We start from the raw sequence: 144,179 nt of genomic DNA, 5'->3' as shown, positions 1-144,179 counted from the left end.
AAAGGATATTGTTTTATATAGCTATATTTTAAATTTCAAAATTTATTTTTTAACTTCTTATATAAAAAGATTCAAAAATTTAAATTACATATGATTTTTTTTTTCTAAAAGCATAAGAGAGAAGCTACACATATTAAAGATAAATAATTAAATAATTGACTAACACCTTTAATCGTTTTGAAAAATTGATTAAAATTAATATTTTTTTTTATAGTTTTGAAAAACTATTATATGCCTTTGAAGTAATGATTTGCATCAACTGTCAATTAACACATCATGATATCAAAAAAATATTAAAAGTAATTTTTTTAAAAAAAAAAAACTAATGATATACAAACATAAAATCAATACAAAAAACTTATTAATAATAATTTTGTTTAAATTTTGATCTATCACTTTATAATGAGTAACATGTTTTTTTTTATATAAATGACCCTATGACGTCATTTTAGTATGAAAATTCTTGTAAAACAATATTAACCAACAAAAAATAGTTATAAACAAAAAACAGATAATAGTTGGTAGAGAGAAGGGAGAAATGACACACAAAATATGAAATACAAAAAAAAATGATCATAGATAAAAAAGAAGAAAAAATAATGTACATAAAGGATAAAAGAGTCTGTTTAAAGAATATAATAGATTAAACATAAACTATCCTCCAAATTGTTTCATAATTTTTTTTTAAAAAATAATGAGTTTCATTGTTCTATGAATGTAATATTTATAGGGCGAGGAAGACAAGAATGGTTTGGAAAAAATATAATGTATGATGGATTGGATTTTTGGATAGATTAAAGAATTGGTTAGAGAAAGAATGCACAAGAATAATTTTTTTCATCTTTCCTTGTCTAAATTATAAATCATGGAATCATTATAAAAAATTAATAAATTATGAGATTTTTTAAAAAAAATTATATATAGTATAGATATGCTTAAATTTATTTGGGAATAAAATTGTGTTTAATTATGGAATAGAGAGAATCTAGATATAAGGTTTAATTTTTATTTTATGTTAGGCTTAATTTTACGTTTATATAGATCAGACCAGTCGTAAAAGATATTAATAGTATACATTTTATAGGAAGTGAAAGAGTTTTATTTTCATTAGATTTATTTTAGGAGAGAGAAGATTGTATGAGATTTATATTCTTTTTAAATAAAGACTTAATTTATTTTGAGAGTGAGAGAGAGGTTGAGAATTGTGTGCTTTTTTCTTTCCTTCTTTCTTTTTACCGGCAATATATTTGTATTAAATAATTCTAAAGGTTAATATTTATGTTCTTGGAATAGTCAATAGACGTTTTATTTTGTTTTATTTTTTTATAAAAATAAAAATTCAAAAAATTAGATATAAGGTTTTGTAACTCTTAGGGCCTCTAAAATGAAAAGTCACTTTGATATAATATATAGCATAGATAAATAGATTATGAGATTTGGGAAATAGATAAATATTAGAAGAGAGATTTTAAGAACTTGTAATTCAATTATTTTTTTAAAAAAAAATCTATAGTTACTTTGTTACCCAATAGTATTATTTTTAAATATTTTTAAAATTACAAAAATTAGCAATTTTAGTTTTTTTTTTTTTTTAAATCTATAGTTACTTTGTTAGCCAATATTACTATTTTTAAATATTTTTAAAATTACAAAAATTAGCAATTCTGGTTTTATATTCTTTTTAATCTATAATTTTTTTAAAATATATAATTATTTTGTTATGAGATGAGATTTGTGTTTTTTTTTTTTTTAATGTATAATGTTTTTTTAATGTATAGTTACTTTGTTATGAGATAAGATTTAGGAAGGAGAGAAATATTGAGGAAGAGATTTTAGGAACTTGTAATTCAAAATTTTGGGTGATTTTTTGTTTTTATTTTTTTTTTTAAATCTATAATTACTTTGCTAGCCAATTGAATTATTTTTAAATATTTTTAAAATCACAAAAGTTAGCAATTGTGGAATGATACTTTATAACTCTCACAAACCTTCTCACTAGAAACTCCATTTTCCTTATATAATATATAGATAGATACACTAGCATATCACCCATGCTATGTACAGGATAAAATAATATATTATTTAATAAAAATATGATAATTATATTTAATTTTTTTATATTTTGTAAAATAAAAGTTAAATGGAAATTAGCTAATCTGGATTTTCTTAATTGTTTAAAATTAAGAAAATCAAAAAAAATTAGTATGAGATATTAATCATAAGGCTTCTCACTAAAAATCACATTTTGCTTATATAAATGGGCGTATAAGATTTACTTTACGTAAGTGAAACAATTAATTTTTTCCTTCTTTTCTCGATGTAGGATTATAAAATAAAAATTAAATGAAAGCTAGCCAATGCAGATTTTCTTAATTGTTTAAAAGTTAACAATTGTTTGGGTAAGAAGTTTATTTCGAATCACGCAAACTTAGCCGTTTAATCTTTAATTAGGTCAATCTTTAATCAATTTCGAATCAAACAAATTTAACCAATATATTTTGATAATACCACTAAAATTGCAATTAAACCAGGGAATCAGTCAAATTAAAAACGGTTCACCCTATTGGTTAGGTCAAAGGACTAACCAAGTTAGACAAAAATTTATTAATTAAAACTTTTAAATTTTATTTTAATTTTTAAATTTAAACTATCTTGAACTGAAACATATACAAAACTACAATATTAAATGAAAATATAAGGTTTATATAGTTAAACAACTCATTTTTTCCTCCTTTTCCTAATGTGCAATTGTAAAATAAAAGTTAATAGTTGTTTGGACGGAAAGTTTATTTCTAATCAAGCAATCTCAGCCGTTCAATTTTTAATAAAATCAATCTTAATTTATTTCAAATCAAACAAATCTAAATAATATATTTTGATAAAACAAGTAAAACTGTGGTTAAACCAGTTAATCAGTCAAACCGAAAACGATTCAGCCTAATCGGCTAAGTCAAAAGACCAACCATTTTATGTCAAAATTAATTAATTAAAACTTTTAAATTTTATTTTAAAATTTAAACCATCTTGAATTGAAACATGCATAATACTATACTATTAAATGAGAGATAAGATTCATTTTATATAAGTCAAACAACTCACTTTTTATTTCTTTTCTCAATGTGAGATTGTAATTATTTTAAAACTAAATATTATGAGAGTTTCAAAATCCCACACAAAATTATTTTTAAAATCAAAACGTCTATGTGAGATTGTAAAATAAAAGTTAAATGAAAGCTAACAAATGGAGATTTTCTTAATTGTTTAGAACTAAGGGGAAAAAAAAAATTAGTATTGATTATAAAGCTTCTCACTAAAAATCTTCTTTTGCTTATATAAAAGGAAGCATAAGATTCACTTTATATAAGTGAAACAATTCACTTTTTCCTTCTTTTCTCGATGTGGGATTGTAAAATAAAAGTTAAATAGAAGCTAACCAATGAAGATTTTCTTAATTGTTTAAAATTAAGAAATTTCAATAATTTGTATAAATTGGAGCATAAGTGGTAGGTCGTTTCACACACCAAATATAAACATTAAACTATACCAAATTCTTTTAGAATAATAACACGTCTAGTTATCAATCCATAGGCACAATTGTGAAATTAAACTAATTTAGTTGCTAAATTCCTAAATTAATTTTGATCAAGAGTTGATTGATTCATAAACTAATAATAATTAAAATACTAACAAATTAAACTAGTGATTAAAAATGAAATTGAGATTACTGATTGTTGGAAAATCCTAGAGCAAAGAATTCACTACTTACCACATAAATAAGATTTAACATCGGGCATCAATTGTAATCCGGTATGAACTACCTAATATTTCACAACTACAAATTTGAAATATTGATCAAGATGGTTGTTGAATTTAATGTACAGGCACAAATCATTCCGAGTAACATGAGTCGTTTACTCTAAACTATAGTAGCAACACGACCTGTCTCTCGTAGCATGACTCGTCTTATACTATGAATACAAACACAAAGAAAACTAATGTATGAAAAGCATTAAACAATCGCAGAGAATAAAATACTTGAAGAGATGAAAAACAAAATCATTATAAACTTTCAAAACATCCATACATTTGTTCAAACCGTTTCACAATCAAAGCCTAAGAAAAATCCTTTTACATGGCTAGGGTTTCATCAAAACCCTAGATAAGAAGTATCTAGCCACTCATGGCAGAGTGGGAAGAGATGGAGGAAGAGGAAGAAGCCTCCATGAAAGTTTCCCTTGAAGCTTGAGAAAAATCGCTTTCTTCAAACCCTAACCTCCATTTTCTTTCGAATATTTGCAAACCTTTTGAGCAGCTTATTTTCTTCCTTTTTATTCCCAGCAAAATAGATTGAATTTTTCACGCACGCAATTCTAGGTAGGCCACTTGAGCGCCCATGTGGGCCGCTCGAGCAATAGTGGGCCGCACGTGTGGTGAGGTGGCAGGCTGGGATTTTTCGCTCATCGCACGGAGAATCTATTTTCACTCCTTTTTTGCTTGAATTTACATATTGCTTGCCAAATCTGCCAAGTGCACAAAACACATCATCTTCACCAAATAGCCAACATTGAAAGACTAAAAATGTAACTTAAGTGGCCTCAATGTGGTGCCTTTCAACCTACATCAATAAGATTCACTTTATGTAAATGAAACAATTCACTTTTTCCTTTGTTTTTCCCTATTTGGGATTGTAAAATAAAAGGTAAATGGAAGCTAACTAATGGAAATTTTCTTAATTGTTTAAAATTAAAAAAAATTCAATAATTTTAGAATGAGGGTTTGGAGTTTCTAGAAGGCTTCTCTCTTAAAACTCCCTTTATAAGATTCATTTTGTATAAGTGAAACAACTCACTTTTTCTTTTTTTTCTCAGTGCGAGACTGTAACAATTTATATAAGTGAAACAACTCACTTTTTCTTTCTTTTCTTGATATAAGAATGTAGTTATTTTTAAGTTAAAGATTATGAGAGTTTCAAAATTTCATATAAAATAATTATTAAAATCAAAACTATGTGGCATTGTAAAATAAAAGTTCAATGGAAGCTAGTCAATGAGGATTTTCTTAATTGTTTAAAATTAAGAAAATCAAAAAATGAGTATGAGATATTGATCATTGGGCTTCTCATTAAAAATCTCATTTTGCTTATATAAATGGGAGTATAAGATTCACTTTATATAAGTGAAACAATTCATTTTTTCTTTCTTTTTTCGATGTGGGATTGTAAAATAGAAGGTAAACGGAAGCTAGCTAATGTGAATTTTCTTAATTGCTTAAAATTAAGAAAATTTAATAATTTTAGAATGTGGGTTTAGAGCTCCTAGAATACTTCTCTCTAAAATTCTCATTTTCCTTATATAATTTATAAGTAGATAGTGAAACAAACTTTGTTTTTTCTTCTTCTCCCGATGTGGGATTATAAAATAAATCATACACTAATTAGAGTTTTATTTTTATATGGTTAAATGGAAGTTAGCCAATGGAAATATTTTTAATTGTTTAAAATTAATAAAATCAATATGAGAAATCACGATTAAATTGGTGAATCGGTCAAACCCAAAATGGTTCAGCCTAATCGATTAGGTCAAATGACCAACCAACTTATATAAAAATTAATTAATTAAAACTTTTAAATGTTAAATGTTATTTTAATTTTAAAATTTAAGCTGTCTTGAATTGACGTATATACAATACTACACTATTAAGATTCACTTTATATAAGTGAAATAACTCACTTTTTTTGCTTTTTTCGATATGGATGGAAAGTTTATTTCTAATCAGGCAATCTCAGTCTTTCAATCTTTAATCAAATCAATCTTTAGTTTATTTCGAATCAAACAAATCTAATCAATACATTTTGATAAAACCAATTAAATTGCGATTAAACCAACAAATCAATCAAATAAAAAATGATTTAGCCTAATCGGTCAGGTCATAATTAATTAATTAAAATTTGTAAAATTTAAATTATATTGAATTGAAACATACACAACACTACAATATTAAATGGGATGGGAGTATAAGATTCACTTTATATGAGTAAAATAACTCATTTTTTCTCTTCTTTTTTTGATATGGGATTATTAAATAAAAGCTAGTCAATCGAGATTTTCTTAATTGTTTAAAATTAAGAAAATCAAGAAAATTAGTATGAGATATTGAAACTCTCACAAGGCTCCTCACTAAATAGGATGAGAGTATAAGATTCCCTTTAAATGAGTAAAATAACTCTTTCTTTTTTTTCTTTTTTTTCCAATGTGGGATTATCAAATTTAAGCTAGCCAATGAAGATTTTCTTAATTATTTAAAATTAAGAAAATCAAAAAAATTAGTATGAGATATTGAAACTCTCACAAGGCTCTTCACTAAAAACACCATTTTCCTTATATAATATATTTCTCCTACTAATGGAGATTTTCTTAATTATTTAAAATTAAGAAAATTAGTATGAGATATTGAAACTCTCACAGGGCTCTTCACTAAAAGCACAATTTTCCTTAAATAATATATTTCTCCTATTTTTAGCATTTGTGTCTTTTAATCAGATTAATAAAACCATTTCCATCGTATCACTTATTATTTTATCAAATTTAAATTTGATGAAAAAATATTATTTTTGTTACTCTAATCGTTTTATTAGATGAGTATTAAATTGAGGATATGATAAATCTTTTACTAAATTGAGGATAGCTGAGACTTTTCATCATTTTACTGTTCATAGCCCTAGGAGCTGCAGGTCATGTTCACCACGGATGTCCAATCAATTGTTCCTCGGATGACCACCTCCTTGCAAAAATTTGTGACAAAATTACACTGGCCGGCTGATTAGCCAGACATCTGTCCGGTTGTCCACCCGGTCGACCGGTATTTTGATAAAAGTTTAAAATCTTCCGTTGGATCGCGTGATATCTGATGGAGTTTTTAATCAAATTTTTACTCAAATTTAGTGGAAAATAAAAAGTTAGAACGTTGGAGATACTCTAAATAATGTATTTTTGTACTTCTTCCGTCTCATAATATTAATTTTTTTTGGAAATCTAAATTTTTTTTATAGTGCAATTATTACACTTCAAAAATATTAACTTTTCAAAACTATTCTCTGATAGTACAATTATTACACTTCAAAACTATTACTAATGAATTTAAAAAATGACAAAATAGGAAATTTCTGTTCTTTTAGTCCGTGATTTTTGAAAATGAACAAATATTTTGAAACAATGAAAAATGAAATAAGGGACTAATATTTGGACACAGATACATAAAAATTAAAAATTCAATTAATACTTGTAGATAAAATTTTTAAAATTATTCAAAATAGAATAAAGTAGAAAATATAAATATTTTTTTTGAATATTTAAAATAGTGAAAATTGACAAAAAAATTTGAAACCGAAAGAATAACAAATACTGAGTTTTTTTTTTTTTTTTTTTTTAATGAATGGCAAATGATACAAGTCTCTTTACTTTTCCACTGTTCATAAAGTAGATTGGTATAACCCTCTAAACATAACTTCAGATGAAGTAGGTCGCCAAACTTTCAAATTAAAGAGTCTTGCATGATTTCTAAAGTAAGACTATGTAACAAATACTATAGTGATTAAATTTGAATATAAGAAGTTAATACTATGGTGACATGTCAACTACTACACAAAAATTTGATAGTATTATTAGAATCTGGACTGAAAGTGATATTCCTGACTTTTGTATCTAATATGGTCTAGTTGACAGAGTAAGCACTGAATTAGTACAAATTTAATTTGGTAGGTTTCAGTTACTGGGTCTTGCCAACAATTTTGTTTAGCAAGTTTTTTATTTTCAAAGGAATAACAGACAAACATAACCAGAGTTCAAACACAAACACAAACAAAGAGGATTAGTTCCAGTATTGGCCATGGCACTACATACTGATTTTCTTCTTTGTGAGTATGAGATATGGAGCTATTGCACCTTTGTAGAAGGAAATCTCGAGTCTTCAACCAAAGTAACAAGGAGAGTTCACATTTAGCCCCCTCTTGGATCAACTTGACTGCTATTTCAAATAAAGATTATATCTCACAGACTATTTCCTATTTCCATTTCAATTTTATGAAGAGTGAGTTAAAGAAAATACAATCAAACTAATCAAAAGAAAGAGAGGGAAGGAAAAAAAAATACCTTCTTATACGATTTCAGGAATTGTTTTGAAGATCTTGGTTAGACTTTTGTATCAGCTACACAGGTTTTGATCTAATAGTCAGAGATAACAAGAAAGAGAATTTCCATTACAGATAGCAAAGATACAAATTTATGTAATTTTACGGAAGATGTCTAGTAGTACAAACTTACAATGAGTAACATTGACTTTGACAGCAAACAGGTCAATCAAAATTCAAAGCAAGCCTTCCAAACATTAACAACCTTTTATTTCAATTGATTCACACAAGCAAAGATGGGGTAATTCCTAGTTAAACCAAAAGAGAACCTTCCATTACAGTGATGGCTTTCCCGCGAAGTAGTACTCTCTGAGTCTTTTCATCTAAATGGAGGTTCAGTATGCCGCCTCGAGCTGATGCCTATGCCAAGTAAACAATACAATACAATACAATACAATTAATGAATAAGAAAGAACACAACTGGCACAACTGAATGAGCGCGCAAGAGACAGAGAGAGAGAGAGAGAGAGAGAGTACCTGATATGCAGCAAAATCACATTTCCCCAGCTTTTTTGACCAATAACCTGCTAGGGCACAATGTGCAGTACCAGTAACAATATCCTGAAAATAGCAGCAACATATGAGGGAGCATCTCTATTACGGTTAGAAAACTGTTGAATGAGAGTTCTGTATAAACCGAGTATCACCATTAGTCATCCAGCAATGGAGGATTATGTCTGATCTGTTCTTTTAAATTGCATTTTTTTTTTCTTTTTTCTCATCAGCTTTCATTTACTTATTGTAAATGAAATTTTCCCACTTAATCAAGAGACACCTAGAAAGATGAAATGAACTAATTTAAATCATAAGGTAGTTTTGGACCAAATGCAAATTTATTATCTCATTGATTCCCATTGTAGGACCAAAGACGTGACTAAAAAAGTCAAACCCGGATCCAAGGGGAGCAGGCCCTGAAATAATGACTGCCCTTCCAGGGCGTCATTGTATTTCATCAAATTGGGGCAGTAGATCTGTAACAGCCTTTCCCGACAGCAGCACAACCTGCCAAAATGCATTTACATTCACTTTCTTTCAAGTACAAAGTGAATACCCATGTATCAGTTCAAGTTGACATCCCTCTTTGAGAGACATCCATGAACCAACTAAAGTTAGAAGAGAATTAATCAGAATATCTTAGAAATCACATCACTCCCACCATTTAATTCTAAAATTGAACGAAAACTCCCATTTGATGGGGGTCTGGGAGGGGATAAATTGGATATAGGCCTCACCTTTGTCATAATTTGCACACCCTTTTAATCATTTACTTCAAATTGAAAGTTGCATAATTATGAATAATTAAGAAAAGAGTGCAAAAAGAATGCATACAATGAGGTCTTCTTCAGTAGTAGTAATCTTTAAGTCAATCACAGAAGCACCACTCAAGGCTTTAAAAATTGATGGAACCTCAGCAGAGTCAAAATCAGCACGTGGAACTATTAGAAAATCCAACTCAATTAAATAGCAATCTTGTGATTCTAGAACTCTTTTAGCAATCGAAACTCCAGACTATGTCAGAAACTCTATTCTGTTGGCATTTACCAAACCAGAAGTGAATAGAAAGTGGGAAGCTGTCAAGGTTCCATGACCACAAAGTTTAACGTGCAACATGAAAATTTTCGTGTCCAGATTAAATTACTCACTGCTGTGGACTTAAAAGTGGAAACACAATCCTCAATTATCACACCTTGTGATGTATAAGAGCATCTCCAATCCTCACTATCTTGTTTTCAGAGTACAAATTTGGTTAAAAGCCTGATCTGGTATGATCATTTTGTCATCAAATCTTCCTGAAAAATTCCAGACTTAGCTTAAAATTCTGTTTTAACCATTTTTGATGAAAGAAAACTTCTCCAATCTTTACTCTTTTTTAAAATTTCATCAAATTTGAGTAAAAATATAACTATTGGAAATTTGATGAAAGATTTGGTTCATCTTTGACTTGGTTAAAAAATTGAGTCTCCCTTGATTTCATACAGATTTGATGAAATGGTTGGAACACACCTTTAGCCATTTTTTCATCAAATATGAATTTGATGAAGAATTGTATAAATACTTTCAGATTAAGTTGAAAAGAAAGCAAGTAATAATCTAAAATCAATCAATCAAAATTTAAAGAAATCTAACACCAAAAAAAAAACAAGTCCACAATTATAAGTAATTTGAGTAGCCAAATTAGAGATTGCACAAGGGGAATTCCACGTTATATTTCATTTTTCTTTTTCTTTTTCCTACGATTTCTCAGCAACCATACGGATCATTTAGAAGGGGGAAAAAAAAAAAAAAAAAAAAACAGTTCTACATTTTGGAAAGGAAAAGAAAAAAGTTGAAATGTAACTTTTCTCTTTAGCCTTCTAAATTTCTGCTCAAATCTTCCAACCAAACATAAAGTAATTGAATTGTTTTTTATTTCTTTTGTTGGAAAAATTATTAATTCATGAAAAAATTTATCACTAATTTAAAAATATTTTTCTAAACATACACTAAAATAAAATTATCTTCTTTTTTTTTTCACGAAAATCACTTGCTCTCGGTGTATATATATTTGAAAAATGTACACAGTACTTAACAGGCTTGTTTCCCATCTTCAGTGAGAGCGAGAGAGAGAGAGAGAGAGAGAGAGAGAGAACTAAAACGTAGAGAGCTTTTGGAAGATGAAGTCATGGCTTTGGGTCTATTAGATCATATTCAGTTTCTCGACGGCTTCCTTCGCCTGGCCTACTTGGGGTATGTTTGGTTGCTAGGCGTCAGACGCCCATTCTTCGGTTATCTGTTTTTAGCATTTTGTGTATTTTAATGAAATCTATAAATAATGTATTTTTGTAATACAACATGGGGACATTTATCCACTAGTCCTAATTTATCAACTTATACTTCATTAAGAGGCGTTTTTGACAACATAGTAAAAAGCCAATTTTTTGGGTTTTTTTGACTTTTTTAGGTCGTATCACCTCTTTACTTTTTTAACACAAAAAAGCCAAAAAAATCACAAAAAACCACAAAAATAAATAAATCAAAAAGTTAATTTTTTACTAACTTTCTAAAACACCACTAAGTCCTAACTAAGATTTTTTGGACGTTCAAGTCCCATTAAACCTTCAAACAATAATTATTCATCATGATTATTTATAAAAGAACAAATGATTTGACATTTATTTTGATTTTTAAAATTTTAAAGCATCAACTGTCAAATTGAAAAAACTAGAAAAAAAAAATTTATGTGAAAAAAAAAAACAAACGAACTTTTTTTTGAAAAAATTGAATTATTTTTGTTTTTGGTGCAAAGCTGAAAATTTTGTGTCTATAAAGGAGTATGATGACGAAACATTGATGTGCAAAACTTAAAAAAAATTAAAAATTAAAAATTAAAAAATTGATAATGTTCTCAGTTCTAAAACTGGAAAAAACTGTTAATGTTTTCATTTTTATTGGATAGTTGAATCAAATTAATAAGTGGGAGGGCAAAAACGTTTATTCTCATGTTCTGTTTTTTTTTTTCTTCATACAGTTATTTGAAACATTTGTAAAATTGATAATATTCTTAATTTTAAAAATTAAGAAAAACTGATAATATTCTTAGTTTTACTAAATAGAACTTATTAGTTTAAAAAACCTTAAATACGATCTCAGCTCCCATAATATTTGTAAATATTACTTTTAGGTAATTAACTCTAAAATATATATATATATATATATATTAAAAAATCAATTCAGTATGTTTGGTTTCAATTTTCTGAAAATTCAGTTTTTTATTTTTCGTTTTTTATTTTTTGTTTTTAATGAATATATTTAAAATTTTAAACAATTTTTTTACTTTTTTAATGCAACTTACTTAGATGTATCTAAATAGTAAAATATTTGTGAAAAATATTTTTAAAAATTAATAAATACACAAAAATACAAAAAAATGTATTGATTTTTTTTTTTTTATATTTAGTGAATTTTTTAAAGATTTTTTTCACAAATATTATACTCATTAAGTGTATTTATGTTAGGTGTGTCTAAAAAAAATTTTAAAAAAAATTTGCTTAAAATATTAAAAAATTCATTGAAAACAATAAAATACGGAAAATAAAAAAGTAAAATTTTTAAAAACTGTTTTCTGAAAATCAAAACTAAACAAGCTGATTAATTCTTGTAGATGAAGTTTTTAAAATTGTTGAAAATAGAATAATTATAAAATATAAATGACTTTTTTGCATGTATTAAATAGTGAAAATTGACAAATAATTTGAAACGGAGAGTAAATTATTTTTTATGAAGGGCAAATGATAGAAGCCTCTTTACTTTTCCACTGTTCATAGAGTGGATTAGTATTAGGGATTAGCATCGGATATATTGATCTGTCCAATTCGACCGAATCAAATTGATCCGCGCATTTTGGACGGATGCATAATGACGAGCGAACGGTTACAGTTTATTTTTTTTCAATCTGTCTAATTTTGGATGGTGAGCGGATTTGTGGTTCCTTTGGCCGCAACCAAACCACCAAACCGCAAACACCCCTAGTAATTTCTAAGGCTTCGTGTTTTCAATTTGTTTAGATATTCTATTTGTATTTTTAATTGAAAAAAAGTTTAAATATTCTGTTGAAAAAAGAGTTTTCAACTTGAATTTATTTTTTGAATTGAAAAAAATAAATGTATTATTTATTTATATTTTTTGATTTTTAAATCTAATTTTAAAAATAATAAATAAAAATGATGATATATGCTGGTCGATTTTTGCTTTCAAAAACAGATATAGATGTAACAATTCAGAGGCATACAATCTCTACTACTGCTCTGTTCATGGTTTTGGTGGTTTGAATTATTTTTATATTTTAAGAACTATAGATTGTAATACTTTATGTGGATGAGGTATGTTGTGATTGTAATTTGTAGATGAGACATGCAGTGATTGTAATATTCTAAAGTTTCAAACTTGTTTTTTTTTTTGGTTGAAGCATGCAATGATTATAATATTTTTTTAAATCATTGACTATAATATATATATATATATATATTTTTTTTTTTTTGAGAAAGTGCACAACTTAAATTATGTTGAAAATTTATAAATTTTAAACTGCCAAACTGATTCGTATTAATCCGCCAATCTGCTTAATCTACATCCGCCAGATTGACGAACGGATACGGATTGATTTTTTTCAATCCGCCAATCTGACAAATAGATGGCGAATTAAAAATTTTGTGACCGCAGCCGATCGCGTCCACCCCTAATTAGTATAACCCACTAAACATACTTCAGATGAAGTAGGTCACCAACCATTCAAATTAAAGAGTCTTGATGATTTTTAAAGTGACACTAAGTAATAAATACAATAATGATTAAATATCAATATAAAATGTCAGGTATTATTACGTGATATCTTATCATTGACCATAGTGACACATCAAATACTATGTTGATTTGATAGTATTATTAGAATCTGAGCTGAAAGTGATATTGCTGACTTTCGTGTTTAGTTGTCAACATGAGAGTAAGCACTGAATTAGTACAAATTTGATTTGGTCGTTTCAATTATTAGGTCTCTTGCCAACAATTTTGTTTAGCAATGCTTTTTTTTTTTTTCTTTTTTTTGGAATAACAAACATAACAAGAGTTTCGAACACACACAAACAGAGAGGGTTAGTTCCAGTATCGGTAATGACATCTACATCCTGATTTTCTTCTTTGTGAATATGAGATATGGAGCTATTGCATCTTTGTAAAGGAAATCTCGAGTCTTCAACCAAAGTTGCAATTTTACAAGGAAAGTTCACGTTAGCCCCTTTCTTGGATCAACTTGACGGCTATTTCAAATGAAGATCATATCTCATTGAATATTTCCTATTTCCATGTCAATTATGAAGAGTGAGTTGAAGAAAATACAATCAAACTAATTAAAAGAAAGAGAAAATATATATATATATATATCCCTTCTTTTGCGATTTCAAGATTTGTTTTGAAGATCTTAAGTTAAATTTTGCATCAGCTACACAGGTTTTGTTCTAGTAGTCAAAGGTACCAAGAAAGAGAATTTCCATTGCAGATAACAAAGATGTAAATTTATGTCGAATAACAGTGCCAAATGTAATTTTACAAAAGATGTCTGGTACAAAACTTACAAGGACTAAAATTAAGTCTGATGGCAAAAGCGTCAATCAAAATTCCAAGCGAGCCATCCAAACATTAACAGCCTTTTATTTCAATTGATTCATACAAGCCAAGATTGGGTGCAATTACTAGTTAAGCCAAGAGAGAACCTTCCATTACAGTGATGCCTTTCCCCCGAAGTAGTACTCTCTCTTTTCATCTAAATGGAGGTTCAGTATGCCACCTCGAGCTGATGCCTATGCCAAGTAAACAATACAATACAATACAATTAATGAATGAAGAAAGAACACAAATGGCACAACTGCAAGAGAGAGAGAGAGAGTACCTGATATGCAACAAAATCACATTTCCCCAGCTTTTTTGACCAATAACCTGCTATGGCACAATGTGCACTACCAGTAACAAGATCCTGAAGAATAGCAGCAACATATGAAGGAGCAGCCATCTACTCTAATGAGAGTTCTTTGTAATCTGAGTATCACCATTAGCCATCCAGCAATGGATTGGAGGATTATGTTTGATATGTTATTTTAAATTTTTTTTTTTTTTTTTTTTCTGATCAGCTTTCCTTCACTAATTATGAACATATTTTCCCACTTAATCAAGAGACACCTAGAAATACGAAAGCAGTAAATTTAAGTCGTGATGTAGTTTGGGACAAAATGCCAATAATATATTACCTCATTGATCCCCATTTTAGGATCGAAGACGCGACTAAAAAAGTCAAACCTGGATTCAGGGGGAGCCGACCCTGTAATAATGACTGCCTTACCAGGGCATCCTCGTATTTCATCAAATTGGGGCTGTAGATCTGCAACAGCCTTTCCCGATGGCAGCACAACCTGCCAAAATGCATTTACATTCACTCTCGTTTAAGTACAAAATGAATATCCGTATATCAGTTGAAGTTGACTTCCCTCTCTGACAGACATCCATCCATGAACACACTAAAGTTTGAAGAGAATTACTCAGAATATCTTAGAAATCACATCACTCCCACCATTTATTTCTAAAATTGAACAATCACTCGACCTCACCTTTGGCATGATTTGCACACCCTTTTAATCATTTACTTCAAATACAAAGTTGCATAATTATGAATAATTAAGAAAAGAGTGTAAAAGAAATGCATACAATGAGGTCTTCTTCAGTAGTTGTAATCTTTAAGCCAATCACAGAAGCACCACTCAAGGCTTTAGAAATAGATGGAACCTCAGCAGAGTCAAAATCAGAAAGTGGAACTATTGGCAAATCCAACTCAATTAAGACGCATTCTTGTGATTCTGAAACTCTTTTACCAATCAAAACTCCAAACAGTGTGAGAAACTCAATTTTATCGGCATTTACCAAACCATAAGTGAATAGAAAGTGTGAAGCTGCCAATGTTCCATGACCACAAAATTTAACCTGCAAGCAGACATGGAAAATTGTGTCCAGATTATATTACTCACTACCATGGACTTAGTTATTGAAACACAATTCTCAATTATCATACTTTGTGATGTATGAGAGCATTTTCTATCCTTGCACTTTTTTGTTTCATCAATTTTTTTTTATTAAATTTGGGTAAAAATTTGGTTAAAAGCCTGATCTGATGTGATATAATACTTCAATCTTTATTATCTCTTTTTTGAAAAATTCCAAACTTATCTAAAAAATCTGTTTCAACCATTTTTTATTATATATATATATATATAAATAAATAAAAAAAAATCTCCAATCTTTTAAAATTTCGTCAAATTGGAGTAAAAATATGACTCTGAACTTTGACGAAGGATTTGGTTCATCTTTGACTTGGTAAAAAAAATTGAATCTCCCTTGATTTCATACAAATTTGATGAAATGGTTCAAGCACAGTTTTAGCCAATTTTTTCTTCAAATATGAATTTGATAAAAAAAAAAAATAAAAAATAAAAAAAGAAGAAGTTGATGAAGAATTGTATAAATATTTTCAGATTAAGTTGTAAAGAAAGCAAGTAATAATCTGAAATCAATCAAATCAAAATTTAAAGAAATCTAACGACAAAAAAAAAAAAAAAAATCGACAATTGTAAGTAATTTGAGTAGCCAAATTAGAAGATTGCACAATTCGGTAGGGGAATTGGAGGTTATTTTTCATTTTTTGTTTCTTCTTTTTCCTGCGATTTCTTAGCTACCAAACGGATCATTCAGAAAACAAACAGTTCGATATTTTTTTCGAACTTTCAATGATGGTGAAGTGACCTGGGCAACTGGATTGAACCATCGGAGGCGAAACCGAGGGTTTGTGGATGAGTGGGACGAGTCATGAGTCTCCGACTCAGAGTCAGCAATCGAATTCAAGAAACAGGTCACGGGGAGGTTGAACTAACTAGCAACTGTTTGAAACCACTCATCATCTTCTCTCTCTTCATCCAACAAACATACAGCAGCCGGGTTTCCTTTGAACGGCGAGTCAGTGAACGTGTCCACCTAGTTCCACAACTCAAATCAGTGAGTCACACACAACAACAAAACAAAAAGCACAAAACCAAGATATGAGAGAGAGAGAGAGAGCATTACCACACAGTATTTAACAGGCTTCTTTTCCATCTTCAGAGTGAGAGAGAGAGAGAGTCTGAGGAGGCAGGCGAACACAAAACAAAGAGAGCTGTTAGAAGTTGAATTTGGAGTGCTGGGTCTATTTATACTGGTTCCTCGTTGGCTTTACCTGGCCTACTTGGGGTATGGTTACTGCTGGGTGTCAAATGGTCCATTCATTTGCTAGGGTTTTCTTATACGGGTTAAGGTATTTAGACTTAGCAAATTTTCATTCAAATTATAGCTAAAAAATTAATTTTATATTTTAGCTAACAATTTTTTTTGTCTGTACACACTCTATGAGTCTCACTATTCTAAAATTTAATTTTGTAAAATATTTATTTTTATTTTTTTATTTATTTATTTTCTAAGGTAAATTGTCACGCTCCGGATTTACGAGGTTTGGCCCATGTGAGTAAACCACCCAACGATAGACAATCACAAACAACACTCATGCAGATGTATATGATATAAGCACGCAATACATGTGTTATTCCAATTTTTATATATTCTTAGATACAACATCTAAGTCAAATGGATGCTATATAACAAAACATACAAAGGTGTTACGAATCGAATTAAGGGTTGGTTTGGGGTGTCCTAAAAAAGTGTACTTTTTGTCTTTTTACGAAAAGATGTGCAGAAAAGTAGAGAGGTGATGTGATGTGATGGAAAAAAGATAAAAAGATGGATTATATAGTAGATGCCAAACCAATCCTAAGATGCCCAAAGGCTTACATCATATACAAATGGTGTAACCCTTGCATGAATGGCACACGGCCAACAAATACATAAATGGCCCTTCGCCGACAAATAAAGGAACTACCCTACACGGTTCCAAACACAACTTCAACGTCTCAGTCCACGTCCGTATAAGCATACCTGAAAAATATTTTTAGCCATGTAAGTTGAGCATAAAACCCAGTAAGAAAACATTTCAAAAACTAAATATTCTTTGCCAGTGTAAATGATCATGAATGCAATACATACATATATAGTATGCTTAATGCATTCTCAAATCCACTTGCTTTCTCAATCAAAACCCATTTCTTTCCAGTCTTAAAAACCTCTCATTTATTCAAAACGTTTTCCGAATTCAATATATTAGTTTGATATAAAAATTCATTTCTACAAGTCAATCCAAGTATCTCAATACTAACTAGCAATTTCATTGCCAATTCCAATACGAATATATCGTTAACCAATAGCAAATACATTGCTAAAATCGTTTAAAATCATTTCTTTTCAAACCCAAAATGATAATAAATAAAATGGGTAAATCTCCAAAACCAATACAACCTTTCACAAAAATTTCGTCTGCGAAAAAGCATCAAATGGGACCCTTGTAAACGTCGGTTATACAAGCACTACAATTGCCATTTTACGAAAATTTCGTCCGCGGGATTGGCACCCATGTATACGCGCAGTTTTCGGGACTTTCAACCTGAACATACAGGCCAACTTAATTCAATGGAATCTATCCCCTTTCTCCTCTCAAACATCATACATATACAATGTATTAAAACACACAGTCATGTTTAATGACAACCATTTATCAGATTTACCATTTTATTTACTCTTTCCAAATAGTACAATACATGTGACCCAAAATATGATTTTCAAAATGAAACAAATGCTTTTAAACATAACACAAGAATTTCCAAAATCTCTTTCCAAAACATACAGTTTAAATCCTCAAAATCCATTGGATGTTTCAAGATATGTATGATTTACAAACAATCTAGTTTGCCCAGTCAATATGCAATTTCTACAACAATCATAACTATCATCCACCGATAGCCCAAAACAAATATATCTAAATAGATAAATAAATTCCATTAAAGATACACTTTTCCAAAATCTCAAATGTGAGTGATAATAAATATCAAACTCCACCATTATCATTAATCATTATATCAATTTCACATTTCTCAACATTTAATCCATTTCCTCTTTACAATCTCAACATTTAAATTTTTAGGGCATAACTCTCTTCCTCTTTGAAAATTCATTTCAATGCAAGAAATAGCTCATTTCAACATATATTGACTCCAATTTCATAATCACAACCTTTTTCACGAAAACATTTAGAAACCCCCTCTTTTATATTTTGATTTGACAATCCCATAATTTCCCAACAAGATCAACATTTTAGGGTTTCTTCAAATTAGGGCTTTTCACTTTTAAAAACTCATATACATTCTTTATAAGTGGGAAATAAACTTTTGTAGCTAAATCATAGCTCAACAATCCCATTTGGAACAAACCCTAACTTACAAACAAATCATCAAAAATCAATCCAAGAACAATGGGGTCTATATATTTAAAATACACCACAAATACACTACCGAACTCATGTTGAGTTTAAGAAATAGACCATACCCCTTGAAGTAAGAAGGAAATAAATCGAAAAAATCACCAGCGATGAAACAACGATCTGTTGAGATTAAATGGAAGCCCTCATCGTGCTCAATGTTTTGGCATATGGAATTAGAGGTCAAAGATGTATAAAAATAGATGAAATCAAGCCTACAAAGCTTAAGAAACCAAAAATGGCAGAAGAAGAGAGAAAGGGAAGTGAGAAATGAAAAGATCTAATTCAAAAACTAGTTTTTAAAGATCTGATTCTGCGTTGTACGCTCGAACGTCAAAAGTTGCGTTCGAGTGCACTATGCTGACAGTACAAATTCGCAAATTTCAAACAGGTATATCTCTCGTCCGGACTCTGTTTAGGGTCATTCTTGTGTCCAAATTAAAGCTCGAAATTAAGCTTTTCAATGGTTTTAGCCTCACATCAAGATTCAAAGTGTGGAAAAAGAAAATGATAAAAGAGTGAAGACTACTCAATAACAACTATTCAAATTTTACTTTTTGATTCAATCGCACCCACCCACTATGATAACACCTCAACCAAGGCTTAAATATCGACTAAAAAGGTCCAAAATAAGATAATCAAAGAGTCAAATATTATTCCATTATAACAGGAAGTACAGAGTGCTACATAAATGATCTACTAGATCATTTTGCACATGATCTACTGGACCCTCGGAAAACAAAGCAAGATTTGGTGGTATATGAAAATTTGGTGCAACAGCTGGTTGTTCGGTAGGATGTCTAATCAATTGTCATTCATTCTCTTGCCATTCTCTAGAATAAATAATAAAATGTTGTATAACATGTGAACAGTGTATCGCTACATCAAGCGATATGCTATAATAATATCAAATTTAATTTTAATGTAGCTAGGCTGATACAAGAGTGATTTTAAACCTTGCCTTCCTAATATAACTCTAAAACTATTATAACCAGACTTAGGGGTGAGCAACCGATATATCGATCCATTCAAACCGACCAAACTGAACTGATCCACCGCATTTTGGACGGATGTGTGATGACGAGCAGACGGTTGCAGATTGATTTTTTTCAATCCGTCTAACTTTGGACGGATAGCAGATTTGAGGTTCCTTTGGCCGCAACCGAACTGTCGAGCCGCGAGCACCCCTAATAATTTGTAAGACTTTGTGTTTTTAATTTGTTTAAATATTCTGTTTGTATTTTCAATTGAAAAAAAATTTAAATATTATGTTGAATATGTTCTACTGAAAAAGAGTTTTCAACTTGAATATATTTTTTGAATTAAAAAAAAAATAAATATGTTATTTACCTATATTTTTTGATTTTTAAGTTTAACTCTAAAAATAATAAATAAAAAAGATGATCTATGTTGGTTAGTTTTTGTTTTCAAAAATAGATATAGATGTAACAATACAAAGGCATGTAATCTCTACCACTGCTCTGTTCATGGTTTTGGTGATTTGAATTGTTTTTATATTTTAAGAACCACAGATTGTACTACTTTATGTGGATGAGGCATGCTGTGATTGTAATATGTGGATGCGGCATGCAGTGATTGTAATATTCTAAAGTTTCAAACTTTCTTTCTTTGATGAGGTATGCAGTAATTATAATACTTTTTTAAGTCATTAACTGCAATTTTTTTTTTTTTTTTTTTTGAGGAAGTGAACATCTTGAATTATGTTGAAAATTTATAAAATTTTAAACCGCCAAACCGATTTGCATCCATCCACCAATCTGCTCAATCCACATCCACCGGATTGGCGAACGGATATGGATTGATTTTCTCCAATTCGCCAATTTGGCAGACAAATGGCAGATTGGAGGTTCCATGACCGCAACCTACCCGCGCCCACCCCTAATGTTGATGAGAGGATCATTCTTCTTTATGCAAATTTTAGCGCACTTTTTCTTTTTCTTTTTCTTTTTCTTTTTCTTTTTCAATTTCAATTGGACTGTTTTCGTGATTTTTTATTTTTGAAAAAAATATGTCAGTGGAGTTTTCAAAAATTAATTATATATTCATAAAAAAATTATGGATTTTTTGTGCTGTGTTACATGAACTCAGCACTTTGGGGTGAAGTACCTGTGTCGGCACGACACGACACGGGTGCGGGTGTAGGATCTATGTCGGATTTACTACTTTGGGGCAAAGTACCCGTGAACTTGGCACTTTGGGGTTCAGAAACCAATTATTTATTTTATATTTTTCTTTTTAAATTTTACATTTCCAACTCTTCAATTTCTATACCACACTAAAATTTATCACTAATTTAAAAGTATGTTTCTAAACATACACTAAAATAAAATTACTTTATTTTATCGGTGTATATATATGTTTAATTTTTTGTTTTTAATTTTTAAAATGACATCTCTGTCAACCCTTCTATTAAAAGAGCCTCACATGATTTTTGAAGTGATATACAGTAATGCTATAGTGATTGAATTTGAATATCAAAAGTTAGATAGATATATATATATATATAGGAAAATGAGTATGTGGCAGTAGGTCTCACCATGAATGATTTGATATTTTGATTTTGGTGTTGTATTTTTTTTCTTTTTTTATTGAGTGCCATGCCATTAATGGTCTTTTTAGAGTTCTAAAATTAGTGATCTCTATCATTGTTGATATATATATATGTGTGTGTTTGTGTGTGTATGTCATTGACTATAGTGTCCCCTCAAATGGCATCGAGCGTTTGGGGATGCAAATCAATTTGTGACCTATCAAATGGAATACTAAACCAATTTGGTGAGTATAACATGATGGAGCTGGCTTCTCAGCCTGTAATTGGATTGGAGAGGATTGTTAAATTTATGGAGATTTATCACCGATCCCGTTATAATAATTTGAATTATTTAATGTGTAGAATTCGTTGAATACTATATGTTTGTAAAAAATCACGTTAATGAGATATCGATAGCTACGTGATCAATCAGTTTTGTATAAAAAGATAGACAGTGAAAAATAAACGGTTGACAGAAATTTAATCTGATGAGATAGCTATCGATATCTGATTAATTTGATTTTTTTACAAGCTTATAATACTCAACGAGTTTTAGATATTGAACGGTTCGAATTATTAAAACGGGATCCGTAAATGGCATCCACAAACCTATCAGTACTCTCCAATCCGAACATGGACCGGAGGAAACCCAGCCCGATCTGAAAGTGATATTGCTCACTTTTGTCTAGGTGCTAGTGTCAGCACTGAGTTTGTCCAACTTTGTGTTTGTATTTGTTAATTATTGCAAGTTGATTGAGATGATGAGCATGAGGAAATTAAATGACAGGATTTTCAATATGATAGTGTTAAATTAGAATATAAAAGAAATTGTGTTTGTTTGTGTATAAATATCATCGTATTAGTTTAATTAAGATTAAATTTGTAGAATTACTTAAAAGCTCTGCAATTTGGAAAGATTGACTTTTTAGTATTTTTTTAGTTTTTTGATTTTTTTAGGTCACATAACTTCTCTATTTGTTTACATAAAAAAAAGTCAAAAAAAAACTTAAAAAATCAAAAAGTCAACTTTTCTCCATCTTCTCAAAACAAAATTGACTAAGTAAAAAATATAAATGATTTTTTTGAATATCTAAAATAGTGAAAATTGACACACAAAAAAATTGAAACCGAATGATTAACAAAGATATTTTTTTTTTACTTTCTAATTTTTAAAAATGGCAAATGATGCAAGTCTCTTTACGTCTCCACTGTTCATAAAGTAGATTAGCATAACCCTCTAAACAAACTTCAGATGAAGTAGGTCTCCACTGTTCATAAAGTAGATTAGCGTAACCCTCTAAACAAACTTCAGATGAAGTAGGTCGACAACCCTTCAAATTAAAGAGTCTTGCATGATTTTTAAAGTAAGACTACGTAATAAATACTAGTGATTAAATTTGAACATAAAAATACTATGGTGACTGACATATCAACTACTACACAAAATTATCTGGACTGAAAGTGATATTCCTGACTTTTGTATCTAATGGTCTAGTTGACAGAGTAAGCACTGAATTAGTACAAATTTGATTTGGTAGGTTTCAGTTACTGGGTCTTGCCAACAATTTTGTTTAGCAGTTTTTTTATTTTCAAAGGAATAACAGACAAACATAACCAAAGTTCAAACACAAACACAAACACAAAGAAAGAGGATTAGTTCCAGTATTGGCCATGGCACTACATACTGATTTTCTTCTTTGTGAGTATGCGATATGGAGCTATTGCACCTTTGCAGAAGGAAATCTCGAGTCTTCAACAAAAGTTAGAAGGAGAGTTCACATTTAACCCCCTCTTGGATCAACTTGACTGCTATTTCAAATGAAGATTATATCTCACAGATTATTTCCTATTTCCATGTCGATTTTATGAAGAGTGAGTTAAAGAAAATACAATCAAACTAATCAAAAGAAAGAGAGGGAAGGGAAAAAAAAACCCCTTATGCGATTTCAGGAATTGTTTTGAAGATCTTTAACTAGAATTTTGTATCAGCTACACAGGTTTTGATCTAGTAATCAGAGATAACAAGAAACAAAATTTCTATTACAAATAGCAAAGATACAAATTTATGTAATTTTACAGAAGATATCTACTACAAAACTTGCAAGGAGTAACATTAACTTTGACAGCAAACGCGCCAATCAAAATTCAAAGCAAGCCTTCCAAACATTAACAGCCTTTTATTTCAATTGATTCATACAAGCAAAGACGGGACAATTCCTAGTTAAACCAAAAGCGAACCTTCCATTACAGTGATGGCTTTCCCCCGAAGTAGTACTCTCTGAGTCTTTTCATCTAAATGGAGGTTCAGTATGCCACCTCGAGCTGATGCCTATGCCAAGTAAACAAATATAATACAATACAATTAATGAATGAAGAAAGAAAACAAATGGCACAACTGCACGAGCGCGCACGAGAGAGAGAGAGAGAGAGAGAGTACCTGATATGCAACAAAATCACATTTCCCCAGCTTTTTTGACCAATAACCTGCTAGGGCACAATGTGCACTACCAGTAACAAGATCCTGAAAAATAGCAGCAACATACGAAGGAGCAACCATCAACTCTAATGAGAGTTTTTTATAATCTGAGTATCACAATTAGTTATCCTGCAATGGTGGATTATGTTTGATATGTTATTTTAAATTGGTTTTTTTTTTTTTTTTTGATCAGCTTTCCTTTACTTATTATGAACATATTTTCCCACTTCATCAAGAGACACCTCTAGAAAGATGAAAGGAACTGATTTAAATCGTGAGGTAGCTTGGGACAAAATGCCAATAATATATTACCTCATTGATCCCCATTTTAGGACCGAAGACGCGACTAAAAAAGTCAAACCCGGATCCAGGGGGAGCCGGCCCTGTAATAATGACTCCCCTTCCAGGGCATCGTTGTATTTCATCAAATTGGGGCTGTAGATCTGTAACAGCCTTTCCTGATGGGAGCACAACCTGCCAAAATGCATTTGCATTCACTCTCTTTTAAGTACAAAATGAATATCCGTATATCACTTGAAGTTGACTTCCCTTTCTGAGAGACATCCATCCATGAACACACTAAAGTTTACTCAGAATATCTTAGAAATCACATCACACCCACCATTTAATTCTAAAATTGAACGATCACTCAACCTCACCTTTGGCATGATTTGCACACCCTTTTTTAATCATTTACTTCAAATACAAAGTTGCATAATTATGAATAATTAAGAAAAGAGAGCAAAAGAAATGCATACAATGAGGTCTTCTTCAGTAGTTGTAATCTTTAACTCAATCACAGAAGCACCACTCAAGGCTTTAGAAATAGATGGAACCTCAGCAGAGTCAAAATCAGAAAGTGGAACTATTGGCAAATCCAACTCAATTAAGATGCAATCTTGTGATTCTGGAACTCTTTTGGCAATCAAAACTCCAAACAGTGTCAGAAACTCAATTTTATCGGCATTTACCAAACCAGAAGTGAATAGAAAGTGTGAAGCTGCCAATGTTCCATGACCACAAAGTTTAACCTGCAAGCAGACATCGAAAATTTTGTCCAGATTAAATTACTCACTACCATGGACTTAGCTATTGAAACACAATCCTCAATTATCACACTTCATATATGAGAGCATTTCCAATCCTTGCACTTGTTTTTTCATCAATTTTTTTTAATCAAATTTGAGTAAAAATTTGGTTAAAAGCCTGATCTGATATGATATACTTCAATCCTTATTATCTCTTTTTTGAAAAATTCCAAACTTATCTCAAAAATCTGTTTTAGCCATTTTTTATTTAAAAAAAAAAAAAAAAAAAAAAAACAAACTCCAAGCTTTTAAAATTTCGTCAAATTGGAGTAAAATTTTAACTGCGAACTTTGACGAAGGATTTGGTTCATCTTTGACTTGGTAAAAAAATTGAATCTCCCTTGATTTCATACAAATTTGATGAAATGGTTCAAGCACAGTTTTAGCCAATTTTTATGAATTTGATAAAAAAAAAAAAGAGTTGATGAAGGATTGTATAAATATTTTCAGATTAAGTTGGAAAGAAAGCAAGTAATAATCTGAAATCAATCAATCAAAATTTAAAGAAATCTAATGACAAAAAAACTAAGTCGACAATTATAAGTAATTGGAGTAGTCAAATTAGAAGATCGCGCAATTCGGAAGGGGAATTGGATGTTACATTTCATTTTTTTTTTCCTTCTTGTTTTTCCTGCGATTTCTTAGCAACCAAACAGATCATTAAGAAAACAAACAGTTCTATATTTTTTTCAAACTTTCAACGATGGTAAAGTGACCTGGGTAGCTGGAGTGAACCATCGGAGGCGAAACCGAGGGTTTGTGGATGAGTGGGACGAGTCATGAGTCTCGGACTCGGAGTCAGTAATCCAAGTCAAGAAACAGGTCATGGGGAGGTTGAACTCACTAGCAACAGTTTGAAACCACTCATCATCGTCTCTCTCTTCATCCAACAAACATACAGCCGCCGGGTTTCCTTTGAACGGCGAGTCAGTGAACGTGTCCACCTAATTCCACAACTCAAATCAGTGAGTCACACACAACAACAAAAACAACAACAACAACAACAACAAAAAGCACAAAATCAAGATGTGAGAGAGAGAGAAGATTACCACACAGTATTTAACAGGGTTCTTTCCCATCTTCAGAGAGAGAGAGAGAGAGAGAGAGAGAGTTTGAGGAGGCAGGTGAACACAAAACGAGGAGAGCTGTTGGAAGTAGAATTTTGTGCGCTGGGTCTATTTATTTTCAACAACAATGGCTGGAAGCTGAATTTTTATAATTCGAATAGTTTGTTCATTTTAATATATTTAAGTTATTTAAATTATATAAATTTAAATTAGTAGGGTGTGGTTTGATAACACTTACGTTCTCAATTTTCTATTTATATTTATAAAAATTTTATAAATTCAAATAAAAATTTATTTGGTAAAATTTTTTATTTATAAATCAGTGGTCTCAGTTTATAAATTTGGCCAAAAAATAAAAACACAAAAAATGTATTCCCATTTTGAGTTTTCAATTTTTTTTTTTTTTACCACCCAACAGTAGCCACCACCCGCCACTATTTTCCATCACCGTCTTCAGCCACCACCACCTACCCCCCACCCCCCACCACCACCTGCCACCACCACTCACCAGCCACCACCCACCTGCCACCCACTCGCCACCACCACTACCACCACCCACCACCCACCTGCCATCCACCCGCCACCACCACTCGCCACTTACTTGCCACCACCACTCGCCACCCAGCTACCACCACAATCCACCACCTGCCACCCACCCGCCACCACCACCACCTACCACCACCACCACCACCACCACCCCCCACATGCCACCACCATCCACCACCATCACCACCCACTTGCTACCACCCGCCACCATCACCCATCCACCTACCACCACCCGCCACCTACCCACCACCACTCGCCACCTACCCACCACCACTCGTCATTCGCCACCCACCTGCACCACCACCTACCACCCGCCACCACCACCACCACCACCACCACTCACCACTCACTCGCTACCACCCACCACCGTCACTCACCCACCCACCATCAACACCCACCCACCACCCACCACCCGCCATCTGCCACTCACCTACCACTACCACCCACAACCCGCTACCACCACCCACTCGCTACCACCCACCACCCGCCACCGTCACCCACCCACCCACCCACCACCACCACCACCTGCCATCTACCCGCCACCACCACCCGCCATCCGCCACCCACCCGCCGCCACCACCCGCCACCGCCACCGCCACCGCCACCACCCACTACCCGCCACTGTCACGCACGCACCCACCACCACCACCACCACCCACCCGCCACTACCTACCACCACCAGCTACCCACCACCCACCGTTACCACTTTCCACCACCGTCTTCCGCCGCCACTTGCCACCACTTTCCACTTCTCACTCTTTTTTATATTTTTAAAATTTTTTAACATTTTGTCAAATACCAAACGCGTTTATAGTTTATGTTTTTCTAAAAATAAACAAAAATCAATTTATAAAATTTTTTATAAATATAAACTGAAAACGTAAATGTTACCAAACAAACATTTTTTATTTATTTTATATTAGTTTCTCGTTGGCTTTACCTAGCCTATTGGGGTATGTTTGGTTGCTGGACGTCAAATGGTACATTTATTTGCTAGGGTTTTCTTATACGGATTAAGGGCATTCGAGTTCTAAAGTAGCAACATCTGTATCAGACTTAACAAATTTTAATTAAAATTGTAATTAAAAAATTATATTTATATTTTAGCTAACATTTTTCTGTATCTCTATTATAAAATTTAATTTATTTATATTTTCTAAGGTAAATGATCTACTGGATCATTTTGCACATGAGCTACTGGACGCTAGGAAAACAAAGCAAGATTTGGTGGTATATATTTTGTGTAGCAGCTAGTTGTTCGATAGGATGTATGATCAGTTGTCATCTTTTCTTTTGTCATTCTCTAAAATAAATAATAAAATGTTGTATAATATGTGAACAGTGTATCGTTACACTAAGCAATATATTGTAATAATATCAAATTTAATTTTTGATGTAGCCAGACTAATACAAGGGTGATTTTGAACCTTATCTTGCTAATATAACTCTAAAACTATTATAGCGCTGATATTGATGAGAAGATTTGTTATGATTTAGAGAGAAAGAAATTTTGAATTCAACTTTTGAATTCAGCTTCGACTTAGTTAGAAGTTTGTTAGTTAGTTGGGTTAGTTAGTTAGTTGGGTTAGTTAGTGGTTAGGAGAAGTTTGTTTGTTAGTTAGTATTGGATGTATATAGCTAGGATGGAGAGGGGAAACATGGGGAGTTTTTTTGTGGACTGTAATCAGGTTGTATGTGAAGAGAGTGAATAAACTGCAGATTCAGTTTTCTATTTCTCTCTTCTTCTTTTTCAATTACTGCTTTCTTCTTTCATAGCCATATCAATTGGTATTAGAGCCGGCTATTCTTGGCCTGCGAGAGGAATTCCACAGAAATGGCAGATGGAACTAGGGCACAAGAATCAAAAAAAATGGATGAAGCAATACAAACGCTTAAAGACAGCAGCGATAGGCAAGCACAGGATATCAGAGAGATCAAAAATTCATTGAAAGATGTGAACGAAATCAAGGAATTAATTTTTGCCATGAATGTCAAGTATGATCAAATGGCAAATGGAGTCTTTGGAAATCATCCAGAAACTATGGAAGCCCAGGTTCGTTCGGATTCACCTCAATCATCTTCTTTTTTCAATACCAGATATGCAAGAATTGATTTTCCAAGATTTTTTAGGGAAGATGCCACTGGTTGGTTGTATAAATGTGAGAGATTCTTCGATTATAACTCAGTTGAAAGTGCAAACAAGGTGAAATTAGCTACTCTGCATTTAGAGGATAAGGCCCTACAATGGTATCAATGGTTTGAGAAATGCCATCGCCAGATTAATTGGGATCTGTTCAAACAAGGAATTATTTCCAGATTTGGGCCCAATTCTTATGAAGATGCAATGGGTGATCTGACCAAATTAAAGCAAACAACCACTGTGAAGGAATATCAGGAACAATTTGAAATTCTGGCAAATAAAACCTGCGAGTTACCAGAAGTTTTTTTCATTAGTTGTTTCATCAGTGGGTTAAGAGAAGACATTAAGGCAGGGGTGTTAATGTTCAGGCCTACTACGATAGTTCAGGCCATTGGATTGGCTAAAATGCAGGAGAATAGCATTGAAGCCATAACAAGAAGAGCAAGACAAGGGAATAGAGCAGGAGAATCCTTTTTTTCCCATCAAGCCAAACAAAATCCAGTTATGAATCCTATAAGAAAAGAACTACCAAAGGACTGGGAAGAAAAAAAGGTCAAGGGATTATGTTTCAAATGCAATGAGAAGTATACAAGAGGCCATATCTGTAAAAAGAAGCAGTTATATGCTCTGGAGGTTGAACAAGAAGATCAAGAACAGGTGGAAGACGAAGGTGCAGATGTGGAGGAAGACCAGGTTCCAGAAGAGGAATTACAAATTTCTATTAATGCCCTGTCTGGCTCTGTTTCCTACAGAACTATGAGGGTAAAAAGAAATGTCAAGAAAAAGCTAGTTATGATTCTAATAGACTCGGGAAGTACTCATAACTTCCTAAGTCCAGAAGTAATCAAGAGAGTTGGGATAATGGCCTCAGAGACAGACCTATTACCAGTTTTAGTAGCTGATGGCACCAAACTAATGAGCACATCAATATGTAAAGGATTTCGGTGGGAAATGCAAGGCACTGAATTTCAAGCTGACATGAGGATTTTGCAACTCAAGGGCTGTGACATGGTTTTGGGAATTCAGTGGTTAGCAACATTGGGTCCAGTGAAGTGGGATTTCAAGAATCTGAGCATGGAGTTTCAGTTGAATGACAGGAGGCATGTGCTAAGAGGAGGAAAGAAAGAAGAATTGACAGTCATTGGGGCTAATAAGATGAAAAAGATAGTTCAGAAACAAGCACAGGGAGTTGTAGCTCAGGTGTACTCTTTTCAGGCTGAATGTGATGAAATAGAGGATACATTACAACCAGACTTGGAAGCATTACTGGTTGATTATGGAGATATTTTTCAAGAACCTAAGACCCTTTCTCCAACCAGATCTCATGACCATTGCATACCATTGAAAACAGGGGCAGAACCTACCAATATCAGGCCTTACAGGTATCCCTATTTTCAAAAAACTGAGATTGAAAAACAGGTCAGCGAGATGTTAAATTCAAGAATTATTAGAACTAGTGTTAGTCCCTATTCTTCACCTGTGCTGTTAGTTAAGAAGAAGGATGGGAGTTGGAGAATGTGCATTGATTATCGAGCCTTAAATAAAGCTACTGTGAAGGATAAATTTCCTATTCCTGCTATAGATGAACTCCTTGATGAATTGTGTGGTGCTAAGTACTTCTCTAAGCTGGATTTGAGATCTGGTTATCACCAGATAAGGGTAACTCCTACAGACATTTACAAAACTGCATTTAGAACCCATGATGGACATTATGAGTTCATGGTAATGCCATTTGGGTTAACAAATGCCCCATCTACTTTTCAAAGCTTGATGAATGAAGTTTTTAGGCCTCACTTAAGGAAATTCATCTTAGTATTTTTTGATGACATTTTAGTATATAGTAGTACATGGACCAATCATCTGCATCATTTGCAAACTACTTTGCAGTTGCTGCGAGTTCACCAACTATTTGCCAAAAGGTCCAAGTGTGTGTTTGGTAAAGAGGAGGTAGAATACTTGGGGCATTTGGTTTCAGGAAAAGGGGTCTCTGCTGAACCAACCAAGATTACAGCTATGACTAGTTGGCCAGCACCTGCTACCTTAAAGGAACTAAGAGGATTTCTTGGCCTCACAGGATACTATAGACGGTTTGTTCAGGGCTATGGAAAAACTTGTTCTCCACTAAATCAATTACTCAAAAAAGATTCCTTCCAATGGAACTTAGAAGCGGCAGTGGCATTTGAACAACTTAAGGCAGTAATGACCATAATACCAGTTCTAGCTTTGCCTAATTATACTAAAGAATTTGTGGTGGAATCAGATGCATCGGGAAAAGGCTTGGGGGCGGTGCTAATGCAAGAGGGGCATCCGATAGCTTTTTGGAGTAAAGGCTTATCTGCACGAGATCAACTTTTATCTACCTATGAAAAGGAGCTAATGGCAGTGGTCTTGGCTGTACTCAAATGGAGGCATTACCTTTTGGGTAGGAAATTCCTTATCAGAACAGATCATCAAAGCTTAAAGTACCTATTAGAGCAAAGGGTGGGCACCCCTTTTCAATAGAAGTGGATTACTAAATTGTTGGGTTATGATTTTGAGATCATTTACAGATGTGGAAAGGAGAATATGGCAGCGGATGCTTTGTCTAGGAGGGAGGTTACTACAAATAACCCTGCTACTTTGCATGCTATTACTTTTGTGTCTACTAGTTAGTTAGCTGAAATCAAGCAAAGCTGGATATCTGATCCAGTGGTACAACAAGTCATTGCTGATTTGATTCTTGATCATTCCTCCCATAGGGGTTATCGTTGGGAGCAAGGGATTCTGACCTATAAAGTCAAATTAGTGGTAGGGAACACGCCTCAGCTCAAGATCCAGATTATGGAGGAATTTCATTGCTCTGCAATAGGTGGGCATTCAGGGATTGATAAAACTACTAAGAGAATTCAGAGAATTTTGTATTGGAAAGGGTTAAAGAATGATGTTTCGAAGTTGGTTTCCGAATGTGACATTTGTCAAAGGTTTAAGAGTGAAAATGTGAAATCCCCTGGATTGTTACAGCCTCTAGCTATTCCCAATCGAGTTTGGTCTGATATTTCTATGGATTTTATTGAGGGCCTTCCCAAATCCCACGGCAGATCTGTTATATTTGTGGTTGTCGACAGGTTAACTAAGTATGGCCATTTCATGGCACTTTCACATCCATACACAGCCAAAGATGTTGCTCAAGTATTCCTGGATCAAGTATACAAACTACATGGACTGCCCTCATCTATTGTATCCGATCGAGATGCAGTTTTCACTAGCAATTTCTGGCATGAGCTTTTCACTTTGCAAGGTTGCAAATTGTGTTTAAGTTCAGCCTATCACCCACAAACTGATGGTCAGACAGAGATCTTAAACAAGTGCTTGGAGAATTATTTACGATGCATGTCAGGTGATTGTCCTAGGAACTGGGTTAAGTGGCTTTCTTTAGCTGAATGGTGGTACAACACTTCTTACCATTCAGCCATCAAAACCACTCCATATTACGCTGTTTATGGTCAAGATCCTCCAGACCACACTTTCATTGCTTCCAACCCTTCTGCTGTGGCTGAGGTGGATAATTGGATACGAGAAAGAGCTTCAATTCTCAGAATGTTAAAAGACAATTTGCATCAAGCTCAACACAGGATGAAGCATTATGTTGATATGCATAGATCTGACTGTGAATTTGAACCACATGACTGGGTTTATTTGCGGCTGCAACCTTATAGGCAGATTACCCTGGCTTTACACCGGAATATGAAGCTTGCTCCTAGATTTTATGGTCCATTTCAGGTTGTGGCAAGAATTGGAAAGGTTGCTTATCAGCTCCAGCTACCTGCGTCTGCTCATATCCATCCCGTGTTTCATGTTTCTTTGTTAAAGAAAAAGTTGGGTCAGCACATCGTCGCACAGCCTACATTGCCACCAGTCGCACCTGATGGTACTTTTCAAATGGAACCTGTGGCAGTGCTGGACAGACGTATGGTTAAGAGGAACAACAGGGCGGTGATTCAACTCCTCATTCAGTGGTCTCACTCATTTCCAGAGGATGCTACTTGGGTGGACTACCAGGACATCATCACCAAATATCCCCATTTCCAGCCTTGAGGTCAAGGCTGTTTTTAAGGGGTGGGAAATGTTATGATTTAGAGAGAAAGAAATTTTGAATTCAGCTTTTGAATTCAGTTTCGACTTAGTTAGAAGTTTGATAGTTAGTTGGGTTAGTTAGTGGTTAGGAGAAGTTTGTTTGTTAGTTAGTATTGGATGTATATAGCTAGGATGGAGAGGGGAAACAAGGGGGAGTTTTTTTGTGGACTGTAATCAGGTTATATATGAAGAGAGTGAATAAACTGCAGATTCAGTTTTCTATTTCTCTCTTCTTCTTTTTCAATTACTGCTTTCTTCTTTCATAGCCATATCAAGATTATTCATTTTTAGGTAAATTTTAGCTCATTTTTTTTTCTTTTTCTTTTTCTTTTTCAATTGAATTGTTTAAGTGATTTTTTTTTTTTTGAAAAATTATATGTCAGTGGAGTTTTTCAAAATTAATTATATATTCATAAAAAAGATTTATGATTTTATTTTTTAATATTCATAAAATTTATCACTAATTTAAAATTACATTTTTAAACATACACTAAAATAAAATTGCTTTATTTCTTATCACTTACTCTAAGTAGATATACGTTTAATTTTTTTTTTTTTTAAATGACATCTTTGTCAACCCTTCAATTAAAAGAGACTCACATGATTTTTGAAGTGATATACAGTGGCGATGAACCGTGCTTTAGCAAGCGCCTCACGAGGTGAGTGGCGATGAACCGCTCTACTCTGACGGAGATCTCCCCTTGTGTATTTCAAACACTTACCTTTAACTTGCAGTACAAAGGTCCTGAAATACTGACAAGGAGTAACCTCTGCATGTAAAAGTCACGGATGCCGCTTTTCTTCCCGATCATATTCACAACTTTCCCTATTCTCCAATAGGGTGACAGACTAGGTTGGTTCTGTTGGAACAATCTTTTGTGTAAATAAAAAAAACTTGAAATAATTCAAACAAAATAAATAAATAACATACCGAATTTATGTCGTTGAACCGAATAAATAACTTAAGACCAAGTCGAGTGTGTGACACTCTGTCCTTAGGACAGATTCGCCCCGCTAAGGTGCTTACGGTTGAGTGGCGTCTATCTCCCTGGATACAATGATCTTCACAAATTGTAGTAGCACTCCAAACAATTTGTTCGTCGAACCAAACCTTGTGTTCTAATACTCTCTTTAATTTATCCTAAATCTAATATGAAGAATAAATAATGCGAAGAAGAAAATTGGACAGAAAAAGGACTTTTGCAGACTCACTTTATCAGATCGATTTCTTCACTCCTTAAGACTGTTGGAATAAGGCTCTATTTATAGGCCAACCCTGTGGTCCGAACAGGCATGAAAATGGTCAAGAGGTACTACAGCAATCCGAACAGGTGCACTTGTTTAAATCAAACAAATTTTGACCGTTGAGACCAACTTTTCAAACAATTGAAAATTGTTCCGTTAGTGGAACTGTTTGGAACTTTTATTTATTAATTAAACTATTTAAAATATATATATATATATATATTAAACTATTGAAATAGTTTAATAAATAAAGGAAGAGATACAAACTTTAGGAAATTACTTAGGAACCCAAAATTTGAATTTAGAATTAAATTCCCACAATTACAAATTTTAGGAAACCACTTAGGAACCCAAAATTTGAATTTTAGAATTAAATTAAATTCCCACAATAATTTTTTATTGAAAAAATTCAAATGAATTTTATCTTAATAAAAATTAATGTTAGACCCAAAAACGACGTCAACTTCCCATTCACTCATAAATGGTTTTTGACATTCCGTCTTCACCTCTTCGGACCCACCCCAAACAATGTTTGGGGCCCACTCAATTTTGGGCTCAAAAGTCGACCCAAAATATGCCTTATAAAACACCATTTTTCCAACAATCCCCCACATGAATGGAATTTGACGGAGAGAAAATGCAACAACATGATCTAATTACAGAGAGTACAGAAATTGACAATATTCTGCAAATGATAGGTAGCTTTTGGTTTTGAACCTTCTCTTGTGAGACACTATCGGATTTACTAGCTAACCAGTGAACATGATGTCTTGAACTGTTCAGCCGTTTGTGTAAACCAAGACAATAGAACTCACACAGTATATTCCCAGACACAGTTTAGTTCTCACTATTGTGTTCATTTTGGCCTTGAACAACCTGGTCTTTCATGAGTGCTCTAAAGACTTGTAGCCCTTCACAAATCTTATAGAACCGGCCCAGTTCACACTCACATAAGTGATTCTTATGAAGAGTATCCTGCCATACTCCACTAGGTATACCTAGATATAAGAATCATTAAAATTTTACTTAACCTCAACTGCTACAGACATCACTATATCATCAAAAAAATGGGTAGGAATTAGACTCCCCAGTGATCCTTCTGAGTCATTCACAACTCGGTTGTCCCTTTGAACCTAGATCTTGGGATCTCCAGTTAACTAGGTTGGGTTGCCGTTGTGGTAACTCTTATTTAATAGGCTTAAGTCCCATTCCCCTCGATAAAATCTCAACTAACTCTCTTGCTAACCTTTTGGTTAGTGGATCCGCTATGTTGTCTTTAGACTTAACATATTCTATGGAAATAATTCCATTAGAGAGTAGTTGTCTCACGGTGTTATGTCGACGACGAATGTGTCGTGACTTACCGTTATACATATGACTCTGTGCTCTACCTATAGTTGATTGACTATCGCAATGTATGCATATAGCAGGCACAGGTTTTGGCCAAATTGAAATATCTTCAAGAAAGTGGCGAAGCCATTCTGCCTCTTCCCCTGCTTTGTCTAAGGCTATGAATTCTGATTTCATAGTAGACCTAGCAATGCAAGTCTGTTTGGAAGATTTCCAAGATACAGCCGCCCTACCAAGAGTAAAGACATACCCACTAGTGGACTTTGAGTCTTTAGTATCCGATATCCAATTTGCATCACAATATCCTTCAAGTACTGCTGGATATCTAGTATAATTAAGCCCAATGTTACGAGTAAATCGGAGATATTTTAGAACCCTTATCATTGCTTTCCAGTGTTCTACTCCCGGATTACTCGTATATCTACTTAATTTACTTACTGCATAAGCTATATCTGGGTGGGTGCAGTTCATCAAGTACATTAAGCTTCCAATAATTTGGGCATACTCTAATTGAGAAATACTTTCCTGTACATTTTTAGAAAGATACAAATTAACATCTACAGGAGTTCTAGCAAGATGATCATCATCTTTGTTGAATTTGGCAAGTATTTTCTCAATGTAATGAGATTGTGACAAAGCATATCCTTCTGATGTTTTGATAATTTTCATACGAAGTATTACATCAGCAATGCCCATGTCTTTCATGTCAAAATGTTTATTCAACATTTTCTTGGTAGTTTTAATCATGTCAGTATTACTACCAATGGTGAGCATATCATCTACATAAAGACATACAATGACATAACATTTGTCTATGTTTTTAATATAAACACATTTGTCACACTCATTAATTTTAAATCCATTTGACATCATTGCATTGTCAAATTTCTCATGCCATTGCTTTGGCGCTTGTTTTAAACCATATAATGATTTAACTAATTTACACACTTTCTTTTCTTTCCCTGGAACAGAAAACCCTTCTGGTTGTTCCATGTAAATTTCTTCATTTAACTCATCATTTAATAAAGCGGTTTTAACATCCATTTGATGAATTTCTAGATTGTATAGAGATGCAATGGCAATTAGCATTCTAATGGATGTTATTCTAGTAACCGGTGAGTACGTGTCAAAGTAATCAAGACCTTCTTTTTGTCTAAATCCTTTGACTACAAGTCTTGCCTTGTATTTGTCAATTGATCCATCCGCTTTCATTTTCCTTTTGAAAATCCACTTATATCCAAGAGGTTTACAACCTGGTGGTAAGTCCACTAATTGTCAAGTGTGATTTGCAAGATGGATTCAACTTCACTGTTAACAACTTCTTTCCATAAAGGAGCTTCAGGACTAGACATAGCCTCTTTAAAAGTTAAAGGCTCATTTTCTACCATATATGTTAGAAAATCTGGACCAAAAGATTTTGAAGTTCTAGCACGTTTACTACGCCTAGGTTCCTTTTCTTCATTTTGATCTAACTCTTGTTCTTGATCATGTTCTTGATCATTACTAGTAATAGCATCAAAAGATCTTTTCTTATTACCAGTCTCTTGTCCAATCTTATTCGGAAATATATGTTCAAAGAAAGATGCATTCCGAGATTCAATAATAGTATTTACATGCATTTCGGAATGTTCTGATTTATGAATCAAAAACCGATATGCACTACTATTCTTGGCATAACCAATGAAAATGCAATCAATGGTCTTAGGACCTACCTTAGTCTTTTTAGGACTAGGAATAGCCACTTTAGCCAAACACCCCCACACTTTTAAGTATTTGTAATATGGTACTCTTCCATGCCACAATTCATAAGGTGTTTGATTCACTTTCTTTCGGCGTATTTTATTTAAAATATAATTAGCAGAAAGTATTGCTTTCCCCCACAAGTTCTGAGGTAATCCAGAACTGATTAACATGGCATTCATCATTTCTTTTAAAGTCCTATTTTTTCTTTCAGCAATTCCATTTTGCTGAGGTGAGTAAGGAGCGGTGGTTTGATGAATTATTTCATGTTCTTTACAAAATTCACCAAAAGGTGATTCATATTCACCACCTCTATAACTTCTAAATTTCTTGATTTTCTTACCAAGTTGATTTTCAACTTCATTCTTATATTGAATGAAAGTTTCCAAAGCTTCATCCTTGGTTCGAATTAAATAAATATAACTATATCTAGTATAGTCATCTATAAAAGTGATTACATACTTTTTCCCACCTCTAGTTTGAATAGATTTAAAATCACAAATGTCACTATGAATTAATTCAAGTGGTTCCGTACTTCTTTCAATTGAATGAAAAGGTGTTTTAGATAATTTTGCCTCAACACAAATTTCACATTTATGATTTGAATCAATAACAAATTTAGGTAAACATTCCATATTAATTAATCTACGCAAAGATCCATAATTAACATGTCCTAGTCTACCATGCCATAAATTTGAAAACTCAAGCAAATAAGAAGAAGATGTATTATTATTAACAACTGAGGGTACAATGGTCATTACATTCATCTTAAAAAGGCCATCAGACATGTAACATTTTCCTACATACATCCCGTTTTTGGTAAGTACAAACTTGTCACTTTCAAAAATTAGCCTAAACCCATTCTTACTCAACAAAGATCCGGAAACTAAATTCTTGCGAATATCCGGTACATGCAGCACATTGTTGAGAGTGAGTTCCTTTCCTGATATCATTTTCAGAACAATCTTTTATTGTCCTTCAACTTTGGAAGTTGAGGAGTTGCCCATAAAAAATTGTTCACCATTGTCCACTGTAGAATAAGATGTGAACATCTTTTTGTCAGCACAAATATGGCGAGTAGCACCAGTGTCCACCCACCAATCTTTAGGATTTCCGACAAGATTTTCCTCGGAAACAATTGCAGAAAGATTGATGACATCTACACCATTGGAAATTTTATCCAATTCGGTCATTTTGGCTTCAGCAACCCTCTTACTTGATCTTCCTTTGCCTTTACGTTTGTAACGACAATCTTTGGTCTGATGTCCCTCTTTGTTACAAATGTAACACATGCCATTAAACTTGTACTTCTTAGTTTCCCCTCCTTTAGATAGCATTTTCTTCTGCCATCTTTTAAAACCAGTTTCTAAGAACTTTCCCAATTTTTCACCATGATTCGCTAGCATAGTTCCAACATAAGGAGAGGTTGGCGTAATGGCAATCACCATACCAGTACTGGTTTGAACATTAGTTTGACCAGTTTTAGTAGCCATAAATTCTAAATTATAAACCACAATTATAATTATAATTTAATACTACACAAAAAAATTAAAACCAAAAAATACAGAATTTTAAATTCTGTAAAAAAATAAAAGAAACAAAAATTATAACTTTTATTTCCAATTAATTTGAAAATAAAATAAAATTTTATTTAAACAAATTAATTCCACACAGAAAATTAAATTCTGTAAAATAAAAGAAATAAAAACTATAACTTTTATTTTTCAATTAAGTTGGAAATAAAACAAAATTTTATTTAACCAAATTAATTCCACACAAGAAATTAAATTCTGTAAAATAAAATAAATAGGAAAATAACTTTTATTTTTCAATTAATTTGGAAATAAAATAAAATTTTATTTAACCAAATTAATTCCACACAAGAAATTAAATTCTGTAAAATAAAATAAATAAGAAAATAACTTTTATTTTTCAATTAATTTGGAAATAAAATAAAATTTTATTTAACCAAATTAATTCCACACAGAAAATTAATTTCAGTAACACTTCAATAATTAAAATACTGAAAACAGAATTTTAATTAATGAAAACTTAGAAAATAATTTCTAAAAAACCAATATTAATTTTCTGACAAAATTCCACAAAAATATATTCTGAATTGTTAATGACACCAATATCGTACTACTAGTTGTCAAAAAAAAGAGACAGTATATTACTACTATCTGTCAAATAGCATATAATCACTATTTGTTTTTCCAGCCAGAATATTATTTTGTAAATTTACAGAAAATAATTTTCTTCCGAAATTATTTACGAAGAATGGAAAAAGGAAACAAACGAAAAATTCTGTAAACAGAATAATTCGAATCTGTCTTAAGATTGTTGGAACAATCTTCTGTGTAAATAAAAAAAAAAACTTGAAATAATTCAAACAAAATAAATAAATAACATACCGAATTTATTTCATTGAACCGAATAAATAACTTAAGACTAAGTCGAGTGTGTGACACTCTGTCCTTAAGACAGATTCGCCCCGCTAAGGTGCTTACGGTTGAGTAGCGTCTATCTCCCAGGATACAATGATCTTCACAAATTGTAGTAGCACTCCATACAATATGTTCGTCGAACCAAACCTTGTGTTCTAATACTCTCTTTAATTTATCCTAAATCTAATATGAAGAATAAATAATGCGAAGAAGAAAATTGAACAGAAAAAGGACTTTTGCAGACTCACTTTATCAGATCGATTTCTTTAGTCCTTAAGACTGTTAGAATAAGGCTCTATTTATAGGCCAACCCTGTGGTCCGAACAGGTATGAAAATGGTCAAGAGGTACTATAGCAATCCGAACAGGTGCACTTGTTTAAATCAAACAAATTTTGACCGTTGAGACCAACTTTTCAAACAATTGAAAATTGTTCCGTTAGTGGAACTGTTTGGAACTTTTATTTATTAATTAAACTGTTTAAAATATATATATATATATATTAAACGATTTGAATATATATATATTAAACTATTGAAATAGTTTAATAAATAAAGGAAGAGATACAAACTTTAGAAAATTACTTAGGAACCCAAAATTTGAATTTAAAATTAAATTCCCACAATTACAAATTTTAGGAAATCACTTAGGAACCCAAAATTTGAATTTTAGAATTAAATTAAATTCCCACAATAATTTTTTATTGAAAAAATTCAAATGAATTTTATCTTAATAAAAATTAATGTTAGACCCGAAAACGACGTCAACTTCCCATTCACTCATAAATGGTTTTTGACGTTCCGTCTTCACCTCTTCGGACCCACCCCAAACAATGTTTGGGGCCCACTCAATTTTGGGCTCAAAAATCGACCCAAAATATGCCTTATAAAACACCATTTTTCCAACAGGTTTAGTATCCAGAATTGAGGCGCATACACATGCTATCTCAATCTATGGGGCTGCCATACAGATTTCAAGCCGGGGACACACCCCTGGGTATGTAAACCAGACTTTAGTCTCGGAAATCTCGAACCTTTGCGTTCTAGGCATCAGCCAATCGAACTCTAGTTTCCACCGTCGTAATTGATCTCCTAGGAACTCATTGCAAACACAGCCAAGATGCCCCTGTCATGGAATGGTACTCAGGGAGAGCACTTCTGATCGCCATTCTGGCTTTGAAGCAAGCTTGATCTTAGGCTTGAGGTAGAGGCACACTCATACTTCGGAGCATTGACAAGGCCTGAGAAGGTGCATATGGAATGCAATCTCGAAACTTTCTAAAGTTGAAACACACTCAGATGTTTCGATTTTCGCTCTTTTATTTTTCTTTGCAGTCCGGAACCTATATAACTTCAGATAGGTCCTGGTTTTACTGTTCTGTTGATCTCACATCACCTGGGTTGAACTCTGCTGTTTTATGAAAGAACAAATCCAGTTTTGCACAAATGTGGAGAATGACACAGCACTCTGAGCACAAAACAAATCATTTTGAAATTGAGAAATGAATTCTTAACTGGGTATTGAGCCTATGACTGACCACCGTCAAAATGACTTAACAAAGGATAACAAAGGTAAAACAACCTAAACATATATATTGACGCACGAAATGACTCAAAACAAGAATCGAGACAAACAAAACAACACACACGACACTCAGACGTATTCCAATGGCAAGAGACCTCTCGGTTCGCGAGGAGCCAGTTTCTACGGGTATTGTTTCCCGCCCTTTTCTCATTTGTGATTCTCATATCACTTTGACACTCAATCTCTTTTTCTCTGAAAAGCCCTTTCCTCACTTTTCTCTCAGCGCATATCTCTTTATTCTTCGATCTCTCATTTTTTATCCCTCCCCTGGGTGGTTGATGGATAAACAAGAAGTTGCGGGCTCTTGCCCCTAGCATTCTGCTAGATTCTCTTTCTTCTACTCACAACGGTGAGCTTTCCTATAGAGGGGTTGCGACAGGATGTGCAGTAGATCCGCAGCTGACATTGTTTGACGATGCCCTTAGCCAGTTTGGATGTGATCAAACCTGTCCAGATGAGAGCGTAGAATATCTTGATCCATTCCAGTTTGTGCTTCGCAGTTGGCTTGCTACCTCGCTGCTTGGAGGATGAGAGAGCTTTCGGCCTTTTGCTATTAACTTCAGCTGTGCCTTTCTTGGTGAATATGGTGCCCTTTCTGGCAAGTATGGTGCCCTTTCTGGCAAGTAGAGTGCCCTTTTTGGCAAGTGCATTGATAAAGGGGAAAAGACAGAAAACCTGACTCAACTGTGCCCCTAGTTCATCATTTTGACCATTTTTTGTTTTGACTTTCTACTAAAACAATTTTGACCAGCATGAGAGTTAGATTAACATGCTTGTTCGATTTTCTGATTTGAAATCATCCAAATCAAGTTATGAGCACTGAAAAATTTCCCTTTTTTGGGTCCAAGAAATGGTCTAGTTTTGGAAAAAATGAAATAATTTTCGAGAGATTTAGTCAACCTCAGTAAAAATCCTCAAAAATTGTTTTTGCAAATGGCCACTACTGGACCAACACGGAATTTACTCTTGAGATGCACAACCTCAGATCCAAAACAATGGAAAATTGCACCTTGTCTAAATGGCACTGCACGGCAACGGAAAGTTGTCCCTTGTCTGAATGGCACAACATACTGTAATCAGTCCTCGAAGTGACGATCACAACCAAACCCTTGGATACAAAAACAACAAAGATGACCCGTTCAATCTCAGAGACAGGATAGTTGAATTTGAAGTGTTTACGGCTAGACTTCAGAATGAAGTTGCCTACGTATCCCACAGATGGGAATCAAGCCTTACGTAGTTCGGGGTTAAGGTACACTGGGGTATTAACCTCTTCTTTTGGGCTCTAACTTTTGCCAAGGCCGCCCTTCCGGGTTTTCAATCTTGCAAGCTTTGTTTTTCTTTTCTTTCCATTTCTTTTCTTCTTTTCTTTTCTTTTTACTTGTTCATTTTCTTCATTTTCCAACCTTTTCTTTTCTTTTTCTTGCTTTAACTTTTGCCTGGGTCGCTCTTCTGGGTTTTTGGCCCAGTGAGCCTCTCAAGGGTAAAAGTGTAGCTTTGTCCATGTTGACTAGTCGTAGGATCTCGAAGTCATCTGAATCTACGAGAATGGCTTTTGTTTGTTGATGATGTAGAAGTCCATCTAATGGGGGGCTGAATTTGCCCCTAATGTTGCGGATAGGAACTCGATTGTCCTTCAACAAAAACTTTCTTCTTTCCTCCCTTCTGGGATTTGGCTTTTTTGCCAATCTTCATTAGCTTAAGCAATGTCCCAATTTTTGACTCTTCGAGCACATCTGACATTTTTGCCCCTAGTTCAAGGGCTGCTTCAAATCTGGCCTAGCGGGCCTCCTTTGATGTCAAACGACCTTATTGCCCCTAGTTCATGGGCTGTTTCAAATCTGGTCATACAAGCCTCACATTGTGGTTGACTGTTGAACATTCTGAATCCAAGTTCAAGGTTTGAAAGCAAAAAGGGTTGAGTCTCGAGGCTGAGAGCGATCCTATGCTGCACAATCTCAAGAGCGATTCTACACAGGTCTTCGCAGGACTATGCAAAATATTTTTTGAAATCTTTTAAGAAAGTGACTAATCGCACGTGCGGAAGACAATGTAGAACCAATCTAGATCAAGCCAGGATCTTTCTCAGTACTTACATTAACAAGCATGATTTCATTCATTAAGGACTTAGCACGCCTCTCTTTTTCTCAATTGATCAAATTTTTACAAATCCCGAGGAATTCTTTCCTCTTTGTTTTCACCACAGTGTTCAAAAAGTTTTGAAAAACTTAGGTCAATGCAATGATTTCAAGGCACAGAAAAGTAGGTGAAAAGCACTGTCGTTTCATCCAAAACTTCTGGCACAACTGTCTTAAAGGCAGAAGAGAAGTGGGTAAAAAGCACTATCATTCAATTCAAATCTTCTGGCACAACTAGCGCAATGGTAGAAGTAGACGCAAAAGGGTGAAAATCACTACTGTTTCATTCAAATCGTCTGGCATAACTGGCTTCATGACAGAAATAAACTCAAAAGAGTGTAAAAGACAAACACAAAACAAGATAGTGATGTCCGAGGTAACACCCCCGAAATCACCCAACTCCGACACAACAAGACAGACTCGATTGACTTAGTACAAAAAGACTGACTCAGTACAACACAACAAGACTGACTCAATATCCAAGTCAGAAAGTACAAAAACTAGCATTCGCAAATTGCTCAAAATAGTGCGTGCCATCCCCAAATCTGGAGTAAACTGAGCGCCATTCGCAGGTGGTTCACTCCCCGATCTCATAGTCACATTATCCCCCATATTCATCGATCCAGTGCCGATAGACTTTGCAGGACTTGGTGCGGCGATGACCTTGTTATCAATCAAATCTTGTATTTCGTAGTGAAGACGAAAACACATGTCAGTGTCATGACCGGTTTGTTTATGGAAGGCACAGTACTTGGCAGCATCATATGAGAGAGGGAGGTTATTTGGTAATGGACGCTGCTCCAGGGGCTTGAGATGGCCTTGTCCTATAAGGATTTGGAAAGCTTTGGACAAAGTCATGTAGAGGGGATTAAAGACCCTCTGGCCTCGGGGTGCGTACTTTGAGGTTTGTGGAGTTTTGCTGGATGCACCAGCAAAGGGATTGGTAGGCACTAGCTAGGTTTGCTGATCTCTTCCGAGTACAGGATTAGAGCTGAAAGGAATGTTTTTGGTACGGCGGCCCTTCTCTTGGCTCGCCCTTGATTCAAACTGCTCTCATTTTGAGTGGCAAAAGTGCCATCCACAATCTTTGCAACAACTACAATCACTTGCTGTTTGTTCATCCCTTCGGCTTTCAAAGCCTCAACAGCCCACTGAAGGTGTTCATGGGGACCAAAGCCTGCCCCTACCTTGTTCTTACCACTCGCCTCCACTTTGCCAAGGGATAAGTCTTCTTCCAACACAACCTCTCCCAAGATTAGGGAGCCTTTTGGCGTGAAATTTCTGGCATGTGATGTGGTTGATGATGAAGCCAATATCCCAAAGGCCAGATCTGCCACAGTTCTCTAAAGATCTTTAATCATTCGCATTAGCTCAGAACTAGTGGGTTCATGGGTTTAAGATGATTGGGGTTCAGGTGCATTCATCATGCATAAGTCCATGCTGTTTGGAATGAACACTTCAGGCTTAGGTAAATAGGCTGGGGTGATGTATATACTGGGGTCATAGGTGGATGGCAGTATATGGATTAGATTGAGATGGAAAGATGACGGGTCAGTACTAGCCCGAGGTCCTTTTGGTGGAGTTATGGTCTCTTCGTCAATAAGATCCTGAATCTTATGACGGAGACGGATGCAACGGTTTGTATCATGATCGTGTTGTTGATGATAGGCACAGTATTTAGCTATGTCATATCTTGGTGGAAGAGGATTTGAAAGGGGTTGAGGTTCTAGGAGCTCTAGGTGCCCTTCCACTCGCAGCATTTTCAAAGCTTGAGAGAGACTCATGTAAAGAGAATGAAAATTTCAGGCTTGGGGCCGATTTGAAGTGGTTGGTTTTTGGCCATTGAGGGAAGTGGTGATAGTGTCTACTTCTGAGCATTTCACAGCTGTGCTACCTTTAGTAGTAGCATTGGAACTGTGAGCAACATTCCTCTTCAAAGGCTCATTATCTTCTGCAAAGATCCCTTGTCAGATGGCATCCTTGATTTGAACCCCCATTCCATGAAGGTCTGGAAAGGTATACAGTGGTAGAACGATCATCTTCTGCAGCAACTTGTCACACAGATTCTGAGCAATCATCATGATCTGATCTTTGTCGGAAGGCCTTGTAGTCACCATTGAGGCCTTTTCTCTCTATCTCGTCACGAACTCTGAGAAACCCTCCTTCGGTTCTTGGTGGTTGATTTCGAGATCACGAGTTGTGACCTCGATCTGTGTGTTGTAGGAGTATTGAGCAATGAAGGCCTCAGCCAGCTCTTCCCAGTTCTGTTTCACAGAGTCCTCCAATTTCGCATACCAGATTACGGCTATCCCAGACATGGTTCGGCTGAAGAGTGACAACTTCTGGGCTGGGGTCAAACCCATTGGCCTCAAGATATTAGAAAACAGGCGGAGATATACCATTGGGTCTCCAGAGCCGTCGAAGCGGTCGATATATGGCATTTTAAACCGCTCTGGTGAGGTAACTGTAGATTCAGTATACCCGTCTTCTAAATCCAGGATAGAGTTCACTCTTTGTGCTCGTCTGAACAACTTCTCTAGTTTATTGACCTTAAGTGCAGTTTGGTCATCCTCAAATCCAAACGGAGCTTTGACTTGATAGACAGGAGCTTTAGAGACTTGCTCTGGGATTGGCTCCGCCGGATTACCCTGAGTCTGTTGGAAATTAGCAGTATAGGCAGTGGCTCCGAGTGTCGGGTTACCCGTGGGAGGTGCATGAGATGCAGAAGCCACAGCCTGTTGTGGTTGTTATTGTTGTAGCTAGGTTATCACTTCGACCTGACGAGCCGTGACTTCAGCCTGACAAACTGCGTCCTGCTGCAGTGCCTCGATTGTTTGTTGCAGGTACCATATCTGTTCTTCCATACTGGCTGGGGGATACTGAGCCATAGGAATGGGTGATTGATCTCGTGCTGAGCTAAATGCAGACAATTGTTCCTAGACCAGACTAGACCCGGGTGAACTGAGGTGTGATTGCTTGTAGAAATTGTATTGGTGAATTCTGCCTAAACCTCCTTCGTCTTGTAACCGGTGGGGGTGAGGCAAACATAGGTTGCTTCTGAACCAATTGTAACCTGACAAAGTCTATCAATACAAGTCCAGTGTACTCGGGGGATATTGGAGCCTTCTGAAGCTATGGTTCCAAGACTACCTTGCATAAGAAAAAACAAACAGCATCTCAGCTTGATTTCACTAGAACGGATATGAGCATAGCTGAATGACTGCACTCTCTACTGAATTCTGCCCAAAATCAGAACCAAACTGATACCCTCAGGCCGATACTCAAACTTGCAACTGATACATACAACCTGTAGAGACACACTCTGACAGCACATATCAAGCAAGTAAGAGCCAAAACACCCCTATGGTGGGGTAGGGTTTCCCTATCCTATTTTGGTCAGGAACTAGGGTTTCACTATGCACGCAGCGATTTCAAACAACCTACATTCAGGTAAGTAACCTGTCCTAGTTTGGAACGGTCTCTAAAGCTTCCGATATACACTAGGTCGAATGGTTGAAAAGGGTGCCTCGGTGAAAACTGAGGTTGTGTTCCCATCATGGCAAAGCCCGTAACCGATCAGCCTTATGGCACGCTTTTCCAAGCAATCCTCTGGCAAACCGTTCAGGAATAGCAGATGGCAAACACGGTGTCCTAGGTGCACCAATGCAAATGCAATGCAAAGAAACACATAAGTGTAAACAAAACAACATATCATGATGTTCGAGTCAAATTCTCTAAATCCCCAGCAGAGTCGCCAGAAACTATAGACCGCCTGAACTCCGTTCCGTGCGTGAGGGCGCGAATTGTGGTTCTTAGCTACTACAGTTCAGACTCCTGTCATGGTTCTATATCTAATCTCACAGAGTGCAATGTAAGACTGATAAATCACCAATGAGTCCAAATCTGGTAAATCGTTTTGAAAAATCGATTTTAATCAAGAAGTGCCAAACATGGACTGCTTTGCCAGATTTCAAAGTCGCCACCTAAATATTTTGTTTTGGGAAATTTAAGAAATCCTGACTCGTGCCTAAGGCCACGTGTCCGTCATCACCAAAGTTGCCTCAGCTTGGGAACTTGGGTACGAGAGGGGAAGGTCCTGAAATGAGCACTCTCGCTCGCCCGATCAAAGATCGACCTCTACTAAACATGATATGTTGTTTTAGAAAACACATGTGTTCTTATTCTAATTTATTGACTGACCTTACTATGTGATGCGCACATCATACAAGTAGAGACTAAATCGCTCAATTTGGAACAAAACATCTCATGTTTATTTTGAAAATGATTTGGAATTGCTACCCTCAAGTAGGCTAAAGCGCGGATTTGCCACCCTCAAGTGGGCTTAAAACATGAGGATTTGCCACTTCGCAAAGTGGGCTTAAAACATACATTTTGATGAATTGTTCTAATTCAAACAATGAAACCTTCATCCACAGGCATTCATACATTTATAGTAGTTAAGCACATAGCCTCATGGCAAGCATGCTAAACATGGCAACACTTACATGCATGCAAGGATGCTAAAGCATAAACACTCACAGTGTACTCCGAGCCAAAACAGAAGCTAGTTAGAAATCATGCATGATCCTAGCTATGTTAAGATGCCTAACGCAACACATGCAAAAATGCAGCTAAAATAGGTTCGGCTATCTAGAATGGCATATGAATGCAACACTTGATAACATGCTCTGAAACACGTATTCAAGAAAGTGTATTGAAGTACAATGCAGTTTGAATGATGCGCCGAGCCCGGTGCATGCAAGACAGATGAATGATGCACGCATGCAAAGCATAAGTATGCTAATTGAGATATGCCCTAAACTAACCATCGAAAGCTAATAAGTAAAAGAGAGAAAGAAATGGGGTTGGAAGACATGCATCACACACACGCACACTTATTACAACATTTGCCCTCTCGACGGAGGGTCCGAATAATAAGCTAACTAGCTACGCTAATTAAACTAATTATTACAAACAAAAACTAATTAACTATTCCTAGTTAACTAATTATTACAAAACGAAATGATTAATTAAGCACGTTAACTAATAAAGTACAAAACCGATGAACTAGCTAACTAAGTAAAACAACTAAGTAAAGCAGTTAAAAGAGGTCCTCGGGGCGAGGGGTGCATGCATGTTTGATCGCCTCGCTCGGAAATCCATTACTATGCCCCGAATTGCCTCTGTTTGCATTTGATCTCTGAAAAGTGCACTGACTTCCAAAATGCTTCTGCTCCAACACAGGAACCCTCTGGTGCACTGCCGACCAGAAAAGGGGGCTGTAGACCACTTGTAGACCAGAAAAACTTGTTGTAGACCAGAAAAAGTGATCGGTCGACCACTTTTACTGGTCAGCCGATCAGAAATTTTGCCAAACTCTAGTTTTGCCGCAACAGAGAACAACAAAGGGCATAGCAGTGTATTTGCAAGATATGTGTGCACAACCACCCTCCCTATCATTTCTCAAGCTCAAGGGAGTGCGGTACTCGACTCTCGGGCGACCAACCATGCATCGCAATGCACGATGGCCGAGAAGCCAAGTTTGCACAATTCAATGTCAATGAATGCACAAATAACACATAAGGGCCTTCACCTCTGTCATGGTTGATCAAGAGGGTCGGCGACCAAGAAATGAGGCGCGTTTCATCACTTCAAGTATGAAACACCCCTCGTTTCTCGTGTTTGGATTAACATCCGATCCAAACACAATGCAATGCAACACACATGCAAACAACATGCTCTTCTAAGAATGCTAGAATGGCATGCACAAGATTCTGTCATGCAAGCAATGCATGCATGGCATGTTTAGAAGCTAAGGCATCAAAGCTAATGAAGTACATTACACATGAGGCATGCACTACAATGCTCAAATGATCAAACCACATACGGAAAGACCTAAGATGCTCCAAAACAGTGGCCAGCACATTAAGACTCAGGCACAAAAAGGCAAGATGTGCATGCTTATTCAATGGCTCATCAACTAGGCATAAGGGTCAACTCTCAAACACAATTAAAGAGGTGACAAATGTGAGAGTGTAACTACACTATATGCACTGAAATCATGTGTGAAATTATGCCAAATCATCCAAACAACACAAGCATAGCATTCTAAGGACCTTAAATCATTAGGCTAGTCAAAGCTATTGCACTACAACCATGCATAACAAATCCCATATGACCCAAAGTACTCAAAATAGAGTTGAGGCATGCTAAATCAAGGCCAAAGGCATGCTAAATACATAGGCTCAAAAGGGAAGGAAAGCATGCTCATTCATTGGCTCACAAACAAGGCATAATGCATAACCCTCAAGAGCAATGAAAGAGTGGTAAACATGGGAGTATAGCAAAGACAAAAGCTCTGAAATTACATTCCAAATGATGCCATATCATGCACATATCACAAATTAAGCATGTAAGAGGCTCAAAGCTTAAGGCTAGCAAAGGCACTTGCCCCATAGCCATGCCAAGCAAGCCCCAAAGGGCCAAGATGACTCAAAATAGTCCCAAGGCAGGTCAACACAAGGCCAAAAACATGCTTGAACATAGTCAACACATGCTAGAATTAGAGGCATGAAGCATGGAGCATGCAAGGCCAATGAGGAGGATTACACTACACATACCAAAACCAAGCATGAGATGACTTCACAAACAAAAATAAGAGTTGTAACATGGTAAAATAACACCAAAAACATGCTGAGATGGCGGCCCAAAAGCCTAGGCAAACATGCATACGTATTGGCTCATAAACGAGGCATGAGGCTCAACTTCTCAAAAGTGATAAAAGAGTGATACATATGAGAGTATGACAGTGAAACATGCTATGAAATCACATACAAAATGATGCCAAGGCATGCAAACAACTCGAGCAAAGCATGCTAGAAGCCTTAGACAATAAGCTAGTGAAGGCATTTACACTATAGCTATACAAAACATGAGCCATATGACCAAGACAGCCCAAAAAAGTCCTAAAACATCCTAAATAAAGTTCTAAAACATGCTTGAAATAAGCTAAGAATGGCTAGACTTAGAGGCCAAAACAATAGCACATGTTAGGCAATTTAGCACAATTGCACTACAAGCATACAAAGCAAAGCTCGAATGATCAAACCGACTCAAAACAGAGTTCAAGCATGCTAAAATATGAGCAAAAAATGCTGGAGTGGAGCATACATATGCTAGATTAATAGGCTAAACCATCAAGTATGCTAGGCTAGCATGTAAGTTTACACTACAAGTGCAAGATGCATGTAAGAGGTGACCAAACCAGCCCAAAACAGAGTTATGGAAGGTCCTAAAAGTCACAAAAGTGTGCTTGAACTAAGCTTAAAAGAATGAGAAATACATGCTCATTTGGTAGGCCATCAATGCATGCAAACAAGACAAGAGGAGAGGGGACCACCCCCTCCTATTTGGGACCTCAAAATATGGTTTTTGTCACTGAAAAACCTCTGATTTTTAGTGATAAAAAGGCCCAAAAAATTGGATTTGAAGGTGGTGAGAAGTTGCACAAAAGGCCTCACAAGCTAAGGAACAAAAAGGGAGAACAACCCCCTAGCCAAACAAGGCACAAACCAACACTTTTAGGACTGAAAAACAGAGGAAAAACAGAGGTTTTTGTAGTTCAACACCATCCCAAAAACAGCCCCAAAGTAGTTGAAAAAGATGGCAAAACCATAGTGCACAAAGAGCTTGAAAAGTTAGACTTTTACCTCTTGAAGCATAGCAGTAAGAACAACCCCAATTCTGAGCTAAAATCACCTTTTGGAGCTCAAACAAGGCTCCAAAGAATCTCAGCCCAATGGTGATCAAGTTCGGTTAAGGTTCACTTTGCAAAAGTGTAGAGAATTCTAAGCTTAAGGCTCAAAAACAAGAGGAGAATGAGGCTTCTAGAGGGAGGGGTTGGAATTTTGCTCACAAAATTATAGAGAGAGAGAGACTTTAGAGAGAGAGACTCCCCAAAACTTGCTAACCCTTCAATCTATGAGATATGGCTCAATATATAGCAATATATGAGCATTTTGTCGAAATATCTAATTTGGAAATATCTGATGCAGTGCACAACAGCTAGAGAGGAAATATCTGCAGATTCTGGGCTTCTTGGAAATTTCTGGCTGACCGACCACCCCAACTGGTTGACCATCCACTTTTTCTGGTCGGCCAACCACTTTTTCTAGTTGGCATATGGTTGGCATGCTCCATTTGTGGTCGGCACACTCCCTTAGTGGTCTGCAGCCAAAATCAGTCCTGGTCCCCGACTTGAAGCAAGCATAACTCCTTCATCTGGATGCCTTTTCAGGTCATTCTTGTGTGAAAATTGAAGCCCTAGAAGTAAGCTTTCCAATGGTGGAATCCTTGCATCAAAATTCAAAGTTTGCTAAGAGATATCCCTCTTTTAGTGAAGACTGCTCAGTTTCGGTCCAACTGGATTGATGCCTAATTTCAACCAGCTATATTTCCCTCATCCGGACACGGCTTTAGGAGATTCTTAAGTGACAAATGAAGCCCTGGAAGTAAGCTTTCCAACGGTGGTGGCCTCATAGCTAAAATCCAAGTATTCAAAAGGATAGGCCTGATTTAGCGAGGGATGCTCGACTCTCTCTTAGCGATTCATGCCCATCTTCTTCTCCAACTTGGTTTCTTCCCTCTTCTCCTCTTTTCTTCAACTCCAAACCTCTAAAAAAGGTGTTTTGAAAGATTTTTCAAAGATTTCATCTCTCTTTCATTCATTTTCACTTTGTCCTTACTCGGTTTACCGAAAAGCGCAACATTTAACGAAATGCGAACATCGGAACATCCTAGGAACATTTTTGAAAAACTATTTTGAAAGAAAGGGTTTCAAGGTCTAAAATCTATTCAAAATAGTTTTGGTCCAAAAAGAGGTGTAAGGTTGGGATTTGACTCTCTTTTTGCCGAAGGAATCGAACCTTTGCACTACACAACTTTCACCACCAAGTAAGCAATTAGCGACGCCCAAGTCTTAAGGGCGGTCAAAAATGAGATGTCTACACCACCACTGATGGCCGACAGGCACAAGTAATGGCTGATAGGCTGTGGGGTTGGCCAACAGGCCACCCTCTCCTCCAGACTTGAAACAACAAGCTCTTGGTTCACAACCAAGCACAAAGTAGATAAGGATCAAAGGCTTCAAAGACAAGGCACTCGACCAAGAACTTCTCGCACTCAAGACAAACACGAGCATACAAAATCATCGAGTGTTCAAATGATGACGTCTAAGTCTTGAGGATGATAAAAAATGAGGTGTCTACAGTTGCCCCTCTTTGACAGAACTCGGAAGTCATGAAATGACGAGAGTGAATGTCAAAGCCCAGAGACGACCCATTTTTGACAAGGCCGAAGACTTGGACAAACAAACAAGCAAAACAAAGAAAGGTTGCGCCCGCAAGCTGCCTATGTATCCCTTTGCAAGGAATCAAACCAGCATAGTTTTGGGGCAAAATGCAAATGATATGCACGATGCGAGAATATAACTTATGATCATGCAATGAGGCTATAATGAAACATTTAGATGCAAGTGTCATGCAAAGAAATGCCATATTTGAACAAACCGAAACACGGTACAGCAAACTTAAACATGAACAGAGGTAAGTAAGCATGAACTAAACCACATCTCATACAGAAAGGATGTAAGAAAAGTATGCAATCTTCACTGCGCATCACGTAGGAAAGGAAAAGAACAACACAAATGTCGGGCGCACCCGAGGCGTCAAACAAGATTCCAACGCGTCACACGCGGAATGAGAGAATTGTGTGAACACAGGGACACACCCAAATGCTTCTAAACGAAAACGTCCTCATGCGTTGCACGTGAGAGGAGAAAAGGGGTGGTGTAAACACCGGGTGTACCCGAATGTTTCTAACCAAAACCATCCTAACGCGTCACATGTGAGAGGAGAAAGAAGGTGGTGTAAACATCGGACGTACCTGAATGTTTCTAACCAAAAGCATCCTAACGCGTCGCACGCGAGAGGAGAAAGAAGGTGGTGTAAACACTGGGCATACCCAAATGTTTCTAACCAAAAGCACCCTAACGCGTCGCACGCGAGAGGAGAAAAGGGGGGTGGTGTAAACACCGGGCGTACCCGAATGTTTCTAACCAAAAGCATCCTAACACGTCGCATGCGAGAGGAGAAATAAGGGGTGGCGTAAACAACCGGCGTGCCTGAATGTTTCAAACCAAAAGCATCCTGACGCGTTGCATGTAAGAGGAGAAAGGAGGTGGTGTAAACACCGGGCGTACCCGAATGTTTCTAACCAAAAGCATCTTAACACGTCGCATGACAGAGGAGAAAGGAGGTGGTGTAAACATCGAGCGTACCCGAATGTTTCTAACTAAAACAGGGTGGGTCAAAGGACAGGAGCGGTCTCACCTGGAACTCCTCTAAATGAACCGTACATACAATATCGTGCCTGCAAAAGAAAAGAACTTAACAAGCATAATAGAGCAAGAGTGCATGTTCTATGCAAGACGAATAACCATGACACAATGTTAAGGACATGTTTCATGCACAACATGCAAGGAACAAAACATAAGCATATTCTATGCAACAAAAATTGGACCATGTTCTATGCAACACCAAAATGCATATTCCATGCAATAATAGCGAACATATGTCCTATGCAACAGGTACGAACATTTTCTATATGAATGTGAGAGCGTACAATGCAATACAATGCAACATGCATATTCTATGCAAAATAACAACAATGCATATCTCATGCAAAGCATGTTACACACTAAAGTACAAAGCGCATGTTCAATGCACAATTAAAAGCGCGCACTATGCTAAAGTACAAAATGCATTACGCACGCCTTACATATGCAAATGAAAATGTTCTAATGCAACAGGTTCAAAAAAAAAAACAAAAAAAACAACTCCACGATCTACCTCTCAGAAGGGTTGTAATATACAAAAAGGATACACTTCATCCAATAAGAGGCAAACAATGATCACTGAGAACACAGTTTCAAGCCTCCGCAAAGAGGATTCGAGCTCGACAGTAATTTTTCCTTGCACCTCTCGGGAAACAGGGACCAACACAGTAGAAAAACACCAAAATAGGAGCACTAGGAACTGAAAGGCCACCAGGGAGGGGTGTCGGCAACCCATCGGCCACCCCTAAGCACTGTCGGCCACAAATTGGCTTTGTTGGCCACCAATGGTGGCCAGTCGGCCACAAATGGTGGCTGTCAGCCACCGAGGGTAGATTTGGGGCAGAAAGGGTATTTCACCTTGGGTTTTTAAATATACACACCTATACTTCATTTCTCCACAACCTCAAGTTCGAAAATCTCCCTCTTCCCTCTCTAGACCTTCCTTCTCCTTAGATCCGAGCATTATACGCATTTTCCAACGGCCCATAAACATTTTCTTCACTAAACCCTCGTAGTTTACTCCGTTTTAAACCGATTAAAAGTCGATTTTGGTGCTTCTTTCTTCATTTCACCACTTGAGACTTGTTTCCCTTTAGTTTCTCTTGGGTTTGGTGCCCTTTTCGGGGCTTTGACTTTTTCTTTCCCTTTCTCTCTCCTAGGGTTGACTTTTGTTGACTTTTGGCATTCTCCACCCATTTTTCCCATTTTTGACCATTTTCTCATATTCTTTCGAGATGGCGGACGACATCCCACATGACGGAGCTTCTCCGGAGATAGAGGTGGATCTAGAGCTTGAGCCATTGCCACTCAATGTTTTACCTTTTGACCCGGCGACGTATCATCCTAAGATACATGTGCTACCACTAGATAGCATTTGTCAATTCAGAGGGTTTGCACGAGGCGCACTAGAGGACCTCTTACTACAAGAGCCAGAGTCTTATTTATCTTATGGTGCCTCCGAGGTATACACTGTATTCTTACATTTTCCCAATGTGCCTTGCATTGCTTGCCTAAATCACACTCTTGCACTGTATTTCTTACACTGCCTTTCATCTACTTGTCCTGATCATATCGGGATTCACACGCCATCAGAGGATACGGGACCACCTCCGTAAGGGAGTGGTACATGGAGCTCCCCAATGATGTTCGCTACCTCATCGATGAGGCTGGTTTTGGCTCGTTCTGCATGGGGCTCTCACGTCTCATGGTGAGTAGGCCTTTATTGGGTGCCTTAGTAGAGAGGTGGTGGGATACCACCGACTCCTTTCACCTCTCTACCGCAGGGGAGATGACGATGACTTCCTTCAACTTCTCTATGATCACTGGCATAGAGGTGGGGGGTCATTTGATTTCTTATGATACTGATATGGGGGAGTGGGAGGCCGTCTGGATTTATCTACTAGGGGCACACCCACCTGTCTCTCGATCAGGGATGGTCCGATACACCTAGTTTGCAGATCATTTCAGAGGGATAGCACTAGCGACCCGAGAGGAGACCGAACAGTATGCCTGAGGTTTCCTAATGTTCCTCTTTGGCACTACCTTGTTTGCCGACCGGGCGAACACTGTCGGCCTATATCTCATGAGCCCCTTGGTGGACTTGTCCCGTGTCTGATTCTACGATTGCGGCGCTGCAGGCCTGGCCACCTTATACGGATACATGAGCTCGACCTTTTGCAGGAGTGGACATCTGATTGGAGGCTACTGGAGGACCTAGGAGGTATGCTTTACTTTTCTGTTTTGCATTTCCTATTGTGTTTTCTGCTTTTCACTTTCTGTACACTGCACACATACAGTCTGCTTTCTACTTTATCTGTATTTGTCTGTTGTATACTCATTGTTGCCCTTTTGCTTTCCGCAGCTATGGGTGTACGCCTATTTCCCGACACTTGCCCTAGAGCCGGAGGTGGAGATGCCTCCTGTCGTACCATACTCTCACTGGTATGACGGGAGATGCCAACGGAGGACCTGGGAGTCCTTCACATTCTTCTGTCGATACTTCGACATTGTGACTGCAGCTGAGGGAACTCAAAATTCACTGTTATTTCCATTTTTCTTTGATTCTGATTCGTATTGCAATATCTGATGACAGCTAACAATCTATGCATTCTTTATTTACAGCTCACTTGGCAACCTTGGACGATGATGCCGGAGGGAGTTAGGGATCAGTTTGCTGGTGCTCGAGAGGCTTCCCGCTTCCGGCTCCTGCTTGAGGGCCCAATTTGTCGGGTATGGTTCTCAGGGGAGTGATTCTTACGCCAAACCATCGGCTTGCCCGAGCCGATAGTTCCCATGCCATCCCCGACATATATGAGAGCCACATAGAAATTCACTTTTCAGGAGATTATTAATTTCACCAGGGGCTGGGACGTTGACTTTTTCCGAGTCAAGGGTGATTACACAGCCTTCATTCAAACATACCTCATGCCACCTCTGACTGGCGCCCGTGGAGGTGTGAGAGAAAGAGGGCTCCAGTTGCGAGAGAGAGAGAGACAGAGGGGCCAGGGCGACTAGAACCTGTGGCAGGAGAGATTCTCAAACGAGACAAAGGACGAGGTGACCAGAGCTGCCTACTACACTCACTTGTTGGTGGCATATCGGGAAGGCTTACCAGATCCCTATTGAGCCTGCACCAGCTGGGCACGAGCTTGTCGGGGTTCGAGGCCCGACTCCAGTACGTACCCCACTTTATATTTTGCATGTTCAATTCATTTCAGTTATGCTTATAGAACACTGATCCTCTCAACACATTTGCAGGCACCTATAGAGTACACCGGGCAGGCTCTCGAGCTAGCGGCTTCCCTGATGGAGATGGTGCAAAGAAGCATGCATCTACTCAACCTCTACAGGATTCTGGTAATTTCCTTCAGTTCGCACTTCATGTCATCAAACTTTCTATTGATACATTAGCATTTCAACTGTAATCTATTCCACATTGCATTGATCTGATACACTGCACCCATACACTGCATATCATCTACTGTATGCTGCATATCATCTTTGCATCTGATATACACCGCGACTGATGTATTTGACAAACTGCCCTTTTCAGATCCTAACCACACCGGACACTCCAGTGGGAGCTACAGTAGGACCATTAGTGCCTCCTCTGGCAGTAGGGGGAGAGAGACACGAGAGACTCTAACACGCAGCCAAGGGAGAGCTAGGGGCACCCGTGACGAGAGTGGCCCTTCAGAGCCTGCCCTGGGATGATGATGACGAGACGGGCGAGGATAAGGAGGCAGCGAGTCCACAGTCAAAGTCATCCGAGGATGGAGACGATGACGCTAGCTAAGATTCTGAGGGCGGAGATGATGCTGAGGCAGGTTCAGCAACTAGCTCAGATATAGGGGCCTCTGACAGTGGCGCCAATAGAGATAGCTCTGAGTCCGTGCCCAAGAAGAGGATGAAGAGGGCCTCTCGATTCTGAGGTGGCTGGCGCCGATTCATATGTTCTTGCTTAGTCTCTTTTGCTGGTAGTGTTAGCACATTGTACAGCTTGGACAGTTTTATTTTCTTAAAAAAGACTTGTACTCTTTGTAAAAAAAAAAGAAACCATGATTGGAAATGAAAATCAGCTTTGAAAAAGTGTTGCGTTTTGCATCTTGAGCATCGCATTGCACCACATTATGCAAAAACAAGATTGATGGAAATTGAATATTTGTATATTGTATTGGCAATTTCTTAATCAGGTAATGAACTGACCAACACATAATAAACATAGTAAAATGACTCAATGAACAACTAACGATAACAACTCGATAAACAACGCAACAACTCGATAAACAAAACAATATCAATACAACTCGATAAGCAATACAATAACTCGATAAACAAATCGACACAACACAAAAGCGACTCAACAAAACTACTAAAACAGGACAACATAATGCACCAAGAGCATAACAAAACACAGGTTCTTAGCACTCTCAAAACATAGATGGACCAGAGGACAAACCAGGAGACCATCTGTAACGCCCCAACCCTTTACACGTCATCGATATTGTCCGCTTTGGGCCACGCCCGCACGGATTTGTTCATCCCAGTGGGTCACCCATCCTAGAACTACTCCAGCCTAAGCACGCTTAACTGGGGAGTTCTAATAGGGATTTCACCACTTGGGAAAAGGCCTCGATGCTATATAAGGGTCCAGGTTTTTACTTTTATAGCCCAGGAACTCCCCCTTCATTCCCGATGTGGGACATCGGGGCCTTACAATCCACCCCCATAAAGCTGCACGTCCCCGTGCAGTAGCAAGCCAGCTTGCAAGCCCGCCCACATGCACCGAGAGACGCCAGGGGCCCACACTCGGTACTCCGGAGAGTCGGCTCTGATACCATTTGTAACGCCCCGACCCTTTACACGTCATCGATATTGTCCGCTTTGGGCCACGCCCGCACGGATTTGTTCTTCCCAGTGGGTCACCCATCCTAGAGCTACTCCAGCCTAAGCACGCTTAACTGGGGAGTTCTAATAGGGATTTCACCACTTGGGAAAAGGCCTCGATGCTATATAAGGGTCCAGGTTTTTACTTTTATAGCCCAGGAACTCCCCCTCCATTCCCGATGTGGGACACCGGGGCCTTACACCATCGGCCATAAACAAAGGTTGTCGGCCACAAGTGGTGGTTGTCGGCCACCAATGATGGCCGGTCAACTACAAAAGGTGCCCAATCAACTACCAGCACTGGCCGGTCGGCCATCAGTGCAAGGGACCTCTAGATTGTTGCCACTTGTCTTCCACTCAGTGCCTTATCTTCTACAAAAGTTGGGACTTTGTAATTTCTTCATTCCAACTATGTTTTTGCTACAAATGGAGCCATTCTTCACCGAAAAACTCTCAAATTGGATCGCAAGTTTAGATGGCTCGGAAAAAGTGAATTTCTGGGATTTCGGGATAAATGCACTATTCTCGTTAAGTCGTACCCCACTGTGGCTTTCGTTCCTACCCGCCTTAGCTAGGTGTTGGAACCCAGTTACACATGTGTTCAGCTTCGGGGGGCAAGAGATATGCCCTACAATTGAAGAATTCCAAGTTCTGATGGAATCCTAGCGTGACGAGGAAATCTTGCCCTAGTCCCGTTTTGGCCACATCCAAGCTCTAGGGAGGATGTGTGGACTCACTCTACATGATGCCCGATCTTTGGTTCACAATAGAGAGCTAGACATTTCAAGTTTGATTCATTGATTTTTTGACACCGGCAACAGCAACAATCGTCTCTGGCAAAGTTTTTGATAGCATGCCCTCTGTTTATGTATGTTGGCTCATTTCCTGCTTACCCCTAGTTTCGGCGGGTCTAGCATTCGCTTGATTGAAGTAGCCCAAGGCTTGAAAGAGGGTAAGAGCTGCATGGGCCTAATATTGGCCGAGACTTTGATGGGCTTGGACGCCTTTCATCGACGGGAGACAACTAAATTCGCAGGAAGTCCACTACTTTTGCAGGTAATGTTTCCCACCCTTCTCATATGTGTTTCTCACATCACTCGGTGCTCAGGCTCTATTTTTCTCTCAAAACCCTTTCTCACTTTTTCTCTCCACATATACCTCTCTATTCTTTAATCTCTCTTATTTTTCATCCCTCCCTAGATATGGCTCATAAACAGGTTGAAGGTAGTGGACTCTTACCCTGCATATTCAGCACAAGGCTATTTCTTTCGCCAACGGTCAGTTGATTTCCCAAACAAAGATTGGTAGTGTCATTGTATGTGCAACAGGTCCGCTGTTGACATTGCTTGGCGTTGCCCCTGGTTTGATCTGCCCGAGATAAACTACAGCATGGCTCGGCAACTTGGCATTCAGTTGATTGGCTTGACACACTGTACCTTCTATTTTCCATTTCGATTCAGGCGTCAATTCGAATAGGACCAGATTTGCCCAGAAGAGGTGATAAAGTACCCGGCTTCATTTCTAGTCCAAGGCTCACAACTAGCTCGATATAGTATTGCCTGGAGGACAAGAGAACTTCTGGCTCCCGCTCCCAATTTCAGTTGCGCCCTTTCTGGCGAATGCATAGCTTGGCTTAAAGATGAGGCACAAATTGAGCCTACTTTAGCATCTGAAGCTTCTACAAGGAACGCAAGAACACCTAATTCATCTATGCCCCAAGTTTATTACTTTGATCTGTACTTTCAAGTTTTCCTTTTGAATGTAAGAAAAAGCAACTTTGATTTCTCCCGAGAATCAGAGAACTCTGTATTGAAATCAATGAAATTGAAGTTGCGGGCACTGGAAATTTTCCTTTTGGTCCAAAAATGGTCTAAGTTGTAAAAAGATTAATTTGAACAAAATCAACTTTTATTAAACTTTTCAAAACCATTTTCAATAAGGATCACAACTTGACACACATGGAGTCTATCCTCGAGATGTACAACTCTGCATCCAACAAACAAAAAGTTGCCCCTTGTCTGAATAACACTGCACTGTACTGTAACCAACTCTCGTAGTGAAGATCACAACCGAACTCTTGGATACAGAACAGATAAAACCGAACTCTCGGATACAGAAAAGACAAAGATGCATTGTTCAAACTCATGGACACAGTTGATGTGGAAGTGTTTATGGCTAGACTTCAGAACGAAGTTGCCTACGTATCCCGAAGATGGGAATCAAGCCTTATGTAGTTCGGTTAGGGTTCACTCGGGTATTAACACTCTCCTTTTGTGCTCTAACTTTTGCCAAGGCCGCCCTTTCTGGGTTTTCAACCTTGCGAGCTCAGTTTTTCTTTTTTCTAATTTTTTGTGCTTTAACTTTTGCCTAGGTCGCCCTTCCGGGTTTTCGACCTAGCGAGCCTCTCAAGGACAGTATTTCTTCAACTTGTCCATGTTGATTGGTTGAGAGAATTCTAGGCCATCTAGGTCTGTTAGAATGACAGCTCCACCTGACCAGATAGATTTGATGATGTAAGGACCAGTCCAATTAGGTCTGAACTTGCCCCTAGGGTCATGGATGGAAGCTCGGTTGTCTTTCAGTACCAAATCCCCTTCCTTCAGATTCTTGGACTTAACTTTCTTGTTGAAAGCCTTGGTAATCCTTCGTTGATAACCTTGGACATGGTACAGTGCTTTCAGCTTTCTCTCGTCGAACATTAGTTCCTCAAACCTGCTCTGCTGCCAATCTGCTTCTGGTATTTGGCACTCAGCCATAACCCGCAGCGACGAAACCTCAATTTTAATCGGCAGAACAGTTTCCATCCCATAAACCAAAGAATACGGAGTTGCCCTAGTAGATGTCCAAATTGATGTTCTGTAGCCCCAGAGAGCAAATGGTAGTTTGTCTGGCTAGTCCCTGTAGGTTTCCACCATCATCTGGAGAATGTGCTTGTTATTCTTGTTGGTGGCCTCAACAACTCCGTTGGTTTGTGGCTGATATGTGGATGACTTATGAAGAGCCACGTTGTATTTCTCCAACAAGTCGATCACTTCTCTCTTGAAATGGGAGCCATTATTTGAAATGATCTCATTTGGGATCCCATAACGACAAATGATGTTATTCCTGATGAACTTGGCTACATGTGACGCCTTCAGCACTGCATAAGACTGGCCCTCGACCCACTTTGTAAAGTAGTCTATTGCCACCAGGTTATACTCATGCCCGTTCGAGCCCTTTGGCGTAACTGCCCCAATAACATCAATTCCCCAAACTAAAAACGACCATGGTGAAGTCATGTTGTACAGCTTCGACGGCGGGATATTCATGCGATTTGCATGAATTTGGCATTTATGGCATCACTGAACAAAACCAATACAATCCTCCTCCATGGTAGACCAGTAGTAACCCTACATAAGAATCTTCCGAGCTAGAATTACTCCGCTCATGTGCGCTCCGCACTTCCCTCCGTAGATGGCCTCCATTAGGCGCTTCGATTCTTCTGCATCAACACGCAGCTTGTGCATTCCCAGATGACCCCGTTTGTACAACTTGCCCCCATAAATGATAAACTGAGCAGCCATTCACCGTATTTCCTTCTTATCTTTGGCATTTGTCCCTAGTGGATAAACCTCATTTTCAAAGAAGTTCCATATGTCATGATAACAAAGGTTATGATATTGTACTTCATCTATTGCGGCAATCAACTCGTAGGCTGGCACATACCTTGTTCAATAATGATTGGATGCATCCGGACTCCCAAAAGGATGTCTATCAAAGAAGATAGAGTTGATAAAGCGCCAGCGAACCTATTGTTTTCTCTTAACAGATGCGTGAAGGTTAGCTTCTCAAACCTAGGAATCAGGACATCCAAGGTTTGATGATAGATTTTCATCCTTTCTTCCTTAACCTTCCAGTTTTCTTTTGCCTGAGACACAACAAGGTTCGAGTCCCCAATGACGTCCAACCGTTTTGCCCCTAGTTCCAGGGTGGCTTCCAAGCTAGCGATACATGCCTCGTATTCTGCTTCGTTGTTAGATACATTGAACCGGAGTTTGAAGGTTAAAGGTATATAGGAATTGTCAGGTGCTATCAGCAACACCCCTATCCCATAACCGCACTGGTTAGATGCTCCGTCAAAGTACATGGTCCAAATTTCTTCCTTAACCTGCAAATGGCCTTATCTGGAAACAAATACTCTACTGCTTCATCCCCTTCCACTGGGTGATCTGCCAGGAACTTAGCTATCGCTCTCCCTTTGACAGACTTGCGTGTGACATATTTCAAATCAAATTCGAAGAGAAGAAGTAACCAACGGGCTAGCCTACCTGTAAGTGCTGGTTTCTCGAAGAGATATTTGATGGGATCTAACCTCAAAACTAGAATTACGGAGTGAGCTAACAGGTAGTGCCTCAACTTCCTAGTAGCCCATACCAAGGCCAAGCAAGCCTTTTCCAGTGGTGTGTAGCGGGTCTCATATTCCAACATCTTCTTGCTCAGGTAATAGATAGCTTTATCCACTCTATCCTTAGATTCTTATGCAAGCATGCAGTCCATAGTCGTGTCGGTTACTGACAGATACAAAATCAACGGCTTCCCCAGCTTTGGCGGTGACAACACGGGTGGGTTCTGGAGGTACTATTTGATCTGCTCAAAAGCAACCTGGCATCGGTCATCCCATTGGAATTTCTTTCCTTTCTTCAGGAGACCAAATAGTGGATCACAAGTCAAGGTTAATTTTGTTATAAACCATTTTATGAATTGCACTTTACCCAGAAAGTCGCGCACCTCCTTTTCAGTCCTTGGTGGTGGCATTTCTAGGATGGCCTTGATTTTGGAAGGATCAACCTCAATACCCCTCTGTGTAATCAAGAAACCCAGCATTTTCCCTACTGTGACACCAAAAGTGCATTTCTGTGGATTCATCCTTAACCGATATTCTCTGATCCATTGGAAAATTTTCTTCAAGGCGGTGTAGTGGCCCTTTCTTTCCTTGGACTTGACAATCATATCGTCCACGTACACCTCAACCTCTTTGTGGATCATATCATGCAAGATAGTGGTTGCATCCTGTTGATAAGTAGCCCCAGTGTTTTTTAAACCGAACGGCATCACCCTGTAGCAGTAGGTTCCCCACGACGTGGTGAAAGCAGTTTTCTCTCTATCCTCGGGCGCTATCAAGATCTGGTTATACCCGGAAAACCTATCCATAAAGGAGAGCAATGCATGGCCTGCAGTGAAGTCCATCAATTCGTCGATATGCGGTAGAGGAAAGTCATCCTTCGGACTGGCTTTGTTCAAATTTCTAAAATCCACACACACTCGAATTCTGTCATCTTTCTTCGGCACCGGAACAATGTTGGCCAACCAAGTCAAATATTCAGATACTAGCAAAAACCCTGCATCTATCTGCTTGGTGACCTCCTTATTGATTTTCAAAGCTCAATCAGGGCATATTCTCCGAAACTTCTGCTTGACCGGTCGGGCCTCAGGGTCAAGAGGGATCCGGTACTGTACAATCTTAAGATCGATTCCAGGTATGTCTTTGTAGGACCACGCGAAAACATCTTTGAAATCTTTTAATAAAGCGACTAAGCACTCGTATTCCTCCGAAGACAATGTGAACCTGATCTGGATCAGACGCGGATCCTTCTCAGTACCCACATTAATTGAAGTGATTTCATAAACAAGAGGTTTTACAAACCTCTCCTCCTCTCGATCAATCAAATCTTTCAAGACCAGAGGAATTCCTTCATCGTCATTTTTATCAAAATTTTGAAAGTCATGATCAATGCAATATACAAGTGGCACAGAAAAGTACTCAGAAACAGCAGTGGTACCATTCTTATTCAAAGCTTTCAGCTCGTCCAATTCCTCGGTTACAACCGACTCAAAAGAAAAGGAAAAAAATGACCTGGTGTAGACACCCCATTTTTGACTGACCTTAAGACTCAAACGTCATCGATTGAGCGCTCGGTGATAGTGCATGTCGTGCTTGTTTCGAGGTTTCGGAGTTTTGGCCGAGTGCCATTCCTCCGGGCCTCTGAACTCTTTAAGCTTTGGCTCGGTTTGCGGACCAAGTCTTGTTTCCCTTCCCCGAAGGGAGGAAGGGGTCTTGTAAACCCCTTGTTGTGGTCGTAGACCACTTTTCGCGCTTGAAGACTAGTTTCCGATTTTCGGAGCCTTCGATCTCGAGACCGCTTAACGTTCTCCATTTGGCGTGGTTTTTGAACCACACCTTGTTGCCTCTGCCTAGAGGAACACTGTGGTCCGGGAGGCCACTTTTGTGGTCATAGACCACTTTTGGTGCCGGTAAACTAGTTTTCGAGGCTCCTGGCTACGCGCTTTGCCTCCCGAACTTTCGTCTTGCATCCGTTTTGGTTTGTTTTTGGTACAAACCTTTTTTTCCTTGTTTGGAAGGTGGTACAAGGGTGGGAGACCAGTTCTTCCCCTTGGAGACCACCTTTCTTCCCGCTAGCCAGTTTTCTAGTCTGCCAACTGGTCTCCTTGGTCTTTGGGCCACCTTTTCTGGTCGGCCACCACACCACTGCATTGTTTTCATGTTATAGACTCTCTCTCACCATGGCCAACCAGTTTTCATCTTGGGAGACCACTTGTGGTGGTCGGCCGACCACTTTAAGTAGCTGGCCAACTACTTCAAGCGCTCGGCTACTTTTCTTCACCTTTTTGGAGATATTTTCAGTACAGCTGTGCCAGCTAGAAGGAACAGAAGCCATGGCTTTGAGGCCAAAGTTTGTCCAACAAGCTTGTTTCTTGTTCTCTATAAAGGAGAACCTCCCCCCTCCTCTCCTAGGTTTAATTTTTTGGGCTTGGAAGATATAGATACACTTTTGTTTCTATCTTGCTCTTGTTCTTCATTTTGTGCCTTAAAAGTGTAGTTTTACCACACTTTAACACACAAACACATACTCAAACACCATCCTTTGGTTGCTGAGGCTTCTTGAGGTTTGTTTTGGAGTTTTTGGGTTGGTTTGAGTTCAAAGAAGCTACTGAAGTTGTGGTTTTGAAGAGGTTCTACAAGGGTGAGTCAACTAGCCCTTTAATCCTTTGTTTTGCTTAAGCTTTTAGACCTATTTTCATGGTGTTTTAGACTTAACTTCCTACTGCAAAAAGTTCTATTTTTCAGTCCTTAAAATGTTTGTTTAAGGTCACTTTTTTGTTGGGGGTGGTCTACCCCCTCTTAGGCCTTGTTAGGCCTTGTTTTAAGCAATCATTTTTGGCTCTTGTTTTAGGCTTTGCATGACCTTTCTACCACTAAAATCTAGAGGATTTTCAGTGGTGGAAATATGGTTTTGAGGTCCCAAATAGGAGAGGGTCATCCCCTCTCCTTGTGTCTTATATACTTGCTTTGAATGCCTCTTGTGTGAGCATGTTTGTTAAGCTTATGTTGGCCATATCTTAGCATGTATTTGGGGTTATTTTGAGATGGCATGCCACTATTTTTGGTTGTCTTGATCACCTCATGCATGCTTAGTACACTTGTAGTGTAAATTTCATAAACTAGTCTTGTATGCTTCATGAAGTAGCATGTCTTTCTAGCTTATGTTGACTCCATTTTAGTAGGTTTTTGGTGTTGTTTTAACATGCCATAACTCTCTTAAGGTTGGGTTTGATAGCCCCATGCACTTGTAGTGCAATTCCATAAACCAGCCTATTGTGTATCATGCTTTAACATGTCATTCTAGCATGCTTTTGGCTTAACTCTAAGAAGTTTTTGTCCATGTTTTAGCATGCTCTAGCTCTGATTTGTGTTATTTTGGTCATGTATGCCATGCTTTGTATAGCTATAATGCATTCTAGCTTGTTAGCCTTGTATATCAAGTCCACTAGCATGCATTGCTTGGTCTATTTGAATGATTTTGCATCATTTGTTATATGATTTCAATGCATGTTTCATGGCCATACACTTGCATCTTTCACTCATTCAATGTGTTGGAGGGTTTGCCCTTTATGCCTTAACATGAATCATTGTGTATGCCTTCATGCCTAAGCTTGCGAGCTATCATTTCAATGTGTTTTTGGGGTTATTTTGCCATAATATAACTCTAATTTTTGTTGGCGAAGCCATCTCATGCTTGATCTTGGTAGGTGTAGTGCAATCCTTCCTTTTGGCCTTGCATATTTCATGCTTCACACCCTTCATGCTAGCATATGTTGGCTTCCTTCCATACATGTTTTAGACTCATTTTGGCATGTTCTAGGACTATTTTAGGTTGCCTTGACCATATGCTTCATGTTTTGCATGGTTGTAGTACAAATGCCTATGCTAGCTTCAAGCTTTGGGTACCATAGCATGCTTCATTTGTGTTGTGTACATGATTTGGCATCCTTTAACATGACATTTCAGAGCATGTAGCATTGCCATGTTCCCACTTCATTCACTCTTTAAGTGATTTTGAGTGTTATGCATAGTCTAGTTTATGGCCTAGCATGTATGACATCTTGCCTAGGTCCTTGAGTCCTCATCTTAGCATGTTTTGGTCTTTGTTTAGACCTATTTGAGCTCTGTCTATGGTTGGTTCATGCATTTGTGCCATGTATTGCATGCCCCTTGTGTAGTCCCTTTAATGGCTTTGCGCCTTAGGCCCTCTTGCCTACTTTACTTATGTTGTTTGAATGATTTGGCATCATTTCACACTTGATTTCAGAGCCTTTAGTGTTGTCACACTCCCATGTTTATCACTTCTTGAGCACTCTTGAGAGTTGTGCTCTTAGGCCTAGCTGATGGGCCAATGCACGTGCATGCTTTATTTTGCATTTTATGCCTTTGTTTTGGTGTTATGTCCACTGATTTGGGCATGATTGAGGTCTGTCCATTTTGGTTTAAGTCCATCGAGCATGTTTGCTTTCATGTTATTTGCTTGCTTATATTGCCATGTTGTTGCATGATTATGTTGCCTTGCTTTGTGTATGCATGCGTTAGTCTTCTTTGCATGTCATTAGCTTTGTGAAGTTGATCATGTTACATTGCAATGAGTATGCCATGTTGTCCATTGCATTGTGTATGCCATGTTCTTCATCTTGTGCATGCCATCTTACATTGCATTGTGTATGCCATGTAGTTGCATTACATGTTTAACACGCTTGTTGTTGCATTGCATTTGTTTGGATTAGGTATTAATCCAAACACGAGAAACGAGGGACGTTTCATACTTGAAGTGATGAAACATGCCTCAATTCTCGGTCGCCAACGCTCTTGATCATACATGATAGAGTTCTAGGCTTTATGTGTTTATACGTGCATTCATTTTACATTGAATTGTGCAATTTGGCTTCTCGGCCATCATGCATGGAGATGCGTGATTGGTGGCCCGAGGGTCGAGAACCACGTTCCCTTGAGCTTATGAAATGATAAGGAGAGTGGTTGTGCACACATATGTTACAAATGCATTGCCATGCCCTTTCTTGCTCTCTGTTGCAGCAAAGTGGAGAAGTGCAGCAAAACTGGTCGGCAGACTAGATAAACTAGCTGGCCGACCACTTTTTCTAGTTTATAGCAATAGAAAGTGGTCGGCCAGTGGCTGGAAGCATCCCTAGGTGGTCGGCCATGTTCCTACAGGTTTCCATGGTGGAGTTGAAGTTTTGTGGAGCTTGGTGCAAGGTTCTGAGAACAATTGCAAACAGAGGCAAGTTGGGGCATCGCGACGGATTTCCGAACGAGGCGACCGAGCCTGCATGCATTCTTCTCCCTCTGAGGACATTACTTTACTGCTTTACTTAGTTAATTTGCTTAGCTAGTTTATGCTTTGGTTCTGTACCTAATTAGTTAATGCATTTAACTATTCAATTTGTGTTGTAATAGCTTAATTAATTAGCTTGTTAGTTAATTGGTTTTCTGATGTAATAATTAATTTAATTAGCTTAGATTAGCTAGTTAGCTTCTTATTCGGACCCTCCGTCGAGAGGGCCAATTGTTGTAATAAGCGTGCACGTGTGTGATGCATGTCTTCCAACCCCTATTTCTTTCTCCCTTTTACTTAACCGCTTATAATGGTTAGTTTTAGGGCATATTTCAATTAGCATACCTTATGCTATGCATGCGTGCATCATTCATCTGTTTTGCATGCACGGGGCTCGGCGCATCATACAAATTGCATTGTATTTCAATTCCAAATTGAATACGTGTTCAATAGCATGTTATCAAGTTGCATTTCACATGACATCTTAGAATAGCCGAGCCTATCTTAGTTGCATTTTTGCATGTGTTGCATTAGCCATCTTAACATGAACTAGGAACATGCATGATTTCTAACTAGTTCTCTGTTTTGGTTCGGAGTACACTGTGAGTGTTTATGCTTTAGCATACTGCATGTGTGTTAATGTTGCCATGTCAGCATTCTTGCCATGAGCCTAACTGCTTATTTGATATAACTGCCTGAATGCTTGTGGGTGAAGGTTGGATTGCTTGAATTGGAACAATTCATTGAAATCCCCAATTTAGCCTACTTGCGAGTAGCAAACTTCAAACCGTTTTCAAACAAATGAACGTGCAATGTTTTGTTCCAACTTAGGCGATCTAGTCTATACTTGTATGTTGCGCGCATCACATAGTAATTCTAGGTTAATAACCAGAATCAGAACATATGTGTTTTCAAAAACAAAATATCATGCTTAGTACAGGTCGATCTTTGATCGGGCGAGCGGGGGTGCTCATTGCATAACCTCCCCCTCTCGTACCCAAGTTCCCGAGCCGAGACAACTTTGGTGATGACGAACACGTGGCCTTAGGCACGAGTTAGGGGTTTCCTAAATTTCCCAAAAATAAAATATTTAGGTGGCGGTTCTATATCTGGCAAAACAGTCCATGTTTGGCACTTCTTTATTAAAATCAGTTTTAAAATGATTTGCCGGATTTGGACTCTTTGGTGATTTATCAATCTTACATTGCACTTTGTGAGATCAGATTAAGAACCGTGACTTTGAGTCCGAACTGTAGTAGCTAGAGAACAAAACGGATTTCGCGCCCTCAAAGCGCGGATCCCGGGAGTTCTCGGGGCACGTCTACACCTGAACAAAACAACGGCATCCAGGTTGTCAACCCCAGGAATACCGTACCCCAACTCAGAAGAACTGGAATCTGATTCTGACTCCACAGACTCTGTGGAATCAGATTCCGGCTCACTACCTGATTCATAATTGCTGGACAAAAAGCCCTTCTCCAGCTGCCAAACGAGAGAGGGTGCGATAGATGCATCCAGAATACCACCAGAAGGGTCCACACCTTATTGATCTCTAATCATGGAAACGGTGAAGTCATTCCCCAAGCTCTCTGGTTTGATCTGAGGATCCGAAAGGAGACGAGCCAGTGCTGCTCCTATCTCAAGTTCACTGTTATTGGACTCATCCTCTGTAATTTGTTATGCCTCAGCGATTAACTCAGTCTATTCCTCTGTGGCTTCATCCTCTTGTAGCTATAGGTCGAAGAAAATCTCAAAGTCGGGCAAACGCCACTTCTCAGAGTTCAACCATGGCTCAGGAAAGCCGCAAAACGAGAAGTCTTCTCCCTCCCGGATGAAGCGCCCGCTCAGAGTTCCTTGAATTGGTCTATGCACAATCTCATAATGCTTCCCAGTTTGCTTTGCTTTACTTTGGCTCTTCCTGCCATTTCCTTCCCTTTTTTCACCCTGTCCTCTTTGGTAGGCGTGTAGCCTAAGCCAAAAGTATGAGGGTTATGTGGCACTTCGGCCAGTGCGGTAATGCCCTTCCGGCCGCTCTTTCCTAATCCCATCCCGGGCATATGCTGTAGCTTGTTCATGAGGTAAACTGATTAAGCATTACTAGACAACCCCTCATCAATAGCCAAGATATCTTGCACCATCCGGGCCTCGACCAAGGTAAAACCAAACAAGAACACATCGTCGTCACCGTGTACAATCTCCAGTACTGGTGTGGTGACCTCCGACGGAGGATGTATAGAAGAATTCCCAAAAATAGTGGCTACCCCTTTTCCGAGAGGGTACTTCAGCATTTGATGCAAGGTGGAAGAAACAGCTTTCACTTGGTGTAGCTAGGGTCACCCAAGTAGCAAGTTGAAGGTAGCCAAAACATCCAGGACATGAAACTCAATGTCCTGTTATGCCGGGCCAACCTGTGTTCTGACCTGAACTATTCCCATCACCTCTCTGCTTGTGTTATTGTAAGCCCGGATCCCTAGGCTGTTGGTATAAAGTCTGCTAGCTACAAGCCAATAGCATAGGCCGTGCACCACAGACAAACATTAATTGCAGACCCTGTGTCAACCAATACAACCGGCACCCACTTCTCTCTATATTCAACTGAGATGTATAGCGATTTATTATGCGCAGAGCCCTCGAGCGGCAATTCCTTATCGGAGAAGGTCAAAGATAGCGCAGCACCGCCTGGGAAGACAAGTCCCACTAGTTGTTCTGGAGTTGTATCGATAGATAGCTTGGCCTTATCCATTGCAGACAATACAGCTTGCTAGTGCATGCGCGAAGCCATGAGTAACCCCCAGATGGATATGTCCGTTTGGATCTTCTTCAACTGTTTCAGCACAGCTTTCTCCTCTAATAGTTTCTCCCTCTGTTTTTCAGCCTCTTTGTCCTTTCCGGATGCTTTGGGTTGGTCTAGGTGTGGAGGCTTGAAGTACCGCCCGCTCCTAGTCATGTGATCCACTTCCTCAGAATACTAAGTATCGTCTGGCAGATTCTGTCCCTAATCTTCATCAGTGTGGGCAAGATGCAGGTCATCATCTTTCCACCATATTCCTCCGGCAACCGACAAGCAACTGTCCGGTTCTGTTGTAAGTATTCCCACATCCACATCACAGTCATTCCCCTCAGGGCCTTTGGCTTTTCTAGCTTTCTGATCATTCCCATCCCTTTCCTGTTCAAATCGCTTCAGTGCGGCCTCTTGCTCTGTATCAGTTGTACTAACACTACTCAATTCCTGAGCAAAATTCTTAGTACCGGTGCTCTCTAGCAACTTTCCCTTGTCTTCGACCGTTCCGGCCCTTGTAGCTGTTCCTGCTTCTGGTTATTCCAGCTTTAGTTGAAGTTCCTCATCCACATCAGGTTCATCAGCGAGCCACCCCGAGTTATCCGCTGACCCGTTCAAATCAAACCAATCAATTTGTACATTCCCCAGATCTTGCTCATCATAGAACTGCAGATTGCTGATGTCCTCCTCGAGGTCGGCTAAGTCATCCAATCCCTAGCTTGGACCATCCTCTCGGACCACACTGACCTCCAGCCCTACTGGTAACTCTACCTCTGGTTTGGCCTGATTGGTTGGCATAATGTAGTGGCTTGGGTTGTATTCTTCTCCAGATAAGTCCACGAAGCCCTCGGGCACTGAACTGGCATTTCCATTCTCCAACAAAGCCTTCATGCCTTCATTTACCACAGCCACCACCATAGGTTTAGGATATGGATGAGCTCATCATGCACAGGTCTTTGTTTTTCGGGATGAACAACACCGGCTTGGGTAGGTGAGAGGGGGTGATGTATATACTAGGGTCGTATGGGGCGGCCAGTGTTTGGATAAGGTTTACTTGTCAGGGCGGAGGGACCTGGTTATGTGGTGGAAGGGGTTTTGTAGTGACGTTAGGCTTTTGAGGAGGCGCTATCACTTTATTATCAATGAGATCCCGAATCTCATGACGCAATCTGAAGCATAGGTCGGTATTGTGACCATGCTGTTGATGAAAAGCGTAATATTTGGCTGGGTTATGTTTCGGGGAAAGAGGATCGAGTAGAGGACGAGGTTCTAGTGGCTTCAGGTGCCCCTTTTTGATCAGGACCCCTAAAGCTTTGGATAAGGACATGTATAGAGGAGTGAAGACCCTCTGGCCTCGAGCCTGATGGTTAGAGGTTTGGGGAGTTATATTGGATGTGTTAGCAAAGGGGGTAGCAGTTTTTGGTGTGGTAGTGACCATACCAACATCTGAAGGTTTTGCAGCTGCACTACCACTCGTAGTCGCATTAGAACTGTGTGTAAAAGCCCTCTTGGGCTGCTCTTTCTCGTGGTCTATCAGACCCTGTTTCATTGTATCCTCTATCTGCACCCCTATTTCGTGGAGGTCAGCAAAAATAGGCAGATGTATGACTATCATCTTCTGTAATAGTCTTGGTTGCAAGTTACAGACGACCATTCTGATCTGGTCTTTTTTAGCTGCCGGGTGGTCATCATGGAAGCCTTGGCCCTCCACCGAGTTACAAAATTGGAGAAGCCTTCTTTCGGCTCTTGGTGAGTTGCTTCGAGATCACGAGTTGTGACCTCAATCTGTGTGTTATAGGAGTATTGAGCAATAAAGGCCTCAGCCATCTCTTCCCAACTCCTCTTCACAAAGTCTTCAAGCTTGGCATACCAAATGGTCGCAATACCCGATAGGGTTCGGCCGAAGAGGGATAACTTCTGCAATCTAAAAAGGCCCATCGGCCGCAGAATATCTAAAAATAGCCACAAGTGGACCATGGGATCACCCAAGCCATCAAAGCGGTCTATATGCTGGATTTTAAACCTATCTGGCAGTGTCATCGCCACATCAGTATAATCGTCTTCTATATCCGAGATCGAATTCACACCCTGTGCTCGTTTGAAGAGCTTCTCCAACTTGCTCACTTTCAGTGCGGTAGCGTCGACCTCAAATTCAAACAGCGCCTCTGTTGGGTAAACCGGTGCTTTGGAAGTCTGAGGTGGAACTGATTCTACCGGAATGTCCGTATTTTCTTGGACATTAGTTGTATTCCCGGGTATTGGAACCCTGACTGGGGATGGATGTGAAGCAGAAGCTGCTGCTTGTTGTGGTTGTTGTTGCTACTGAAGCCTACTGATCAACTCAGTTTGCTGGGCTGTAATTTTCGCTTGGCAAACGATGACTTCTGCTTGGCGGGTAATATCCAGCTGCATATTCTCAATAGTCTGTTGAAGTTGGCAGAGCATTTCTTCCATGCTGTCTAAGAAGTGCTGATCTATCAGAATTGGTGTGTACTCTCTTTCCGAAATGGAAGCAGAAAACTGGAATTTGCTGAATAAAGGTAACTGTCGAACTGGTGAGTTATGCCTGACTCTCCTCCGCCTTGTAACCGGGGGTAGTGAAGCAAACACTGGTTGTCCTCTTACAAGATCCCCAGATCGACAAAGTCGCCTTACTTGAGTCCAGAGTGCTTGGTTGGTAACTGTCTCGTCTGAAGCAATGGTGAAACATTACCTTGCAAAAAGAAGAAAAAAAATGCAAAAAGAAACAAAAATCAGAAACCGCACAGCACCTCGGCTCAAACAGAAACAACACACAATTGCAATCATAAGCTAGATGATTGTACTCAAACACTGATTTCTGCCACAAATTTCTGCCTTAAAACTGATACCTAGACTTGCAACTGATACATATATTCCTGCAGAGTTTCACTCTAAAGCACGTATCAAGTAAGTGAGAGCCAAAACACCCCTATGATGGGGTAGGGTTACCCTGTCCTAATTTCGTCAAGAGCTAGGGGTTCACTGCGGAAACAAGTGGTTTCATACAATCCCTGCATTCGGGTGAGCAACCTGTCCTAGTTTGGAAAAGTCTCTATGACTTCCGACATGCAACTAGGTCGATTGCTCAAAAAGGGTACCTCAACAAGACTACTTAATATACCTCTCACACCTAACACCGAGAAGTGAAAGGAGGATCGAACGGTAGAGCGGTAGTCCAGAACCAAGGGTTGTGTTCCCATCATGGCAGAGCCCGCAACCGGTCAGCCTTTCGGCAAGCTTTTCCAAGCAAGCCTCCGGCAAACTACTCAGGAATAGCATATGGAAAACATTGTGACTTAGGCGCACCAATGCAAATACAAATGCAAAGAAACACATAAGTGTAAATAAAATAACATATCATGAGTTCGAGTCAAGTTCTCTAAGTCCCCAGCAGAGTCGCCAGAAACTGTGGACTCACCTTTTCTGCACCCCGTCTTTCGGAAATGGTTTGAAAAGAAGGCCTCACAGTTCGGACTCCCACGGTTTTGAATCTAGTCTCACAAGTGCAATGTGAAACTGATAAACACCAAAGAGTCCAAATCCAGCAAATCTTTTTGGAAAATCGATTTTAAATCAAATAATGCCAAAATTGGACTACTTTGCCAGATACAGAGTCGCCATCTAAATATTTTATTTTTTGGAGAAATTTAAGAAATCCTGACTCGTGCCAAAGGCCACGCGTCCGTCATCACTAAAGTTGTCTCGGCTCGGGAACTTGGGTACGAAGGGGGAAGGTCATGAAATGAGCACCCCCGCTCGTCCGATCTTTTGATCAACCTCTACTAACTGTGATATGATGTTTTATAAACCTCATGTGTTCTTATTCCGGTTATTAGGCTAACTTTACTATATGATGCACACAAGCAAGTATAGACTAAAACCACAAGAATTGGAACAATTCAACTCATGTTTGTTTTCGAAAATGGTTTGAATTTGCCACCCTCAAGTGGGCTTAAAAGATGCGAATTTGCCACCAGACAAAGTAGGCTTAAAACTTACATTTACCGAATTGTTCCAATTCAAGAAACAAGCCTTCATCCACAGGCATTCATGCAGTTTAGCAAGTAAGCACATAGCCTCATGGTAAGCATGCGAAACATGGCAACATTCACACTCATGCAAGTATGCTAAAGTGTAAAAGCTCACCGAAGTACTCCAAGCCAAAACAAAGAACTAGTCAGAAAGATGCATGATCCAAACTATGTTAAGTGTCTAATGCACCACATGCAATAATGCAATTAATAGGCTCGGCTACTAATATAGCACGTGGAGCAATTTGATAACATGCTATTAAACACGTATTCAAAGAAGTATTGAAATTGCAATGCAGTTTGAATGATGCGCCAAGCCTCGGTGCATTCAAGACAAATGAATGGATGCAAACATGCAAGCATAAGGTATGCTAATTGAAAATGTCCCTAATCTAACCAGCGAAAGCAATTAAATAAAAGGGAGAAAGACGTGAGGTTGGATGACATACACACACACACGCACACTTATTACAACATTATGCCCTCGCGAAGAAGGGTTGAAATGAACTAGCTAGCTAGCTATACTAATTAAGCTAATTATTACAAACCAAAAACTAATTAACTAATTCTTGTTAACTAATTATTACAACATGATATTTAACTAACTATTCTAAGCTAATTAAATATTACAAATCGGAATTGAATAATTAGTTACACAAACTAATTAAGTACAATGCTTGAATTAACTAGCTAGTCTAAGCTAACTAAAGCAATTAAATGGCTTTGAGGGCGAGAGACGCATGCTTGGTTGGTTTCCTCCCGAAAATCCACCACCTTGCCATTGCAGCCTTTGTTTGCACATTTTAAATCACTAACAGTGCTGCCAACTTCCGAAAAGCCTCTGCTCCACCTCAGAAACACACTGGTGCAAAATTTCATTGATGGTCGGTCGGCTACCAATGGTGGCCGTCGGCTACCAGTGGTGCCGGTCGACTGCTTCTAGTGGCCGGTCAGCCACTACTGGTGGTCGGTCGGCCACCCCTTCCCTGGACTTCCTTTTTTGCTGTAATAGAGAGCAAACAGAGGCAAAACATTGTATTCTCAAGGAGTGTATGTACTGCTACGTTTCGTATCATCACACAAGCTCAAAGGAGTGTAGCTCTTGGCCCTTAAACCATCAACCAAGCATTTTCCATGCATGATGGCTAAGGAACCAAGCTTGTACAAGCTTAATGAGTGCACAAACAAGACTCAAAAGATCACCACCCTTTCATGCATGATCAAGGGTGACGATGACCAAGGAAAGTGGCACGTTTCATCACTTTGAGTATGAAACGTCCCATTTTCCTCGTGTTCAAATTAACGTCCGATTTGAACACATGCAATGCAACACAAAAGATGCTTTACCTTGTCTCTTTTACTTGTTCATTTTTATTTACTCATTTTACATTACCGATTAATTCTTTAATCGATTAAGTCCAAGGTGAGTGTCCTCTAATGGAAGAGGTGTCAACCAAGGGATGATTTAAGGCAAGAGAGACGTCATGCCTTTGGTTAGTAGAAACCCCCAAGAGAGGATTAAAACCATTAAGCACGAACCTCGATCTCAAGCGTAAATACAACTCGAAGGTTAACCAACCCTCAAAGCAAATGAAAAAGTGAAGAAGTGAGGGAGGTTGTAGATATTTAGGTGCCGGAATTGGGCATGAAAAAGCATCGAAACATGCAACCAAGGCACACAAATGATGCTCAAAGCTTATAAATAATAAGCTAGTGAAGGAAATTGCACCACAACCATACAATACAAAGCTCAAATGACTTAACCAACTCAAAATAGAGTTAAAACCAGTCAAAACAATGGCAAAAACATGCTGAGCCTAAGCAACAAAATGCTAGAAAAACATGCTCACATGTAAGGCAACTAGGTATGCAATCAAGACAACAAGGAGGGGAGGCTAACCCCTCCAATTTGGACTTCAAAACAAAGTTTTTGTCACTGAAATAGCTCTGATTTTCAGTGGTTAGAAGGCCCAAAAAGTTTGATTTGAATGTGAGAAAAGATGGCACAATAAGCTTCACAAGCTAAGGAACAAAAGGGGAGGCACTCCCCATAACTCATAAAGACTCAAACTACCCTTTTTATGCCTCAAAAAATAGAGTTTTTTATACCTCAAAAACAGCCTTAAAATAGTTGAAAAGGATGGCAAATCAAGTGTGCACAATAAGCTTAAATGAGGTTATAAACGTGCCCAAACGTCTCGGCCTCCGCGCACGAAGTGGCGCGAAAATCCGTTTTGTTCATTAGCATACTACAATTCGGACTCAAATGTCACGGTTCTGAATCTAGTCTTGCAAAGTGCGAGGCAAGACCAATAAATCACCAAAGAGTCCAAATCCGACAAATCATTTTGGAAAACTGATTTTTATAAAGAAGTGCCAAACATGGACTGCTTTGCCAGATACAAAGTTGCCACCTAAATATTTTATTTTGGAAAAATTTAGGAAACCCTGACTCGTTGCCTAAGGCCACGTGTCCGTCATCACCAAAGTTGCCTCGGCTCGGGAACTTGGGTACGAGAGGGGAAGGTCATGCAATGAGCACCCCCGCTCGCCCGATCAAAGATCGGCCTTTACTAAGCATGATATTTTGTTTTTGAAAACACATGTGTTCTTATTCCGGTTTATTAGATAGCTTACTATGTGATGCGCACAGTATATAAGTATAGACTAGATCGCCTAAGTTGGAACAAAACATCTCATGTTTGTTTGAAAATGGTTTGAAGGTGCTACTCGCAAGTAGGCTAAGACGTGGATTTTGCCACCCTCAAGTGGGCTTAAAAAACATGATTTTGCCACCCTCAAGTGGGCTTAAAACGCATATTTCGATGAATTATTCCAATTCAAGTAATCTACCCTTCACCCACAGGCATTCAGGCAGTTATATCACATAAGCAGTTAGCCTCATGGCAAGCATGCTATCATGGCAACACTCACACTCATGCAAGATGCTAAAGCATAAACACTTACAGTGTACTCTGAGCCAAAACAATAGCTAGTTAGTAATCATGCATGATCCTAGTTTATGTTAAGATGGCTAATGTAACACATGCAAAATGCAACTAGAAATAGGCTCGTCTATTCTAAAATTGCATGTGAGATGCAACTTGATAATCATGTATTCAAATAGGAATTAAATATAATGCAATTAGTATGATGCGCCGAGCCCGGTGCATGCAATACGAATGAATGATGCAAACATGCATAGCATAAGGATGCTAATGAAAACATGATCTAGAACTAACCGTTGTAAGCGGTTAAATAAAAGGGAGAAAGACGTGGGGTTAGAAGACATTCACACACTCACGCACACTTATTACAAAATTCGCCCTCTCGACGGAGGGACCGAATAAATAATACAAACCAACTAATTAATCAACTACCCTAGCTAATTAATTATTACAAAAACTCTTAATTAATTAAACAAATTAATTAATTTACAAAACAGTTAAAGCGGCCTCAAGAGGAGGGACAAATGCATGCTCGATCGGCTTCGCTCGGAAATCCGTTGCCATGCCCCATGTTGCCTCTGTTTGTACTGTTTTGCACCTCTGAAAACTATGAAAATCTCTGTGATGCTTCTGAAGCACCTCATGGACATGCTGAGAGGCCATCGGCCAAGGGAAAGGGGTCATCGACCACTTTTTAGTCTATCGGCCAAAAATTGTTAGCCGATCGGCCATCTCTTCCTGCAGATTACTCTTGTTGCTGCAGCAGAGGACAAACAAGGGCATGGCAATACATTTGCAAGAAAATGTTGTGCAACTACACCCCTTATCATTTTTGAGACTCAAAGGAGTGTAGTATTCAACTTTCGAGCCATCAATCACGTATTTCAATGCATGATGACCAAAGAGGCCGAATTGCACAAATCAATATGGAATGAATGCACAAGGCAAATGAATGCCTCACACTCTATCATGTTGGATCAAGAGTGTCGGGGACCGAGGATTAAGGCACGTTTCGTCACTTCAAGTACGAAACGTCCCTCGGTCCTCATGTTTGGTTTGACACCCCAAACCAAACACAATGCAATGCATACAACATGGAAAAGCTATGCAATGCAACATAAGCATGCCAAATGCAATATGACTCAAACATGCACACAAGGCGATGGTAACAAGCATGCCAAATGCAATGCAACCTAAACAAGCCTGTGACAAAACGCAAACTATTAAGCATGCAAAATGCAACCTAAACATACAAATATGCATGGCATGCAAAGATAGACAAGCATGCAAATGTCATGTAACTCAAGCATGCAAGCATGGTGTAAAGTAACAACTTTGAACAACATGGTAAATGGACTTAAACTAAAGATGGACAGACCTCAGTCATGCCCAAAATCAGTGGCCAATAGTGCTGAAATGATGGTATGAAAAGCATGAAAAGGCAAGACAAGCATGCATGCCAATTGGTTCAAAGATTAAGGCATAAAGATGCAACTCTTAAGCACACTTAAAGAGTGACAAGCATGGATATGTGATAGCACCATAAGCTCTGAAATGATGTTAGGAATGATACCAAATCAACCAAACAATGTAAGTGTAGCATACAAGAGAGCTCAAAGCTCGAAACTAGCCAAAGGACTTAAACCAAGGCTATACAAAGCAAGCCCCAGAGGGCCAAGGGCAATTAAAATAGTCCCAAGGCAAGTCAAGATAAGGCCAAAAAACAAGCTTGAACCTAGCCAACATAAGCTAGAACAAGGGTCCAAAAGGCATGAGTCATGCAAGGCTAACAAGGGGTATTACACTACACCTACTACGACCAAGCATGGCATGACTTAACCAATAAAAATTAGAGTTATGGCATTTCAAAATAAGCCCAAAAACCCACTGAGATGGCATCCCAAAAGCCTAAGTATGATGGCATGCACAATGATCCATTCTTGAAGCACAAAACACCAAACCTCCAAAGCATCAAAAGAGTGACAAATGAAAGTGTATGGCTACACTACATGGCCTGAAATCTCATATGAAATGATGCCAAACCATGAGAATAGTCTAAGCAATGCACGCTAATGACTTGAACACTCAAAGCCAACAAGTTAGATTGAACCAAGGCTATACAAAACCATGTATGCATGACCAAGACAATATAAATCAGAGCTAGAGTATGGTAAAACATGACTAAAAGCTTCTTTGAGTTGAGCCAAAACAAGCAAGAATGATGACCCGAATGCTAGGTGCATATTAAGGCAATAGAAAGGATTGCAAGACAAGTGTATGGTGCATTCAAGATGCTATCAAACCAACTTAAAACAGAGATAAAGCATGACAAAATAACACCAAATACTTGCTGAAATGGAGCCAAAACATGCTAAGCAAACATGCTACCATTATAAGCCATTTATACTAGCATATGAGACACAAAGAGAGGGGGGTGTCCCTCCCCTATTCAAGACTCTAAAACCACTTCTTCACCACTGAAAATCCTCTGGATTTCAGTGGTGAGAAGGTCAAAACAAGATGGTTCCAAAGCTCAAAAAGAAAGGCACAAAACAAGGCCAAACAAGGCCTAAGAGGGGGTAGACAACCCCCAATACAAAAATGACCTTAAACAATCATCTTAAGCATACAAAATCAGAACTTATTGTAGTTTAGAGATAAGCTTAAAACAGCATGCAAGTATGGCCAAAAGCTTAAGCAAGAATGAGGTATTAAAAGTTAAAAACTCACCCTTGAAGAACACCTTCAAGAACACAACTCCAGCACTCTTCTCTGAACAAAACCAGCTCAAAAACACTAAAACAAACTTCCTAGTACCTTAGCAACAAAAGGATGGTATTCTAGTAGGTGTTTGTGTGCAATAGTGTGAAGATATTACACTTTTGGGCACAAACAAAAGTAAAACAAGAGAGAGAGGTAAAATATATATATATATAGAGAGAGAGAGAGATATAGAACTTGTGTATGCAATTTTCAGAACCTCTGGAAAGGGAGAGGAGGCTCCCTTCTTATAGAATTTCAATTCTCAAGCTTGTTCAACAAGCTTGAGTCTTGAATGCAATCCCTCCATACACGTGTATGGAGGATGAGATTTGTGCCTACCAACTGTCACAGCTGGCAGAAAATATCTTCAAAAAGCAAATAGAAAGGTCTCGGCTCAAAAACATGGTTGATCGACCAAAAAGAGTGCCGATCGACCAAAAAAGGTGCCAATCGGCCAACACTTATGGCCGATGGAAAGAAAACAAGGCCGATGGCATCATGCCTTAGCCGATGGGTTGTAGGGATTGCCAACAAGCCATCCTCTTTCCTCAAAAGCAAAAACACAAGTCCTTGGTCTACAACCAAGCATAAAACAGACAACTTGAGAGATCCTAAGGCAAGGCGCACCGCCGAGACCTTCGGGAACTCAAAACGAACACAAGCATGGATGATCACCAAGTGTTCAAACGATGATGTCCAAGTCTTGAGGACGGTCGAAAATTGGGTGTCTACAGAGGTAAGTTCAATACCTTTGAAGCAAAATGCAATTCAACCACAAACTTCAGCTCAAATTCCCCTCCAAGGCTCAAGCAAAGCTCCAAGAGACCTCAACTCAAAGGTAAGAGTGTTTGGCTAAGGGTTGATGTGCAAAAGTGTAGAGAAAACTAACTATAAGGCACAAAATAAGAAGAGAGAAAGAAAGAGAAATCTAGAGAGAGAGAATTTTTGGTCTAAAAATGTCTAACCTCCCAAAATGGGGGAGAGCACCCCTTATATATAGAAAACCAAGCCTTAAGCTTGAATTCATCCCTCCATACACGTGTATGGAGATGCAATTCAGTGAGCAATAACTGGCACAGCTGGCAAACAAATATCTAAAAAATGAGAAAAATGGCCGTCGGCCACCATTGGTAGCCAACCGGCCACCAACGTGGTCGACCGACCATCGACATAGCCAACCGGCCACCACTGATGGCCAACAGGCATAAGTCATAGCCGATAGGCTGTGGGGCTGGCCAACAGGCCACCCTCTTCTCCAGACTTGAAACAACAAGCTCTTGGTCCACAACCAAGCACAAAGTAGATAATGATCAAAGGCTTCAAAGACAAGGCACTCAGCCAAGAACTTCGGGCACTAAAGATGAACACGAGCATACAAAATCATCGAGTGTTCAAACGATGACGTCTAAGTCTTGAGGACGGTCAAAAATAAGGTGTCTACATATACTCTTTTTAATTCTCCTAAAAAACTAATATGAAGAGAATATATGCAAAGGAACAAAACAGGACAGCAAAATGAAATTTTCAGATTATTTTTTGATGCAAAAAATTGCTGGAACAGCCTTCTATTTATAGGCAAAACAAACAGACCCTAACAGGTACCAAATAGAAGTGAACAGATACTAATTCAAACTGTACAGATATAGTTTGAATTTCAAAAAGATCTGGCAGTTTCAACAGATAACTGCAAAGCAGTTAAATCTGTTCTGGGTAATTTGAATCTGTCCGAGTGCAACAGATTTGAAAACTGTTTGGACAGTTTAATCTGTTCAGAAAAAATGAACTAGAGCAAGTAAAATTGGACAGAAAATTTAAATTTAAATTTGGATTAATTTCCCGTAAGAATTTTAAAAAAAAATTCAAATGAATTTTGTTCAAAAATTAATATTAGAACCAACCCAACCCAAAACCCACACGCCGTGCCCGGCACGGTACGGCTCAGCTCTACTGGACGGACGGACGGACGGCGACTCGCGTGCGCATATGTGGTGGTTTGAGCCAAGGTTCTATTTGTCCATAACTCCTCCCTTCTACAAACTCGGGGTGCCCCTTGGGGCCCAACCCAAGTTTTGTCACTTAGAACTTATATACACACATAAGTTGATGTAGGCCGACAAGTACCACATTGAGGCCACTGAAGTTATATTTTTAGTCTTTCAATATTGTTTATTTAGTGGAGATGATGTGTTTTGTCCACTTGTACAGATTTGACAGGTAACCCATAAATTCAATCAAAAAATGCGCGAAAGTAGATTCTCCGAGCGAAAAATGAAAAAATCCGAGCCAACCAGGCCACTGTACGTGCGGCCAAGCCCCACCGCACGTGCGGCCCACATGGGCGCTCAAACGACCCACTTAGGGATGCGTGCACATAATTTTGGGTCTGTTTTGTTGATTATAAAAGGAAAAAAAATAAACAAAAATTAGGGTTGAAAATTAATTCAAAGAAAAGGAAGGCTAGGGTTTTAAAGAGGTGATTTTCTCCTAAAGCTTGAAGGACACTTCCATGGGGGTTTCTTCCTCATCCTCTTCATTTTCCCACTCCTCTATGAGTGGCTAGTCTTCTTTTCTAGGGTTTTGATAAAACCCTAGCCATGTAATAGGAGTTTTTTTTAAGCTTTGATTGTGAATTGGTTTGAACAATGTATGGATGTTTTAGAACTTTTTAATAACTGTTCTTTCATCTCTTCAAGTATTTTACTCTCTGTGATTGTTTAATGCTTTCCATATATTTGTTTTCTTTGTGTTTGTGTTCAAAGTACGAAACGAGTCATGTTACGAGAGGCGCGGCGTGTTGCTACCGTAGTTTAGAGCAAATGCCTCGTGCTACACGAGATGACTCGGATGACTTGTGCCTGTACATTGAATGCAACAAACCTCTTGATCAATATTTCAAACTTGTAGTTGTGAAATATTGGGTATTTCAAACTGAATTGCAATTGTTGGCCATTGTTAAATCTCATTCATGTGGTTAGTGGTGAATTCTTTGCCCTAGGATTTTTCCCAAAAAATTAATATTTCAAACCCTAAATTTTAATTGTCAATTTAATTTCTCAATTTCATTTAATTCCTATTTATTCATAAAATTTCTCAATCTCTTTAATCAAAATTAATTTAGGAATTTAGCGATTGAATTAGTCTAATTTCACATTTGTCCCTGTGGATCTGTCACGACCCAAACCCGGCCCTATGGGTTTAGCACCGTAACCGGCCAGTAATCCGGGATTACCGAAGGCCTGCTTAACAGTAATACAGTGAAACAGAGTACAGGGCCTGGCGGAAGCCAATACAGTAAATAAATAGTGTCCATTGAGCTGTGACAGTCTGTATGCCAAAAAGATTCTTTTCATACATTTATACATAAACAGTGCAGAACAGTATGTACAATATTCACATCCATTCAAACTAGGGACTCAACCCTACATAACAGTACAGAAAACATTCTATCTGTACAAAACAGTACGGTCTATACAAAATTTACAGTCACACAGTACAGGGACCTAATCCCTTTATAACAGTACCGTAAACAGTCAGGCTATACAAAACAGTTAGACAGTACAGAAGACAGGCGGGGGAAAACCAACAAAACACCCCCAAGCCATAGCTTGGCAACTCGGAACCTCGCAGTGAGGCACAAAGGCTGGCTTGACAAAATTGGAGTAACCCTGACGCCTCTAGCTGCGGTCTGGTGCCTGTACACCTACATATATATATGAGCAGTGAGCTAAAGCCCAGTGAATAACATAAAGCGTAAAGGGGTTTAGAATGAATGTCCTTACAGTAATGAAAACAGTTCATTTCAATCAGTAATTCAGTTGCTCAGTACAGTAAGCAGTCATATGTGGTACATCCATTAGCATAACAGTAACAGTAGGTCTTAAAAGACCGAACAGTAATGATGGCCATCAGTCAGTAAACAGTAGTGGTTCCACGAGGGAACCGACAGAGATCTCTGTAACAGTAACAGTAACAGTAAACCGTAGGTACTAAGGATGCCACAGTACAGTTCAGAAATAAAGGACATACATTCATTCAGTAAATAATACCAATTCAGTAAACAGTTCAGTTCAGTATTCAGAAGATAATCAGTTGAACATATCTTTACACAATTGTTACTCACAGAGTTCTGGGCTACAGTATGCTAGAGCGTGTCTCCCCAGTTGCCAACCCTACACAGTTCACAGGTTGAACACACTAAGCTACACAGTTGGGAAATCTTATAACTTAATCCCTAATTTGCCTTGGTGTGTTCTACAATGATATCCTCATCAAGATGCCTTAAACTAGGCCTAAGAATGCCTAGGATGAAATGAGGACGCAAAAATACACTTAGAAAACATTTTGCAAACTTTGCTGAAAATAGGGGCTTCGCTCGAGCGAGACTTTCTACGCTCGAGCGTAAGTCCAAAATCAAAGGCTTCGCTCGAGCGAGGAATCCTTCGCTCGAGCGGTCTGCAAAACAGTAAAAGTACTGGATGCTGAAATTTTACGCGCGATCGTCGCTCGATGGTCGCTCGAGCGGAGCCCTGGACAAAGGTGCTCGCTCGAGCGGGGAATCCTTCGCTCGAGCGAGGAAGCCAAATCTGGAATTTCCAGATTTGCCTCCCAAGCTCAAACCAAGCATTCAACCACTCCAAACTCGACCTCTTGGGCCCAAATTCTGGAAAACATCATTAAATTCAATGTATAACAAGTTTCAAAGCTTAATTTATGAATTCAAGCCCCAAAGGTGAGTCAATTAGAACCATATTCAAACCCATTTTCAAGAACAACATTCAAACATGTCATGCATGAGTTTTAAACCAAATTAAAGCTCCAAAGCTTGATCAAATGAGCTCATTTCTTTTCAAATCAGGTGGAAACATGGTCTATAACAACAATATGAGCATGCATGCACTAATGTCCATGTAATCAACCTCAAATTGCAACAATACCAACATGCATGCAAGAAATGATCTTCAATCCATCATTAATGAACCAAATCTGACTTAGCTCTACAAATTAACATGAATCATGCAAGAATGAACTCAAGAACAGCAACAAGAAGATGGATGTCCTACCTTAGTCTTGTAGAATTAGGAGTGAGGGAGCTCAAATATGCAAATACACTTCAATTACCAAGCAATTCTTCAAGTTTCCAAGGGATTCAAGGTGAATTCACTCTAACTCCCTACCTCTCTCTCTCTAGTCGGTGGTGTGCTCAACAAGAGCTGATGAAATGTGTATGTGTGAGCATAATGAGAATCAAAGATGATCCAAGTAGTGGGCCACTTAAGTGGCAAAATGGTAATTATGGCAAACTCTTTAATTGGCTTATTTTAATCTAATTTAATCAGTTTTCAGATAAATATACCATAAAATCACATTAATTATGAGGGTCACGGAACCTCAATCGGTTTCTAATTCGGCCGCCGATAAGGCCTTCAATTAGCAGTTTAAACATATAAACATGAACAGATAATCATACAATCAAACAGATATAATGCAATTTAACTAACATATACTCAATCAATTCGGTTTCCAGTTTCGGTCAGTCAGTTCAGTACTTTTAATCAGTTCAATTATCGGTCAGTTATCAGTCATTATCCGTTTCGTTTAACAGTAATCGGTGATTATCGGTAATCAATCAGTCCCTAATCAGTAAACAGTACGAGGGTTGTTACAGTCTCCCCTCCTTATAAAGAGTTTAGTCCTCTAAACTCGAGTTACCTTCATTCTGGAAGAAAACAGGATTCAGTGGAAACAGTTCAGGATATCGTTTAGCCATGTCATCTTCCCTTTCCCAAGTGGCATACACGCCACCATGGTTCTGCCAGTCAACTTTCACTAACGGGATCTCTTTATTCCTCAGTTTCTTGATCCGTCGGTTTACAATCTGTATAGGCCGTTCCTCGTAAGTGTAGTCATCACTCAACACTACGTGGGTAGGCTCTATTACATGGAAGGGATCCCGGAGATAGTCTCTCAACATAGAAATGTGGAAGACGTTATGCATATGCTCCATTTCAGGAGGAAGCGCAACTTGATACGCCACTGGATTGATTTTCTCAATGATCTCGTATGGTCCGACGTATCTCGGTGCTAACTTGCCTTTGACTCCAAAACGAGTCTGGCCTTTCATTGGTGTCACTTTCACAAAAACGTGATCACCCACTTCATACTCTCTGTCCCGTCTTCTGACATCTGCATAACTTTTCTGTCTGCTCTGTGCAGTTTTCAGTCTTTGCTGTATCAGTTTCACTTTCTCAGTTGTTTCATACACAATCTCGGGCCCAAGCAAAGGCCCATCTCCAACTTCTGCCCAGCAAATTGGAGATCTACATTTTCTGCCATACAATGCCTCAAAAGGCGCCATACCAATACTCGAATGGTAGCTGTTGTTGTAGGCGAATTCAGCTAAGGGCAAGTGACTTTCCCAGTTTCCCTGAAAATCAAGGACACACATTCTCAGTAAATCCTCCAGAGTTTGGATGGTCCTTTCTGATTGGCCATCTGTCTGAGGATGATAGGCACTACTCAGTCTCAGTTCAGTACCCAGTGCAGTTTGTAGGCTTTGCCAAAACCTCGATGTAAACTTCGAATCCCTGTCAGAAACAATAGACACAGGCACTCCATGCAGTCTTACAATTTCATCAATATAGATAACAGCCAATTTGTCCGCATTATAAATCGTTTTGACAGGTAAGAAGTGAGCAGATTTGGTTAGTCTATCAACAATAACCCAAATTGAATCCATACCTTTTCTGGAGCGAGGTAATCCAACGATAAAATCCATCGTGATATGCTCCCATTTCCACTCTGGTATGGGTAGAGGTTGCAATAGTCCGGCAGGTCGCTGATGTTCAGCTTTGACCTGTTGGCAATAAAGACATTTGGATACACAATCAGCAATTTCTTTCTTCATTCCCGGCCACCAGAAATTCTGTTTCAGATCTTGGTACATTTTCGTATTCCCCGGATGGATAGACAATTTCGAATTGTGGCCTTCTTGCAGAACTTTTCTTTTCAGTTCAGTATCATTTGGTACACACAGTCTTTCTTGAAATTTCAGTACGTTGTTCTCAAATTTGAATCCCGGTCTCGGTTTAGATTCTCTTTCCTCGATGATCTTCTTCAAGAAATCGTCCAGTTGCTGTTTCTCTTTAATTTCCTCAATCAGTGCCGGTTGAGCAGAAATAGCAGCTAAGGTCCCACCTTGTTCCCGTAAAACAATTTCAATTTCAGACTTTTCAAGGTCACAAAGCAACTCTTTCTGTCCGGTAAGCAAACAGGCTAAGTTTCCAATCGATTTCCGGCTCAATGCATCGGCAACGGTATTGGCTTTTCCCGGATGGTACAATATCTGCAGGTCATAGTCTTTAATCAGTTCTAGCCATCTCCGCTGTCTCATGTTCAGTTCTCTCTGTGTGAAGAAATACTTTAAACTCTTGTGGTCGGTGTATACTTCACATGTCACCCCGTACAGATAGTGGCGCCAAATTTTCAGTGCAAATACTACTGCAGCAAGTTCCAGATCATGGGTCGGGTAATTCTTTTCATGTGGTCTCAGTTGTCGGGAAGCATAAGCTATAACCTTCCCATTCTGCATTAAAACACATCCCAAACCCTTATGAGAAGCATCACTAAATACAGTATAACCATCCGTACCTGAGGGTAAAGTCAAAACTGGTGCAGTCACAAGTCGAGTTTTCAATTCCTGAAAAGCAGATTCTCTTTGGTCAGTCCAGTCAAATGATGTCCCCTTTTGAGTTAACTGAGTCAATGGTAGGGCAATTTTGGAGAAATCTTTGACAAATCTTCTGTAATATCCAGCCAATCCCAAAAAGCTTCGGACTTCAGTCACATTTGTTGGTCTAGGCCAGTTCACTACAGCTTCAATTTTCTGCGGATCAACAGAAATTCCATCTTTGCTAACAACATGCCCCAAAAACATGACATGGTCAAGCCAAAATTCACATTTAGACAGTTTAGCATACAGTTTCTGTTCCCTTAAGGTTTGTAGGGCAAGTCTCAGATGATGTTCATGCTGTTCTATACTTTTGGAGTAAATCAATATGTCATCGATAAATACAACAATAAAGTCATCAAGGTATGGTTTAAAAATTCTGTTCATGAGGTCCATAAAAGCAGCTGGTGCATTCGTGACTCCAAAAGGCATAACCAAAAATTCATAGTGTCCATACCTTGTTCTAAAAGCAGTTTTATCAATGTCTTCCGGTTTAACCTTCAGTTGATGGTATCCTGATCTGAGATCAATCTTGGAAAATACTTTAGCACCCTGTAACTGATCAAACAGGTCATCAATACGTGGCAATGGGTATTTGTTCTTTACAGTTACCTTATTCAGTTCACGGTAGTCAATGCACAGTCTCAGTGAGCCATCTTTCTTCTTGACAAACAAAACAGGAGCACCCCATGGCGAAGTGCTAGGTCTGATAAACTTTTTGTCTAACAGTTCTTGCAGTTGCACTTTCAGTTCTTTCAGTTCAGTTGGAGCCATTCGGTAGGGAGCTTTAGAAACTGGTTGTGTTCCGGGAATCACATCAACGGTAAATTCAATCTCCCTGTCAGTCAAATCTCCTGGAAGATTATCTGGAAATACATCTGGGAATTCTCTGACTATGGGAATACAATTCACATCAGTTTTAACACTATCATCAGTAGACACAGTCAGTACAGAACACAGATATCCTTTACACCCCTTTCTAATTAATTTAACAGCTTTTACTGACGAAATCAAATACGGAGGAGGTACTACGCCACTCCCATTAAACACAAATTCAGGCAAACCAGGTGGACGGAAAACAACTTGCTTGGTCACACAGTCAATAGTGGCATGATATTTTTGTAACCAATCCATCCCCAATATTACGTCAAAATGATCAATGTTCAATGGCAGTAAATCAATAAACAGATGCATATCCCCAACAATGATTTCACATGCGGGGTACATATAAGCACATGTCATAGATCCCCCTATGGGTGATGATACGGCCAGCAGATAGTTCATAGGTTCTAAGGGTCTATTCAATTTCCGTGAGAAAGCATGCGATACATAAGAATGCGTAGACCCCGAATCAATTAATACATATGCATTTTGTGCACAAATAGAGAGAATACCTGACACAACGGTCTCGGTATTCTGCACATCTCCCGGTACTAGTGCGAACACTCGGCCTTGCCTCACAGGCTCTTTCCCCGTAACTCTGGGGTTAGGCTTTGGGGGAGCATTTGATGCTGCTGCGCTTGGTGCAGCTTTACCACTGGCTTGTGGAGCAGAGGGGCAGTCTTTAACCATGTGGCCCACCTTGCCACACCTGTAACAGGCTCCAGATATTCTGTAACAGACTCCCTTGTGCTTCTTGCCACACTCAGGACAGGGTGGTACGAACCCACTCCCTTGGCTGGGGCTAGTTGTCGACCCCGTATTCTGTTTCTTGTTGGCTGGGTTGTGCTTGCCTTTCTTGAATTTGAAACCCTGCCTTTTTCCATGCCATTCAGTTATTGGTGTTTCAGATTGTTTCACCGCTGCAATGTTCGACTCGGCCATCAATGCCCGGTCGAGAACACCCACAAAAGTCGGTAATTTCAAAACATTTATCCGGTCAAGTATTGCCACATTTAGGCCACCTTCAAATTTTCTGGCCTTCTTATATTCAGTATCCACCATATGTGGTGCATAACGGGCAAGCTCAGTAAATTTCGTCTCGTATTCTGCAACGGACATTGTGCCCTGCTTCAGTTGTTCAAACTCAGTTACTTTCCTATCCCTGACACACTGAGGGAAGTACTTTTCAAAGAAGGACTCCTTGAACTGAGCCCAAGTCATAACAGTGTTTGTTTCACGGATTAACATCCACCACCTTCTAGCTTCTTCTTGTAAGGTGAAGGTAGCTAACAGTACTTTATTCGCTTCAGAGCACGGAAACACTTCGAATAATTTTTCTGTTTCCAGAACCCAAGCTTCAGCTTTTAATGGTTCAAGGCCTCCCTGAAAGGATGGCGGTTTCATTTTGCTGAACTTCTGGGTCAAAGCAATTATGTCCCCATCATTCACATTCGCATTAAGTTCCGGCTGTACCGGAGGAGGAGGAGGTGGTTGGTTCTGTTGTTCAAGTCTAGCAGTTATCAGTTCGATCATTCTTTCCATTCTTTCCATTCTTGCCTCAGTAGATGAGGACTCAGGTTCATTTGCATTGTCCATTTCACTATAAGCAGTTATAACAGTTTTAAACATAAGCAGTCATTTGTTTAACAGTTTAACACATTAGCAGATATTCAGTCATAACATAACCACACACTTTTCAAGTTCATGAGATGCCCTAATAACTTTCCTAGGACACCCTATAGCTCATTTGGACACGTGTGTGCGGTATAACTCGTGGTAAGTAACTTCGCTCTGATACCACTCTGTCACGACCCAAACCCGGCCCTATGGGTTTAGCACCGTAACCGGCCAGTAATCCGGGATTACCGAAGGCCTGCTTAACAGTAATACAGTGAAACAGAGTACAGGGCCTGGCGGAAGCCAATACAGTAAATAAATAGTGTCCATTGAGCTGTGACAGTCTGTATGCCAAAAAGATTCTTTTCATACATTTATACATAAACAGTGCAGAACAGTATGTACAATATTCACATCCATTCAAACTAGGGACTCAACCCTACATAACAGTACAGAAAACATTCTATCTGTACAAAACAGTACGGTCTATACAAAATTTACAGTCACACAGTACAGGGACCTAATCCCTTTATAACAGTACCGTAAACAGTCAGGCTATACAAAACAGTTAGACAGTACAGAAGACAGGCGGGGGAAAACCAACAAAACACCCCCAAGCCATAGCTTGGCAACTCGGAACCTCGCAGTGAGGCACAAAGGCTGGCTTGACAAAATTGGAGTAACCCTGACGCCTCTAGCTGCGGTCTGGTGCCTGTACACCTACATATATATATGAGCAGTGAGCTAAAGCCCAGTGAATAACATAAAGCGTAAAGGGGTTTAGAATGAATGTCCTTACAGTAATGAAAACAGTTCATTTCAATCAGTAATTCAGTTGCTCAGTACAGTAAGCAGTCATATGTGGTACATCCATTAGCATAACAGTAACAGTAGGTCTTAAAAGACCGAACAGTAATGATGGCCATCAGTCAGTAAACAGTAGTGGTTCCACGAGGGAACCGACAGAGATCTCTGTAACAGTAACAGTAACAGTAAACCGTAGGTACTAAGGATGCCACAGTACAGTTCAGAAATAAAGGACATACATTCATTCAGTAAATAATACCAATTCAGTAAACAGTTCAGTTCAGTATTCAGAAGATAATCAGTTGAACATATCTTTACACAATTGTTACTCACAGAGTTCTGGGCTACAGTATGCTAGAGCGTGTCTCCCCAGTTGCCAACCCTACACAGTTCACAGGTTGAACACACTAAGCTACACAGTTGGGAAATCTTATAACTTAATCCCTAATTTGCCTTGGTGTGTTCTACAATGATATCCTCATCAAGATGCCTTAAACTAGGCCTAAGAATGCCTAGGATGAAATGAGGACGCAAAAATACACTTAGAAAACATTTTGCAAACTTTGCTGAAAATAGGGGCTTCGCTCGAGCGAGACTTTCTACGCTCGAGCGTAAGTCCAAAATCAAAGGCTTCGCTCGAGCGAGGAATCCTTCGCTCGAGCGGTCTGCAAAACAGTAAAAGTACTGGATGCTGAAATTTTACGCGCGATCGTCGCTCGATGGTCGCTCGAGCGGAGCCCTGGACAAAGGTGCTCGCTCGAGCGGGGAATCCTTCGCTCGAGCGAGGAAGCCAAATCTGGAATTTCCAGATTTGCCTCCCAAGCTCAAACCAAGCATTCAACCACTCCAAACTCGACCTCTTGGGCCCAAATTCTGGAAAACATCATTAAATTCAATGTATAACAAGTTTCAAAGCTCAATTTATGAATTCAAGCCCCAAAGGTGAGTCAATTAGAACCATATTCAAACCCATTTTCAAGAACAACATTCAAACATGTCATGCATGAGTTTTAAACCAAATTAAAGCTCCAAAGCTTGATCAAATGAGCTCATTTCTTTTCAAATCAGGTGGAAACATGGTCTATAACAACAATATGAGCATGCATGCACTAATGTCCATGTAATCAACCTCAAATTGCAACAATACCAACATGCATGCAAGAAATGATCTTCAATCCATCATTAATGAACCAAATCTGACTTAGCTCTACAAATTAACATGAATCATGCAAGAATGAACTCAAGAACAGCAACAAGAAGATGGATGTCCTACCTTAGTCTTGTAGAATTAGGAGTGAGGGAGCTCAAATATGCAAATACACTTCAATTACCAAGCAATTCTTCAAGTTTCCAAGGAATTCAAGGTGAATTCACTCTAACTCCCTACCTCTCTCTCTCTAGTCGGTGGTGTGCTCAACAAGAGCTGATGAAATGTGTATGTGTGAGCATAATGAGAATCAAAGATGATCCAAGTAGTGGGCCACTTAAGTGGCAAAATGGTAATTATGGCAAACTCTTTAATTGGCTTATTTTAATCTAATTTAATCAGTTTTCAGATAAATATACCATAAAATCACATTAATTATGAGGGTCACGGAACCTCAATCGGTTTCTAATTCGGCCGCCGATAAGGCCTTCAATTAGCAGTTTAAACATATAAACATGAACAGATAATCATACAATCAAACAGATATAATGCAATTTAACTAACATATACTCAATCAATTCGGTTTCCAGTTTCGGTCAGTCAGTTCAGTACTTTTAATCAGTTCAATTATCGGTCAGTTATCAGTCATTATCCGTTTCGTTTAACAGTAATCGGTGATTATCGGTAATCAATCAGTCCCTAATCAGTAAACAGTACGAGGGTTGTTACAGGATCGATACCTGAACTTGCCATTATTCTAATAGAATTTGGTATAGTTTAGTGTTTATATTTAGTGTGTGCAACGACCCATCACAAGTTCTCTTCAACTTTCAATGTGGGACAAGCCTTACAAGGAAACCCACATTAAATTCTTTAAATGTCCATTTCACGAACCCGAAAATGACCTCAAGTTTCCATTCACTCATAAATGGTTTTGACAAACCATCTTCACCGTGTGACTTGCCATGCGGCAAGGAACACGTCACCTCTTTGGCCCACTCCAAAAGACGCTTAGGACCTACTCAAAATTGGACTCAAAGTTGGCCCAAAATAAGCCTATAAAAACCAAATTTTTCCAACAATCCCCCACATGAATGGAATTTGATGGAGAGAAAATACAACATGATATAATTACAGAGAGTACAGAAATTGGAAATATTCTGCAAAGGATAGGTAGCTTTTGGCTTTGAACCTTCTCTTGTGAGACACTATCGGATTTACTAGCTAACCAGTGAACATGATGTCTTGAACTGTTTAGCCGTTTGTGTAAACCAAGACAATAGAACTCACACAACATATTACCAGACACAGTTTAATTCTCACTATTGTGTTCATTTTGGCCCTAAAAAACTTGGTCTTTCATGAGTGCTCTAAAGATTCGTAGCCCTTCACAAATCCCATAGAACAGACCCAGTTCACACTCACATAGGTGATTCTTATGAAGAGTATCCTCCCATACTCCATTAGGTTTACCTAGATATAAGAATCATTAAAATTTTACTTAACCTAAAATGCTGTAGACATCACTATTTCATCATAGAAATGGATAGGAGTTTGAATCCCTAGTGATCCTTATGAGTCATACACAACTCGGTTGTCCCTTTGAACCTAAATCTTAGGATCTCTAGTCAACTAGGTTGGGTTGCCATTATGGTAACTTTTATTTAATAGGCTTAAGTCCCATTCCCCTCGATGAATTTTCAACTAACTCTCTTGCTAACCCTTTGGTTAGTGGATCCACTATGTTGTCTTTAGACTTCACATATTCAATGGAAATAATTCCATTAAAGAGTAGTTATCTTACGGTGTTATGTCGACAACGAATGTATCGTAACTTACCGTTATACATATGACTCTGTGCTTTACCAATTACTGATTGACTATCACAATGTATGCATATAGCAGGCACTGATTTTGGCCACATTGGAATATCTTCAAGGAAGTGGCGAAGCCATTCTACTTCTTCCCTAGCTTTATCTAAAGCTATGAATTCTGATTCCATTGTAGACCTAGCTATGCAAGTCTGTTTGAAAGATTTCCAAGATACAGCTGCATCACCAAGAGTAAAGACATACCCACTAGTGGATTTTGAGTCTCTAGTATCCAATATCCAATTTGCATCATAGTATCTTTCAAGTACTGCTGGATATCTAGTATAATTAGCCAATGTTACAAGTCAATCTGAGGTATCTTACAACCCTTATAATTGTTTTCCAATGTTCTACTCCCGAATTACTCGTATATCTACTTAATTTACTTACTGCATAAGATATATCCGAGAGAGTGCAGTTTATCAAGTACATTAAGCTTCCAATAATTTGGGCATACTCTAATTGAGAAATATTTTCCTGTACATTCTTAGAAAGAAACAAATTAACATCCACATGTGTTCTAGCAAGGTGATCATCATCTTTGCTGAATTTGTCAAGTATTTTCTCAATGTAATGAGATTGTGACAAAGCAAACCTTCTGATATTTTGGTAATTTTAGTACCAAGAATTACATCAGCAATGCCCATGTCCTTTATGTCAAAATGTTTATTCAACATTTTCTTGGTAGTTTTAATCATGTCATTATTACTACCTATGATGAGCATATCATCGACATAAAGACATACTATAACATAACTGTTGCTAGTGTTTTTAATATAGACACATTTGTCATACTCATTAATTTTAAATCCATTTGACATCATTGCCTTGTCAAATTTTTCATGCCATTGCTTTGGCGCTTGTTTTAAACCATATAATGATTTAACCGATTTACACACTTTCTTTTCTTTTCCTGGAATAGAAAATCCTTCTGGTTGTTCCATGTAAATTTCTTCATCTAACTCACTATTTAAGAAAGCGGTTTTCACATCAATTTGATGAATTTCTAGATTGTACAAAGATGCAATAGCAATTAGCATTCTAATGGATGTTATTCTAGTAGCCGGTGAGTATGTGTCAAAGTAATCAAGACCTTCTTTTTGTCTAAAACCTTTGATCACAAGTCTCGCCTTATATTTGTCAATTGATCCATCCGTTTTCATTTTTCTCTTAAAAATCCACTGGTACCCAAGAGGTTTAAAACCTGGTGGCAAATCCACCAATTCCTAAGTGTGATTTTGCAAGATGGATTCAACTTCACTATTGACAGCTTCTTTCCATAAAGGAGCCTTAGGACTAGACATAACTTCTTTAAAAGTTAAAGGCTCATTTTCTAACAAAAAAGTTAGAAAATCTAGACCAAAAGATTTTGTGGTTCTAGCACGTTCACTACGCCTGAGTCCCTCTTCCTCATTTTGATTTATCTCTTGCTCTTGTTCTTGATCATGTTCTTGATCATTATTAGTAATAGTATCAAAAGATCTTTTCTTATTACTAGTCTCTTTTCCAATCTTATTCGGAAACACATGTTCAAAGAAAGACGCATTCCGAGATTCAATAATAGTATTTACATACATTTCAGAATGTTCTAATTTATGAATTAAAAACCGATATGCACTACTATTCTTGGTACAACCAATGAAAATGCAATCAACGGTTTTATGACCTATCTTAGTCTTTTTAGGACTAGGAATAGCCACTTTAGCCAAACACCCCCACACTTTTAAGTTTTTGCAGGATGGTACTCTCCCATATCACATTTCATAAGGTGTTTGATTCACTTTTTTTCAGGGTACTTTATTAAGTATATAATTAACATAAAGTATTACTTCCCCCCACAAGTTCTGATGTAATCCAGAACTTATTAACATGGTATTCATCATTTCTTTTAAAGTCCTATTTTTCCTTTCAGCATTTCGATTTTGCTGAGTGTAGACACCCCATTTTTGACCGACCTTGAGACTCAGACGTCACCAATTGAGCGCTTGGTGATGTTGCATGATGTGCTCGTTCAGAAGTCTCGGAGTCGCGGCCGTGAGCCCTGCCTCCGGACTTCCGAACCCTCTTCTGTGCCCTGTCTCGGTTTGCGAACCAAACTCGGTTTTCTCTGCTTCTTTTCCTGAGGGGAGGGAGAGGTCCAGCAGACCATCTCTCAATGTCCGTAGGCTACATTTGGTGGCCGTAGGCCATTTTTCCCATTTCGGAGTCCGGTTTCCGGTTTTCAGAGCCGTCAGGCCGTGTGCCTCGGTTCGGGACCGCCTAACCATCTCCGTTTGCCCCGATTTTTGGCATACTTCTTATTTTCTCCCTTTTGAGGGACACTGGGGTCTGAGAAACCCACTTCGTGGCCGAACGCCACTTTCGGTGTTTAACGGGCAGTTTCCGGGGCCCCGAACTGCGTGTTTTGGCCCCCGAACATTCGTTTTGCATCGGTTTTCGTTCATTTTTGGCAGGTACCTCTGTTTTATCACCAGGAAGGTCACTGAAGGGTGGGAGGCTAGTAATTGTTGCAGCAACCAGTTATCTCTCCTCCGGAGCCTCCCGGCGCCCGTTTTTCGCACTTCCGGGCTAATGTTGAACACCCTAGGGTTAGTGTTGCCAACTTTCAACCACATATTTGTGATGTACACACATGGGAGGCCACTAAAAAGTGGTGGCCGGCCATTAATTCCTCCTGACCCTTTTGACCCCTTTCTTCCGGGCTAATGTTGAACCCCTTGGACCTTTTTTCTTAAACTTTGAACCACATATTTGTGATGTACACACATGGGAGGCCACTAAAAAGTGGTGGCCGGCCATTAATTCAACTTGACCCTTTTGACCCCTAGCTGGCCGGCTAGGGGGGGTGGCTGGCCGGCTAGGAGGGGTGGCTGGCCGGCTAGGGGGTGTGGCTGGCCGGCCACCTGCAAAAAAAGTGATAGGCCGGCCGTGTTCCTTGCACTGTGCACTTTACAGCTGTGGGGCAATATCCCCCAGATATTTTCTGTGTCCGGGGGATATTTTGTGGGGGAGTTTTACCCTCCTTTTTGCCCCACCTTTACACCCTCTTTTTGTCCATATAACCAGCTGGTGGCCTCCTTTGTAAGGGTTAGAAAAATTGCTCTTCAAGCTTCCATAGCCAACTCCATCTTCTTCCTCCTCAATTCCTCAAAAAACCCTAAGTCACTAACCATCATTCCTTCTACACCACCAAGCTCTACCACCACCATCTCATTTCCAGCAACAAGGAAAGATTCTTGAAGGCTAAAGAAGCTGCAAATCAACCCAAGAAGCAACAAAAGCTTGGATCTTCAAGGGTAAGTTACACTTTGATCCTTTTGACCCTTTTCCTTGATCTATTTCTAAGCCCCACTTCTTTTTGGTTTCAAGCTCCGACCCTAACTGAAAAGGGCCATATTTTGAGCTCATCTTCACTTCTCATTAAGGGCTCAACCCTGTTTGAGCCCTCCATAATATACTTGCTTCATTGATCATCTTGTATGTCATGATTTTGCATGCTATTTTTGGCCCATGAGCAATCTGTTTTTGAGCATGTTATAAACTGATATAAGGCTTATTTTGAGCCCCTCTTCAACATTGGAGAAGGGCTCAACATTGTTTGGTGTCTCCATGTATCACTTGTAGTTATATCCCTTGTTTGGCTCCATTTTTGCATAAATTGGTAGCCCTCTTTGCTTCTGTTTTTGGACCTTGGTCCGAACTGAAAGTGGCCTTATTTTGGCCTATACTTCATGTTTCATTCACACTTTTTTTCTGTTTGGTGATTATTTTGTATACTTCATGTTTTAGCACCTTTTGAGCCTCATTTTGCATCATATTTTTAGCATGTTTTTATACTGATTTTGAGGCTTCCATATACTGTAAATGTTCATATGTTTGGTCCATCTTCAGTGTTGTAGAAGGAAATTTTTCAGTTTGGGTTTTTCTTATACCACTTGCTTCATTACCCCTCTTTTGGCCCCTATTCTTGCATGCTATTTTTCCCCTACCTATACTTGCAGTTTGACCATGTTTATAACTGTGAAAGTGCATCTTTTGGGACTGTCTAGCTTCTGTCTTTGCATTGCATGTCCATATTGTGCATGTTTAGCATAGCTATAGGCCATTTCGGGTGCCTAATGTTGCATTTCGGGACATTTCCTTGTATTTCATGTCATTTCGCTTCATTTCGGGACTGTTTTCCCCCATATTTTGTTGCTGAAATTCCATTGGCATGCTTGCATATCATTTTTGCCATATTTCATCACATTTTATCACTGCCTCGGTTTGCGTGCCCGTGTGCACGCATTTCGAGGCACTTCATTTTTATCCGCTGGCATCCGATGTGAGTGTGGCTGAGGCTCATTCATGTTGGTATAAGCCCACTTGTCATTTCCATGCCATTTCATTGCATTTTATCACTGCCTCGGTTTGCGTGCCCGTGTGCACGCATTTCGAGGCACTTCATTTTTATCCGCTGGCATCCGATGTGAGTGTGGCTGAGGCTCACTCATGTTGGTATAAGCCCACTTGTCATTTCCATGCCATTTCATTGCATTTTATCACTGCCTCGGTTTGCGTGCCCGTGTGCACGCATTTCGAGGCACTTCTTTTTTATCCGCCGGCATCCTATGTGAGTGTGGCTGAGGCTCACTCATGTTGGTATAAGCCCATTTGTCATTTTCATGCCATTTCATTGTATTTTATCATTACCTCGGTTTGCGTGCCCGTGTGCACGCATTTCGAGGCACCTCATTTTTATCCGTCGGCATCTTATGTGAGTGTGGCTGAGGCTCTCTCATGTTAGTATAAGTCCATGTTGCATTTTTCATGTCATTCGCATCGCTTTTGCATCGCCTCGGTTTGCGTGCCCGCGTGCACGCATTTCGAGGCACTTCATTTTTATCCGAACGGCATCCGATGTGAGTGTGGCTGAGGCTCACTTATGTTGGTATAAGCCCATTTATCATTTCTATGTCATTTCATATCATTCCGTCATCGCCTCGGTTTGCGTGCCCGTGGGCACGCATTTCGAGGCACTCTATTTTTATCCGACGGCATCCGATGTGAGTGTGGCTGAGGCTCACTTATGTTGGTATAAGCCCATTTGTCATTTCCATGTCATTTTAGCACCGCCTCGGTTTGCGTGCCCGTGTGCACGCATTTCGAGGCACTCCATTTTTATCCGCCGGCATCCGATGTGAGTGTGGCTGAGGCTCACTCATGTTGGTATAAGCCCATTTATCATTTCCATGTCATTCCATATCATTCTGTCATTGCCTCGGTTTGCGTGCCCGTGTGCACGTACTTCGAGGCACTTCATTTTCATTGCATTTTATCATTGCCTCGGTTTGCGTGCCCGTGTGCACGTACTTCGAGGCACCTCATTTTCATTGCATTTTATCATTGCCTCGGTTTGCGTGCCCGTGTGCACGTACTTCGAGGCACCTCATTTTCATTGCATTTTATCATTGCCTCGGTTTGCGTGCCCGTGTGCACGTACTTCGAGGCACCTCATTTTCATTGCATTTTATCATTGCCTCGGTTTGCGTGCCCGTGTGCACGTACTTCGAGGCACCTCATTTTCATTGCATTTTATCATTGCCTCGGTTTGCGTGCCCGTGTGCACGTACTTCGAGGCACCTCATTTTCATTGCATTTTATCATCGCCTCGGTTTGCGTGCCCGTGTGCACGTACTTCGAGGCACCTCATTTTCATTGCATTTTATCATTGCCTCGGTTTGCGTGCCCGCGTGCACGTACTTCGAGGCACCTCATTTTCATTGCATTTTATCATTGCCTCGGTTTGCGTGCCCGTGTGCACGTACTTCGAGGCACCTCATTTTTCATTGCATTTTATCATCGCCTCGGTTTGCGTGCCCATGTGCACGTACTTCGAGGCACCTCATTTTCATTGCATCTGTCATTGACTCGGTTTGCGTGCCCGTGTGCACGCAATTCGAGGCACCTCATTTTCATAGCATTGTGCATACTAGGTAGTATCTTAGATTGCATCTTGTCATTTCCATGTCATTCCGTAGTATTCCGTGTATGTTAGGATTGTACCTTAGTTGCATTTCATGCATATCATGCATATTGCATCATGTTCGGAATAGGAGTTAGCCCGGGCACGGGAAACGTGGTACATTTCGTACTCCGAGTGACAGAATGTGTCTCAATTCCCCAGTCACCGACACTCCGGATTATCCATGATGGAGTTAGGTTTTAGCTGTAGTTTCATGTGCATTCATCCTATATTGAGTTGTGCATTTCGACTCCTCGGCCATCATGCCTCGGTATGCGTGATTGGTGGCACGAAGATCGAGACATGCATATATCTGTGCAAATACATTGCTATGCCCCTCTCCTGCTCTCTGTTGCAGCAAAATCAGGAATCAGCAACATTTTGGGAATTGGCACGCATTTCAAGGACAGGTGTAAACAGAGGCTAATTGGGGCATTCCGGTGGATTTCCGCGCAAGACAATCCGGGCATGCATCATCCATCAGAAGCAAGGCAGTCCCTGGCTTGCACGCCAGTTTATTTGCTTTCTAGTTAATTCATTAATTAATTAGAATTCTGTAATATTTTGGACTGTAATATTCTTTTATTTTGGGGACTGTAATATTCGGACTGTATTATTTATTCGGATCCTCCGAGTGAGGACACAACTGTAATAAGTGTGCGTGAGTGTGATGTATGTCTTCCAACCCCACGTCTTTCTCCCTTTTATTTATCCGCTTATGATGGTTAGATTAGGGCATATTTAAATTAGCATACAGTATGACAGCATGTTTGCATTCATTCATCTGTATTGCATGCACCGGGCTCGGCGCATCATACTAACTGCATTGTACTTTCAATTTCAAAGTTGAATACATGTTAGTTGTAGCATTTCATATGCCATCTTAGAATAGCCGAGCCTACTATAGTTGCATTTTGCATGTGTTGCATTAAGCATCTTTGTATACTTAGGATCATGCATGATTTCTAATGTAGTTTCTGTTTTTGGCTTGGAGTACTCGGTAAGCTTTATGCTTTAGCATCCTTGCATGCGTGTGAGTGAATGCCATGATAGCATGCTTACCATGAGGCTATGTGCTTACATGATTTAACTGCCTGAATGCCTGTGGGTGGAGGCTGTGTTATCTGAATTGGAGTAAAACATCAAATGTTTCAAGCCTACCTGCGGGTAGCAAACCATTTTCAAAAACAAGCACGAAATGTTTTGTTCCAATTCAGGCGACCCGGTCTATAATTGTATGCTGTGCGCATCACATAGTAATCTAGGCTAATAACCGGAATAAGAGCACACAATGTTTTCAAAAATTGATATCATGGTTAGTAGAGGCCGGTCTATGACCGGGCGAGCGGGGGTGCTCACGAAGTGACCTTCCCCAATCGTACCCAAGTTCCCGAGCCGAGGCAACTTTGGTGATGACGGACACGTGGCCTTTTGGCACCGAGTCAGGGTTTCCTAAATTTCCCAAATAAAATATTTAGGTGGCGACTCTGTATCTGGCAAAGCAGTCCATGTTTGGCACTTCTTTCAAAAATCAGTTTTTTTCACAAAACGATTTGCTGGATTTGGACTCTTTGGTTCAGACTTAGAACCGTGACTACACAAATCGAGTCCGAGCTGTAGCGAGGTCCCCCGCGAGCTTGTTACAGTTTCTGGCGACTCTGCTGGGGATTTAGAGAACTTGACTCGAACTCATGATATCTGTTTTTGGCTACACTTGTGTGTTTCTTTGCATTGCATTTGCATTGGTGCGCCTAGGACACCGTGTTTGCCATCTGCTATTCCTGAACGGTTTGCCAGAGGCTTGTCTTGTCAAGGCATGACCATAAGGCTGACCGGTTGTGGGCTCTGCCAGTATGGGAACACAAACCCCGGTTTTACCGGGGCACCCTCTTTGACCTTTCGACCTAGTGCATATTCGGATCCATAGTGACCATTCCAAATTAGGACAGGTTGCTTACCCGTTTATAGGTTGTTTGAAGCCGCTGTGTGCGTAATGAAACCCTAGCTCCTGACAAAATAGGACAGGGAAACCCTACCCCAACATAGGGGTGTTTTGGCTCTCACTTATCTGTTATGTGCTTTAGAGTGCGTCTCTACAGGAATGCATGTATCAGTATATGAGTTTGGGCATCAGGCCTGCGGGCACCAGTTTGCGAATTTTGGCATCAGGCCTGCGGGCATTACTATCAGTATTTGGGAGTCAGCTTTACCTGTGGGTATCAGACTCAGTTTTTGAGGCCGAATTTTGGGGTAGAATTCAGTAGAGGGCACACTCATTCAACTATGCTCGTATCTGTTCAGATGGAATCAGGCTAAGATGCTGTCTGTTTTCTCTTTTGCAGGGTAGTCTGGGAACCATAGCTTCAGAAGGCTCTGATATCCCCCAAGGTTCATCGAACTTGTGCCGATAGACTTTGCTAGGTCAGAGATTCAGTTCAAGGGCAACCAGTGTTTTTTTCGCTGAGGCAAGGTAAAGAAAAGCCGGTCAGGGCTCATTTGTTCATCTAATCTGTCAGTCACCAGTCACATCACCTTTGTTCAGACCCAGCAGGCCGTGATGGCACAAGGTTCGGAAGAATTTGCGGCCGTGACAGCAGCGCTAAATCAGGGAACTGCCATGCAGGCTGAGACCTGTATTGAAACGCAGCGCCCATCTGGGGCATCTGTCTCACATCCAGCTTTGGGACCCCAGCCGAACTTTGACCCAATTCCGCCAGTTGAAGATTTGCAGTGTCTGAATCCTCGAGAAGGGTCGACTCAAGCTCAGGTGCTCAGACCCCTGGTGTAGCCTAATGAGAGAACTCAACCCTTTCATGTTGATGAGTTCAATCCGACTGCAGTGAAAATTGCAAACCTTGAGAAGCAATTCAAAAGGGCACAGGGCCTTAATTCCATTCCTGGCATTGAGGATGGGCACACCGAGGCTTCCATCCGGCTCCCAGACAGATTCAAAATGCCATATATCGACCGTTTCGACGGGTCTGGAGATCCAATGGTACATATCCGACTTTTCTTGGATGTCCTAAAACCGATGGGTCTGACTAAGCCACAAAAACTCTCTCTGTATGGAAGAACCCTGTCGGGTGTAGCAGCCACCTGGTATACCAAATTGGAGGATACAGTGAAGCAAAACTGGGAAGAACTGGCTGAGGCCTTTGTCGATCAGTATTCCTACAATACCCAAGTTGAAATGACCATCCAAGAGCTTGAAGCAACCCGCCAGAACCCAACAGAGCCTTTTGTGGAATTCATTGCAAGGTGGAGAGCCAAGGCAGCACAAATGACAGATCGTCGCCCTTCTGAGAAGGATCAAGTGCAGATGATGGTCCGAAACCTCGAGCATGATATGTTGCAAAAGTTGATAGTCGTTCCACTATTCACTTTCAAAAATTTGCATGAACTGAGGGTTCAAGTCGAGAATGCGTTCAACAGCGGGATCATTCCCAGGACAAGGGAACTGACAAGGAAGGTAATTTCAAGGAGTACCAACGCTGGTAGTAGCATTCCCAAACCCACCGAAATCAATACGGTCACCACAGCCGACCCTTTTGCCAAACCAAGCCTACAAACAGCTGGCCCAGTCCGAGCTCAGGGTAGAACTTTCACCCCCCTCTATATGAGCCTGACTAGCACACTGAAAGCCTTGATGGAAAAAGGGCATCTCAAACCCCTCGATCCTCAACCTCTTCCCAACCCACTCCCAGCCAGACATAACCCCGCCAAGTATTGTATGTACCATCAGCAGCGCGGTCATGGTACCGACCGTTGCTACCGCCTTCGTCATGAGGTCCAAAATCTCATCGACAACCGGACGATAGCTCCACCTTCAGACCCTAATGACCAAACATCTCCTGCCTACCTCAATCACATCCACATACTGCCATCCACCTTTGACCCCAGCATATACATCACCCCGGCCCATCTACCCAAGCCTGAGGTGTTTATCCCAGAAAGCATAGACCTATGCATGATGGATGCACCTGAACCTCAACCATCTCAAACCCGTGAACCCACTATTTCTGAGTTGATGGGAATGATTAAAGATCTTCAAAAAACCGTGACAGATCTGGCCTCCGGGACATTGGCTCCATCATCGACCACACCACATACCGGGAACTTCATGTCAAAAGACTCCCCGATGTTGGGACGAGCTGCGTTTGAGGAAGGCCAATCCCTTGGCAAAGTGGAAGCGACTGGTAAGAGCAAGGTAGGGGCAGGCATTGGTCCCCATGAACACCTTCGGTGGGATATTGAGGCTTTGAAAGCCGAAGGGCTGAACAAGCAGCAAGTACTCGCAGTTGTTGCAGAAATTGTAGTCAACACTTTCGCCACTCAGCATGAGATTAGTCTGAATCAAGGGGCAATCCGGGAGAAGGGCCGCTGTACCAGGAATGTTCCTTTCAGCTCTAAACCCTTACTCGGAAGAGATCGGCAAACCAGGCCAGCACCTGCCAATCCCTTTGCTGGTGCACCCAGTAAAAATCCACAAACCTCAAAATACCCACCTCGAGGCCAGAGGGTGTTCGCACCACTATACATGTCTCTATCAGCGGCCTTTAGGATCTTGGTTAGAGAGGGGGATTTGAAGCCCCTGGAGCCGCAGCCATTACCAAAGAACCTCCCTCTCTCGCACAACCCAGCCGACTACTGTGCCTTCCATCAGCAAACCGGTCATGACACTGACATGTGCTTTCGTCTCCGTCACGAAATACAAGATCTGATCGACAATGGGATCATCCCCCTGCTAAGTCCTGCAAAGTCTATTGGCACTTGATCAGTGAACTTGGGGGATAATGTGATCTGATCAGAGGTTGAACCACCTGCGGGCGGCACCCAGTTAACTCCAGGCGTGGGAATGGCATGCACTGTTCTGAGCAATTTGCAAATACCAGTTTTTTTTGTACATTCTGACTTAGGTATTGGGTCAGCCTTGTTGTTTTGTTTTGAGTCTGTCTTTTTGTTTTGAGTCAGTCTCTTTTTGTTTTGGGTCTATCTTGTTGTATCGAGTCAGTCCTGTTGTATAGGAGTCAGGTGATTCCAGGGGGTGTTGCCTCGGGCATCACCATTTTGTTTTGTGTTTGTCCTTTTGTTTTCTTTTGAGTCTGTTTCTGCCGGGGAGCCAATGGTACCAAAAGATTTGAATGAAACAGCAGTGATTTTCACACTCTTGTGTTTGCTTCTGCCTTGCGCCAGTTGTGCCAGAAAGTTTGAATGAAATGGCAGTACTTTTCGCCTACTCTTCTGCACCCCAAAATCATTGTATCGACCTAAGTTTTTCAAAACTTTTTTTTTTTTGAACACTGCGGTGAAAACGAAGAGGAAGGAATTCCTCGAGATTTGCAAAACTTTGATCATTTGAGAGAAAGAGAGGCGTGCTAAGCCCTTAATGAATGAAATCATGCTTGTTAGCGTGAGTACTGAGAAGGACCCTGGCTTGATCCAGACTGGTTTCACACTATTTTCAGCGCGAGCGATTTGTCACTTCCTTAAAAAACTTTCAAAAAAAAAAAATGTTTTGAGCGGTCCTGCGATGACCTGTGTGGAATCGCTCTTGAGATTGTGCAGCTTAGGATCGCTCTCAGCCTCGAGACTCAACCCCTCCGCTTCCAAACCTTGAACTTGAATTCAGAAGGTTCGACAGTCAACTACGATGTGAGGCCTGTGTGGCTAGATTTGAAGCAGCCCTCGAACAAGAGGCACCGAAGTCAGGTCAAGAAGATCAGATCTCATCAGAAGAAGCTTACAAAGCAAAGCAGCAGCCATTCTCCTGGATTCAGATGACTCCAGGATCTCAAAACCATTTGGCATGGACTTGTTATACTTTTACCCTTGAGAGGCTCGCTGGGCCGAAAACCCGGAAGGGCGACCTAGGCAAAAGTTAGAGCAAGAGAAAAATACAAAAAAGAAGAAGCAAAAAATGCAAAAAGAAAAAAAGAGAACAAAAAAGAAAGATGCAAAGAAAAGAACGAAAAAAAAATCAAAAAAAGGAAAAAGAAATGAAAAGAATTGAAAAGAAAAGAAGAACAAAGCTCGCAAGGTCGAAAACCCGCAACGGGCGCCTTGGCAAAAGTTAGAGCCTAAAAAGGAGAGGTTAATACCCGAGTGTACCTTAACCCCGAACTACGTAAGGCTTGATTCCCATCTTTGGGATACGTAGGCAACTTCATTCTGATGTCCAGCCGTAAAACACTTCAAACTCAATCATGTCCATGTAATGGTTCTGATAATCTTTGCCTTCCCTATATCTGAGAGTCTGGTTGTGGTCGTCGCTCTGAGGACTGACTACAATACACTACGGTGCCATTCAAACAAGGGGCAACTTTCCGTTGCCATTCAATGCGCTGCGGTGCTATCCAAACAAGGGGCAACTTTCCGTTGCCATTCAGAACGCCGCGGTGCCATTTCAAACAAGGGGCAACATTCCGTTGCCATGCAGTGTCCTTCAGACAAGGGGCAATTTTTCATTACCATGGATCTGAGGTTGCGCATCTCAAGAGTAGGTCCCATGCTCGTAGAACAGTGGTCGTTTACGAAAATAGTTTTTGAGAATTTTTACTGAGGTTGACTAATCTTCTCGAAAAGTATTCCATTTTCAAAACTGGACCATTTCTTGGACCCAAAAAAGGAAAACTCTCAGTGCTCACTGCCTAACTTGCATGATTTTTAATCAGAAAATTGAACAAGTATGTTAATCTAACTCTCATTTTGGTCAAATTTTTTTAGGAGAAAACTAAAACTAAAAAATGGTCAAAATGATGAAATAGGGGCACAGTTGAGTCAGATGTCCTGTCTTCCTCCTGTTGTCAACTTACTTGTCAAAAAGGGAACTCTACTTGCCGAAAGGGCACCATATTCGCCAGAAAAGGGCACCACTGAGGCTGATCACAAAACGGCTGAAGGTTCCCTCATCTTCCAAGCAGCAAGGTATCAAGCCGAGTGCGAAGCACAATTCGGAATGGATCAAGATGCTCCATTCCCTCATCCGGCGCATCGACAGATGTCACCGAAGGAAAAAGCCGCGAGCTGATTATGTTGGGCGTGAGCCCGCAACTTCCTGTTCATCCATCAACCACCCAGGGGAGGGATGAAAAACGAGAGATTGAAGAATAGAGAGATGTACGATGAGAGAAAAAGTGAGAAAGGGGCTTTTTTCAGAAAAAAAAAAAACAGAGCTTGAGGGCCGAGTGATGTGAGAACCACAAATAAGAAAGGGTGGGAAACACTACCCGGTGAAACAGGCTCCCTGTGCACATTTGAGTGTCGTGTCTTTTTGTTTTATCTCGATTCTTGTTTTGAGTCGTTTCGAGTGTTACCCGATGTGTTTAGGTTGTTTACCTTTGTTTTTTTTTCCTTGTCGAGTCGTTTTGGCTGTGGCCAGTCGTCGGCTCAATACCCGGTTAAGAACTCATTTCTCAATTTCCAAAAAAAAAAAATCATCTTGTGCTTAGAGTGCTGTGCCATTCTCCACATTTGTGCAAAACAAGATTCGTTCTTTCATAAAACTGCAGGGTCCACCCCCAATAAGTGTGAACGGTAAAACAAGGACCTATCTGAAGCTATATAAGTTCCGGACTACGAGGCAAAAGAAAATAGGGAAAATTTTGAGCATCTGAGTGTGTTTCACCTTCAAAAAATTCTGAGATTACATTCCATATGTACCTCTTCAGGCCTTGCCAGTGCCCTGAAGAATGAGCGTGCCTCTACTCCAAGCTTAAGCATGCTTCAAGTCGGAACGGCAATTAAAGCAGCAGCAGCAGATGTTATCTCCCGCCAATATGAACAGGGTGTGCCCCTTTTGAGCTGAGTGTGTTGCAAAGTCCTCTAAGAGACAAATCAGAGGCACCAGAGTACATATTTGATGCTCCTCTACTACATAGAATGTGCACTTTCATATACACTTCTGTTGCATGCGTGCCACACATCGTTATGATTCATGCATAGAATATGCCTACTTTCGATTCTGCATAGAATTTGCTTTCAATATTGCACAGAATATGCTCCTGTTTCTTGCATAGAAAATGCTCGTATCTTTTGCATAGAAAATGCACTCTTCCATACTTGCATAGAAAATGCACTCTTCCATATTTGCATAGAAAATGCACCTCATTTGCATGGAACATGCATTCACTCGCACCATCTTGTGCACTTACACTTTGTATCTCACTAGCACTGTCTTGTGCATCTTGTGGTTGTATTTCACTCGCACTATTTTGTGCATTGCGTATCAATCGCGCTGTTTAGCGTATCGCACTATCTTGTGCATTTCAATCGCGCTGTTTAGCGTATCGCACTGTCTTGTGCGTTTCAATCGCGCTGTTTAGCGTATCGCACTGTCTTGTGCATTTCAATCGCGCTGTTTAGCGTATCGCACTGTTTAGTGCATTTCAATCGCGCTGTTTAGCGTATCGCACTGTCTAGTGCATTTCAAATCAATCGCGCTGTTTAGCGTATCGCACTGTCTAGTGCATTTCAAATCAATCGCGCTGCTTAGCGTATCGCACTGTTTAGTGCATTTCAATCGCGCTGTTTAGCGTATCGCACGGTTTAGTGCATTTCAAATCAATCGCGCTGTTTAGCGTATCGCACTGTCTAGTGCATTTCAAAATCAATCGCGCTGTTTAGCGTAACGCGCTGTTAAGTGCATTTCAATCGCGCTGTTTAGCGCATCGCACTGTTTAGTGCATTTTCAATCGCGCTGTTTAGCGTATCGCACTGTCCTGTGCATTTCAAATCACTCGCGCTTTCTTGCGCATTGCACTATTTTGTGCACCTTACTTGCATTTTGCATGCATTCCATCGCGCTATCTTGCGCATCTCACCTGTACTTGTTAGTGCATTGTATCGCGCTATCTTGCGCACCTTATTGGTATCGCACTGTTTTGTGTATTCACCTTGCTCGTACTGTTTTGTACACCTTTAGCATCGCACTATTTTGTGCATCTGTTTAGCACTGTTTTGTGCATTCTTCTGCATCGCACTGTCTTGTGCACTCCCCGGTCTAGGAGACCTTAAATCCTCCAGTCTGCGGAGACCTTAAATCCTGCATCTTTATTCGCACTGTCTTGAGCACTCCCCGGTCTAGGAGACCTTAAATCCTCTAAAGGTGCAATTCTTTTGGTGTTTGTCGTGCCCGAACGACTTTCGGTGGTCTGGTATAGCCACCTGCCTGTGTTTGCGGTGAGTTCCTAGGAGACCAACTGAGATGGTGGAAACTAGAGTTTGAATGGCTTATGCCTAGAACGCAAAGGTTTGGGATTTCCGAGACTAAAGTCTGGTTTAAATACCCAGGGGTATATCCTCGGCTTGAAATCTGTATGGCAGCCCCATAGATTGAGATAGCATCTGTATGCGCCTCAATTCTAGATACTGATCCAACCTAGTCTGTCACCCTGTTGGAGAATAGGGAAAGCTGCGACCATAGTCAGGGAGAAAAGTAGTACCTGCAGTTCAACCAAGAAAAAGCGAAAGATCCCCAGCAGCATGAGGTAAGTCATCGCCAATTACCCCTGTGAGGTACCTTTACCTCTAGGCCATTACATTGCATTTTAGTCACTACATTACAGTGCATTGCATGCATGAATCCTCAATTTTCAAACCGGCTTCGCGTAGCGTATAAGTCCAATTTTCAAACCGGCTTCGCGTAGCGTATAAGTCCAACTTTCAAACCGGGTCGCGTAGCGTATAAGTCCAATTTTCAAACCGGCTTCGCGTAGCGTATAAGTCCAACTTTCAAACCGGCTTCGCGTAGCGTATAAGTCCAATTTTCAAATCGGCTTCGCGTGGCGTATAAGTCCAACTTTCAAAACCGGCTTCGCGTAGCGTATAAGTCCAATCTTCAAAATCTTCTCGCATATCATTTTGCATCTTGCCCCCCCTACCTGCGGGCATGCCTGCGAGCACATCCCTTTTTATCTTGTATGTTTGTCTAAATCCTCGGCCTTGTCAAAAATGGGTCGTCTCTAGGCTTTGACATTCACTCCCATCACTTGTGACTTCCGAGTTCTGTCAAAGAGGGGCAACTGTAGACACCCCATTTTTGACCGACCTTGAGACTCAGACGTCACCAATTGAGCGCTTGGTGATGTTGCATGATGTGCTCGTTCAGAAGTCTCGGAGTCGCGGCCGTGAGCCCTGCCTCCGGACTTCCGAACCCTCTTCTGTGCCCTGTCTCGGTTTGCGAACCAAACTCGGTTTTCTCTGCTTCTTTTCCTGAGGGGAGGGAGAGGTCCAGCAGACCATCTCTCAATGTCCGTAGGCTACATTTGGTGGCCGTAGGCCATTTTTCCCATTTCGGAGTCCGGTTTCCGGTTTTCAGAGTCGTCAGGCCGTGTGCCTCGGTTCGGGACCGCCTAACCATCTCCGTTTGCCCCGATTTTTGGCATACTTCTTATTTTCTCCCTTTTGAGGGACACTGGGGTCTGAGAAACCCACTTCGTGGCCGAACGCCACTTTCGGTGTTTAACGGGCAGTTTCCGGGGCCCCGAACTGCGTGTTTTGGCCCCCGAACATTCGTTTTGCATCGGTTTTCGTTCATTTTTGGCAGGTACCTCTGTTTTATCACCAGGAAGGTCACTGAAGGGTGGGAGGCTAGTAATTGTTGCAGCAACCAGTTATCTCTCCTCCGGAGCCTCCCGGCGCCCGTTTTTCGCACTTCCGGGCTAATGTTGAACACCCTAGGGTTAGTGTTGCCAACTTTCAACCACATATTTGTGATGTACACACATGGGAGGCCACTAAAAAGTGGTGGCCGGCCATTAATTCCTCCTGACCCTTTTGACCCCTTTCTTCCGGGCTAATGTTGAACCCCTTGGACCTTTTTTCTTAAACTTTGAACCACATATTTGTGATGTACACACATGGGAGGCCACTAAAAAGTGGTGGCCGGCCATTAATTCAACTTGACCCTTTTGACCCCTAGCTGGCCGGCTAGGGGGGGTGGCTGGCCGGCTAGGAGGGGTGGCTGGCCGGCTAGGGGGTGTGGCTGGCCGGCCACCTGCAAAAAAAGTGATAGGCCGGCCGTGTTCCTTGCACTGTGCACTTTACAGCTGTGGGGCAATATCCCCCAGATATTTTCTGTGTCCGGGGGATATTTTGTGGGGGAGTTTTACCCTCCTTTTTGCCCCACCTTTACACCCTCTTTTTGTCCATATAACCAGCTGGTGGCCTCCTTTGTAAGGGTTAGAAAAATTGCTCTTCAAGCTTCCATAGCCAACTCCATCTTCTTCCTCCTCAATTCCTCAAAAAACCCTAAGTCACTAACCATCATTCCTTCTACACCACCAAGCTCTACCACCACCATCTCATTTCCAGCAACAAGGAAAGATTCTTGAAGGCTAAAGAAGCTGCAAATCAACCCAAGAAGCAACAAAAGCTTGGATCTTCAAGGGTAAGTTACACTTTGATCCTTTTGACCCTTTTCCTTGATCTATTTCTAAGCCCCACTTCTTTTTGGTTTCAAGCTCCGACCCTAACTGAAAAGGGCCATATTTTGAGCTCATCTTCACTTCTCATTAAGGGCTCAACCCTGTTTGAGCCCTCCATAATATACTTGCTTCATTGATCATCTTGTATGTCATGATTTTGCATGCTATTTTTGGCCCATGAGCAATCTGTTTTTGAGCATGTTATAAACTGATATAAGGCTTATTTTGAGCCCCTCTTCAACATTGGAGAAGGGCTCAACATTGTTTGGTGTCTCCATGTATCACTTGTAGTTATATCCCTTGTTTGGCTCCATTTTTGCATAAATTGGTAGCCCTCTTTGCTTCTGTTTTTGGACCTTGGTCCGAACTGAAAGTGGCCTTATTTTGGCCTATACTTCATGTTTCATTCACACTTTTTTTCTGTTTGGTGATTATTTTGTATACTTCATGTTTTAGCACCTTTTGAGCCTCATTTTGCATCATATTTTTAGCATGTTTTTATACTGATTTTGAGGCTTCCATATACTGTAAATGTTCATATGTTTGGTCCATCTTCAGTGTTGTAGAAGGAAATTTTTCAGTTTGGGTTTTTCTTATACCACTTGCTTCATTACCCCTCTTTTGGCCCCTATTCTTGCATGCTATTTTTCCCCTACCTATACTTGCAGTTTGACCATGTTTATAACTGTGAAAGTGCATCTTTTGGGACTGTCTAGCTTCTGTCTTTGCATTGCATGTCCATATTGTGCATGTTTAGCATAGCTATAGGCCATTTCGGGTGCCTAATGTTGCATTTCGGGACATTTCCTTGTATTTCATGTCATTTCGCTTCATTTCGGGACTGTTTTCCCCCATATTTTGTTGCTGAAATTCCATTGGCATGCTTGCATATCATTTTTGCCATATTTCATCACATTTTATCACTGCCTCGGTTTGCGTGCCCGTGTGCACGCATTTCGAGGCACTTCATTTTTATCCGCTGGCATCCGATGTGAGTGTGGCTGAGGCTCACTCATGTTGGTATAAGCCCACTTGTCATTTCCATGCCATTTCATTGCATTTTATCACTGCCTCGGTTTGCGTGCCCGTGTGCACGCATTTCGAGGCACTTCATTTTTATCCGCTGGCATCCGATGTGAGTGTGGCTGAGGCTCACTCATGTTGGTATAAGCCCACTTGTCATTTCCATGCCATTTCATTGCATTTTATCACTGCCTCGGTTTGCGTGCCCGTGTGCACGCATTTCGAGGCACTTCTTTTTTATCCGCCGGCATCCTATGTGAGTGTGGCTGAGGCTCACTCATGTTGGTATAAGCCCATTTGTCATTTTCATGCCATTTCATTGTATTTTATCATTACCTCGGTTTGCGTGCCCGTGTGCACGCATTTCGAGGCACCTCATTTTTATCCGTCGGCATCTTATGTGAGTGTGGCTGAGGCTCTCTCATGTTAGTATAAGTCCATGTTGCATTTTTCATGTCATTCGCATCGCTTTTGCATCGCCTCGGTTTGCGTGCCCGCGTGCACGCATTTCGAGGCACTTCATTTTTATCCGAACAGCATTCGATGTGAGTGTGGCTGAGGCTCACTTATGTTGGTATAAGCCCATTTATCATTTCTATGTCATTTCATATCATTCCGTCATCGCCTCGGTTTGCGTGCCCGTGGGCACGCATTTCGAGGCACTCTATTTTTATCCGACGGCATCCGATGTGAGTGTGGCTAAGGCTCACTTATGTTGGTATAAGCCCATTTGTCATTTCCATGTCATTTTAGCACCGCCTCGGTTTGCGTGCCCGTGTGCACGCATTTCGAGGCACTCCATTTTTATCCGCCGGCATCCGATGTGAGTGTGGCTGAGGCTCACTCATGTTGGTATAAGCCCATTTATCATTTCCATGTCATTCCATATCATTCTGTCATTGCCTCGGTTTGCGTGCCCGTGTGCACGTACTTCGAGGCACTTCATTTTCATTGCATTTTATCATTGCCTCGGTTTGCGTGCCCGTGTGCACGTACTTCGAGGCACCTCATTTTCATTGCATTTTATCATTGCCTCGGTTTGCGTGCCCGTGTGCACGTACTTCGAGGCACCTCATTTTCATTGCATTTTATCATTGCCTCGGTTTGCGTGCCCGTGTGCACGTACTTCGAGGCACCTCATTTTCATTGCATTTTATCATTGCCTCGGTTTGCGTGCCCGTGTGCACGTACTTCGAGGCACCTCATTTTTATTGCATTTTATCATCGCCTCGGTTTGCGTGCCCGTGTGCACGTACTTCGAGGCACCTCATTTTCATTGCATTTTATCATCGCCTCGGTTTGCGTGCCCGCGTGCACGTACTTCGAGGCACCTCATTTTCATTGCATTTTATCATTGCCTCGGTTTGCGTGCCCGTGTGCACGTACTTCGAGGCACCTCATTTTTCATTACATTTTATCATCGCCTCGGTTTGCGTGCCCATGTGCACGTACTTCGAGGCACCTCATTTTCATTGCATCTGTCATTGACTCGGTTTGCGTGCCCGTGTGCACGCAATTCGAGGCACCTCATTTTTATAGCATTGTGCATACTAGGTAGTATCTTAGATTGCATCTTGTCATTTCCATGTCATTCCGTAGCATTCCGTGTATGTTAAGATTGTACCTTAGTTGCATTTCATGCATATCATGCATATTGCATCATGTTCGGAATAGGAGTTAGCCCGGGCACGGGAAACGTGGTACATTTCGTACTCCGAGTGACAGAATGTGTCTCAATTCCCCAGTCACCGACACTCCGGATTATCCATGATGGAGTTAGGTTTTAGCTGTAGTTTCATGTGCATTCATCCTATATTGAGTTGTGCATTTCGACTCCTCGGCCATCATGCCTCGGTATGCGTGATTGGTGGCACGAAGATCGAGACATGCATATATCTGTGCAAATACATTGCTATGCCCCTCTCCTGCTCTCTGTTGCAGCAAAATCAGGAATCAGCAACATTTTGGGAATTGGCACGCATTTCAAGGACAGGTGTAAACAGAGGCTAATTGGGGCATTCCGGTGGATTTCCGCGCAAGACAATCCGGGCATGCATCATCCATCAGAAGCAAGGCAGTCCCTGGCTTGCACGCCAGTTTATTTGCTTTCTAGTTAATTCATTAATTAATTAGAATTCTGTAATATTTTGGACTGTAATATTCTTTTATTTTGGGGACTGTAATATTCGGACTGTATTATTTATTCGGATCCTCCGAGTAAGGACACAACTGTAATAAGTGTGCGTGAGTGTGATGTATGTCTTCCAACCCCACGTCTTTCTCCCTTTTATTTATCCGCTTATGATGGTTAGATTAGGGCATATTTAAATTAGCATACAGTATGACAGCATGTTTGCATTCATTCATCTGTATTGCATGCACCGGGCTCGGCGCATCATACTAACTGCATTGTACTTTCAATTTCAAAGTTGAATACATGTTAGTTGTAGCATTTCATATGCCATCTTAGAATAGCCGAGCCTACTATAGTTGCATTTTGCATGTGTTGCATTAAGCATCTTTGTATACTTAGGATCATGCATGATTTCTAATGTAGTTTCTGTTTTTGGCTTGGAGTACTCGGTAAGCTTTATGCTTTAGCATCCTTGCATGCGTGTGAGTGAATGCCATGATAGCATGCTTACCATGAGGCTATGTGCTTACATGATTTAACTGCCTGAATGCCTGTGGGTGGAGGCTGTGTTATCTGAATTGGAGTAAAACATCAAATGTTTCAAGCCTACCTGCGGGTAGCAAACCATTTTCAAAAACAAGCACGAAATGTTTTGTTCCAATTCAGGCGACCCGGTCTATAATTGTATGCTGTGCGCATCACATAGTAATCTAGGCTAATAACCGGAATAAGAGCACACAATGTTTTCAAAAATTGATATCATGGTTAGTAGAGGCCGGTCTATGACCGGGCGAGCGGGGGTGCTCACGAAGTGACCTTCCCCAATCGTACCCAAGTTCCCGAGCCGAGGCAACTTTGGTGATGACGGACACGTGGCCTTTTGGCACCGAGTCAGGGTTTCCTAAATTTCCCAAATAAAATATTTAGGTGGCGACTCTGTATCTGGCAAAGCAGTCCATGTTTGGCACTTCTTTCAAAAATCAGTTTTTTTCACAAAACGATTTGCTGGATTTGGACTCTTTGGTTCAGACTTAGAACCGTGACTACACAAATCGAGTCCGAGCTGTAGCGAGGTCCCCCGCGAGCTTGTTACACTGAGGTGAGTAAGAAATGGTGGTTTGATGAATCATTCCATGTTCTTTACAAAATTCACCAAAAGTTGATTCATATTCGCCACCTCTATCACTTCTATGTTTCTTAATCTTCTTACCAAGTTGATTTTCAACTTCATTCTTGTATTGAATGAAAGTTTTCAAAACTTCATCCTTGGTTCGAATTAAATAAACATAACTATATCTAGTATAGTCATCTATAAAAATGATAAAATACTTTTTCCCACCTCTAGTTTGAATTGATTTAAAATCACAAATGTCACTATGAATTAATTCAAGTGGTTCCGTACTTCTTTCAATTGTATGAAAATGAGTTTTGGATAATTTTGTCTCAACACAAATTTCACATTTATGATTTAAATCAATGTCAAATTTAGGTAAACATTCCATATTAATTAATCTACGCAAAGATCCATAATTAATATGTCTAAGTCTAAAATGCCATAAATTTGAAGACTCCAGCAAGTAAGATGTGTTTTTATTAATACCAGAGGGTACAACAGTCATTACATTCATTTTGAAAAGGCCATCAGACATGTAACATTTTCCTACATACATCCCCTTTATGATAAGTACAAACTTGTCACTTTCAAAAACGAGCCTAAATCCATTTTTACTCAACAAAGATCCGGAAACAAGATTCTTACGAATGTCCAGTACATGCAGCACATTGTTGAGAGTGAGTTCCTTTTCAGATGTCATTTTCAAAATAATATTTCTTTGTCCTTCAACTTTGGAAGTCGAAGAGTTTCCCATAAAAAGTTGTTCGCCATTGTCCACCACTGAATAAGATGTGAACATCTTTTTGTCGGCACAGATGTGGCGAGTAGCACCAGTGTCCACCCACCATTCTTTAGAATCTCCGACAAGGTTTGCCTCGGAAACAACTGCAAAAAGATTTATGTTATCTACACCATTGGAAATATTGTCCACTTTGATCATATGGGCTTGAGCAAGCTTCTTGATTGTTCTTCTTTTGCTTTTGCCTTTGCTACGACAACCTTTGGCCTGATGTCCCTCTTTGTCATAGATGTAACACTTGCCATTAAACTTATACTTTTTAGTTTCCCCCCCCTCCCCCCCTTTAGAGCCCTGTGATAAACTTTCTCCAGAAAACTTCTGTTTCTTTGCTTTTGGAGCATGTTCCACCACAGTTGCCTTAGATCCCATTGAATGCTTACTAGCCCATTTTTCAGAATTGCGGTTGTCCTCTTCAATCCTCAAATGCACAATCAATTCTTCTAAAGACATTTCTTTGCACTTGTGTTTGAGGTAGTTCTTGAATTCCTTCCAGCCTTGTGGTAGTTTCTCAATTAAGGCAGCAACCTGAAAGGATTCACTAAGAGACATGCCTTCTGCATGAATGTCATGCAGAATGAGTTGGAGATCTTGAACTTGGCTTATCACAGTCTTAGAATCAACCATCACAAAGTCCAAGAATTTGCCAACTGCAAATTTCTTTGAACCGGCATCTTCTGTTTTGTACTTTTTCTCCAAAGACTCCCAAAGTTCCTTTGTTGTCTTGATAGGACTGTAGACGTTGTATAATGTGTTGTCAAGTCCGTTCAAGATATAGTTTCGGCAAAGGAAATCAACATGTTTCTAGGCATCGACTGCAGCAACCACTTGCTGGTCAGTTTCATCTTTATTCAAAGTAGGAGCATTCTCACAGAGAAAGCATGCCAGGTTTAAAGTTGTAAGATAAAACAACATTTTCTGTTTCCATCTTTTAAAATCAATTTATGAGAACTTCTCTGGTTTCTCACCGTGATTAATTGGCATAGTCACAACAGAAGGAGGGGTAGGCGTAATTGCAGCCACCATACTAGTACTTGTTTGAGCATTAGTTTGACCAGTTTTAGTAGCCATGAATTCTAAATTATAAAACAAAATTATAATTAAAATTTTATACTACACAGAAAATTTAAACCAAAACCACAAAATTAAATTCTATAAAATAAAAGAAATAAGAATTGTAACTTTTATTTTCAATTAATTTGAAAATAAAATAAAATTTTATTTAACCAAATTAATTCTACACAGAAAATTAAATTTCTGTAACACTTCAATAATTAAAATACTGAAACAAAATTTTAATTAATGAACACTTAGAAATAATTTCTAAAAATCAAAATTAATTTCTGACAAAATTTCACAAATAAATATTCTGAATTGTTAATGACACCAGTATATTACTACTATCTGTCAAACAGTATATTACTACTATTTGTTTTTCCAACCAGAATATTATTTTGTAAAACCACAGAAAATAATTTCCGTAAGAAAAAGAAAGAGAAAAGGAAACAAACGAAAATTCTGTATAAACAGAATAATTCGAATCTGTCTTAAGATTGTTGGAACAATCTTCTGTGTACAATAAATAAATTGAAACAAATCAAACAAATAAAAATAAATTAGTTACTGAATTTATTTTTACCGAACCGAATGAATACTTAAAAATCAAGTCGAGTGATTGACATTCTGTCCTTAAGACAGATTCACTCCACTACGATGCTTACGGTTAAGTGGCGTCTATCTCCCAAAATACAATGATCTTTACAAATTGTAGTAGCACTCCAAACAATTTGTATGGCGAACAAAAACCTTGTGTTCTATACTCTCTTTAATTTTCCTAAAAAACTAATATAAAGAGAATTTATGCAAAGGAACAAAATAAGACAGCAAAATGAAATTTTCATATTGTTTTTTGATAAAAAAAAAAAACGGCTAGAACAGCCTTCTATTTATAGGCAAAACAAACAGACCCGAACAGGTACAAAATAGAAGCGAACAGATGCAAATTCAAACTGTACATATACAGTTTGAATTTCAAACAGATCTGGCAATTTCAACATGATAACTGCACAGCAGTTAAATTTGTTCTGGACAGTTTGAATCTATCCTGGTGCAACAGATTTGAAAACTGTTAGGATAGTTTAATCTGTTCAAAAAAAATAGACTAGAGGAGGTAAAATTGGACAGAAAATTTAAATTCAAATTTGGATTAATTTCCTGCAAGAATTTTTGAAAAAATTCAAATGAATTTTGTTCAAAAAATTAATATTAGAACCGACCCAACCCACAACCCACACTCGCGCCCAGCACGGCTCGGCTCAGCCGAACGGACGGCGGCGGCAACGCACGCGCACGTGTGTGGTGGTTTGAGCCAAGGTTCCATTTGTCCATAACTCCTCCCTTCTACAAACTTGGGGTGCCCCTTGGGGCCCAACCTAAGTGTTGTCACCTAGAACTTATATACACACATAACTTCTCTTTAAGTTTCAATGTGGGACAAACCTTACAAGGAAACCCACATTAAATTCTTTAAATGTCCATTCCATGAATCCGAAAACGACGTCAAGTTCCCATTCACTCATAAATGGTTTTGATGAACCGTCTTCACTGTGTGACTCGCCATACGGCAAGGAACACGTCACCTCTTTGGCCCACCCCAAAAGACGTTTGGGACCCATTCAAAATTGGGCTCAAAGTTGGCCCAAAATAAGCCTATAAAACCAAATTTTTCCAACAACCTTTGCAAGACACGGCGGCATCACCATCACTTTCCTCTTGCAAAGGGACTTCTTCTGTGACTCAATCTGCAATTCTTGATGGACCTATCAGTCTTGGTGCTCCAACCAACTCAGGAAATGGTTTCAATTCTGGTAGAGTGATTTATGTAGCCTCTGTGAACTCATTTTACTCAGATTGTTCATCATGACTAATTTGTCAATGGCTTCTGGGATTTGGTTATTAAGGTGATTAGATCCAAGATTGAGTGAAACAAGAGAAGAGAGGTTGGTTAGACTTGCTGGGAAGCTCCCATTGATAGAATTTTCTAATAAATCGAGCATTTCAAGGCTATCCAACTTGCTCAAAGAAGATGGAATCATTCCAGAGAGCAAATTGTGATCAAGGGTCAAGATTTGAAGCTGATAGATTTTCTTCTCTGTGCTTTCACTTCTACCCCATGAATCTGGGAAACGAATTGGGAAACAAAAAAAATTCAGTTGCCTTGTCCGGTCGACCGGCCGGACGTCCCCCGTGTTTTGATGAAAGCTACAGTGCAACCGTTGGAGCAGCTCATATCAAATTGAGAAACTTGTCTTTTTTTTTACTTAGATTTGACAAAAAAATTGCTGAACCGTTGGAGATGCTCTTAGCCTGGAAGATGAATTTATAGCGCCAAAAGCACCAATCCCTCAGTCTTCCAATATTGAGGTCAATCTTTACTTAAATTATTTTAAAATAAAAATTGGGCAAATTATCTATATCCTTAAAGTTTGTCTTTAATATAAATATTTTCTCACATTTTAAAAATTACATCCTCTACTTAAGGTTTAAACTTTAATTATAATTTTTTCGTCAATCAACTGTAGTGACACATCAAATACTACACTGATTTGATATAGTATTATTAGAATCTGAACTGAAAGTGATATTGCTGACTTTCGTATTTAGTTGTCTAGATGACAGAGTAGTGTTTTGGAAAGTTGGTAAAAAGTTAGTTTTTTGGCTTTTTTTATGACTTTTTGGATTTTTGTGTAAAAAAAGTAGAGAGGTGATGTAACTCAAAAAAGCCAAAAAACTGACTGTTTACTATGTTGCGAAAGCTCCCCAGAGTAAGCACTAAATCAGTACAAATTTGATTTGGTCGGTTTCAATTATTAGGTCTCTTGCCAACAATTTTGTTTTTTTGTTTTTTGAAAGGAATAACAAACGTAACAAGAGTTTCGAACACGCATAAACAAAGAGGGTTAGTCCTAGTATTGGTAATGGCATCTACACACTAATTTTCTTCTTTGTGAATATGAGATATGGAGCTATTGCATCTTTGTAGAAGGAAAACTTGAGTCTTCAACCAAAGTTACAAATTTACAAGGAAAGTTCACATTAGCCCCTTCTTGGATCAACTTGACTGCTATTTCAAATGAAGATTATATCTCGCTGAATATTTCCTATTTCCATGTCAATTATGAAGAGTGAGTTGAAGAAAATACAATCAAACTAACTAAAAGAAAGAGAAAGAAAAAAAATTCCCTTCTTATGCAATTTCAAGAATTGTTTTGAAGATCTTAAGTTAGAATTTTGTATCAGCTACACAGGTTTTGTTCTAGTAGTCAGAGGTACCAAGAAAGAGAGTTTCCATTATAAATAGCAAAGATATAAATTTATGTCGAATAATAGTGCCAAATGTAATTTTACAGAAGACGTATAGTACAAAACTTTAAGGAGTAAAATTAAGTTTGACGGCAAAAGCGTCAATCAAAATTCAAAGTGAGCTGTCCAAACATTAAGAGCCTTTTATTTCAATTGATTCATACAAGCCAAGATGGGGGCAATTACTAGTTAAACCAATAGAGAACCTTCCATTATAGTGATGGCTTTCCCCCAAAGTAGTACTCTCTGAGTCTTTTCATCGAAATAGAGGTTCAGTATGCCACCTCAAGCTGATGCCTATGCGTAAACAATACAATACAATTAATGAATGAAGAAAGAACACAAATGGCACAACTACACGAGCGAGAGAGAGAGAGAGAGAGAGAAAGAGTACCTGATATGCAACAAAATCACATTTCCCTAACTTTTCTGACCAATAACCTGCTAGGGCACAATGTGCACTACCAGCAACAAGATCCTGCAAAATAGCAGCAACATATGAAGAAGTAGCTATCAACTCTAATGAGAGTTCTTTATAATCTGAGTATCACCATTAGTCATTTAGCAATGAAGGATTATGTTTGATATGTTATTTTAAATTTTTTTTTTTTTATTGGATCAACTTTTCTTTACTTATTATGAACATATTTTCCCACTTTAATCAAGAGACACCTAGAAAGATGAAAGGAACTGATTTAAATACTCAGGTATTTGGGGACAAAATGCCAATAATATATTACCTCATTCATCCCCATTTTAGGATTGAAGACGTGACTAAAAAAGTCAAGCCTGAATCCAGGGGGAGCCGGGCCTGTAATAATGACTGCCTTTCCAAGGCATCGTTGTATTTCATCAAATTGGGGCTGTAAATCTGTAATAGCCTTTCCCGATGGGAGCACAACCTGCCAAAATACATTTGCATTCACTCTCTTTTAAGTACAAAATGAATATCCGTATATCAATTAAAGTTGAATTCCCTCTTTGAGAGACATCCATCCATGAACACACTAAAGTTTGAAGAGAATTACTCAGAATATCTTAGAAATTACATCACTCCCACCATTTAATTCTAAAATTGAACGATCACTCAACCTCACCTTTGGCATGATTTGCATACCTTTTAATCATTTACTTCAAATACAAAGTTGCTTAATTATGAATAATTAAGAAAAGAGTGCAAAAGAAATGCATACGATAAGGTTTTCTTCAGTGGTTGTAATCTTTAAGTCAATCACAGAAGCACCGCTCAAGGCTTTAGAAATAGATGGAACCTCAGCAGAGTCAAAATCAAAAAGTGGAACTATCGGCAAATCCAACTCAATTAAGACGCAATCTTGTGATTTTGGAACTCTTTTAGCAATCAAAACTCAAAACAGTGTCAGAAACTCAATTTTATCGACATTTACCAAACCAGAAGTAAATAGAAACTGTGAAGCTGCTAATGTTCCATGACCACAAAATTTAACCTGCAAGCAGACATGAAAAATTGTGTCCAGATTAAATTACTCACTACCATGGAGTTAGTTATTGAAACACAATCCTCAATTATCACACTTCATGTATGAGAGAATTTCCAATCCTTGCACCTTTTTTTCATAAATTTTTTTTTTTATCAAATTTGAGTAAAAATTTGGTTAAAAGCCTAATTTGATGTGATAGACTTTATCTTTATTATCTCTTTTTTGAAAAATTCCAAACTTATCTCAAAAATCTGTTTTTACCATTTTTTTATTATAAAAAAAAAATCTCCAATCTTTTAAAATTTCGTCAAATTGGAGCAAAAATATGATTGAGAACTTTGACGAAGGATTTGGTTCATCTTTGACTTGTTAAAAAAATTAAATCTCCCTTGATTTCATACAAATTTGATGAAATGGTTCAAGCACAGTTTTAGCCAATTTTTTAATCAAATATGAATTTGATAAAAAAGTTGATGAAGGATTGTATAAATATTTTCAGATTAAGTTGAAAAGAAAGCAAGTAATAATCTGAAATCAATCAAATCAAAATTTAAAGAAACCTAACACCAAAAATACTAAGTCGACAATTGTAAGTAATTTGAGTAGCCAAATTAGAAGATTGCGCAATTCGAAAGGGAAACTGTATGTTATATTTCAATTTTTTTCTCCTTCTTTTTCCTGCGATTTCTCAGTAACCAAACAGATCATTTAGAAAACAAACAGTTCTATATTTTTTTCAAACTTTCAACGATGGTGAAGTGACCTGGGCAACTAGATTGAACCATCAGAGGCGAAACTAAGGGTTTGTGGATGAGTGGGACGAGTCATGAGTCTCTGACTCGGAGTCAGTAATCCAAGTCAAGAAACAGGTCATGGGTACTCACTAGCAACAGTTTGAAACTACTCATCATCGTCTTTGTCTTCATCCAACAAACATACAGTCACCGGGTTTCCTGATGGGTCAATCAAGAACTAGAGAGAGATATTAAAGAAAGAAATTTTCTATTCCATTCAATTTCAATATATCCAAGTTAGTTACAAATGATGCGATACCATCTATTTATAGGATACACTATCTAACACATGTTATGCACATTACACTACATCATACTCCCCCTCTTAAGAAAAGACTTGTCCTCAAGTGAGGACAACAAAATACAACCAATACTAGAAATGAAAGACACAAAAACCAAAGTACAAGATGGCAACTTTTCAAGGAACTAGTCTATAAAGGTAGAGGTATCATCAATAGAAGAGGCATCCAGAAAGTAGGGTACAAGGTGATGGACGTTAAAGTTACTGGAAATGCCTAAATGAGGCGGTAGCTTGACTTTATAAGCATTGTCATTAATCTTGCTCAACACCTCACAAGGTCCCACCTTCTTGTCACTCAACTTAGTGTAGGTGCCATAGGGATATCTCTCTTTGCTCAATACCACCCACACAAGATCCCCTACTTCAAACACCACTCTTCGCCTATGCACATCACCGGCCACCTTATACTTCGCTTTAGACCTTTCAATTTGAGCCCTCACTTGAGAATGAATGCTTTTCATAAACGTGGCCATTTCTTTCGCCTTAACGTTTCCTCTCCTTGAGAGTGGCAAAGGCACCAAATCCACCACACTTGAAGGCGTTGTCCCATAAACTAATTCAAAGGAAGAAATATTTATGGTGCGGTTGATAGATGAATTGTAAGCAAATTCAGCCAAAGGAAGGATGTCATCCCAACTCTTGGGGTGATCCCCTACAAGGCACCGCAACAAGTTACCAAGGCTATGGTTCACGACCTCTGTTTGACCATCAGTTTGCAGATGGAATGTAGTACTAAAACTCAAGTCCGTGCCAATTTTCCTCCACAAAGTTCTCCAAAAGTGAGCAAGGAACTTAGCATCTCTATCGGACACAATAGAAGTAGGCACCCCATGCAACTTGTAGACTTTCTTAAAGAAAAGATTAGCAATGTTTGTAGCATCCATGGTCTTCTTGCAAGGTCTGAAATGTGCCATCTTGGAGAAATGGTCCACCACTACCATGATAGAATCACTCTGCCTTTAAGTAGGAGGGAGGCCCAACACAAAGCCCATACTAATGCACCGCCAATGAGCATCTGGCACCGGTAAACGTAGATATAGCCCCGCATTAGTGGCAGTCCCCTTGCTCTTTTGACAAATTTGACAACGCTTCACATGACTTTGCACATCCTTGGTTATGCCTAACCAATAATAAACATCTTGAAGTAACCCAAGGGTCTTGTCCTTACCAAAATACCCCATCTTATGATGCTCAACCAACAAATGTGCCCTCAAGGAACAACTAGGAACACAACTTAAGGCCATGGAAGAGGAATCCATCCCTTATCATGTAACTTGGATAAGCCGTCCTATCCCCCCTTTGCAAAGCATCAAAGATCTTGGAAAAGTAAGGATGACTTGCATAGAATGTGCGAAATTCATCAAAACCCACAACTTCATTTTTCATTTCAATCAAGAGAGTCGTTCGCCTACTCAACCCATCAGCCACCTTATTAAGAACCCCCAATTTGTGGCGCAAAGAGAATGTGAATTGTTGCAAGTAGGCTACCCATTTTCCATGGCGCTTGTTAAGATGGGATTGACTATTGATCTATTTGAGAGCTTCATGATCGGTGTTGAGCACAAACTCTTTGTATGGAAGATAGTAGCTCCAATGCTCGATGGCTTGGATAATGGCATAAAATTCCAAGTCATAAGTGGAATACTTGAGTTTAGCCCTATTTAACTTTTCACTAAAGAAAGCAATGGGCCGCCCTTCTCGGCTAAGAACGCCTCTAATACCCAATCCCGATGCATTACAATCAAGTTCAAAGGTCTTGTCAAAATCCAGTAATGCCAAAATTGGAGCCTCGGTAAGCAACTTCTTCAAAAGAGGGAAGCTATCGGTGGCTTCCTTGCTCCACTCAAAAGCTTGAAGCTTGAGAATGTTCGTCAAAGGGGCGGCGATGCTACTAAAGTTGGAGATAAATTGCCTATAGAAAGTAGCCAAACCATGAAAACTCCATACTTCTTGAATACTAGAAGGAGTGGGCCATTCCACAATTGCTTTGACCTTTTCCACATCCATATGCACCCCATGAAAAGACACAACATATCCCAAGAAGATGACTTGGTCCACAGCAAAGGTGCACTTCTTAGTGTTGTCATAGAACTTGTCTCACCTCAAAAGCTCAAAGACTTATCGAAAATGGCACAAATGTTCTTCCAAACTTCGACTATAGATCAAGATATCATCAAAGCAGACCACGACACACACTCCCAAAAGTAGTTGCAACATTTGTGTCATCACTCTCATAAAAGCACCCGGAGCATTGGTAAGCCCAAATGGCATCACACGCCACTCAAATAGGCCATGAGGCATTTTAAAAGCCGTTTTTCACTCATCATCGGGCTTGATGTGGATTTAATGATACCCGCTTCTAAGATCAATCTTAGAAAACACCTTTGATCCGAAAAGGCAATCCAACATATCATCCAATCTTGGAATTGGAAAGCGGTACTTGATTGTAATCTTGTTGATTGCACGGCTATCCACACACATACGCCAAGAGCCATCTTTCTTAGGTGTCAAAAGCACCGGAACACCACAAGGGCTAAGGCTAGGCCAGATATATCCTTCAGCCAAAAGCTTTTCTACTTGCCATTGCAACTCCTCTTTCTCCTTTGGAGACATGCGATAGGCCGATTTGTTTGGAAGCGCTGACCTGGGAACCAAATCAATACGATGTTGAATGTCACGCATAAGAGGCAAATCAGGAGGAAGCTCTTGGGGAAAGACATCGGAATACTCTTCCAAAAGAGTGGCCACCTCAACCTTTTCTTTAGAAGCACCCGTGTGTACAACTGGAACCAACACCAATACAATCCCAAAATCCTGGGTTTCTTCCACAAACTCCTTGGAAGCAAGCAACGTAGTGGCACTAGGAAATGACTTGAAATATCCTTGGAAGTAACCTTTTCCTTCATTGGAAGCAGGGTAAACTAGATATCATTCTTGACAACGGTGTAGGTGTTTCGTTTGCCATCATGCAAAGATTGCTGGTCATATTGCCAAGGTCGCCCAATTAGAATGTGACAAGCATCCATAGGCACTATATCACACCATGCCTCATCAAAGTATTTTTGCCGAATAGAAAATGAAACTAAGCACCATTTGGTAACCTATGGAGAATTAGGATAGGGATGTTCCTCCACCGGAAGATTAAGTTTGTCCACCACTTCTTGAGAACTACGTTCTCACAACTTCCACTATCAATGATCATGTTACAAACACGACCACCAATGTTGCAAGTGGAATAAAATATATTGGTATGTAACCAATCTTCTTGGCTCTCTAGTTTTGGTGAGAGAAAAGTCTTCTTCAACATAAGAGCAAGACCCTCTTCTTCATCACTATCTCCACCAATTGCCACATTACCCAAACGATCAAAGATTGGAGCATTTTCAAAGTCACCATGCTCCTTAACTTCTTCAATGAGAAGTGTCTTGTTCCGGTTATTGCCCATGTTCTTGCGACAATCGGAAGATCTATGCCCCGGTTCACTACACCTAAAGCATTTAAATGTTCCACCTTATGGTGTATTGTGGTTTCCGAAAGCACCATTAGAACGAGGAGCTTAAGAGGAGGAAGCACCCTTATCCACAAACTTGGAAGGAGGATTAGCTTTGGCGAAGCTAGGAGTAGAAGGACCTAAAACCACCTCGTAACCCTCCTTGGGAGTATTGTCCCATTTGGGAAGCACGGCGGCTTTGTTGCTTCTCCATGGCTAAGGCCCAATTAGAAGCTTTGGAAACACTATATAATGTGTGCAAGGCAAGAACATCTTGGATGGAAGATTTCAAGCCGCTCACATAGCGGGCCACCCGTTGCTCCTCACTTTCACTTAAGTTAACCCGTGCAATGAGTTGATAAAAGGCTTCCATGTATTCATTCACACCACCATCTTGCTTGAGAACGTGAGGGCGTTGATAAACACTTTGGAGGTAGTTAAATGGTAGAAAATGGCCCTTTAACTTCTTTTTCATTTTCTCCCAATCATGGATTTTCTCCTTTCCACATTGGCGACGGTTGAGTTGAAGTTGTTCCCACCAAGTGGAAGCTCTCCCCTTCAACCAAATAGCCACAAGCTTGACTTTTTTTTCAACAAAGACCTCTCCATAGTCAAAGATCCGCTCAATAGTGTTGAGCCAATCGATGAACTCATCGGGATTGAGGCTTCCATGAAATTTGGGAAGTTCAATCTTGATATTGTTCTCCCATTTGTGTTCCATCCTACCCACATTCGTTCGACGCCGTCGTGGGGGCCAAAAGATATTATCAAAAGAATGATGAGTACCACCTTCGATTTCATCGGAACCATCACTACCCTTGGTAGGAGGTAGGAGACGTTGCACCATCTCGGTTAACACGACAATTTGTCATCTCATCTTAGCCATCTCATCTCTTGGATACAGAATCCCATTACCCCCATCATGATCACCCAAATCCGGGACATAAGCCCTACGACAACCACTCCTACGACCTCGACCCCGATTAGCCATAACAACAACCCAATATGTTTCTAAAATAGTCCAGATATATAGATTTCGGATAGCTCAATGCCAGACCCAATTCATAGATTAGGATAACTCAGTGTAACTATCAACTCACAGCAATGTGAAGTCTCAAATATTCAAGAATCAACAAGACCATAATATCAAGAATTGACTCAAATAGAAACCCAATCTGTATACGGAATTTGAACAGCCCACAAATTGAAACAAAGATTGAAAATACCTGTGTAGAACCAAAGTACAAAATTACAGATTAAAAATCAAGGTCCCAAACTCAAAAGCATCCCAGTCGCAAGTCACAATGAGCCTTGAAGCCTTGAATCCAAGTGTAGACAACCCATTTTTTACCGCCCTTAAGACGTGGGCGCCACTAATTGCTTACTCGATGGTGCAGGCTATCTTGTGTAAAGGTTCGATTTCTTCGGCAAGAGGAGCTCCAAATCCCAACCTCACACCCCATTTGTGGACCAAAACCATTTTGACCAAAATGATTTTAGACCTTAAAACCCTCTCTTTTAAAATATTTTTTTGAAAATGATTCTACGATGTTCCAAGGCTCGTATTTCGTTAAATGTTACGCTTTTCGGTAAATCGAGCAAGGACAAAGTGGAAATGAATGAAAGAAATGTGAACTCTTCGAAAAAATCTTTAAAACACCTTATTCATGGGTTTGGGGTTGAAGAAGAGAGGAGAGGAGGGAAGAAACCAAGTTAGGGAAAAAGATGGGCATGAACCGGTAAGAGAAAGTCGAGTAGACCTCGCTAAATCAGGCCTATCCTTTTGTACACTTAGATTTCAGCTATGAGGCCTCTACCATTGGAAAGAAAACTTCTGGGGCTTCATTTTAAACTCAAGAATCTCCTAAAGCCGAGTCCAAATGAGGGAGATATGGCTGGTTGAAGTTAGGCATCAATCTAATTGAGCTAGAAATGAGCAGTCTTCACTAAAATGAGCAGTCTTCACTAAAATGAGCATAACTTTTTGCATATTTAAAATTTTGATGTGAGGATGCCACCATTGGAAAGAAGACTTCCGGGGCTTCAATTTAGGCATAAAAATGACCTGCAAAGGAGTCCAGATGAAGGAAATATGCCCTTTTGAAGTCGGGCTGGAAGCAGATTTTTGGTGGCCGACAATGCACACTTCTGGCCAATCGGCCACCAATGAAGAAAGCTCAGATTTTGTAGATATTTTCCTCCAGCTGTCTTCCAAGTGCTCCAGCTGTCTGTTCTTTGATATTTTTGACCTGAAGCCATATTTTTCTATATATAGAGGCCCTTCTCTATTATTTTCAAGGTTAGAAAGTTTGGGAGCCTCTCTCTCTAAAACCTTTCTCTCTCTACGATCCTCTCTCTCTAGATTTCTCTCTGTCTTGAGCTTTTGTGCTTAGAAGCTTGTATACTTCAAAATTTAACCTATCAACCCTTAACAAAAGTGGTTCATCTTTGGGCTGAGGTTGCTTGAAGCTCTCTTGGAGCCTCCTTTGAGCTCTAGAAGGTGGTTTAAGCTCAGATTTGTGCCTATTGTGTGCTTTGCTTCAAAGGTATAGAACTTACCCTATTTAAGTTTATTTTGCATACTTGTTTTGCCATCTTTTTAAACTATTTTGGCCTAGTTTTCAACTGTAAAAGCCTCTGCTTTTGTGGGTTAAAAGTGTTGGTTTAAAGCCATTTCAAGTTAGGGGGTGGTTCACTCTTCTCACTCTTTTGTTATTAAAGCTTTTGTGCCATTTTTTCTCAACTTCAAATCAAACTTTTTGGCCCTTTAAACCACTGAAATTCAGAGTAATTTCAGTGGTGGAAAACATGTTTTGAAGTCCAAAATTGGAGGGGTTAGCCTCCCCTCCTTGTGTCTTACTTGCATGCCTAGTTAGCTTCACATGGTAGCATGTTTTTGTAGCTAAACTTAGCTTATGTCCAGCATATTTTTGTCTCTGATTTGGACTGTTTTAGCTCTATTTTGGGCTACTTTGGTCATATGAGTCTTGTTTTGCATAGTTGTAGTGCAAATGGCTTCACTAATTTGGTGTTTTAGGCCTTTAAACATGATTTGCTTGAGTTGGTTGCATGTTCTAGTGTCTTTTTACATGTAATTTCAGCACATATAGCTCTGTCACATGCTCATTTGTCTCACTCTTTCATTACTTTTGAGAGTTGCTTTTGTGTCTTGTTTGTGAGCCTAAATAGCTTAACATGTGAGCATGTTTTTCTAGCTTACCTTAGCTTAATCTCAGCATGTTTTTGCCTCTGATTTGGGTTGTTTTAGCTCTGTTTTGGGCTGTTTGTGTTGTATGAGTAGTCTTTTGCATAGTTGTAGTGTAAAGGGCTTCACTAGCTTAGTGTTTTAGGCCTTTAAACATGAATTGTTTGAGTTAATAGCATGTTTTAGTGTTGTTTTGCACTCTATTCCAGCACTTAACATCTTTGCAACCTCCCTCATTTCTTCACTTTTTTCATTTGCTTTGAGGGTTGGTTAACCTTCGGGTTGTGTTTAAGCTTGGGATTGAGGTTCGTGCTTAATGGTTTTAATCCTCTTTTGGGGGTTTCTACTAACCAACGGCATGACCTCTCTCTTGCCTTAGACCATCCCTTGGTTGGCACCTCTTCCATTACAGGACACTCACCTTGAACCTAATCGATTAAAGAATTAATTGGTAATCTAAAATGAGTAAACAAAAATCAACAAGTAAAAGATGCAGGATTAAGCATCTTTCGTGTTGCTTTGCATGTGTTCGGATCGGACGTTAATTCTAACACGAGGAAAATGGGACGTTTCATACTCGAAGTGATGAAACATGCCACTTTTCTTGGTCACCATCACCCTTGATCATGCATGATAGGGTGGTGGTCTTTTGAGTCTTGTTTTGCACTCATTAACTTGTACAAGCTTCGTTCTTTAGCCATCATGCATGAAAATTGCTTGGTTAATGGTTTGAGAGCCAAGAGCTATACTCCTTTAAGCTTGTGTGATGATAAGGAGGGTAGCAGTACATACACTCCTTGAGAATACACTACTTTGCCTCTGTTTGTTCTCTGTTGTAGCAAAAAAGAGAAGTTCAGGGAAAGGGTGGCTAACCGGCCACCAGTAGTGGCCGACCGGCTACAATAGCAGCCGACCGGCCACCAATGGTAGTTGACACCCACCATTGGTAGCCAACCGGCTAGAAATGAAAATTGCACAAGTGTGTTCCTGAGTTGGAGCAGAGGTGTTATGGAAGTTGGCAGCACTGTTGGTGTTCAAGCAAGTGCAAATAGAGGTGTCCGATGGCAAAGCAGTGATTTTCGAAAGGAAACCAACTAAGCATGCATGCGTCCCTCGCCCTCGAGGCCATTTAATTACTTTAGTTAGCTTAGAATAGCTAGTTAATTCAAGTGTTGTACTTAATTAGTTAGTGTAACTAGTTATTCAATTCTGATTTGTAATATTTAATTAGTTTAGAATAAGTTAGTTAAGTAGTTTCGTTTTGTAATAGTTAGCTTAATTAGCATAGGTAGTTAGCTTATTCATTCGGACCCTCCTTCGCGAGGGCGTAATGTTGTAATAAGTGTGTGTGCGTCTGTGCGTATGTGCGCGTGTGTGCATGTATTCCAACCCCACATCTTTCTCCCTTTTATTTATCTGGTTTTGATAGTTAGATTAGGGACATTTTCAATTAGCATACATTATGCTTGCATGTTTGCATCCATTCATTTGTATTGCATGCACCGAGGCTCGGCGCATCATTCAAACTGCATTGCAATTTCAATACTTCCTTGAATACGTGTTTCAAAGCATGCTATCAAAGTGTTGCAAATACCACGATTAAGTAGCCGAGCCTATTTGGTTACATCATTGCATGTGTTGCATTAGGTATCTTAACATGGTTAGGATCATGCATTTTTCTAACTAGTTTTTGTTTTGACTTGGAGTACTCGGTAAGCTTTTATGCTTTAGCATGCTAGTGTGATTGCCATGTTTCGCATGCTTGCCATAAGGCTATGTGCTTAAATGTTTAACTGCATGAATGCTTGTGGATGGAGGCTTTGTTGTTTGAATTGGAACGATTCAACAAATGTGCGTTTTAAGCCCACTTTGCGAAGTGGCAAATCATGTTTTAAGCCCACTTCAGGGTGGCAAATTCAAACCATTTTCGTAAACAAACATGACTTGAGTTGTTTCAATTCTTGCAATTTTAGTCTATATTTGCTTATGTCCATCACATAGTAATGTTAGCTAATAACCGGAATAAGAACATATAAAGTTTATAAAAAAACATATCATGATTAGTAAAGGCCGATCTTTGATCGGGCGAGTGGGGGTGCTCATTTCAAGACCTTCCCCTCTCGTACCTAAGTTCCCGAGCCGAGGCAACTTTGGTGATGACAAACATGTGGCCTTTGGCATGAGTTAGGATTTCCTAAATTTTTCCAAAACAAAATATTTAGATGGTGACTCTGTATCTGGCAAAGCAATCCAATTTTGGTACTTTTTGATTCAAAATCAATTTTCCAAAACGATTTGCCGGATTTGGACTCTTTGGTAATTACCAGTTTCACATTGCACTTGTGAGACTAGATTCAGAACCACAGGTCAAGTCCGAACTGTGAGGCCTTCTTTTCAAACCCTTTTCCGAAAGGTGAGGGCGCAGAAAAAGGCGAGCCCACACCAAGAAGTCGCACTATGGCACTAGATCGAATCGAAAAATCAACTGTATGGATGTCAAATCGAAATCGATCTGCCCACCAAGGTTCTTGAGACAACTCCCAGCGAAGAACCCAAGCGAAGATTCAATCAGCGAACTTGAATCGAAAGTTTCAAGGGTTGATCAACAGTGAATCAGCAAAGCCAAATTCAGAGTCAAACCCACAACTCGAATCACGATGGTGAATCGTGACGATGGATTGAAATCTGTGAATCGTGATGATGAATTGAAATCTGGACTGGATATCAATCTTAGTTTCTGAATGAACTCAGGTTCTACAACATTCGTTTCCAAGAGCTAACTCCAATTGCAATTCCATTCGAAACAAAAATGAACCAATTTCAAAATTGCCAATCAAATTAGGGCTTCAATTCGATCTATAATGACGACTCCAGAGATCAATTCATGAATCTAACTCAAATTGAGGTTTCAAAGATCAAGCTAATTTTGAGGTAATGGTCTGTGATAATCAGTAGGTTAGGATCTAAATCTTGATGCTCTAATACCAAAATATGATAGGTCAATCAAGAACTAGAGAGAGGAACTTCGAGAGAGATATTAAAGAAAGAAATTCTCTATTCCTTTCAATTTCAATATATCCAAGTTAGTTACAAATGATGTGATACCATCTATTTCTAGGATACACTATCCAACACATGCTATGCACATGACACTACATCATTTCCTTTGAACGGTGAGTCAGTGAACATGTCTACCTAATTCCACAACTCAAATCAGTGAGTCACACACAACAACAACAAAAAGCACAAAATCAAGATGAGAGAGATAAAGGGAGGGGATTACCACACAGTATTTAACGGGCTTCTTTCCCATTTTGAGAAAGAGAGTCAGGGGTTCTATTTGAAACCAAAATATGTTTCAGTATGCCTGATTTAAATTCATAAATTTTAATTCTTATTATATTTTAATGTGAATTTACTAATAAGAACAACATATATTAAATTCTTAAATAAATTTTTTTTCTTATAGTACACCCTAATCAGTTATTCATATTTAAATCTCTATATCTTCTTCCTCAATAGATCAAAGTTATTTCTTCTTCTTCTTCTTCTTCTTCTTCTTCTTCTTCATCCTCCCTCCAAAATTCTAATCCACCCTACCAAAACTCACCATCATCATCAACATCATCTTTTTTTATTATTTTGAAACCCTAAACTCTAGAAGAAAGTTTGAACAAAATCAAATAACGAATGAGAGTAATAATCAAAATAATTTTTTTGAAGTAATCCATCAAAAACGAGGTAAGTATTCATATAAAGGGGTTTCACAATTTTGTTAGAGCACCATCAATTATTTTCTATATCGTTTTTTGACAAAAATTAAAGGATCTAGTAGTTAGATTAACAATAACATATTACTCGAGTTGTTCTTATTTTGTCATTTAAATAGTGCATTATTTGAGAACTACTCTTTCTTGTTAGTGTCTAATGCTTATGTGCTTATAAATTTAGTTTTTACTTTTCCATGAGCATTCTTGTGGATGATTTATAATGGAATTTTTTTTTTTTTTTTTTTTTTTTTTTGGGATATTGAGAAGCTTTATAATACTTATGTAAAAGTTTGATTTCTTCTATATTTATAATGCTTATGTGCTTATAAGTTTGATTTTTTTTCTGTATTTGAGAATTATTTTCTGTATTGAAAAGCTTTTGAAATAGTTTTTTTAATTTGTTTATTATTTACTATTTGGGTTTACCTTGAGGGTAATTTAAAAAAATAATAATAATAAGATGTAATGAGAATAAAATAAAATTTTAAATAATTAATAAGATGTACTTAAAAATTAAAAATACTAAATCATTTTTTTTTTTTTTTTTTTTTTTTTGCGTAAATGGAATCCCCCGCAAGAGCCTAAGGAGGCAGGTGAACACAAAACGAGGAGAGCTGTTGGAAGTTGAATTTGGAGCATTGGGGTATGCTTGGGCCTGTTTGGGGTATGTTTGGTTGCTGGGCATCAAATGGTCCATTCATTTGCTAGGGTTTGCTTATACGGGTTAAGGTAATCCGAGTTCTAAAGTAACAGTATCCGCATCAAACTTAATAAATTTAGGGTCATATTATAATTAAAAAATTATTTTTATATTTTAGCTAACTTTTTTCTATATGTACATACTATATGAATCTCTTTCTAAAATTTAATTTTGTAAAATATTTTTATTTTTATTTTATTTTTTTCTAAGGTAAATGATCTACTAGATCATTTTGCACATGATCTACTGGACCCAGGAAAACAAAGCAAGATTTGGTGGTATATGAAGATTTGGTGCGGCAGCTAGTTGTTTGATAGGATGTCTAATCAGTTGTCATCATATCTCTTGTCATTCTTTAATAGGGCTGGGTATAGGCTTATCTGACCCGTCTTATCCGCCCTACTCGATTCGACCCGCACACATATAGGTGGTTTCGCAAACATAATAGGATCGGGTGCGGTTTGGAATATATCAACTTCTCGATTTACGGGCAGGTTAAGGGTTTGACCCGCACTCGTCACAACCGCTCACATTTATTTATTTATTTATTTATTTTGTGGAAGAACCTGAACGGTTCATCTATTCCATCTATGTAGATATTTTTGTCCAAACATACTAACCAATTGAGAAACCCTAATCTCTCAAAACATCTGGAGAAACTTGTGTGAATATATGAAGCCTAATTTTTATTTTTATTTTTTGGTTCCTTCAGGTTGCTGGTGATGGTTGCATTTTTGTTTGGAAAGTGCCTACTCCTTTGTCTTCAAAGATACTGCAGAAAACTAAGCAAAACTCTAGGCCAATTTCTCCAACAAGCATAGTCCAACCCGCATCATTAAGTCATTTAAAGTTTTATGAAGAGGGTGATCACCCATTCAAAATCAATCCTGAATGATGGACACCGCCGGAAAGTTCCAATTCTATTTAATTGAATTTGAAATTGAATCTGTTTTTGTTAAAGGAATTATGAAAATTGAAGATTTAATTCATTAATTATTAATGTTAGAGCATTTTAGAAAATTGGGGGGAAATATCCAAAATAAATATTTACAAAATGGGAGGAAAAAAACTCAAAAATAAATTTTTAAAGAAAAAAGCCCAAGTCGCAAACCGCCCACAATCGCCCACACATTCGCGAACCCTATCCGCACAAACCGCACTGCAGGCGATTGTGGGTTGACTTTTCTCCAAACCGCATAAATGCGAGCGGGTTAAAACCGAACCGCAAACTACACAAATCCAATCCGCAACCACCCCTATTCTCTAGAATAAAAAATAAAAATGTTATATAACATGTGAACAGTGTATCGCTATATCAAGCGATATACTGTAATAATATCAAATTTAATTTTGATGTAGCCAAACTGATACAAGAGTGATTTTAAACTTTACCTTACTAATATAACTCCAAAACTATTATAACCAGATTAATGTTGATGAGAAGATTATTCATCTTTATGCGAATTTTAGTGTGCTTTTTCTTTTCTTTTTTATCTGGATTGTTTTCATGATTTTTTTTTTTTAAATATGTCAGTGGAGTTTTCAAAAATTAATTATATATTCATAAAAAGATTATGATTTTATTTTGTAATATTCATAAAATTTAGCACTAATTTAAAAGTATATTTCTAAACATACAAAAAAATAAAATTACTTTATTTTTTATCACTTGAGTGTATGTATATTTAATTTTTTTTTTTTTTTTGAAATGACATCTTTGTCGACATATCAATTAAAAGAGTCTCACATGATTTTTGAAGTGATATACAGTAAGTGATTGAATTTGAATATCAAAAGTTAGATATATGTGGAGAAATGGCTGGTAGCTCGAATTTGTTGGCTCGAAATTAGCCCGAATAGCCAAAACGACGTCGTTTTGGCTTCTTCTTTTTTTTTTTTTCTTTCTTTCTCTGTGTTCAAATACAGAGGGAGAGACGAGACGAAGGGAGAGAGAAAGAAGAGGAAGAGGAGAAGAGCAGAAGGAAGATCAAACCCCACGGATTTTCATCAGTCCAAGCTCCTTCTTCTTAATTCTTCACCAGACCCAGCTCCTTGGTTCGGACCCATCATCATCATCAGACCCAGCTCTGGATTTGAGGATTAAATGTAATTTTCTTTTTTTTTGTTGATGAAGATGATGGTGATGTTGAAGATGATGATGATCTTGTTGCTGATTTGAATCTGAGGATGAAGGGAACAAAAAAAAAATCGAGCCAGATCTGATGATGTTGATGAACAAAAAAAAATCTGAGGATGAAGGAAAAAAAATTTGGACAGATTTAAAAACCTTATTGGTCACCTCGTACATCACTCACCCGTTTGATCAACATTTTTTTTTTTTTTAACATCACTCAAAAAAATGTTGATGATTTTTGAACCCGACATCACTCACCCGTTTTTTTTGAACCCAACATCACTCACCCAGTTAAAAAATATCCATTCGAACCCAACATCACTCACCCGTTTGATCAACATCACTCAAAAAAAAATTGTTGGCTCATATTTGATCAACATTTTTTTTTTTTTTTGTTGTTGATGAAACCCTGCAGCGCCAGCTCCTTCCTCTTCTTCTCTTCCTCTTCTTCTTCTTTTTCTTCTTTCTTCTTCATCTTCAAAAAAACGCAAAAAAGAGGAAGAGAGAGAAAAAGAAAAAAAAAAAAAACTAAAACGGCGTCGTTTTACTGTCAAGCCAAACTCGGGCCACACTCTCTCGAACTACCAATCGGGATTGATATATGTGTTTGTCATTGACTATAGTGTCCCCTCAATTGACATCAAGCGTTTCGGTATGCAAATCAATTTGTGACCTATCAAATGAAATACTAAACCAATTTGGTGAGTATAATCTGAAGGGTTCGCTTCATTTCAGTCTGTGATGAGATTGAAAAATATTATTAAATATTTTTAAGTCTTTATAAATTTATCATGAATTTCATTTCGATAATCTGAATCGTTAATATGTAAAACTCATCGAGTACTATATATTTATAAAAAAATCACGTTGATCGGATATCAATAGTTACGTGATCAAATCAATTTTGTATAAAAAAAATAAATAAACGATAAAAAAAATAAACAATTAACAGAAATCTTATCCGATGAGATAGCTATCGATATCCGATCAACATGATTTTTTACAAGCATATAGTACTTCACAAATTCTATATATTGAACGGTTCGAATTAACGAATCAAAATCCGTAATAGATAGCATATAGTACTTCACAAATTCTATATATTGAACGGTTCGAATTAACGAATCAAAATCCGTAGTAGGCTCCCACTGATCTAACAATACTCTCCCATCTAATTACGGACTGCAAAGAAACCAGCCCTGAAAGTAATATTCCTCACTTTTGTCTAGGTGCCAGTGTCAGCACTGAATTTGTCCAAATTTGTGTTTGTATTTGTTAATTATTGCAAGTTGATTGAGATGATGAGTATGAGGAAATTAAATGATAGGATTTTTAATATTATAGTATTAAATTAGAAATATAAAATAAATCGCGTTTTTTTTATGTATAAATATCATAGTATTAGTTTAATTAAGATTAAATTTATAAAATTACTTAAAAACTCTTTAATTGAAAAGATTGACTTTTTAACTTTTTTTTAATTGTTTGATTTTTTTAAATCACATCACCTCTTTATTTTTTCACACAAAAAAAACTTTTAAAAAAAATTAAAAAAGTCAAAAAACTAACGTTTTATCATCTTTCCAAAACACCACACATTTTATAAAGGGTGAGTTTGTAAGATTTGTATATTTATATAATTTTTGTCCTGTTCATCTTATTAATATATCATCTTAATACAATTAATTTGCTTTTGTTGCCAGAGAAAACAATCTAAACAAAAATTGGGATAATTCTGATTCATTTTGTACCTGAATTCTCTCACTTGGATGTCCAGTCCGGCCATTGGGCCTGGCACAGGTTCTATATTCGATCATTCACTCTATACATTTTTAAGCTGTAAAATGTAAATCATCCATATCTGTAGCAATATTATTAGTAACAAGGAAAATAGAGAATTTCCATAACAGAATTATAAGCTGAATGAAATTCTTAGCAGAGATACAAAAGGAAATACATTTCGTACATTCATGTCTAGTACAAGGAGTAAAAAGCGAACCTTCCAAACAATAACAGCTTTTTATTTCAATTGATTCACACAAGCAAAAAAGACGGATAATTCCTAGTTAAACCAAAAGAGAACCATCCATTACAGTGACAGCTTTCCCTCGAAGTAGTACTCTCTGACTCTTTTCATCAAAATGGAGGTTCAGTATGCCACCTCGAGGGGATGCCTATATCAAGTAAACAACACATTTAATGAATGAAGAAGGAACACGAGAGGCACAACTGCACACGCACACGTGCAAGAGAGAAAGAGAGAGAACCTGATATGCAACAAAATCATATTTCCCCAGCTTTTTAGACCAATAACCTGCTAGGGCACAATGTGCACTCCCGGTAACAGGATCCTGAAATACGAGGGAGCATCCATCAACTCTATTACAGTTGTAGTAAATTGTTGAATGAGAGTTCTTTATATTCTGAGTATCACCATTAATCATCCAGCAAAGGAGGACTATGAAAAAAATATATTATGCAGATGCTTTTTGTTTAGATGATAAATATCTCTAAAAAAATTTCCCATAAATAAAGATTGAGAAGTTTACCAAATAATCAAGGTATGAAGCTTTTCTTACAGTACTATGTGGGTGTTTGGGAAGTTGCTATTTTAGTAGGCTATTTTAGTTTTTAACTATTTTAGTAGGCCAAAATTTTTGTGTTTGGGAAGATAGTTGAATTTTTTTGTAGTTGGATGTGATGTTTGTGAGCGAAAAAGTGAAATGATTATGGGTTTGATGTGACATTTTATCTTATTGGCTATTTTAGTTTATTTTGTCTTTATGTAGATTTTAGCCCAAAAGCCCTTCCCAGTGAAAAATCTGAAATACTCTTAAGTCAATGGACAGTGTGACGAAAAAATGTAGTCCCATATTATTTTTGTGTTGACAATTTCATTTCAAATTATGACTAGTTAGTTTATTTACAGTTGTTTGGTTTGTTCTTTTACAAATTATAAACAGTGTGTTTTCACTTAATCAAAAGACACCTAGAAAGATGAAAGGAAATGATTTAAATCATATTACCTCCTTTATCCCCAATTTTGGAAAGAAGCAGCGACTAAAAAAGTCAAACCCAGATCCAGGGGGAGCAAGCCCTGTAATAATTACTCCGAGTCCAGGACATCGTTGTATTTCATCAAATTGGGGCTGTAGATCTGCAACAGCATTTCCCGATGGGAGCACAACCTGCCAAATGCATTAACATTCACCCCCTTTCAGTACAAAATGAATATCAAGTTAACATCCTTCTTTGAGAGACATCGATGAAGACACTAAGGTTTGAAGGTGCACCCAAATAATATGTCCGATTTATTCAGAATATCTTAGAAAAAAATTCACTCCCACCTCTAAACTGGAACAATCGCTGTTTTCGTTTAAATAATAACTACACCTAGTTTAGTCCCAATTTGACAGGGATCAGGGAGGAGATAAATTGAGTACACACCCAACCTCTGGCATAATTTGCACAACCTTTCAATCATTTACTTCAAATAAAAAGTTGCATAATTATGAATAATTAAGCAAAGAATGCAAAAGGAACGCTTACAAAGAGGTCTTTCTCAGTAGTTGTCATCTTTAAGTCAATCACAGAAGCACCACTCAAGGCTTTAGAAACTGATGAAACCTCAACAGAGTCAAAATCAACCAGTGGAACTACCGGAAAATCCAACTCAATTAAGAAGCAATCTTGTGATTCTGGAACTCTTTTAGCAGTCAAAACTCCTGACAGTGTCAGAAACTCGATTTTGTTGGCATTTACCAAACCAGAAGTGAACAGAAAGTGTGCAGCTGCCAAAGTTGCATGACCACAAAGTTGAACCTGCAAGCCAACATGAATTTCATGTCCAGGTTAAATTACTCCCTACCATGGACTTAGCTATTGAAACACAACCCTCAATTGACTAAACTGTAAAAGATCAATCCAGGCAGCATTTGGGGAAGACTGATGAATCACCATACAACACAAGAACATCTCCAATAATTCATCAAATTCAAATTTGATGAAAAAATAGCTAATAGTATGCTCTAACCATTTCATCAAACCTATATCAAATCAAGAGCGAGACAATTTTTTCACCAAATCCAGGATACACCAAATCCTTCACCAAATTCTCAAAACATTCATATTTTTTCTCAGATTTGATGAGATCTTAAAAAGAGCAAGGATTGGAGATGTCTTCTATTATCAAAAGGACACCCTTATCATTTGCACCCCCTAGTTGTGTCATTTTCTTATTTAGATATGACCAATTTTTTTATTTTTTTCTTTAGTTATGATATTATTTTGAGATTTTTTTGATTATAGCCTTTTTTCTTTTTTTCTTTTTTTTTTTTTTTTTTTTTTTCTAAAGTTATGACTCAAAAAGTGCACACCTTGATGGGTTGTGCACCATAGTCTTTCCCAAAAAATGGTTAAAACAGATTTTTAGGTTAATTTTGGAGGTGAGGAAAAAAAGAAGAAGAAGAAGTGTTCTATATCATCAAGGTTTAAACCAAATTTTCACACAAATTTAATGAAAAAAGAAGAAGAGAGAGTTAAAGATTGGAGATGAGCCAACTACTCTTCAGATTAAGTTGAAAAGAAAGCAAGTAACAATCTGAAATGAATCAATCAAAATTAAAAGAAATCTAACACCAAAACGAAGTCGTCAATTATGTAAGTAATTTAAGTTGCCAAATTAGAAGATTGCGCAATTCGGAGTGCATGTTTAGGATTCTTTTACTTGCACAATTCGAGGTTATATTTTAATTTCTCAGCAAACAAACGGTAGTGAAGTGACCTCGGCAACTGGAGTGAACCATCTGAGGCGGAACCGAGGGTTTGAGGTTGAGTGGGACGAGTCTTGAGTCTCCGAGTCGGAGTCAGTGATCCGAGTCAAGTAACAGGTTTCAGAAAGGTTGAACTCAGTAGCAACAGCTTGCAACCACTCATCGTCTCTCTCTTCCTCCAACAAACAAATCGCCGCCGGGTTTCCCTTGAACGGCGAGTCCGTGAACGCATCGACCTAATCCAACAACTCGAGTCCGTGAGTCACTCACTCACAACAACAAAAAGCACAAAATGTTGTGTACACAAATACAAAGTGCATATGATTGTAGAGAGAGAGAGAGAGAGAGAGAGAGAGAGAGAGAAGACATTACCACACAGTACTTGACAAGCTTCTTTTCCATCTCAGAAAGTGAGAGAGGGGGAAGAAGATGAATTTATAGCTCCAAAGCACCAATCCCTCTATCTGAGGTTTACTTAAATTATTTTTAAATAAAAATTGGACAAATTACATTTGATATCCCTAAAGTTTGTCTTTAATATAAATATTTTTTCACCTTTTAAAAATTACTTCTTCTATTTAATGTTTAAACTTTTATTACAATTTATCGTTAATCAACTGTTAAGTTAACTAACAAAAAAAAAAAAAGTAATATAATAAATTAATTTTTTTAAATGCATATTTTACTCTTATTAAAAAAAATTTAAAAAAATACTAGAGGAGTAAAAAAAAATTGTAGAGAATTATAAAAATTTATTCAATACATATATTATTATACTATTAAAAATTTAGGTAATGCTATGGTACATAAGTTTTTGTGGTTTTAATAGGCATTTTAAAAAATTAATTTCTTATATTAATTTTTCTCATTAGTTGACTTCATAGTTGATTAATGGAAGGATTAAATTGCAATGAAAATTAAAACCTTAGGGAGGGGATATAATTTTCAAAATGTGAGGGAGTGCTTGTATTAAAGACAAATCTCAAAGGCTGTCAATGTAATTTATCCATAAAAATTTTAGTTGATATAAAACATTACAATAAATAAAGGGGGTATCATTCTCACTTCAATTTACTCTAAATACACTCTTCTTCTTCTTTTTTTGTCTTTATTATATATAATTACATTAATATCTTTTTTACTTTCACACATGTAGCTCAATTATTGAACTATTTTAGTAATTATGTATAACAAAAATAAAGAATGGAGTGTATTTGAAGTAAAATTGAGTGGAAAAAAAAAAAAAAAAAAAACCTCAAATTGAAGTATAAGATAGGTAAAAAATTTATTAGTGAGTGATAAATTTTAATTAAAAAAAAAAAGAGTAAAATGCTGCGACTTTTATATTGCAATCCCAAGTGCAGGATATCGCGAAGTAATATAACTCGGTGAGTCTGAGGTCGAATCCATAAGGACCAGTTTGTTCAAAATAATTACCGACCACTCAAATAAAGTAAAGAAAAATATGGTTTGAATTTTTAAAATGGTTGAATAATTTGAGAAAATT

At 38.8% G+C, this 144,179-nt stretch overlaps 2 protein-coding genes, 1 non-coding gene and 1 pseudogene across 4 annotated transcripts; all 4 read right to left on the bottom strand.

Moving 5' to 3' along the window:
• Positions 1-8,373: 8,373 nt before the first annotated feature.
• LOC114287632 (uncharacterized) lies at positions 8,374-9,937 on the bottom strand (annotated as a pseudogene). The gene is made up of 4 exons (XR_014350465.1): positions 9,515-9,937; positions 9,008-9,187; positions 8,663-8,746; positions 8,374-8,545 (listed from the first exon to the last, which is right to left on the bottom strand). The product of XR_014350465.1 is annotated as an uncharacterized LOC114287632 (transcript).
• A 4,268-nt stretch (positions 9,938-14,205) lies between these two features.
• LOC114287621 (uncharacterized) lies at positions 14,206-16,852 on the bottom strand. The gene is made up of 6 exons (XR_014350464.1): positions 16,823-16,852; positions 16,505-16,732; positions 15,416-15,688; positions 14,962-15,123; positions 14,607-14,690; positions 14,206-14,517 (listed from the first exon to the last, which is right to left on the bottom strand). It is a non-coding gene; the product is annotated as an uncharacterized LOC114287621 (transcript).
• A 6,876-nt stretch (positions 16,853-23,728) lies between these two features.
• Positions 23,729-135,697, bottom strand: LOC114287576 (uncharacterized). The gene is made up of 7 exons (XM_028230969.2): positions 135,653-135,697; positions 26,319-26,368; positions 25,986-26,213; positions 24,940-25,212; positions 24,494-24,655; positions 24,143-24,226; positions 23,729-24,034 (listed from the first exon to the last, which is right to left on the bottom strand). The coding sequence occupies exons 2-7, from the start codon at positions 26,346-26,348 to the stop codon at positions 23,927-23,929; spliced, it is 885 nt and encodes a 294-aa protein (XP_028086770.2). The 5' UTR covers positions 26,349-26,368; positions 135,653-135,697; the 3' UTR covers positions 23,729-23,926.
• Positions 135,698-139,775: 4,078 nt separating this feature from the next.
• Positions 139,776-143,186, bottom strand: LOC114287594 (uncharacterized). Its single transcript, XM_028230984.2, has 6 exons — positions 143,045-143,186; positions 142,684-142,908; positions 141,450-141,722; positions 140,927-141,088; positions 140,168-140,251; positions 139,776-140,074 (listed from the first exon to the last, which is right to left on the bottom strand). Exons 1-6 carry the CDS (start codon positions 143,072-143,074, stop codon positions 139,967-139,969), a joined length of 882 nt encoding a protein of 293 aa, XP_028086785.1. The 5' UTR covers positions 143,075-143,186; the 3' UTR covers positions 139,776-139,966.
• Between the last annotated feature and the right edge of the window lie 993 nt (positions 143,187-144,179).

Source organism: Camellia sinensis, chromosome 14 (genome assembly GCF_055761805.1).
Source record: "Camellia sinensis isolate YWXY chromosome 14, ASM5576180v1, whole genome shotgun sequence".
Lineage (NCBI taxonomy): Eukaryota > Viridiplantae > Streptophyta > Magnoliopsida > Ericales > Theaceae > Camellia > Camellia sinensis.
The sequence above is the reverse complement of the archived record's forward strand: the minus strand, read 5'-3'. Positions and strand labels throughout refer to the sequence as shown.

Excerpts from the sequence above, each read along its gene's own strand:
- LOC114287576 (XM_028230969.2), bottom strand. The coding sequence starts at position 26,348 with ATGGGAAAGAACCCTGTTAAATACTGTGTG. Across the intron at positions 26,214-26,318 it reads ACCCTGTTAAATACTGTGTG|GTGGACACGTTCACTGACTC; the intron begins GTAATCTTCTCT and ends TTGTGGAATTAG. Across the intron at positions 24,035-24,142 it reads GTGATTTTGTTGCATATCAG|GCATCAGCTCGAGGTGGCAT; the intron begins GTACTCTCTCTC and ends TACTTGGCATAG.
- LOC114287594 (XM_028230984.2), bottom strand. The coding sequence starts at position 143,074 with ATGGAAAAGAAGCTTGTCAAGTACTGTGTG. Across the intron at positions 141,089-141,449 it reads CTACTGAGAAAGACCTCTTT|GTTGTGCTCCCATCGGGAAA; the intron begins GTAAGCGTTCCT and ends TGCATTTGGCAG. Across the intron at positions 140,075-140,167 it reads ATGATTTTGTTGCATATCAG|GCATCCCCTCGAGGTGGCAT; the intron begins GTTCTCTCTCTT and ends TACTTGATATAG.